The 144179-nt window shown below is 41.1% G+C and overlaps 1 protein-coding gene across 2 annotated transcripts; it reads right to left on the reverse strand.

Annotated features, from left to right (window-relative positions):
* Positions 1 to 4692: 4692 nt before the first annotated feature.
* LOC118821776 (BAH and coiled-coil domain-containing protein 1) lies at positions 4693 to 102622 on the reverse strand. Of its 2 annotated transcripts, XM_036590504.1 has the most exons (29): positions 101876 to 102622; positions 99107 to 99430; positions 48020 to 48202; positions 41934 to 42059; positions 39516 to 41726; positions 39099 to 39213; positions 38758 to 38957; positions 38353 to 38511; positions 36835 to 37079; positions 35416 to 35761; positions 33086 to 33985; positions 31940 to 32109; positions 31614 to 31750; positions 31313 to 31426; positions 26212 to 26338; positions 25455 to 25671; positions 25122 to 25331; positions 21344 to 21517; positions 20617 to 20864; positions 19602 to 19682; positions 19303 to 19435; positions 19072 to 19189; positions 17443 to 17518; positions 13516 to 13624; positions 12763 to 12879; positions 12418 to 12570; positions 11004 to 12208; positions 10457 to 10693; positions 4693 to 9069 (listed from the first exon to the last, which is right to left on the reverse strand). In XM_036590504.1, exons 2-29 carry the CDS (start codon positions 99276 to 99278, stop codon positions 8860 to 8862), a joined length of 8493 nt encoding a protein of 2830 aa, XP_036446397.1. In that variant the 5' UTR covers positions 99279 to 99430; positions 101876 to 102622; the 3' UTR covers positions 4693 to 8859. The 2 variants fall into 2 exon arrangements, with proteins under 2 accessions (XP_036446397.1, XP_036446398.1); XM_036590505.1 differs by lacking the exons at positions 99107 to 99430; positions 101876 to 102622 and adding an exon at positions 56145 to 56673.
* Positions 102623 to 144179: the final 41557 nt, after the last annotated feature.

Raw genomic sequence — 144179 nt, forward strand, 5'->3', positions numbered from 1 at the left:
AACAGAGCTTTGCCTCTCCTTCGCTCACAGCACCTCAGCCAACCATTCCCTAAATGCACAGGCACATATTTACAGGCATAAGCGGGTCGGCTAGAGGGTGAGATGTTTATGAGGTGTAGATATTTGTGGAAGGAAGCATTTCTACTATTGACACTCAGGCAGTTTGCAGAGTGGGGGGATGGGGGTCTAGGACTGAGAGCATGGCAACAGGATAGGAAAGGGGGTAAGGGAGGCCTAAAAACTGCAACAGAGCAAGTTGACTGGCTGTTTGACAACTTGTTCATTTAGAATTGTCGTTGAAACAGTCGAGTGATTTTTGGTTAAATAATCAAATTTACACCTATTCCCCTGCGAATCCTAAGATGTTGGCATTCAACATTTGGTGTCTAAAGTTTGCTTTTTTTTTAGCTTATTAGTTAACACTTATTAGCTTACTGAACACACAAACAAGTGTGTTGAGTTAGTATGTGGTCTTTGTAGACTTTTGTATGTGGTTTCTGATACTGTATAACATACTATTGTTTACAAAAATGGACAAAAGTATGTCGCATAGCTAAAAACTGGAGTAGCAGCCATCTTGGAACCTAAATTTTCTTTGGTTTTCTTTCTTGTTAGAGAAGTAAACTTTGGACACCAAATGTGAGTCACTAAATTTAACGTAAGGGGAACCTTGTATCAATAGAAGAGAAATAGACATGCTCTTGTGGTTTCTGACACTGTATTCTTGTTATCTAATAAAAGTACAGATAAAATCCAGGCTTCAGGATGGCTGAGAATAAAGAATAAAAAAAAAAATTAAAAATTTAAAAATTATGTTTCTTTATTCTTTTGATTTTTTTTTCCTGAGACCCACATTTAACATTTGTGCGGTTTTATGTACCCAAAACAGTCATCGTTCATATTTACAGTCAGGTCTGTAAGTATTTGGACAGTGACACTTTTTTTGTAAGTTTGCCTCTGTGCACCACCAAAATGGAACGTTTGAAATGAAGCAGTCAAGACGTAATTGCAGTGTAGACTCTTGGCTTTAATTAAATTTTTATATAGCCCTCAATTTTCACAGGCTCAAATGTAATTGGACAAACTAACATAATAATAAATACAAGGATTACTGTTGATACTTGGATTCAAATCCTTTGCATTCAAAGTCTGCCTGAAGTCTGGAACCTATAGGCATCACCAAATGCTGAAATGCTTTGCCAGGCCTTTTGTGCAGCTGCCTTCAGTGAGAAGCATCTGACTGCAGAGCTGCAGATTTACACCCGCAGTTTGACTCCAGAGGTTTCAGGCCAGTGAAACGCATGAGCAGTAGGACAGGGCGATTGTGCCGTGCAAACAAAGTCCTTATAGGAAAGTTGAGCGTTATGAGCGTTCCCATCCGTATTTCAAACAGTGGCCAGTCTCCTCATTTATAACGTTTCTAGTGTAAACAGCGACTGTTTGTGCTGGCTGTATGTGTTGCCATGCATATTACTATTAAGGAAAGGATATTCTTGCCAATATATGAATCAACCAACCATTGGTAACCAGTTAAACCATACAAAACACATTACAAAATCAGAAACCAAAAGAAACACAATGGTTTCTATGGGTTTTTTCAGCAGGGATACGTTCAAAAACTAAAGTTTTAGCCTAAAGCTTAATATTATGCTCAGTTTAAGCCTGTTTAAGGTAAAGTTTTATTCCCGTACATGTATTGTAAGCGTACACATAAAGCCCCCGTATTAAGGGTAAGTTAATTGAGCTATATGTCTACATAACCCATTAGCTTACCCAGGCCACAAAAGCTGTGGTTCGTATAATATTTACCCTACTAATCTCTACATGTGTTCAAACCAAAGTTTATTTTAGCCTAAAGCTTAAAATATAATGTTAGCCCAACGCAAATTTATCACAAATTTATAAAAAAAACCCAGATGTGTTGATTGGCCTGTTGATTAGCCTTGTGGGTCTTTCTGATTTCAGTTTTGTCTTCCAAAAAGTCCATTTCACACCAGATGTGACGCGGCTAATCCAGAACCACTCTGCGACGCTTGGTATTTCACACCAGAAGCAACACACACGCAAAGCAAGAGTGGTTGCTGCTTGTGTTGTGTTCTTACGTAATATAAACGTCTGTATTGTCTGTTTATTACTCATATAAACTTTATGTAGATGACTTAAAGAGATCGACAATAAAATCTTGACTAGCTGCCGTGACTGTTGCTGGCTTTCTTACCAGATGAGCTCTATAGGAGGAGATGACTGTGTGTTCACAACATTAACCTACTCAAGGCAATTCAGTCAACCTGTCAGAGATACAACTAGATTTGTTGGTTTGTTTATTAGCCGAGATTGTATAGTATAGCATAGACGTTGCTTTTCTTTACTGTTTCTGCATAGAAACTGCTAGCGTGCCACGTGTGGCACACGTCAGAAATAGACCCAAAGCATATTTTTGCTCATGGCCGGTGTAAAAGGCTACATTGATTAATATAGGAGCGTATTGTAGTAGGAGCATTTTCTTTGCCTTAAGAAGCTCTTGGGTTGCTGATGCAGTATGTTTCGTGTCATTATCTGTACCGTAAAGCGCCGTCTTATCGGTTTGAAGCATTTGACTGAATCTGAGCAGAAATTATAGCTACACTTCAGAATTCATCCTGCTGCTTCTGTCAGCAGTCACTTCATCAATAAACGCCAGTGACCCAGTTCCACTAGCAGACATACTTGACCATGCCATAACACTGCCTCCACCATGTTTGACAGATAATGTGGTTTGCTTCAGATCATGAGCACTTCCTTTCCTTCTCCATACTCTTCTCTTCCTATCACTCTAGTTTGTTATCTTGGTTTCATCTGTCCAACGAAATGCATATCCTACACTTGGAATGAACTCCAGATGTTCAATCTCCTTAATTTGTCATGAATAATGAGGGAACAGGCCACACTTGGCCATGAAACTGCTTATCAGTCAACTTTCCAATTGCTTTTGAGCCTGTGAAAATGTAGGGACTATGTAAAAATGGCTGAAATTCCTAAGTGGCTAATGCAATATTTTTGTTAAACCTCTACCTAAAGCTTAAAGTCTACACTCAAATCACCTGACTACTTCATTTCAAATCCATTGTGGTGGTGTACAGAGGCAAAATTGTAAAAATTGTGTCACTACCCTATTACTTATGGACCTGACTGTACATGACTGTTTTTAAACCTCTTTATCCCTTAGAATAAACAGACTGTGTGTGCCTTTAAGCCTGATATATGTAAATGACTTCTGTTCTGATGGGTTGCCCTGTATTGTGCCTCATTCAAAAAGAAAACAAGCTGAAACACTCCTTATAAGTTCAGTGTGAATGGACAGTGTTAAACTGTTGTAGGCTAAATGGGCAGGTGTATGTAAATGGGGTGGATGTTGTGACACCACAAGAACAGTGAATTTATAACAGGCTGTCTGTGCAGCTTAGTGTACCTATATGGACTGTACAGACTGGGCAGTGAATGGTATGTTCTAAAGTTGTGCGAAAATTTTGATTTTACATGACATGAGCCCTTTAAGACAGGCTCATAACTGTGCTGCTGAAATGAGAAAGACATCAATAGGCTATACCAGTAATGGTAACAGTAACGGTTATAACCAGTGCTGCCAACTACTTTCAACAGAAAATAGTTATAGCCTGCTCAAATTCACTAAATGTTGCTAGATGACATCATGCTGTAATTAGCATATGCGTGACATCGTGTTTGCATTCTGCCTAATGTCAGATGGTGTCAGCTCTTTACATCTGGTTGCATCTCTTATATTCTCTGTGCTCACATATAGCCTACTGTATTTTAATACTGCAGAATTCCCAATAAAGCTGTTCTCATTTACATATTTTTCTGTTTCTGTTGTCAGACCACAGGACGAGGATGAAATAGTGACTGAAACGTAAACCATTAAGACTACTTGTTAACCAGCAGTGGCTTCCAAACCATTTCCAAGCTGCTGCTCTGCATTGCTGAAATTCTAAATTTAGAATGTTATCTGATAAAATCATCATACGGCTGTGCTGTGATTTCAGTTAAATGTGCCTGTAAAATGCTCACCTAGAGAGAAAGACAGAAGCGACAGAAAAGAGTAGACACACAGAAAGGTAGGCCTCTCGCTTGTGGGGCAGTACTGTCCTCTCTCTTCTATAGAAAGTAGCTAAGGTTTGTCCAAAAAGTAGATTTGTCATTAGATGTTCTTTTAAAAAAAGTCACTAAATCTAGTGACAAAGTTGCTAATTTAGCAACATTGGCTATAACGGTAATGGTAACATTAAAGGCTTAACATAGACCCCTAGACTGATCAATGACAGACATATAGACTTCAATAAAAACAGAATGGCAATAACACCTCGAAAAAATATATGAAGATGATAAAAATGCTGCGAATCTTTAAATTTCACACTGCACATGACTTTATAGTGAGAACAATGCAGTGTATCAAAAAAATACCAGCTGCTAACTAGTGGAGCAATTGAATGTGTTGCCTGCAACTTTGTTTTGAACTGCTTTGTGTAACTGTCAAGTTGAATTATGTTGCAGGCAACTTACAACATGCAACTAGCTGCATGAGCAAGTTTCACCACATAAAGCCAGCTTTAATCTTATTGAACGCTACACGGCCTTGGTCATCAGACGGATTCTTCTACCAAAGCAGAAGCAGTCATCCAGTGAGTGCACAGACCAGATCTTTGAGTGTGATATTTATTCATAGGCCCTCTATAAAAAAATCTTAATACTAAAGCACGTTTACAGTTTGATACTCATAAAGTGTTCTTTTGTAAAATGTTTACCCCCAAAACCAGACCTTACTTTACACATTTACAATCTTTACAACAATTTATCACAGAGAAAGAAAACAAAGCAAAAACTAAAAACGCTGACAAAATGAACGACCATAAAGAAAATACTTAATTACGCTTTAAAAACATCTCCATATTAACAAAGAAACGCAATGACAGGCAGAACATTAGGTACAGATTTGATGTCTTTTCCCATGTACAAATCGAAACAGAAATGTAAAGAAAGCGGCTTTGTAGGACAGACGTTCCTGCGTCTTCCCTGTTCCTGTCACCCATCAGCCTTTGCTCGAAGCGCCACAATTGCTGTACGCCATTCAAATGTTAGTCAAAGTAGTATTGCACTTTTGCCATGGGCAAGTGACTTGCTCTTAAATAATTAAATTATGTCAGCTGACCGACCTCTCAGGCAAGCCAATTTCAGCATCTCTAATTTTTGTTCTTTAAAAACAAGAGACACACTGACCTTCTGTATAGAGCAATAATCAAGTTTTTTTTGCTTTTTATTAGCTTCACGAGAGACTGTAATCAATAGAACCTTGAGTTCATGATAAAAGGTCAGAAGTTTGTGCCTTTTAGACAGATCTTCAGAGGATATTCCTGCTTAACCTCTACTAAGTACATTCATTTTACTCAATCCAGTGCCCTCCTTTATCAAGACAGTAAAACAAAAGGCAAAGTTGTGACGAGAACATACACACATGCGCACACACTTATCTTATAAATTCAAGATTTTATGTGTTCCACACAGAGTTTTATAAATAACTTATGAGCCTTGCGTCAAGTTCAAACTTATTTACGTAATGTGGAATCTTACTGCTAGTTTGTGAAAATTAATGGTCCAATTAATGAAAAAGTTCAGCGAAAAATTGGTTTTACACAATGATCAGCCAAGACATGTCTGGTGTTCAAATGTTTCTTCTATGGTCTGGCGCTGGAGCTTCGAGGCTAACGTTGCTAACACTAAGTAAACAGTCATTCAAATTTTTTCCATAAATACAGCCCCAAAACTTCTCTCAATCTGTTCAAATCACGTCCAGGTCTTTATTGGTCTCTCAGATATCTTGACGTGGTTTAGAACAGAAGATGACTTACTGTGAACTATAAAATTGAACAAAACTTCACTGTCTACCTAAACACAGCAAGCAGCCATTTTGAGCAGGAGCAGCCATATTACAGAAACTATCTTTAATCCCAAGTTAAGATGACAAAGTCTTTTTCACAAATTGAAGTCAGGAAATCTTCAGCTATTCAGTCACAGTCAAAAATCATGTATGACTGTTATGTAGCGATCTACGATAGCTGAACAGCAGAAATGTAAATACAATTTAAAATCATATAAAAAAAGACATTAGTTAGCTAGCTACTGTAGGTCAAAATAAACCTAAAGTGTACTGAAACTGGTAGACTGCCCCAGTTTCCATTTACAAAAGCTTTATCTGGCATGCAAGCCATGTGTTAGCTACACACTAACAATTCTCTTTTCAATAAAATGGTGAAGACGGTATATGCAGAATAATAAAGAAGAACACGACCGAGGTTGTCCTGAAGTCAGAACAGTATTTAGGAAATGTATGGATAGGATGCTTCTGTAGTATTCTTTTCTTATATGGAGGTAGAAAAAGATTATGAAGTTTGGAACTGTTATTCTGTCCTAACTGAAGTTGTCATGGAAACTAAACACATGAGATTTCAGAGTTAAGCTGTTGCTATAATACGGCTCCAGTTGTTTAAACTGACTGACCACACTGATCAGTGACACTGAGGTTTTTGTGTTAATTTTTATTGTTAAGAGTCATACTGTACCCTAAACAACATCAACATCAAGTCTGCGTGACCTCAGTGACCTCACCTTGACGTGGTTTGAGTAGGTCGAGAGATGTTTTGGGGATGTTTTCACAGAAAAGATTTGGGTGACTATTGACTTCTAGTGTTTGTTAGCAACAACAGTCTCGTAGCTTCAGCTCTAAACTAAACAAGTAAAATTTGGACACCTAATGTCTTGCCTGACAGACTGCATCTGGCGTAAGTGGACATTTTTGTGATTTAAGTCAGAGATTAATTTTTTTTCACCAAACCATTACTTTAAATTCCAGATTCATGACCTGCAACCTCTTGAAAAGAGCCTGTCTTTTCTTTCTGCTTTTTCTGTGGGAGTAGAATGAATAGGCTGCATAATCGTGAGAAGGATGTTTCGAATGTCCATTTGTAAAGCACAGAGGAAAAGGGTAAATGGTGAGAGAGTGAAGGGGTCAGCGAATGATGTCACTTCACCTGCAGGACCACAGAAGTTGTTAATAGGGGCCAGAAGGTGAGGGTCTAACTATACTTCAAGGCACATACCATACCAGCACACAAGTCCAGTGTTCTTATCTCTCTGTACAAGCACCCTCTGCTAGACCACTGCACGCGGGGTCGAACAGACTATGATTAGCACAAACAGAAATAAGCGCCATCACATTTTCATTCAAACCTAGTGTTTTTTTTGTTATTTTTTTGGGATAAAACAGCAACACTGACAATAAATAAGATGATAAAAATAACACAAATAATAATAACACTCACAGAATACAGTGAAGATTGCATAATCAAAACGACAAGATGTTTTTGGCACAAAAAGAAAGTGAACAAGGGATCTTGTGATTGCGTGAGCCTGTCAAACAGTCTATGCTTGCGCTCTATTGAACATGATTGTCCCTAAAGACTACAAGCTAGCATGTAGTAACACACAAACACCTCCGAAGGCTCTTGTAGCTGTCGCTGTGCTTGGCGCATTGCTATTTCTTCATTTCTCAATGTCCTGGCCTTGGCAAGACTCCGTCAATAGACAGCAACCACTGACTGATGGGTAGACAGTTGAAAAACATTGTCAACGAGCAAAACAGGACATAAGCAGTGCAAGACATTAAGAAACAAGTCGATTGCAGAAGGGTGTGCATTACATTGTTTTTTCAGGTATTATATACCTTTGCAGTCCCCCTAACTTCCATAATCGGTTCCCCTATATTTTCCTTTTCCATCTTCCATTGGTGATTTAAATAATTCAGAAGGACGTTTTCAGAAATTAATTTTATCCTTCCTTTTATATTAAAACTTTCTGAATTGGGGAGAAAAACCCATAAAAAAATAAAGAAATTAACAGAGCAAAACAAAACAACAACAACAACAAAAAAAAAAAAACAATAAATGCCCAGGATTCAGCCATTAACAATGACTGAAATTCATATAGCCTCTTCTCTTTCTGTCTCAGCAGGCAATGTGCAGTGCAACGCATACATGTTCAGTTCATCTCTCCTGTTGATATTTATCGCTCATAGAAAAATAAATCAATCGAAGCATGGGACGATAAGCCTCATATGTACTGTACATCACGCATATAAAATAACTTTTGTATATACATATAAACAACAACGACAAAAAATAAACAACGAAAGGAACCGATCACACGAGCAACCTGTACACTATACACCTGAACAAGAAGACAGGCAAGAGGTACTGAAGTGTATGGCTTGATAGGAAATACTTCCTTATATATACATATACATGAACTTAATATACTTAAATCTATTCTGTACTTAAATATCCCTGGAATCATGACAACGGTGCGTGACAAGCACACCACACCATTTCCATCTCAGTTTCTGACTTGGCTGCAAAATTCACGACCTGACAGCCGTCTTCTCCAATCCCACAAAGAGTTCTGCTTTGGTGACCTTAAATAGAATGTATGTTCTTGTAAAAGTCAATCGTAAGATGTAAGATCAAGGATGCTTATCCCCCGATTACCCAGGCTGGACCATGGGCAAACTGCCTGTCGTAGCAGTTCGTCTTTGGGAGACCAGGTGCTCAGGGCTGGGAGACTGTGGGCTGTTTGCTCTTCGTAGCATCCCATCTCACCATGCTCCAGGTCCTTTTGGAAACAGAATAATCACAGCTGCGATCCTTCCTATACCCCATCTTGCTTCGGTTGGTCTCCTGTCAAATGCTCATTGACACTCAGCCCACTGCTAGATGGACCACATGGCCAGGACTCAGTAGTACCCTCGAACCAGAGCTAGCAGAGGATGGACACCCCATCTGCAGTGAGCAGCTGGCCACTGGTGGGGTCGTAGGTGCCGGCCAGGTAGTACAGGTCCTGAAGGCTGCTGCCAGGCTTTCTGTTACGACCGAGGCGCTCGTATTCCTCACGGCTCACCACCTGGCACTTATGAGAGATTGTCTGCACGTCATTCTCATCTTCATGGCACGACTGATACAGGGCATGCTAGGGAGCAGAAATAAGTATTCAGTTTTTCATACGGTTAAATTTACCATCAGTGAAAGGCACTTAAGACATAAACAGATATCTGCTGCAGGAACTGTATTAAATCTAGGTTGCTTTGTCCTTTAGCAAGGTAATTTGTATGTACAATAGCATGGCTTGAGACTAGAGATGCAAATTTCGGCAAATTCTTGTAAGCATTAGTTGTTCATCATTAATCAGCGATTAATCGTTCATATACAAGCCTAAAGTGAAGGATAAGACCCATTAGAATTATAAAACAAAAACTTCCAGATAAAAATTGACTGGTTGAGTTCTGCCTGAACCCTTTGAAAAATACTTGTTAAATGCAAACTTATAAGTGAACACATCAACTGGATTCTGTATTAATTAAAAGATGTAAAAAGTGTCCCTTATATGGACTGTGGAACATAAGCTTATATATGAAGTAAACTACCCAAAACTGTGATAAACATACCCTATGTAAAAACAACTATGTTGGAGATCATATAGTCAAAAACTAAAAAGTTAACTAAATACAAGATAGCATTAAAAAATAGTTACTAAAGTATTAACAAATATCATGATTCTAGCACAATTATGATTCTATGTTTAATTGTTTATCCAGATCTATGTTATAAGGTTCTTAATTCATATTTATCATTCACTACTAGCCCAAGTTAAAATGAAAATAAGCGCCATGACCGGGGCTAGCATGGGCTCAATGTAGCTCTCTAAGGCCTCCGCCATCCACCATGTCCTTCTTTATAATTTTGCACACCCACTTTTAATATGGTACATCATTGTAGTTGTGTTATCATACGCTTGAAAATTGGTCCCAAACACCACTATTTTTAGTTGCACACTGAACTTTTTATGAGGCCTATCTAGTGGAATTAACTGCCTGTGGCGCCCTCATTCAAAAGTCAGTGCTCCTCAACTTGAACAATAAAGCCACCTTATTAAAATAGCTGCTGTTTAAAACTAAACATTTTTACCCATCAACATTGGTCAAACAATTGTTTATTTGTCGATTAATGGATAAGCAGTTAATCGTTTACATCCCTGCTTAAGACCCTGTACTAGAAATGCAAAAATTAGTTGATGACAATGTCAATATGTTGACTATCATTGATAATGTTTATGTGTACAATGATACACAAGATCATAACGCTGTGACACAAACAAATTGCAGAACATTATGATGATGCATAGGGGATGATATAGTTTCTATTGTTTTACTGCACTATAAAAGAAGAAATCACTTGTCTCACTGATTTTGATTGATGTTAAAGCAAAGGGAGCGCAACTGAAGAAAGCATTTCTAAGATCAATCTATTATAGAAACAGTTAGCAGTTGCAGTCCTAAACCAACAGAATGTATATTTACCTTGCCATCACGGTGCCTCTTGTCCAGTTTGGTCTCCTCAGGATGGTAGAACCACTTGACTTTTACCACCATGCTGCTGGTCCAGGACTCCCAGAAGCTTTCGATGCGGCCAATGTAGGGCAGGTGGGGCCGACCAGCGGACAGGAACACTGCACAGTCTCCTACCCGCACCATGTCCCTGCCACGCACTATGGCCTTGTAGAAAAGCTTACGAGCTTTTCCTTTCAGCCCACGTCTCTTGAGAGGAAGAACCATTTAATTTATTATATTTTGTGCACCACTGATGTCTGTTATGCAATAGTAAGTCTGATTCACTAAAGATTTTAGTGTTTACTGCAGTGTTTAGATAGTTTGTAAGCAGAAACATGGCTACTGATTAAAGAAACACCCAGACCAATGGTTTTATTGTCTTTGTTTGCAAAGTACAAGGACTAGCAATTAATGTGCTCAGTCAGTCAGATGTCCATTTAGCTCATAAAACACTTGAGATTGATTGATCGGAAGGATTGGTAGAAAACAAGTCAAGGTTTGGCTGTTTTTGGCTTACCTGGGTGGGGCTCCCAGACCATCTCCACAGTTGCCTGGCTGGAAGGAAGGATGATACTTTGGGCCTGCCCTGGTCAGACAGCAGCTTTTGCCTCTTGATCAGGTCTTTGGAGGGTTTGGAAGGTGAACTAGGGCATTCTTTTCTCTTCAGGGGCTTGCTGCCAGCACTGTGATTGGCATTTCCACCTTTGGCATTGGACACAGCCACAGCTTTGGCCACAAATGAGTGCTGCGGGGGTCCCGTGGGGGGTTTGGGGGGCTGAAGCAGGGAGTGGTGGGGAGTCAGGCAGCTCTGCAGGAGTAGTGTGGAGCTCTCCTCATCCTCTGAGCTGTAGGAGGAGTCATTGTCTGAGGAGCAGAGGCTAGAGCTGGAAAGAGAGCCTGAACTGGAAGAACTAGATGATCCAGAGGAGGACGAGGAGACGGAGAGGCGTGAGAGGAAGCGACCAGCTGTCCTCATGCCACTTGAGGCTGAGGGTAACAATGACCCTCCACCTCTTCTCCTCCTCCGATCTTCCTCCTCCTCTTCCTCATCTGAGTAAGAGCTGTGGCAGTCCCTGTGGCAACTTAGGCCTAGATCTCCATATTCACCCATTCGCAGAGATGGGGAGGGCTTTCTCTGGATGGGAAGGAGTTCTGCCCTTGAGCTGTTGCCCTTTCTGCTGTCCTTCACCAGCAGGACAGGGTGGGAATAGGCTTCAGGCCTGGGTGGAGCACCTATGCTTTTGGAGCCAAACCCTGAACCTCCTAGCAACAGCAGCGCCTTGCTGCTCTTGTTCTTGGGAGATGTTACGCCTTCATGATCCAGCTTCACCAGGAATTCGTTTTTTCTGCCTCGATGCACATCAGAATCATCAGACCTTCTTTTCTGCCCATAGGGGCTGCTTCTGCCCCCTAGAGGTGTCCCGGAGGCCTGGCTGCAGAAGGACGAGTAGCCATTGGCAATGCTGCTGAACGAGTCCACCTCGAAGGAGCTGCTACTGAAGATACCTTTGGCTGGTGTTGTCATGGAGACTGGAGCATGAGAAAACATGTCTGCCTCTTTGTTCCTCAAGGCCTTCTTGGGGGCTGAGCCATTAAGCTGGAACAGATTGACAGGCGCCCTCTTTCTAGGCGCATCTACCGATGGCCAGGTAAGTGGAGATGTTGAGCTCTTGGCAACGCTGTCTGAGATAAACCTCTTCAGCCCCGAACCTTTAGGTCTCCCTGGGAAACCAAACATTAACATACATTAACATCTCAAGCTATGTCTTCCCTGCTGTTTCAGGAACAGATTAAAAATGTTTTCATTTTATTTTGACATATTATGTTGCTTGTAATCAGCAGCAATAACCAAACTCCAAGGAAATATGGATCCTGATTGTTTGTCCTGAAGTACTATCTGTATACCTATATATAATCTTAAAAAACCTCACCTGGTCTTCTCACTGGTTTCTCCTGGGCTCTGGCTTCCTCCGTGCTAGCTGTTTTCTCAGAAGTTTTACTAATTTGTGAGTTTCTTCCATCTTGAGCTGAAAATACTTTGTCTGATCGACCAGTGGAGACCAGAACAGGACTCAATTCAGCACCTAGTAGAGAAAAGGAAGAGGATGCAACTTTGAAATGAATCATCATTACTGAGCAATGAAAAACATCAATATAAACATTTCAAGCAGAGTAATTAAAGCATCCAGGAATGCAGCATTCGTATTAACATCTCCATATGATTCTGTTTAAAATGCTCTGCTGAGACTGGGCTATGAGAGAATATGAGGACTCACATTGGACCTGGTAGCCAGGAGGAAGGAGGCGGATGTTGTGCAGGGAGATCCGTCCTCGATCTCCATCATCAAACTCCACCATCACGCCACCTGGCTTACCTTCTTCACTGGTGCCACCTAGGCAGCAAAATGAAAAACATTATGCTTGACAGAGTAGCTCCACCTGCCCCATTAGAGTACAAATAAAAATGTACACATTAATTTGAACATTAAAGGGGCATTCCAAGCTAAAACTAGCATTGAATATGTTAGGCAGCATTCTGTAGTGCAGCATTGCATCCCTCAGCCTCATCAATGTGACAGAATTCATGATTTTGTGTCCTTTTTGTGCTTCCAGTATGCATTATGCAAATACATCATAGAACCATTGGGAACTATCCCACAGCGATAAAGAAATACACTGATGTAGAAGCTAATAAATATAGATATAATATTTGGCTTCCTCACAGTCATTTTAACTGATTTAGCCATGTAGGGAAAAAAAACATTTCAAACAGCCCAACCTCAAGTATCTGCCCATAAGTACTTGTAGTTTTTCAAACGTTCCCCCACATTCAAGATACCTAATCAGGAAGGTGTTTTCCTAGTCTTGAAACTAGAAAATCTCACTCCTACAGACTACTGTGGCACCACTGTGGAATGCAAGTATGCATTATTTCAACAGATGTAGTAATGGCTAATCTTTTCATTTTGGCTGGAGAGCCCCTTTAATGGGGACTCTTTCATTGTGTTCTATGTAGCATACTTCCTTACCCCTGCGGACGTAGCCTGGGTAAAGACATCGTGAGCGCTCGCTCCAATAGGCACAGACTCTCGTTCCCTCAGTCAGCACTGCCTCTGTTTCAGGACGCACATCCAAAACCTGGCACATGCACACAAACACGCACATACACCTCGGTTAGTTAGTGTCAGTTGAAGGAGTGTTGGGAGTGTTTGGACTTAGAGGAGAAAAAGTCAGACAGACAAACAAACACGTACACACACGCGCGCACACTGGGCAGTCGCTGTGGCAGTGCTGAAAGCGGCACTTATCTCATGCCAGCGTGCCAGTCAGGCCTGAAAGCGGCGGAAGCTGTGATGTGGTACAGGCCGACTTGCTGACTAATACTAAAGAGGCCGTGAATGGGATGGCTGTGATTGCAGGCTGCCAGCGTTTCTCCTTTTCCACAATGCAGCCCGGGCCCAGCATCCGCCATCCGCCAAGGCCTTCTTTCAGGTTGCTTTAATTTAGGGTTGCCATGGCGACAGGCACTTGCAGACTGATGAAGTGTGAGGCTGAATGGTAGCTAGTGAGTGAGAGTGATTTTTGCTCGCCGTGTGTGTGTGTGTGTGTGATGGAGGCAGTAGATTGGAGTCAAAGGTAAAAAGGCTATTGGAGAAATGGGAAGGCCAGGGAAAGTAGAAGTGCTTGTGTAATTAGATCCAGCTGCTGGGAGACTGCTGTTTACACAGTGGAGCAGCTGCACAACAACTGTGTGTGTGTGTGTGTGAGTGAAAGGGCTGTGTGCTGGGCTGGATTCGACCAACCTGAAACAGAAGTCGTGAAATGTTTATGTGAAGAGCTTTAGGGAATTGCTGCTGAAGAGCCCTGGAGAATGTATGAATGTTTTTTTGGTGCAGTTGATGAGAGAAATATTTAAATAGGGCATTAGAGACAATAAAACATGTCTTGTCATGTGCAGTTGGTAGAATAGGCCATCATTCAAGAAGCAAAACAGTTTTCAGGGATATGATTTCATTGGTAACATGGATCAAATGCATAGGTAAACAAGCAGCAGCAGTCAGTAAGTGATACTGGTCTTTAAAGCCCCAGTGAACAAAAATTCATGTTTTATTTCGGAGCAGATTACTCTTGTGGGCACATAAACACTATATGGCCTAAAGTATGTAGAAACCGCTCTTAATTTTTAAGTACATGTGTTTCAGCCACACTCATTCTTAACAGGTGTCTAAAATCAAGCACATAGCCATACAATCGCCATAGACAAACACTGAATGGGTCGTACTGAAGAGCTCAGTGACTTTAAACATGGCCTTGTCACCTTTCCCACAAGTCAGTCTGTGAAAGTTTTACTTTAATAATTTGTACCGCAAAGCGGCGCGGTAATCAAAATACACAGATAGTCCGGTTTGGGCTGTTACTGCAGTGATGCTGCATAGTGCGCAAGCACTTTATGAATCTGGCAAGAACCATTAATATGTTCAGCTGGACTCGCCAGCATTCCATGGAAGTATATCCAGCATTAAAGAGAATAAGATGACACCATATAACAGCATAATGTTTTTAGTGAGCTAATGTTTATAACATTAACTGTATACGTAAAGATCATTTCAATCATTTCTCCCCGCTTGCATTCTTGTGTTTAGTTCTGCTTCAGGCCGGGAGCGTTGGACTGAGGGATGTCCATCTTGCGTGCTCATAGGAATATTAGAACCACGTCCAGACAGTTCTCAGATAGTAAAGATAAATAAGCAACTTTTAAGCCATGTTTTTTATATTTGTTGTATAACACTCAATTCTAGCATTATACAAACATTTTTAATAATTTATACTCTGTTCTCTGGGACTTAACACCTAGACATTGCAGTTATTGTATGGTGCAATTCTATATATATTATTCCTCATTTGTACCTCATTGAAACATGCTGGGAAATTCTGTCAAAAGTGCAGATTCTAAACATCGGCCCTATCATCAGGAGATTGCGAGTTTGATCTGCAGCGATGCTACAGCCATCCATGGCCAGAAGTCTAGGAGAGCATATCTGGCCTTGTTCTCTGTAGCATGGCCCTCCCTTTTCCTCCATTGCTCAACACGATGGCAGCCAATGCAGACGTCTGTTAGCGGATGAAACAGAATTGGCAGATAGTGTTCTCCTCCAAGCGTGCTGAGCTGTCCAATAAAATTGCATTAGTGGCAGTTTGAAAAGATGTGGCAGCAGGCTTCAGGTATTTTTGGAGGAAGCATATTATGGCCTTTACTCTCTCAGTTTAGTAGTGCCGTCTGATTGGGGAGACTTCGCTAGCGGGTGGAAACTGGCAATGACTATACTGAGGATAAAAAAAAAACCCTCTTAAAAAAATAATTTGAATTGTATTAATTGTACTAAAATTTGTATTGCGCATATAGTCATGTATGGAGAAACATTCACATTTGTGCCACGATTTTGTGACATTGAAACAGATGGAAAAAATGTTGCACATAGTCAACAGAGAATGTGAACTGAATGTGAAAGTTTATATATTGACTTGTTCTGGAGTGTTTCTAAACCCTCCTGCATGTTGAGAGAGTTCTGGGCCAATTCAGCTGCCTCTGATGCGTGGAGCAGGATGTTCTAAGTGTGTGGAACAATAGTCAGCAAACACCACCGCTATTCATCAACACATACACACATGCACTCTCACACAGTGAGTGGAACAAGGAAACACGGACCAGGCCAAAAAAAAAAAAGAACGCCAGCCAAGAACGCACTGCGGTTTACAGTGTATAATTAGAGGCCATTTCAGTGATGGCTTAGATAAACTGTAATGTTAACATAACCCCATGGGTTCAGCACAGAACACATAAAGAAGAAGAACCTCACACACTGTTCTGTCCTGCACCTCAGGCCTGAGGCAGCTTACCGAAATGAAGCAAATTGTTTACTCGAATGGCAGTGAGGACAGAAGCTGTAAGGCATGCTAATATAGAGGGGGGATGGTTGCATTTTGCATGGAGATGCTCAACTGGCTTGAGCTGCGGTCTGAAAGTGGTACTGTATGGTTGGACAAAAGATCTAAAGACACATGGGGCATGGCAGCTGGGTGTGTCAGCATGTGTGTGTGGGCTGCAGCCTGACCAATAATATATAAAAATGAATTAAAAATTACAGACGTTTTTATAGCTGCCACAAATCACCTACGTTAAAGGCCTAGAAGGCTCTGAGGGATCACAACTGCATAAATAAATGTGCAAGCCTATACCTGTATCACAATTAATGCATTACAAGAACTTTACATGACCTATACTTCGTATTGATTGATTGATATTTCTGTGGCTGAAATATAACCAATAATGCTCCTGTCTAAAGATGTGAAAAACACTAAAAGACATTAAAAAGATTCTAGAAGCAAATTAAATGCACCATGTCATCTTAGCTACAGTGAGTGACTGTTGTAAAAACAAAGAATGAAGCACCATAAAGTAATATTGCATGTGGAGGAGGGGTGCTTATATGTGGCCCCACCTATGAAAAAAGGATTCTGCGTTCCATGCAAAGACACTGGAACTGATTTCAGTTTTCTAATTGTCATTACAGGAAAAGGAAGAGCAGAGGAAGTCAGTCATTAAGCTAATGGATATTGCTCTTAACGAGGAAGTGTGAACAGAATTGCACCTAGTGGTGTTGTGCAAAGCAGGAGGCCATAAAAATGTTTTCTGACAGGAAACAGCATTATGTGGAGACTTTTTTTGTGGAAGAGGATGCGGCCTGAGTGTGGTGCTCTGATAGAAGAGGGGATTTCGGAGGATGTGGTGATCGCAGAAAGCAGTGTTAAAAGTAGAGGGGGTCGGTGGTGTGTGAGTGGTAGTTGTGGAGGAATAGAGTGTGTGCTTGTGTGTGTGTGTGTAAGAGGATAGTCCTGAGAGGCCAAAGCTCTGAGCGTGGGCAGGCTTTTGCACTCCAATTTGAAGGAGAACTCACCGCTTCCTGCAAGAGCTGCTCCAGGGAGTAGATTCTGGGGCGGTTTCCTCTCTCTCCATCGATAACAATACTGTAGCTGAAAGAAAGAGCGAGAGGGGAGAGTACAAAGGAGTTATTTTCAGCTGTGTGTGTAATGCTTGACTTCCCGTGTCCGGCTCCCCCCTCTCTCACTCTCTGCCTCTGACTGACCCTTTGCTGCAGCACTTCTAAGACATGGTGGTTCCCAAACCTTGGTCCTGGAGTACCCTGCTTATTTTGGTGTTTTTCCTGCTCTAACATAGTGGTTCTTAACCTTTTGGAACCCAAACCCCCTGAAAAATATGTGCTGGGGATTCCCCCTAAAAAAAACTACAGTAACCTTCTTCATTTCTCCTGAACATATATTACACACTATAGCAACCTAGAGGTGAGCGATATGCAAAAAAATGTCAAGATACACGATAAGTATTAGGACATTTCATTTTTCTGAGGTTTGATAAGTTGGAACAGCCATGAAAGCTCCACTTGTGTCATGTTTTATTCACTGTTTTGCGTATGACATTGCACTATATCTATTTAAACAGGAATTATGCTCTCTTTTTAATAAAGCTTGCAGTTGGTCAGTGTTCTTTAAAGTGCAATTCCACTTTTTCCATTCCATTTTTTAAAATTTCTTCAGAATTCTATCACTGGGATGTAACCAAAGTATTTAGAGTGGTTTGATGTGAAACAGTCGCTTGTAGACAACCTTACCAACTCAGATTTCTTTTACAATAGTGGTGATAGGAACTAGGTGTCGTAACCCAAATATAGCAATTTTATTTACTATCCTAAAACACAAGTGTACCTAAACAGGTCTTCTGAGTTTTATATGGAACATTGATTATGGTAAAATAGTGGTAAATCTGAAAACATATGTTTTCTTCAGGCACTATTCTGCATGTATCTTTCTGCCATGAATAGAATAAAATAACTTTTTAGCCAAAACTTTATCTCAAATCTATCCTAAAACAACATCAAGCACTGTATTCAAAACCATTTCATGTAATAACTTTCTGTGAAGGAGCTTTTAGAGGCATTAAACTTTTCAGACATCTGCTTCCTATCACCACCACTGTGAATTGCCAAGTTTCTCTAGAACAGAGCATTTCACGTCAAACACTCTGAATAACTTTGTTTACATCGTAACCATGTAATTATACTGATTTCCTCTAAATAAGTTACAAAAGCAATGTGATGTAATTTATTATAACAGAGTAAATATTGTCATCTTGCCAACCCCTTTCAACAACCTTCTTCACATCTCTCTGAAACACATCACAATGTTACCTGATGACACCCCAGTTAAGAACCACTACTATAATACCTTAATACCTGTGTTAAGAAGCTGAGAAGTTAAATCAGGTGTACTAGAACAGGGAAATATACCCAGAATATGTAGGAAATCATACATGAGATACATTTGAGCATATTAAAACCTTAGACTACATTCCCTAATGAAAGCATGGGAGCAAATTACATACATTACAGCTTAGAATAGATGTTAAGGCAGTGTTAGATCATACAGTAAAGAAGGGTATTCCTGTAATGTCTGCACTGTGTGTGTGTGTGTGTGTAAGAGTGTGTGTGTGTGTGTGTGTGTGTACTGACATGTCAGGCACATCCAGAGTTCTCACTCGAGCAGCATACAACAGCTCGTCCTCTTTACAGATGAGAACCTTGAGTCCATCGATCAGCAGCTCTTTGGTCAGCACACAGTTTGGAGGAACTGAGCGCAAAATGCAAACACAAAGAAAGCGCCCACATCATTATCACGTTTTAATCAAGCACAGTGATGCCACAGTATATTCTGACATTAAGGACATTATTGTCGCTGTTTACCCGGAGGATTCCTGGAGTGTGAGGAACAGTTGCCCCCCTCATCTTCATCAGAAAAGCTGCTGTCTTCACCCAGGTGGAAGCCATCGTCTGCCGCAAAGCTCTCAAGTAGACGACTGACTGCCCGGCCTTTAGACTGCACCACACACACCATGAAACACACAATCCAAGATACCAATTAGCACAAATGGCTTCTTCTCAGTCTTTGCTAATAATAGGCCACAATCGTCATTACAAGTTAAGTATTTAGGAAGGACTGTCTGACTCTTATTGTCTCAAAAAAACGGTGTATGCATGTGTACCTGTCTGAATCTGGTCCTCCTTTTGCAGTCATTGTCATCACTCTGGGGAGACTGGGCCACACCTGACCAGCAACTTTTTCTCTGTTGTATTAGAGAAATAGAGATGGATCAACCTGAGTTTTAGCTGAAGTGGGTGAGGTACAGAAGGCAAAACCCAAAATGGGGGTTACCAATCTTCACTACAAATGGCCAATTTTGCTGCAGGTGGATTAGGTGGAATCAGGTGTGCTCCTGCTTGCTTGGAATGAAAACCTGCAGCCACACCAGCCCTTTGCAGATAAGATTGATAAAATGACCCCTGCTCTGAATTATGGAGAACTCAAGGACTATTGTTGGGAACCTCTGACCTACAGTGATATGTTACTTCATCTCCTAACCCAATGTTCTTCAACACATCTCTCAAGGAAAACCAAGCCAGTCCACATTTTCTTCTGTTCACACTCCCCACACACCTAAGCCAAGTAATTCAGGGTTGGTAAACATGAATCATCAAGAGCAGAGGTCTTTAAATCCAGAGTTTAAACCCAATTTCCGGTTCTGGACTTTGTAACCAATAAGCAAACTGGAATAAAGTTCAGGATTTGAGGACCTCTGATCCAGAGCAAGAGTGAACTGTACTTCATTGGGTCCCTCGAGGACTGGATTGCAGGTCTTTGTAAGCAACTATAAAGAATGTCTCTTTGGCATGCAAATGTAGCCTTATTTTGGACATGGGTCACCATTCTGTAACCATGTGTAAAGACTTTCCTGTGTTGAATGAAGTGTTGGGCTTTGAGCCTAGTGTTGAACTGATATATATTCATTGTTTGTCATTTGTATTGTACTGCAGTATCCTGTTAAATTGCACTACATGTAATCTATGTAATGTTCACTTGTACTGTGTGGTCATGTAAACACTGGCTGTGTCTGGCATGTTGCACCAAGGCCTTGAAAGAATGCTGTTTTATTCCACTGTATATTTGCATATAGACGGATTGACAATACAGTTCTTGTTGACTCTTGGTTCTGTGCTTACCTTGCTAACCGCTCCTCGCAGCATGGAGCTCTTTCGTGTGGCCCTCCTCAATCTCTCACTGGTGGTGGAGAAGGACAGGAGGCCTGTAGGTTTGCGGTAGTGACCCGTCCAGGGCTTCTCCTGCAGCCTGGGTCGACCTGGTCTCCTCCTCACCCCTGGGGGCTTGGCCGCAGTAACAGGCACCGGCCTACAGGGGGCCTTCTTCTTCACCTTCACCTCGCCTTCAGTACCAGAATGAAACCGCGAGCCTGGAAGAGTTTGTTCAACAATTAGGGGGAAAGCTGTTGGGGCAAAATCATGTGCAGATGGCTAGTTAGCATGTTTTGCCAACATTAAAGCAATAGTTTGGTGATAAAAGGTCAAATTATACTATGTATGTCACACGGCTAAAATAAGAGGGGCCACCTCAAAGCCTGAATTCTGTCTGTGCTTTTGTCCATTTTTAGAAATAACAGTATGTTATACAGCAACAGAAACAACATAAAGAAGTCTAGCTATAATTACCTGATTTGATTTGAGGCAAGTGTGTGCTGATTTAGGCATGCAGTTTACTCAATTATTAATGGCTTATTGTCCTTCCATTACATATTTGTTATATTAGCCTTGTTCCAGTGCAAAACTAAAGACCAGGCATGTCTTGGCTGACAAATCATATTTAGGGCGAAGGAGAATCATATACATGTTATTTTTCGCCAAACTCTCACCTTAAGGACAGTTTGAGACTTACCATAGAGTTCCTGTCGCTCTCTCTTATTTTTTGCCTTCTGATTGGCTTCCAGTTTAACGACAGAGGAAGGGGAGGGATCTTTGACAATGTTGCTAGATGGGAGCTCCCTGGAAGATTGGGATTTGATGGTTCGTCCTTCATCGCTGTTTTCACTGCCCTCTTCTTCCTCCTCTTCTGTGGAAAGAAAACCGAAATTTCGCACTTTGTCATGCAGTCCCACTATTACAGCAGCTATGTTTCTAAATGTGCAGTTCTTTGCAAAAGTCAGAGACCACCATTCATTTTTTTAGCATCTGGGGGAAAAAAAGTAAGAGAAAAAATTCACAGAAGCCTCAACAACTGAATATAATAACTTGTTTAGTATTAAGTGTGTCTACCCTTCATCTTTATTACAACATCCCTTGCTTTCCAGATATTGGCTTTCAGTTTTTCAAAGAAATCTGCAGGGATATTTTTCCACATCTCCAAAGTTTAGTCTTATAAGTTGGTTGCATTTTCTGCTTCTCATGATCCAAGTAATCCCAAACACATTCAGTGATGTTAAGGTCTGGATTCTGGGGTGGTCAGTCTGTTGTTCTGAGAACACCATCATCTTCTTTGTACGATTTGTATGCCTATTTCCTTTTCTAAGTAACAGTTTCTTGACAACTGCACATCCCTGGGTTGTCTTCTCACACACTGCAAAAATGGTATCTTGGTAAGTAAAATGATCTTACATCTAGTCGACATATCTAATATCTCTCATGTTGAGATTGTTATAAGCTTATTATAAGATTATTTAACTTCTTTCTAGACATGTTAAATTGGTTTAAGTGCGACAGTTTTGGTGGTTTAACAGGTCTCGGCTGTTACAAGTCCAGCTTTCTCTACAGCTTTTCATGCATTTTTGAACTTATTTTTCTTTGACTTTCCCTTACCTTTATGCAAGTGGATTATTCTCCACAGAAACATTTCCTAAAAAATTAACAACTTGTACTTAATAGGCGATTTGACCGGACAATAAATGAAGAGGGATCTCTGACTTCCATCCAGGACTTTATGCACCACCTTCTTCATGTAACTGAATGCCTAAGCTGTACATATGTAATAGAGATGCAGTCTTAATTATATATTTTCTTTTGCAAGCTTTCTTTGCAAACTCTGTGTAGCATGTGCATGTGTTGGTGTGTGTGTTTGTGTAAGAAGGGGCAGGCGTTAATGTCCAGTCAGCTGTTGTGCGTCCTGTGAGGCAGCAGGCTGCAGCTGTGGTGGTGTGTCTGCCAGCGAGGGGCAAGAAGTGTCAGATGTCCACACACTCCGGACACTCTTGTCATTTACAAGCCATTCATCAACACCCTCTCACTCACCTCCACACACACACACACACACACACACACACACACACACACACACACAGACACACACACAGACACACACACACACAAAATCTCACACACTCTTGTCTTTCACTTGCTCACCATTAACAAATTAACATCTTCCCGCATGACCACTGGGGGCACACAAATCATACAACTCAGATTGGAGAACTGATGAATGTATATGTATTTTAAAATCCTAACACATTACATAAAGACTGGGTATATCACATCTTCCGAATAATTAATGTAGATTTTTTGGTGACTAAAAAACTGGGGATCCCATATTACCCAACACGTTGTCTCAGCCTCAGCCTTATATACAACCCCATTTCCAAAAAAGTTGGGAAGCTGTACAAAATGTAAACAAAAATAGAATGCAATAATAAGCAAAACAAATAAACCATATTTTAAAGGAAAATACTACAAAGACAAAGACTGAGAAATTTTATTGCAGGCAGGTCAGTTTAGTACCCACACGCTTTTAATATGGAGCAATACTGTTGTAATACAGGCAGAATGTGGTTTAGCATTATCTTGCTGAAATAAGCAAGGTCTTCCCCGAAAAAGACGTCATCTGGATGGCAGCGTATGTTGCCGAAACTTGTATATATCGTTCAGCATTAATGGTGCCTTCACGGATTTGCATGTCACCCATGCCATGTGTACTAATGCGCCCCTATACCATCATGAATGCTGGCTTTTGAACTGTGAACTGATAACAAACTAAGTGGTCTTTATCCCAGATGACTCAGCGTCCACGATTTCTAAAAAGAATTTCAAAGAGTTCTCGGACCACAGGATATTTTTCCAATTCATCTCAGTGAGCTCGGGCCCAGAGAAGGCAGAGGCATTTCTGGATCCTGTTTATATAAGGTTTCTTCTTTGCATTTTAGAGTTTTATCTTGCATTTGTGGATGTAGCGACGAATAGTTTTCACAGACAGTGGTTGTCAGAAGTGTTCCTGAGCTCATGCAGTGATTTCAACTACAGAATCATGTCTGTTTTTAATACGGTGCCACCTGAGGGCCCAAAGATCATTGCCAGCAAATACTGGTTTTTGGCCTTGTCCCTTACATACAGAGATTTCTCCAGATTCTCTGAATCTTTTAATGTTATTATATATTGTAGATGATGAAAAATAGCAAAGAACTTTTGCTTTTTTACTATTTTCAATAAAATATAGGGTTTAATTGATTTGCATATCATCGCATTTTGTTTTTATTTACATTTTGCACAGCATTCCAACTTTTTTTGGAAATGTGGTTGTATTTTGTATGCAAAGTTAGTCACAACAATCAGGATTTTGTCAGCTGCATTCTGATTGACTACCTGTGTGTCTGTGTATACACGCTTCCATGCTGCGGATTTATCATTTAGACAGGAAACCAAGTTTTGTTTTAATTCTAGTCAGCAACAGTGAACAGCTGCTTGCACTGGACACTGTGATGAAAAAGAGCCTTTTCAGAGCAAGAAATTCATCCAGTGGATTTTCACAATCACCTCACCCTACAAGCCATGCTAAAACAGCAGGCTGTGTTTGGTCATTTGCATGTCAGGCTTCCTGAAAAGGTAAGTAGTTCTTGACCATGTTTTGCCATGAAAAGCACCAGACTCTCTGCTCATCTACCCAGCTTGTAGTGTCACAAGCCAGACTTCTGCCTATTCTCAGAGAGTCTAGTAGGATTCGTCACTTAACATGGCCAAAGGCCATCTGACTGACAAGCAAAACAGCCAACCACAAACTGTTGTTCTTGCATGACGTGTAGAGACAAGTGATTCTTAAACAGGGCTACAAAAACCCTGCGCTTCAATAATAATCAAATAATGCCTTACAAACATAGTGCCTCTCATTACTAGTAGATTCCAATAGCAAAATAAAATACAGGTAAAATAGGTAACATATTTTTTCAAGTTTCATCATCTATGAATAGGATGCATTTGGTTACTGTCCAGCTTACACTTACATTTCTTGTAAATATGTGTAAGAAAATATCAAACGTTTTATATACTTCAACTGAAACAAACTTTAAGGGGAATTCCTCTGATTTTTTTACATTTCTGCATAACTCAACTGTTGAGATGTAAATAAAATCCTTGAGAGTGGTTTGATGCGAAATGCTTCGTTCTAGTTTTCTTTGGGGACTATTGTGCCTTACAGCATATTTTGGAAAATATGGATCTCAAAGCTACTGTAAATCAATGTCTCAGACATCAAGCAGTGTATTTGTAACCACTTCATGTGATATTTTTCTGTAAGGGAGCTTTTAGAGCTATCACCACCAGTTCTGATTCAGTGTTTTTTTTAGAACAGGGCATTTCATATCAAACCACTCTGAATGACTTTGTTAACATCTTAACCATTTAATTATGCAGACATTTAGAAAAAATGGTGGAATTCTCCTGACTCTAAACTGACTCACCTTGCTCAGATGACTCGCTCTCCAGCGCTGATGTCTCTCCATCATCCATCACTTCCTGTCCCCTGGCCCGCAAGATCTGTGCCCTGGGCTGTTGCAGACGGGCAGACGCTCGGTTTAAAGCTCCCGCATTCTTCCTCTTACCCTTTCTCAGCAACATCATCTCCCCACGGCCCTTCCAGCTGTCCTGAGCACCGCTGTCTCCACTGCCTGCTGAAGAGAAGATAGAAGACACACAATGTTAGCTATCAAGGAGTAAACATATTCACACTGTCATGCCTATTTTCATGGTACAGTTTTCAGCCAGTGATTGGAAATGGGACTAGAGGCTTTGACCTGTGTCACTCTGGCCTTCAGACTCGTTGGCTGCTGTGCTGGGCAGTCTGGACTCAGTTTTGGGACTCCTCTGGGATGTGTAGATGTGGGCAGCGGCAGAGCTGCAGGCAGAATTATCTCGGTCACGAACGGCGGCCCTGTTTCCGGAGGGTTTGGGTTTCAACTGTCCTACATGGTGTTCGTGGAGGCTGCTTTTTTGGCAGCACTGCATCTTCATCTGAGAGGGGGAGTTCAATAAGTTATAAATAATATATTGTAATGATCTATTCATAGTAATTTCAAGTTATCTGCCTCGAGATTTGATCACCACTTTTCAAATATGATCCTGGATGGTGACTTTACTTCGATCTCAGGATTATGCAGCTTTCTCTGTTACCGTGGTACGCATCTACAGCTCTGTGCATCATTCTAAACACGTAACGTTTCTTAATTGTTTATAGCTTCAGAGTAGTATCATCATAGTAGAATGCTCTTATACATGTATCCACAATAAAATTGGCTTTATATCATTGAAAACAGTGAATCCAAACATTTGAACTTTTGAACGGTAGTGTACACAGAAGGCAATAATGTTAAAGAAAGCAAAGGACACTGGGACATCACAGACAGCAGATGGACAGATATGGATAAAGGCTTTCTCAGAGAAGAACCTGAAGTGAATCCTAATAAGAAAGCATGTGGGAATAAAGGGAAGAGAGAGAGAGATGGAGAGAGATCGAAACGCAGACACAAGGGACACATGTAGAGGGACACTGACCTGTGCAGCTCCAAGACGGCCAAAGCCCCGGTTTGACAGCTTCCTCTTCTTCGCCGAATCGCCACTTCCTCCTCCTCCTCCTCCTCCCGACTCGTCCGCCAGCAGGCTCAGCACCGCCCCCGCAGACCTGTCAATCAAATGACGCCACAGGCTTTCATAGCTGCTTAGAAGGAGGGAGCAAGAGAGCGAGATCAGAGAAGGAGAATTAGACACAGCCTTCTCTCACTGGGCTCTAATAGCGCCCCTTCATTCCTCTGACGAGCAGCAAAAGAAGAAGAAGGGAATGGAGAGAGTGAGAGAAAGAAACAATGACACAACCTCTCTCGACCAAGGCTTGAAGAAGCAGGATCTGACGGCCTAATGTTGTTGTGTCGGATAAGAAGTCGGCACACTCTGTCTGGGGAGATCCAAACCCCCTCCCCCTCCTTCACGCACACACACACACACACGCCACTCACACAAAAGGAGCGGCGGCTTTCAAAAGATACAGCGAATGGTTGGGAGGCAAAGGCATTTGTATTCGGCGCCGTTGTTCTCGCTGAACATCATAGCACTCGGGCTGCATTTCCATATCAGTGCCATGGCGCTTCTGTCCTACAGTTAGCCGGGCCGCCGCGGGCGGGAGAGAATGGCCTCGCATTTCCCTGGAAACCTGCCCAGCGGACCACACAAACACACGGCGGGCTGCACTCGAACAAAAAAGATTAACCCTCCCTCCTCCTGGTGTATGGATGGCCCTGGTGAGCCATCCGTCAGGTTTGCCAGGAGGGCTCTGCTTAACCCCTTAAACTCTAGGCTTATTATTCACTTATTAATCACAAAGGAATACTCACTCTGGCATTTTTCAACTTAATCTCTGACTATTGCAGCTTCAGTATACAGTAGAGCTGTGCCACCCAACCCAAGCACGACGGGGCCCGACAAAAAATGAGGTTTCAGGCCAGATTCGGGCAGGTGTGTGAGGCGCAACATTGGGCTTGGGTTTATTTTCTGATAAGTGATTTATTTATGTAAGTGCATATGATTGTTTTTGTTTGAAGGAATGCAGTCGTTTGCAAAGGTTGATTTTCTAGGTGAAAATAAGTGAAAATAATCACATCCTCTACAGGGAAGAAATACGATTTACTATGCAATTTCTATTTTTAACAACTGGAAAAAATAAATAAAATTTGAAATGTGCTATAACCTTTGCACAGACCGTTTTATGTTTTATTTTTCCCCACTATGTTATATTCAGCAAATAAACAGTAATTGTGCATTAAACTGTGTGTTAACTTATTTTTACTTAGAAAATCAACAAAACATGTCATTTGACCAGGGGTGCAAAATTGTTGTACGTCTGTATGCCCATGTAACGTACTCTCACGCATTTTCTCTCTTGGGTGCCACACTCTCTCTCTCAAAAATCCACAAAAACTTGGCTAACGATCTCGCTAACTGTTCACCATGGACAAAATTAAAAGAAAGCTTGCTAAAGAGCAACAGTTTAGAATCCCAAATGAGTCAAGGACGTTGTCACTGTGGGAACATTATGACCTGGTCATTACACAGGATAAAAAGCCCCCTGATCACATACAATGTAGAGCTTGAGATAGCATTTTGAGCTATGATAGCAGGAGGATTGGCATGTCATATCTGCAGCGACACAATGACCCTGGATCTAGCTGTTCTGAGCAGTGCTAGCAGGTTTGGGTTGGGTTCAGGTTTCAAATTTAGAAGAACCAGACAGGCCTGGTCGGGTCTCAAAATTGCAGGTATCAGTCGGGTTCAGGCTTCAATTTCATGCCTGTGCAGACCTCTATGACACGATTACCACAGAGAATAATTTTGATGCGTTTCTGGTCCACTAAAGCAACTGCCCATTGTCTTCTATTATAAGTGAATTCTGAGTCAACAGGTTGTGTGTTCTTTTCTAAATGCAGGGAAAAGCACTTCATTAAAGTTTAATGAAAGATCTAATGCAGCATCTAGCACTGCTCCGACTAGCGCCAGTGTTAGCTTTAGCATGAGCTCATCTGAAGGGGTAGCTTTCATTGCTAAAATCTCCCCCTTATTAGACATAGAAAACCACCACTTCAATATCAAGTGACAAAATAATTTCCTTGGTTTGGTTAAACAAACATTTTTGTTCACATTAAAGTAGCCTACAATTTTGTCGGTTCTCAAACATCTGTGTCTGCTTGAATATTTTGTAAGGCCAGTTTATTTCTGAATTAAAAATGTTTCAATTATACTGCCGCATGTGCTTCTAAATATTTTTTTGTACTATTGAACATTTTAGTCTGGTAGTTTGACAGGCGTAACAACAGCAACTAAGAGAGATGGAACTTTCTCAGAATTCTGTAACAGGTCATTGTTAATGTTCGATCGTACATCTAATATGTAAGATATGTAGTTACAAACCTGCTGAAAACAACAGCAAAGATTAACATAAATTCCATGATGGTCTAAGCTGGGTTTTGCTGGTTTATGCTGGTCTGGTGCCAGTTTAGCTGGTCACGTTGGTTGATCAGCATACCAGCATCCAAAACACAACATATCTTGGTTTTGCTGGTGACCAGCTATGCTGATCTATGCCATTTTTATAGCAGGGAAGAGTGAGAAATTTCAGTCTGGAGAAGACTTTATGAACCTCTTGGTGCAAAGAGGGAAACCCCACTGGCACTTCCTCTCCTTACGCTGTGCTACTTGCATAATAGAAGCAGTGTGGTTTTGCACTGTTTGTTTATGTATGTTTGTTTGCATGTGTGCTAAATATGGATGTTTGTATGTGTGTAAGAGAGAGACAGGGGCTGGGGCAGTGTGATTGACAGGCCAGCTACAGAGGCTGCAGCAGAGTGTGTGTGTTGGCCCCATGAGGCAGGCCATGCCGCAGCACACACTGACACACACAACGTGACACAGCCCCTCCCTGCCGAGGGCGCTCACGGTGACTAATTAAACAGAATTGATTAGCAGAGAATGAAGCTCACTCTACACACACTGCCGACAAGGTGTCTGTCATCAAAAGGAATCACACACTCAAGCACACACTAACACACAGCCCTCAATCATAAGACACATGATGAAATGCAGAATGTCCTGTTTTCCAAACTCTCTTTATCCCTTAGAATTAAACAGGATGTTTTTGTTACGGTGCCTTTAAGACTGATGTGTCTTAATGACCTCTGTTCACCTGCTGTTCGAGATTAAAGAACACATATCATTAAAAAATCATTTTTCTCCCTTTTTCAAAATTACAGAGTTTAATATACTATGTAAACATTGCTGTAAACTCTGCAAATAAATAGAAATTGCCCACTAAAATTTGCAGAAAAATGTCTTATTTAAGTTTGTTCCCTGTAGAGGATGTGTTCATTTATTTTTACTTAGAAAATTAAGAAAACATATTTAACACTTTATTTTATTATTATAGATATATTTACTTGTTTACTTGGTTATCCAGAAAAATTGTCTTATTCTATTCTGATGATTTTGCTTGTATCAAGAAATAAGTATCTGCTAAAACAATAAGACCATTTCTTAAATTAAAAACAGACTTAAAAAATGTAAAATCAAACTACAAACTAGTTGAAAAATCTTATATTCTCACAACAAATCAGAACAGAGGTCATTAAGACACATCAGTCTTAAAGGCACCGTAACAAAAACATCCTGTTTAATTCTAAGGGATAAAGAGAGTTTGGAAAAGAGGCTTGTAAAAATACATTCAGGCTGTCAAGCATCATAAATAGACCTCAGGACAAAAATAAAATACAAGTAGTAAGATGCCCTTTAAGAACATGCACAGACAAGTAAATTCTACATGCTTCAGTGAACTGCATGCAATATTATGCAATATCTCACCACCACCCAACTCCAATAACAGTGAAAACAAGTGCTATCATAAAGCAAAACCGTGTGAATCAAACAGTAAGGCAAAACACAATCTGTAATGTGCCTGGCAACTGCAGCAAGACCTCCCCCACCACACAAACACACACACACACATCTACAACCATGTCCACACACCCCTCCCTAGCCTGCGGTGAGGGACTCTGGCTAGTTGCCCATGCGTCTGGGTGTCACTGTCATGCGGTATCACGTCGCGGCTGTGCGCCGGCCGGCACGGGGACACAACTACGAGGGCGGAAACAGAGCGGAGGTGACAAGGCAGCAGGACAGCTGGGAACACAATGGAACACTGCCCAGAGAGGGATGAGGGGAGAGAGGGAGAGAGAGAAAGGCCACTGCCCTGCCGCTAAGCCCCTCCAATGCTTGCACATGGGTACTGACGACAGAGCTAATTGAAAATCGACAAGCACTCTCTTGACCTGCATGGCACTGAGGAGCCATAGACATTGCACACACGTCTGAGAGCAGGCGTCATTGCAGCCTACGAAAGCCTTTGCTTATCCTCAGTCCTCATCTGAACTTCAGTCCATAAGCAGAAAAAACATACCGCATCAGTCTGTATGGGGAATTAAATGTATCTGCTTTTGCTGCTTCTGATTAAGATAAAGCTCTGCTTTCATAAACAAATACTTTCAACAGAAACCAGCTGTATGTATTACATTCATAATCATGCCGCAGCATCAGCTTCATTACAGTGTGTGTGTGTGTGTGTGTGTATGACCTCTTCCCCTTTTGACCTGAACTGAACCTAGTACTAAATGGCACATTCCTGGCAATGGACTAGATTACAGGAGCATTCACAGTGCTCTTATTACAAGCCTTTCAAAGCCTTCCTCCATAAGGCCTTCAGCTCTTCCAGCACAGCAATCCCACTGAGTTTGAGGATTAGCAGAGAGGGAGGTCTCTTTCAATCTATATATCTATATGTTTATATAGGTGCTGGTTAAATTTAAGCCTAAACAATGGAGCGTATACAAGCGTATACAAAGCAGAAGCTCTGCAGACCCAGTCTGCTGCCATGGCTTGCCATGTAATGCATTTCAGGCTCAGCGCTGATTAGGTTAAGATAAGACTAAACTGGACTTCCTTGCTGGGGTCAGACAAGTTCGCATGTTTCCTGTTTATAGTATGGGGAGCAGTCTGCAAGGATTGCGCTGATACCAAGGGCTTATCTGTACATTTGCATGGGGAGGAGGAGGTTGCTTACTTGACTTTCTTCTGTGGTTCAGGGGGGACCACAGGCCCTAGGCCTGGGGTGGATTTCCGCTTGCGTGGTCGGCCAGGGCCGCGGCGCGCAGGACTTCGAGGAGTCTCCTCTTTCCTGGAGAAAAAGCAAAATCAACGTTTGGCTAAGCGACTCATCTCCAAGTGCAACTTAAACATGTTTGACAGCATCCCAAATCAGAGCATTTAAGCTTTCATTGATGGCTTTTTTAAGGGGTTTTTGAGAAATACATGGATTTATTGAGGTAAAGGTGGTCCTTGAATGAAAGCAAAGCAGTGCTTACTGGTGGTCGTGCTTCCTCTGCAGCTTGGCAAGCTCCTTTTGCTTCTCTTTGTAGCGCCGTTGCAGCTCTGCTAGCCTCACCCGCATGGCCAACTCTTGACCATCCATAGTTTCCATAGCACCCTTTACAGGACACACCTGTCAACAAGAGGCTGTAGTCAGATCATTTGAAGTGAAAAGTACTGTCCTGTTATTCACCTTGTTTTAATGAAATGTCAATGTTTAATGTAAACATTGTGGATGAACAGCTCTGTAAAATGATATTGACAACTGACTCTGAGCTCATTGACGTCAAAGCCTTAGGTCTGAAAGTCCAAGTTTTAATACCGGCTCATGACGAGGGGTCCAATTGCATTTCCGGCGCAGGTTGAGGATCCTCTTGGTTGGATACTGCTTCTCAGCTTCTGCCATGCTGTTTTCCTTGGAGCCCAACTCCAGGGCACGAGCAGCTGCCAAGGTAGCTAGGCTCTGGAGATCGAAAATTAACTGCTCTTCTCCTGTTTAGTTCAAAGAAAAGAGGAAGAAATGTTCTATAGACATATCTATACAGTGGGTTTTACCATGATTCAAGGGTTGGGCTCATTTCCATAGTTTTCATTAGGGCAACATGGTCCTTGCTTTCATTGTTGTTGGAAGGACTATTAACATACAACCTTTGATTGGCAAAAGTTGGACCATCATCTATTTGACGGGCGCTGCTTTGTGAGATACCATCTAGATACCACCAAAGCAATTGCGACTCTAAACTTTCAGGAAACAACACCACATTAATGGACAAACAGGGATCATCTATAATGTATAAGATGTATTGCAACTCAAGCATTTCACTTTGTGTATGTCAAACATGCACTGAGAGACATGAGGTTGTTTAGTAATACTTTTCAAACGGGATCTTTTGGGACTAGTTAAATGCATTTTAAATGCATTAGAATGCTCAACAGAAACACAAAACATCCTTTTGTATGAAAAAAAAACTGCTTTCATACAAGGGAAGCTTTTAAAGCTTGGTTTTTTAACAACGTGCTAATGGGCTAATTAGCCCTGGCAATGCTCTAGAGCCACAGAAAACATCGACTGCTTTTGTGATCGCAAACCAAGTTTTTAGCGAACATGTCTTGTTCAGAGAGGGAAAACAAACCACTGCATTTGCTCTGCTTTGCGAGGAGTGCGCAGATCAAACAGGTTTACAGAAACAAAAGGCATAGAACTGTCTCCCTCAGGACAAAGAGTAATGGCAACAGCCTGGTTTCACCTCTCCCCTGGGGCTACCATCATTAAAGCAGGCTTTCAGGATACAGGGTTGCTCCTGAAAAGTAACCCATTCCTAAATCAACAAACTACTTTCTTTTCGAGGGAGGAATGTTAACTTGGACCTTACGCTGAAGTAGAATATTATGCATGGAGTAGTGGGTAATTCTGTAAGCTATACTGCTAGCTTGCTACGTAGAATAACAGCTGCTCACAAGAGCTCACCTTCACTGTTGCCTGCACTGTGGCGATTCTGTTGGAGCTCCAGGTCAGCTAACTCGCTAAGGAGCTCCATGCCATGTGTGCTGGGGTAGAACTGGCCACTACAGTCCTGAGGAGGAGTGGAAGGGGGTGGGGAAGGGGGAGGGCAGTCTCCACAGAAGGCTGCAGCGATCAGGAGCTCCAGGCTCCAGTAGCTTGGCACAATGGTCTGAGGGCATGAAGTGGCACCTACAGGAGATGGAAGGGCAGACAGGATTTGCACACAGTCCTCCACCTGAGCTTCCACTGCTATTTCTTCCACCACTACCTCAGTGGTTCTGTTTGGTTGGTGCTCAGCTAGACTGTCTGGAACACATGGATGCTCTGTATCTGGTGTTCTCTGGGCTCTTTGAGCTTCCAGTTCAGGAACACCATCATCATCTTGTTCTGGAATGACCTCTGTCATCTCCTCCTGGCAGCTCATTATAGAGTCATCCTTGTGGACTTGTTCTTCTGCTTGAGTGATGGGACAGTGTGCTGCTTCACAGGCTGAAGCTTCAGCAGGAGGGCATATGAGTAGTGTGGCCTGCTCCTGCACTTGCTCCTCCACTGCAGGCACACAGCAATTCACAGCCTCCACTGGGTCTGGTTCCTCTCTCTGCTCCAACACACCTCCTGCATGTTCTTCCACTATATCTTCCTCATTCTTTTCTTCCATTGGCAGCTGGGACTCTGGGATGGGTCTTACTATTGCATGGCATTCAAGCCCCTCCCCAAGGCTGGAGAGAGGGGTCGGTGCATGCTCAACAGACTCCAATGGAACAGTCTCCAGTTCGGCCGGCTCAGCCAATCGTACATCCTGAGGGGAGGGTCCACCTCTATATCCCATGGTGATTGCAGGATAGGTGTATTCAGGTGGGAGATCTGTGACAAAGAAAAGAAGCAAATTACAAGAGTGCAGCAATTGCAGACTTCCCCACGTTATTTGTTCCCACCACACCCACGCCTTCTATACCCATGTTGTTATAAACATCAGAACTATGACGTTGTGTGCAATAACACTCTGTCTTGTGTTTTGTTGTTTAAAAGAGAAAGAAAAAGGCTACTGGCCAAAGAAGCCTCACAGGCTGAAGAAGACCTTAACCATGAAGGGGTTGCGTTGTTCAAGTGGCCAAACCAAGCAGATTTGTAGCTGTAGTGTAGCGTTGCTCATGTACCTGAACACGACTGGTCCAGGCAGCCATGTAGCTGTAATGTAGCGTTGCACAGATAGTTGGCCCAAGCATCCTCGTAGCTGCGGTATAGAGCTGCCCATGCAGCTGAACAGCATTGGTTCTGACAGCACCACAACTGCATTGCAGACTCACCCTAGCAGCGGGCCAGGCAGCATGGTAGCTACTATATAGCATCAAATAAGCAGCCGGCCAAAGAAGCCATGTATCTGCGATACAGTGTCGAACAAGCAGCTGGTCCAGGGAGCCTTCTAGCTGTAATACAGCAACACTCAGGCGGCCATATACAGCATATGATGGGAACCAGTTGGGAGTTTCTACAATGCACCATTTCACACTAAACCACTCTGAATGACTTTGTTTAGATTTGATCACTAAATTATGCAGAAGTTTTGAAAAAACCGGTGGCATTCCCCTTTAATTATACATTGTGAACTTTGCAACACTCTATACAGGAATTCATCTGCTCAAAATACATTTTTGAGTAATATGGGTTAGTAGAGCCATGCTTTGGTCATTGCTATACTAGGCATCAGTAGAGCTGCAGTAATTCTGAGGTGGACCAGTGCTGCATTTCCTCAACTGCTCTGGCACTTTTATATCCTCTGGCATACTGTAGTGCTTAGCGAGGTGTTAATGATGATGAAAAGGGTGTGGACCGAGAGGGAGGTAGTGGGGGCGGAGGCCCTGGACGAAGTGTTTCTCGTCATTACCAAGGTGACGGGTGATGCTTGGGAGCTGAGCTGTCGGCCATTTTTCGTAGCTTAGTCAGTCATGCACTTGCCAATGCAGCCACCCACACACAGCCACAGAGTCTAAAAGCAGCCGCATTGGTTCTGCATGCGTGTTGAAAAGTTTGGTGCACATAACAATCTACATATGGCAATCTTGTTTTGGAGACACAATGATTGGAGCCACTTGTTTTTCACAGAAAAAGACAAAAAAGGTGGGTAAACAAAGTGTTGTTTTCTTTGAAATCCGGCAACAAATTCCACAACTATTTGTCAGCATATTCCTCTGGCAGGTCTATCAATATAAGGCCCTAGGGCCAAATAGAGTAAACTTAAATTAATCTCAAATGTGCTGCTCCAAGTCTACATTAGAGACACAGCTCATTCTTACCTGGCTCCATAGACTGAGGGTAGTCCTGTGGAGGCTGACCCTCTGCCCTCTTGTCCTGGGGTTCCAGTGCTTTGGGCAGTTGTGACGGAGCAGGGCTGATGGCAGGGGACTGGGGTGTGGTAGCAGCTGGACTAGCAGCAGGACAGGGGGTGGAAGCCGTGCTTTTCGGATGAGGATGCATGCAGGGCGACTGGCAGCAGGGCGACAGGTGTACAGCAGAGGCACTGGGTGGCGAAGAGGTCTGGTTCGACGCGCCATAGCCGTAAGACTTGGCAGGTTTGGGAGTCCGGGGCTCGGACAAGATGTCCTCCAACTCCATACTCTGCTCCTCTGGCTTCTTCTGCATCTGCAGTGAGTGGAGTTACAGGATTAAGGCAGAGCAAATCCATAAAAAGCTTCCTGGTCTACGCTTCTCTCCAAATGTCATAAAGAGATTTGGACAATTTGGTTAACCAAAGGAAGCTGACAAACGCTGACACCTGCCAAGTCACGCAATCACTTATCAATAGAAGTGCAATTTGGCACCTGTGCATCGCTGAATCAGGCATAAATTTAGACCCCAATGTCTACTGATTTTGAGCTGTGATAGAATTGCACTTGGTCTCATCATGCAGCACTGTGTCGTGTTTGGTGCTAAGACTGAAATACCCTTGAATCGTGCAGGGATTCTGAGGAAGCTCTGGAGCTGTGGGAGCTGTTGTGGTTTGATAGGGGGATTTTTCAGATGAAAACTCATGATTCACTGGCTCCAAATGCTGTTTACTCCCCTTCGCACAAAAACAGCTGTAGATCTCCATGAAGAGGATAACGGTCTCTCTTGGTGTCCAGTGTCAAACACATGCTCCCTGAAGAGGAGCCCAAATGTTTTTTGAAATGTATTGTTCCATAGGTCAATAAAGACACTGAACCCTATAGAACTGTCTTGCTAGTGATCCATTTAGAGACTTTGGCAATGTTTACCTCTTTTAAATCTGCTACCAAAGGAGTTCATAGCATAGTTTACATCACTAAGAGCTTACTTTTTATTTGTCTGATTTGTTTTTTGTTTTGTTTTTTTCCAAAAAGGTTGTTTGTGACTAAATTTATGAATCAGCTTTATTTGGTCAAGTTTGGCTGATAACTTGTTATTAACAGAGAACAGTAGAAACAACAGAAATAGCCACTTTTTGCATCCGGCTTAAAGGGTTAAAGGAGTAGGCCTACTTCACTAAAAATGCAAATATTGCTAATAATGGAAGGAACATTAGCAGGGGCCAATAAGCAAATGAGATGTTACTTGGTGTGCACTAGTTTTCACTCACTAGTAGGCATACTTGTTTTCTGAAATCTCTATGATGGGGAGGTTATCATGTCATATGTGTGAGTTTCTGTAAACAGTGTTAATGTCTACAGAAATATGGGTGACAAAGACTGCATTACCTGGTTGTGATTATTTCTGTGCTGCTGCTCTATGCCGTGTGCTACTCTGTGTTGCTGTGGTGGCTGAGGTGGCTGCTGATGGCTGGGATGTTGCTGATGCTGCAGCTGCTGATGCTGTTGGAGTGCATACAGCTCCTGTTGCCGTAGAAACTGGGAGCGAGAATACACAGCAGGATGCTGCATGTGGGAGTGTGGCCCTCGGGCCCTGTACACTGGGGGCCATAGACCAGGCTGCTCCATCACATCTAATAAAATAGAGATAGAAACAAAGTTAGAGAGTGAGAGACAGTTAGTGTAATAATAATATTAGGTTGAGATCAGAGATCATTAATGTATAGTTCTCACGCATAGATCCTTCATCACTGCCAAAATCACTAATACGTGTTTCATACCCGCTCATACACACGTACGCAAATGCAGTACTCTCCTCTCTCTTATACAAACACAGCCTACTCTAAGGGCATGGGAGCAGGACTATTCACCCAAACAGAAGCACTCCCACGTTATCACTCTCTCTCGCACACATAATGTGCCAAGAGCTTTCTGGAATGTTTGAGCATTAAGTTAGTGCATGAATATGATGAGGATAAATTGCCATTAGTACACAAGGATGGAAAAGTTGCCTTTTCCTGCCTGGGATTTGGCCGTCTTTTGGCCTCTGTGAGCAATCAACTCAGGCCTGCCCCTAAAAACCCCCGTCTCTAAAAGCCACAGTGGACCTATGTTGAAGCATGTAGTCCAGAAGAGCTCCTGGTTCCCATGTTAGTGAGCTGTTGCTTCTGCTGTGGGACTCCGCCAGGGAACACGCTGTGGGTCAGAGACAGCTGAGCACACTGACTATGACACATACCCAGCCCACGCCTCTCTGAGTCCCAATGTGTTTTTCAACTCTCCTGCATCTCACACAGCTCTTATGAACTCACACATCCATGCTGACCCTCACTACTCCATATCCCCCCATCCCAAACACACCATGGACCTTTGTTCTGAAACGTTAACCCAGCTTGGCTAATGTTTCCCGGGGGAAGAGTTTTGTGGATGCGCTTCCTGACTCAGCTTGGATTCCTGTGGAGAGCGGAAGGAAGCAAGCTCTGTCGAGGACAGAGAGCTAATTAAATTTCACAGCCTGTTTGCGGAGAAGAGGCCTGTGTAGACCTCAGAGTCCAGAGAAGCTCTTCCTCTAGTGTGATACGGCAACAGACACAGCCTCTGTGTGAGGAGCTGGGGAGCCGGAGGGGGGCATCCTGACCCATCCAGACGACCCTCCCTACGGAGCTGGAGCAGGTGGTCCACAGGAAATAGCTGGATTTAGGGGGAGTTTGTGCACAAGTTTTGTCCATTAGCTAACCCCAAACACCACAAGCAACCTCTCTCCTGTAAACAGTGTCCTCTACAGTCATTCTCGAGACATCTTGAACCCTAAACGGAAAACTGTAACACAATCCACTTAGTCACTCTTGGATGCTGAGAGGTTAACATGAATGGAAAACAAGAGAACAGTAAAGTATTTCACGATACCTAAGTGATGAGTGGGTGGGTGGGAGGCTGGCTCACTGGGCAACACCACCAACTGGGCAGAGGGGTCCTGGGGTAAGGGCAGTACGGGCTGGAGTGGAGCAGCCATGGCTGCAGAGAAACCCGGGGGAAGATTCTGGTGAAGAGCAGTGTGGCTGATACCTGAGCAATGAGTATAGTGGGGAAAAACATTTAAGATACAGCAAGGTAAATTAATCATTATTAACATATTTTTTATCCAAATTTTCTTAATGTAATCATATGATATATACATACAGCACTACCATACAGTCATAATATCCAGAAAGACATACATAGCCATACAAAGAACGAGCATTAATCAAAGTTTGCCACTGTTACTCCATGCTTTCAATTTACTTTGTGTCCAATACTTTTAAAATTACATACCATAGGAATGGCCTGTCATCCAGAGGGAAGGGCTTCCTGTGCGTGGCATCCAATGGTGATGTGTGGAATGGGTGTGTGCAGTGGGGTCCCCTAATTGGCCCGACTGCAGAGAATTGCCACCTGGCACCATGATATGAGAGGTGAGGTCGCCATGGCAACTGTTGGAGGGATGGATCCGTGCAAATTCTACCCTTTCCTTACTAGAGGACAGATGGGAAGAAGGTGAAAGGTTGCAGGGTGAGCAAGTGAAAGTGTGTGTGTGTGTGTGTGTGTGTGTGTGTGTGTGAGAGAGAGAGAGAGAGAGAGAGAGAGAGACAGAGAAAGAGAAGTGGGTTATTTACCTGATAAATGTGTCTCGCTCCCTGTCCAGGCATGGATGACCAATGTGCTCTCCACTCATTCTCTTCCTCTCCTCCTCTCCGGGTGAATCGGAAGGATACATGGACCGTGGAGCACCTGAGAAAACGTCTAAAATCAACCATTTTTTCCAGCTTCTCTTTTCTAACTCTCTAATTTTTATACACAAACCATCCTGCACAGAAATTACTGCATGGCAGCCTCATGCACATTCTCTCTCTCCCTGCACAAGCATTTATATGAGTAGCTGGGAAAACTGTTTCCACTTTGGGTCCTGGCAAGCCCCTTTGTTTATTTTTCATCAGTGAGGTCTTCCAGGGGTCACGTGCAAACAAGCAGGGCTGCCTTCCTTCTCTTCTGTTTGTTTAAGCAGTGCCTAAAGAGTTAAAGGTCATGCTTACCTTTCATAGCAGAGTGGGCCCGCCCCTGGCGGCTGCTCGGGTGGTTGTCTGGTGGACGGCACGTCGGTTCTCTCTGTCGCGCCACAGCAACCGCAATACCAACAGGAGGCTGCCGGACTTCACCTTCAACATGAGGTGCCTCTCCCATGTCTCTGCTCCGCCCCCCACAGTCAGGCCGCTCACTGTCATTGCTTGGGCCTTTCCTGGAAGGTAGGGCTGGTTTGTTTGTTTGCAAGGTGCAGTTGGAGCCATTGGTTCCTGTTTTGAGGTTTCCCAGTCCTCCGAATGGACTTTTCTGGGACAGGAGGAGAGGCTGCTGCTGGTTGCTGTATTTGAGAAGGTTCTTCATGGCGCTGCCCTCTCCTTGTGAGTCCAAAGCCTCCTGCTGTGTCTGTGCAGGAGCAGGGAGGGCTGGGAGAGGAGGTGGGGGACCCATTCCTGCCAACTGATGCTGCTGAGGCTGCTGCCTGCCATTGGCAACTCCACTGACAGACTCCATGTAAGCCTTGCGCTGATCTTCCTCCGGGTGGATACGGTGGGGGTGCATGGCCCAAGGTGGTACACCTGGTTGCTGATGTGAATGGTGCTGCCCACTGTTGCTGTAGCCATATGGAGACATTTCCATCTTACGCTTCATCTCTTGAGTACCACTAGTCTGGTTCAGTTCTGCTGAGGAAGCATCCGAACCTGCCCTGCCATGCTGCTGGTGGCGGATGCGGGCCACCTTCTGGCCATCTCGCTGCATTGAGCAGCTTCCACCTCCACCACCAGGCCCTTGCTGGGCCATGGTCTTTCCAGCAAGGGGTGAGGAGTTGGGGGGAGGTCCAGTGTGCGAACAGTCTCTATAGGGTTGAGGGTTAACATTACTGGGGTGGCTTAATTGATGGCTAGTTTTGGGCTCCTGGGCCAGAGCAGGCCTGTAGACATCAGGGTCCATGCTGTTGATGCAGTCCGCACTACGGGAACGCACAGCCTGATGCTGCTGGGCATGGCCCTGCTGCTGCTGTAGGTGATGATGATTGTTGTGCATCCAGTCAGGGGCTTTCTCTGCTTTTCTATAGGGATGCTGCTTCTGGGGTGGTGGTTGCTGCTGCTGCTGCTGTTGCTGCTCCTGCTGTTTCCTGTGCCAGCTTCCAGGATGCCCCCCACCCCCACCTGCCTTCTCCATGGACTTGTCCTTGGAACCATTTCCCCCACCTCCCACCCCCTGACACTCAGGGTTTCCGAGCTGGAAGGGGCCTCCAACTTTCTCTCCCAGGTGGCCCACTGATGGCACAAATGTGGGTCCAGTCACTTTAGGTTCTCGTGATCCACTACTGCCAATGCCTTTTTCATGTAGGGAGGAATTGGCTATGGGGGCAGGAGGGGGGCAGAAGAAGTCTGGGTGATGGTGTGAGTGGTGGCTGTGGTGCGGGTGATGTGTGTGATGTGGATGATGTGGATGGCTTGGGTGGAGTTGTAAACAGTGGAAGCTCGTTGGATGCCCCCCACCAGTTGCTGAACCCATGGGCAAAGGAGGAGGCACAGAGTAGGACAAAGACTGGTGCAGTGTCTGGCCCCTTTCCAGACAATCTGAATGAGGCTGTTCACTGATTCTCATCTCCCCACTAGCTGCTTCTTTAGTGCAGCGCCCAGTATTGGTGTTGCCCATATGCCTGGCTTGCGCATTTGCTGTACCCCCCGCACCCCTGCCCATTCCCTCTGCTCCACAGTTGACCATGGATCCCTTGGACCCAGCCCCAGCCCCAACCCCTGTTCCAGCCCCAGAATCTCCATTCTGAATCTTCCCGTTGAGCAGGCAGGCACTGAGAGGCTTATTCATACTCTGCGTGTGGTCCTTGTACTCCATTAGCACGGAAGCCTTGTGTCTCTCCAAGGCCCGGCCATTTACATCTTCCATGGTGATAGGGTGCTGAGAGTGGTGCTGAGGCTGGTGGGGGTGATGGTGCTGGGGCTGTGGATGGTGATTGTGGGGATGGCGGTCTTTTGACTCCTGTTTGCTACTGGGCCTATCTTTGTCCTTTGTGCCTGAGACCGCTCCTCTGTCTATACTGGCTTCCTTAAGGCCTTTGTGCAAGTTCATCCCACTTCCTGTGTCCCTACTGCAGGAGCCCTGGGGGTGCCCTGGCCCTGTCCTTGACATGGGTGGGATGCCGTGATTTGCTGAGATGAGCGGGGGTTGGGATGGAAGGCTTCGTAGATAGAAGTTCTCTGCAAGAAAAATCAAACAAGACTGTCAATAATTCAGGGCTCCACAGAGCAAGAACAGCTTCCCATGTGTGCTGCAGTTTTAGAACTATACCACATTTTTGTTGAAGGTTAAAACAAAAGAAATGAGGACAGATAGAAAACATGCCAGAGAACTATCAACTCAGGAAGTAATCTGAACCTGACTTTTTTGTTCCTTGGTCTACCCACCTTTTTGGGTGTCATAGAAACGGTGCTGCCCATAGAGGACGCCACTGTTGGCATGGTGATCCAAATGGCTTATGGGAAGGAATGTGTGGGCTAGACTCCCTGAGAAGCGAGGGTACCCTGGGGCTGCTGAGAGAAAAGAAAGAAGAGCTTGGAGTAAGCAGAAAGAAGACGTGAGAGAGATAGGGTGAGTGGTGGACAAAGCAAGCGAGAAAAGACAAATGAATATTACAGAAAAAGAGAGAGAAAAATAAGAGAGAGAGAGGGAGAGAGAGAGACTGAAGGGAGCTCTGATAAAGAGAGACAGCAGTCACTGAGCCATATTTCCTTTAGCTGTTAGGATTCTGGTCATGATTTAATCCTTCAGGTCCAATGCAGCTGGTGCTCTACATACACCAATAACCACGGGCTTTGGATGTCATATTTGCCATTCCTATTTGGGTTTGTAATGCAAACAACAAGACAAGCTCAGTCTTGGGGATTTGGGTAATGGATGAATTTTGTCTCCCAAACATATGGTTCTCACTGAGCTAATCTCACTGCCTCCCGGTGCTGAGGTAAGAGATAACGCTGCAAAACAATAAGCAAAAAGCCATGGCAGCAGAACCTAGTGTGCTTTAAGCCAAAGGCCAGAGTTCAACTTTATTTCAGCTTGCTGGACTTTCCAACATCTGCCACTACCACAATAAGCCCATGTGGATGGCATTTACAACAAAACCAAACAGCTCACATGCAAGTCTTTGAAGCCTAGTTAAAAATATAGAAAAAATATATGTCTTTTTTCTATAAATGCCTTTACAAATGTCACTGGTGATGATTTCTGTGGGAGTAGCACTCTTTCCAATATGTGCCAACTCTGCTCCTCCAAGAACAAAAAAACATTTTAAGCACACAGCATGTAATCTGAAATAGAATCAATAACAGTAGAAATGGAAAAAGAAGAAAAGAAAAAACTGTCGCCTTTTAATTTGCTAAATGTGCAATAAAACCAGTCAATTAACCTAGTGAATCCCCTCCTCCACTATTCTCACTGTCACCCATTAGGTCCAAAAACCTCAGCGAAGACTCCATATTCATTGTTAATGCGAGTGAAGTGGAGCAAGAGGATGGAAAAAAGAGCAAAATTAAAGTAAATTTCAATATATCTGTATTCCCTAACATAGTGCTTTGGTGTGTGAAAATATTATGTGCATTTATAATACATTTATTTTATAAATGTAAATGTCAATAAGGTATTAAATAAGGCATGCATACACAAAATAAAAGTGACTCCAATCCAATGTCAATAGGCCATCAATGCATAGAACCTCTCTTTGCTCCCAGACAATTAGACAAATGCCAAAGCATTTTGAAACAGGTCAATTAAATTCTGCATCTGGCAGCCTCTGAACCTTTCATTATTGATTGTAGATTTACTTATCTCAGTCCATTCATTTCTCCTAGTGAGTCAAATTGCCAGTGCAAGTGTACTAAGGCCTCAGAAAATATCATCGTAAAAGTCCGTGCCCTTATCACTACAAAGCCTCCACATGTTTCAGTGCTAAACAACCCTGAGCCTTGTAAGACAAGGTGCTCCAGTGTGTCTTCTGTCTGACAGCGTCTCCCTACTGTGGGATCGATGAACATCACATGTCGATTTTTTTGTCGATTTTGCAATTGGACATTGAGGCACAGGCAATTTCTTGTGTACACAAGCAGTTCTCTCTATCTAAGGAGATTGCTGCAGGTCCAGGTGGATAGTGTCCTCACACCTGTCTCACAATTACCTTTGAGTTTCAATCCCTGGGGCCAAAGCCAAAGCAGAGAGAGGTGCAGGGAAAAGAAGAAAATAAAAACAAGACGGTGCAAATGAAATGAAAGTCAGAAATATTTGCGCTGGCATTTCTGTGGCATGACCACAGAAAGTGCAAACGCAGTTCACTTGGGCCAGGGATGCTTTGCAGCCGTGTGGCTGCCCAGTGTTGAATGTCACACTTCAGAGGAGGAGACAGACAGACAGACACACAGACTGAGAGAGAGAGAGAGTGGGAGAGAGAAAATATCTGATTGGAGTCTTTAATGACCGAGTCTTGGAGAGGCCTCACAATTGTCAGATCTTAATTAATGAAGCTAGGGCTGCAGAATAAACATCCTTCCAATAACACGGAAGGCTTGGCTTTCTTTTAGGGAGCAGTGGAAGGTGATAATTACATAAAGTCCTTTTTTTCTCCCTCACCGCCTGTCAGCATTAATAAGCACTCTCATTTGTGCCAATTCATTTAGGATTCAGAAGAGGGAGAGAAAAAAAGTGGGTCTTTGTTTAAACAAGACATTTTCTCTCCGCTTTCCTTGCGAGAGGAGAAAAACCAGCGTTGCAGCATGCTGTAGAGAGCCTTGCAGAGTCACTCTGGTGTGCGTGCGTGTGTGTTTTTTCTCTCTATGTGTGACGCCTGGCATCGTAATCCCTTTTCACAGTGCGGTCTGGCTGTGGCCGATAGCGGCAGGCTGCTCGACGCTGGGCTGGGACTTCTCTGGATGGGGATTGTGGACACCGCTGGGGTGGCGCGGAGGCTCGTTCAGCTGTTAATCCGACCCCGACAAGAGACGGAAGGTGCTGCAGCTGCAGCCTGGTTGCACCCGCGGAATGCTTACGCTGGCGCACTCAGAGACAGATGAGCAGGATTCTTGGTGACTGACAGCGGCCAATTCAGCACATCCAGCGCTCTGCTCAGCCTGAACGGGACAATGCAGCACCTGGGGAGGGGATTTATGGGATCCTGAGGCTTTTGCCCCAGCAGCAATCAGCGGAAAAGGAGAATCCAGCAGACAAAGTAGGTCTCGCTGCAGCCGGAGGTGTGGAAGAATTGGACTTTAAGACAGATCAAGATGCAGAAACTGAGCATGCAGTTTCATTGGGGGCTATTAACATCATGTCTGGGTGTGCTAATAAGGCCTTTAATACAATGGTGGATGACGCAATGATTAGTGCCAGCCAAAACTTTAAAGTGGAGCAGTTTAGGGATCCCATATGCAACTACAGTGTGCATATGCCTGCTAATTTTTAAACAAAATCACCTTGTCTCAGTGGACAAGCTACGCCTCTTCCAAGTGTGCAACTATAAATGGTTCAGGGTAAATAGAATTTGAGAAGAGAGAGAAAACCAGAGGGAGTGACAGTAGAAAAAAAAGGAGGAGGGGCAGGTAGAGTTGCCTGTCAAGAGCACTAATTGAGAAAAAGTGACAGCAATGTCGACAAGGCAAAGAGAGAGGAGAGGAAAGGAAAGGAAAGGAAAGGAGAGGAGAGACGCGGAAGGGAGGAGGGGCAGTTGCAGCGCTGAATGTCGCTCCTCAGAACTGCTAATTGAAAGGAAGGGAGAAAGCTTGGCACGTGCAGAGAGAGAGAGAGAGAAAGAGAGAGAGAGAGAGAGAGAGAGAGAGAAAGAGAGAGAGAGAGAGAAAGAAAGAGAAAGAGAGAGAAGGGGGAAGGGGGAGGACAGACCACATTCTTCAGAGAGAGGGTAAAGGCACCAAAGATATGCTTGGATAGAGGGAGATGACAATGGTGTGTGAGCCATGGAAGATGGTAGAGGATGAGAGAGAGAGAAAGAGGGAAACAAAGCTAAAGGAAACAGAGGGAGAGAAAAAGAAAGGGGTTCAGGCCTTGAGTTTGGCACAGTTAAAGCCATAATTTGGACACCGGCCAGCTGGCTTCCAGCCCTGTAGGCTTTCCCTGTGTTTTCAAGATTTTTGATGCCCCCTCCTTTTTCAAACGGAAATCAAATATAGTTGGTGTTTATGAGCTCCATTGGTCAGGCCTCATGTTGTTGATTTCATAAGCCTATTTATAACATTATATCCTTGTGTAATGTAAGGTTAATATAGCTGTAATCCACCAACTTGGAAAAGAAAAAGACTAGCTTGGAAAAGAAAAGTGAAATGGAAAAGACCCGGGCAGTCCACTAGTTCAATTTTAAAGCTATTTCCACTGTTGGTTTCTGGTTTTCGACAGGCCATTTAACTCTATCCACGTCTTAGAAGTCTGTCCCCACCAATTCTTCACTGATAGGACTCTTTGTCAACACACCACATGTCGCAATCAGGAACATGGACCAAGGATGCACCCAAGAGGATTCATAACTGGCAGGTAAATGTGTAAATCTGGATGCTGAGCTACACCACACTAATTACAGTGGAAGATGCTAATGAAGTTGCTCTTAGGTTTACAACAATCATTTGACCAAAGGCAGAAGGGATCTCAATACCATTATGACGAGTAGATTCAAAGAGATAGCTTCAAGAGAAAGGCCTTCAAGGGATCTTTTCATGGACAATTCTACACACAGACTAACATTGCTGGCAGGAGACTGCATGCACCCGTGGAGCAGAGGAGAGGCTGGGTAATTGTGCCCCTCATTTTGATGACTTGCTTTCAATGCATACTGGAGAAAAGACAATATGCAATTATCTTAAAGAGAGAGAGAAAAAAGAACACCGCTGATGAAGAGCCAGGATTCAATCACGGTCCCTCAGCGTTCTACACAATTAAATTGCAATAGAGATAATAGCCCATCATAATAATCCTGCTCATAATCATCCTTATTACTTTTAGTAATGTCACTATTATCATCGTCTTTCTTATTAATGTCCCGTTTCTTCAAAAGAGATGACTGACACGGATATCAAGTATTTTTTCCCCCCAAGTTCTTCCAGCAGGTTGAGGGTATCCACAGGCCTAATTTAGTTTGACTTTTGTCTACGTCCTACCACACTGCCTTCTGTTTTTAGCAAATTAGCAAGATTTCTTCCAAAGGCCTTGGACCAAGTTAAAGAGAATTCATCAACACTAGCAGTGGGTTAGCTGGCGCAGTGACCATTTGCAATCCATAAGCAACAACCACAATCCGCTCCAAGCATATTCCCTCCCCCCCTAGGGTGCACTCCCAAGGAAGCAGTGGGTTGCTTGCATTCTCATGGACACAAGCTACTGAATGCAGATCTCCTACTTGATGAGTTAGTCATATTATACATAGATTTATATCCTAATGTTCATGAAAAACCACAAGTTGCAAAGGACAAAAATACTGATACCAAATGTAACCCAGTGGAAGCTTGGAAACCAATAATAAAGTGTTGTTGACCTACAAAAAATAAAGGTTGGGCCAGGGCGGCACAGTAACTCTGGGGCATGAGGACAGTGCTGGGCTCTGTAATTACCAGGGCTGAGTTTCCGGATTACATAAACGACACTGGGATGAGCTCCTAATGGTTTACGAGTGCTTGGCACGTTTAAACGTGGCCAGGGACCGACCCCCTCTCCCCAAATCTCTGAACAAGCTCAGAGTGGCACTCAGGCATGCCTGGGCAGCTCTCTCTCTCTGTGTCTCTCTGAATTCCTCTTTCTGTCTCTGTCTTTCACTGTTTTCCCAGTCTGTCATCTGTCTCAGTGGCAAGCTGTAGTGTGATGGTGGATGGAATTGCAGGGAATGGGAATTGAAGGGAGGGAAGGGTGGTCATTGGTTTGGCAGGCCGATGGATAGGTGGAGCTTGGGTTCCGGAACGAGAGGCAGGGTGGGGTGGGAAAAGCCACACTGGCTTTCACATGAGAGCTGCGACCACTGTGGACTGTGAAGCCTTTTTATTGCCTCAAGTGTGTAAAAGTGTTTGTGTGTGTGAATTGTGTCTGTATGTGTGTGTACTTTGGGCAGTGCAGAGCTGACATTCTTGCTGACGTGTATGAAAGACCACAAGATTCTTTGGCTGAACTTTTGCCCTCTTGTCACAATCTGGAAAACCGCTAGGGTGGGGCCTCTAAGAGAGCAGGAACCAGAAAGATCTAGTGTGACTGTAAAATCAATGAGAAACCCAGCAGACATACAAACCCTCCAGGCATACAAACACACCTAGGCCAGTGGTTCTCAACCATGGTCACGGAGTACCCATGCCTTGCATATTTTAGTCCCACTTGCTCCAACACACTTGTTTCAAAAAATCAGCTAATAAACAAACCTTTCCTACAGGGCACAGAGGTACTCTAGAACTAAAGTTGAGAACTCCTGACCCAGATGCAACCCACATACACAGTGCTGGATAGGTGTAGGTAGGTGGCTTACCTTCATGCGAATGTGGGAACCAGATTTGGGAGGCGCTGGAGTGTGGCCCCCCACGGTAGGGAGGAGAAGAAGGAGAGGATGGTGGTCTCGAGGGGTGAGGTGGGTGTGAGGGAGGAGAGCCCAGACTGCTGGCCAGAAAAGTCCCCATGAAGGAAGCCGAAGAGTTGCCCATCAGTCCGCTGCCTGTGTCCACACACAGAATGAAGGAGAAAGGAAGAGTAAGAGGGAAGAGAAAGAGAAAACAAGAATTAGGGCTGTGGGTAACTGCGACAGTGGCAGACAATGGTAGACTGGGCACAGAGATCCTGCTGGTTCGCCATTTGTGATAACTATTGCTGGCAGACTGTCCTACCACTTTTGCAACAAGATCTGAGAAAGGCTATAAGTATATCCCATGCAAGTATGTATGTATGCGCTACACAGAATTGATTTCACATGTTAAAACTGAAAATTTATAATACAATGTAACCGCAAGCTGCATTCTGAGTGTTGCAGCAAAGGATGCTGAAAACGTTCCATTATTATTTAGCAATTCAGTCCCTAAACATCACACTTTCTGTGTAGCCTTTTCATTTTAGGCCTATGCAACAAGTAAAGCAGCATCCTCCTAACTGTTAACATGTTGCAGCAGGTTTATAATCACTAGTAACATAAGAACACATTGTGCATGCACAGCTTGTATAATCTCCACAGAAAAGCAATGACAATTGAATGGGAAGCTCTGAAGTGGCCATCTATGAGTCTAGACACACCATGCCCAAAGCCAAGCATCAGCTAGAGAGGTATAAAGCCCCTAGAATAAGGCTGTAGAGCAGTGGAACTGTGTTCCTTGGAGTGATGAAGCCCTATCCAATAACATAACATAACACGTTCCAACAAAAGAGTGGATGCTTTTACTGCAACAAAGGGTGGACAAAATCGCTATTAATATCTTTGTTTTCGGAAGGAAATGTCTACAAACTTTCTGACATATAGTGTACATTGGTTACGTCTGCAGGGCAAGGCAACATCGCTGTGGAGAATGTGTCTAGCCTAAATTTCTCACAACATGGACTAGACGTGTATGTCCTCCTAAGAGAATGCCTGATTAGCTCCCACCTATGCCAATACTGTCTAAGGTCTAAAGTCCTTCCACCCACCTCCCCCATAGACACACCTAAAGCTGCCCAAGGACATTATAGCCCAAGTCTGGCTGCCTCAGACCAACACTGGACAGACATCTCATCTCACAGCTGAATGCACACTCTCTCTGTCTCTCTGCCGCTCCCCTACTCCCTTGTGTTCCTTTCCCAATCTCCTTTCCCTCTCCCTCTCCCCTCCATTATCTTCTTTTTTCAATCTCTCATTCTCATGCCCTCAATCTCTCCCTGAACCCTGCTCCATTTCTCTATTTCTTATCTTTTCCTCCACCATACTCTCTGTCCTTCTGGAATTTTCTCCTTCCTTGCTCTTGCTCTCACATTTTCTCATCTCCACACATCAGACCTAAGATGTAATGAACGAAAACAGACTTGGGGCTCCAGCCTCGGTCAGTGATTGACACTCGGTCCTCAAATGCTGTAGCTTTACACATTCAGCCCGATGGCTGCAGTCAGACAAACAAAATCAGACAGCCCTCCGTTGCAGGCAGGTAAACACTTCATCTTAATTATAGAGAACGACACAAAGATGTATAGACTACATTACCCTATACCCCGAGAGCTCTCACTCCACTCTCAAAGGGTTCCTGTTTGCCTTGGCCCTGTAATAAATGTAGCTGTGCCGCAATCTGCTCTGCACCCGCTCCGCTGTGTGTTTAACTAGACAAAGATGAGTAATTGACCATTCAGAACAACGCCTCTGTAACTGCCCGCTGATTGTCCATTATCTGTTATGGGGAGTATGAGCGGGAGAAAACATACTGATTAAGCACGGCTTAAACCGTGTTCCCATTATCCTGCCAGCTCTCCTGACAAAGAGACCCAAGTGCCTGTACATCCATTCCCCAAAGTCAGAACCACAGAGTAGAGCATGAATATGTATGAATGTGTGTGTTTATGTGAGAACGTGTGCAAACAGCTGACATGTATGGATCACCGTTGCCGAGACTGAGGTTTACAATGCCCTAAGCTCAGTGCGTTAGCACATATGCTTTGTGTGTGTGGGGGGGGGCTTTAATGAAAATACTGTAATTTAAAAAACAACAGTGATGATGATTTCTTTGTCACAAGATGGAAATTTTTATGTAAAAAAAAGGCAGCCATGACCAAATGAAATTAAGTAACAGAAGCACTAGTTCTTTCTATGAAAACATCGACCCCTCCTCCTTAATAAACCAATGCAAAAAATTAGCAGAATCCCTTATTTCCTTTCTCACCAGACTACTGTTGCAGCCGAGTTGAAAGAGAAACAATAAAAGCCTCTCTGGACTCACTAGACATGTTTAGTTTCTCCTCAGTAAGTATACATGCAAGGCTGTGAGCTCACAACACACACGCATCCTGTCTGGTTACGTGCAGTTCTCTAAATGTTTCCTTTGTTGCCAAGGGATTTGGTTGGCAGCAGTTTTCTCAAATATATCACTGGTTTCGCTACGACACATCAGAAATCAGCATGTTCACATACAATGAAGAAGGTAACCTATAGTATGACATATTTGGTTCAAAGGGAAATTGATTTTTTTCTAAATTTCTGCATTCAAAAGTCAATCTGATTGGTTTGATGTGAAATGGTGCACTGTAGAAAAACTTACCTGTGATTGCAATAAGGCCGCAGTACCTACAACGCAAATATATACATTTTATTTGTAACCCAAAATGACCAGTGAACCTACATGTGTCTTCTTTGGATACAACTTTGCTTGCCTGTCTTGCATGTACCTCTTTCCCATGCGTTTAAAAATGCATTTTAGGCCAAAATTGTTTTGTAAAAATATTGTACAGTAATATCTGGGACAACATATCCATAACCATTTTGTGTAACAGTTTTTTGTGAGGTGGCTTTACGTTTTTTGGCAGTCTGGTTCCAATCACCCCCACTGTGACTCAGTAAGTTTCTCTAGCATGGAGCGTTTCATGTCAGACCACTTTGAATGACTTTGTTTACATCCTTTACATTTAATTATGTAGTAATTTTGAAAAATTGGTAGAATTCCTCTTCAACTGCTTCACACTCTTCACAAAGGCTTCACTTCTCAAAAGAATCAAAAGGTAGCCCCCTCTTTATAAAAGGTACTAACTATTTTTATGAGGCTAGAGCATTGCTAACAAAGACCAATGAAATGCCTTAGCCCAGTTGAGGGCAATCACATTAACTCACAGAGACTAAAGCCAGCCACAGATAGCCTAATGTACACACTCCAAAGTGCAGTTCTGTCCCCTGGCAATGGCATAGGGAGGGGCACGGGCAGGTCGTTGTGTGCCAACAAGCAGAAGCAGAGGGGCATGCTTTAATTGTGATGGTTGGGGGAAAGGACAAGCAAAGCCCCCCCAACCCAACGAACCGCCCCCCTCCCTTTGCACTCCCTGTATAGCTGTGGGCAGCACCTTGGGCCAAATAGAGTTCCAGACAGCACACAGAGGGGAGTGGGCCTGGTCACGCCACCCCCCACCTCTCACCCATCTACATTAATCAAAGAATCTGCTGCATTAATAACACACCAGAGAAAAAAAAGAGAGAAAGAAAGAGAGAAGCCATGGGGGTTCATGTAAATGGTATTTTCTTTTCTAAATATTATATATAGTGTTTTCAAATTGTGTAAATGATATAGTTGCTGATATATTAACACCTTGTAACTCCATGTTTACATTTTTTTCCCCACCTGATAACTCACTCTCCCCTATCACACGATGCTATCGAGCCAGGAAGGTGAAAGCTAGAAGATGCTACCTCTCAGAAACATGAAGCCAGCCTCCGCATCTTTTCAAACTGATGCTAACGCAACATCTCTGGACAGCTGAACGCACTTAGTGGAGAAGACTAACTGTCAATTCTGTTACGTCAGCCAACAGATGCCCACATTAGCTAGCAACATGCTGAGTGATGGGGGGAGGTGGAGGGCCAGCCTACCCACTTAGAAGAGTAAGGACAATTATGTATGTTGGACTCCCAGCTAGAGTTGGCTGTGACATCGGCAAGAACTGGGCTCGCGATCTCTGGACGACAGGGCCAGCACTTAGGTGATGGTGCGACTCCAGTTTTTTTTTCACCATTTCACCAACACCAGCTGCTCTTTACATTGTGTGAACATTACTTGATGAATGGGTCAAAAAAATGGTCCAGAATCACAAAGATTTAAATCTTATTATATTAACTTGGGCCCACATCTGTCATTTTTCTTGTATGACTATATTTGTTTAATTTCAAAAAGCAAGGGAAATTCAGGCCTTTTAAGAATGTTACCATTTAAGAAAGTTGCCATTTTTGACATTTGAAGGTTTGATTTGTTGTTAGGGCAGCGGTAATATGGAGTTTTCCAATCCTTTCAGCTCTCTACATCTCTTTTCTCTTTGTCTCTCACACAGACACACTCCACAGTCTCACCGCTAAGAAGGTCCGACAGCAAAATGTTAAAGCCTAACTGTTTAATGCAGCCACATTGCTACATCCTGCCTCCACATTACTTTCCCTCTTCCTACCTTTGCTAGCTCTCCAACCATAATGATCCAGTCACACATATACACACACAAACACACACGTGCATGCAGACCCAGACCAAAAGCAAAGCAAAGTAGTTGGCTAGGGGTTTCTGCCAAGGAAAGCAAGACAGCCGAGTGGAGCGGAGGTCCAGGGTGCGAGAAACATGGATGGGGCCCACGCCGCTGTTTGTTTAGCACCTTATTAAAAGGATGACACGGGCTTCGCCGAGCTTGGCACGGCTAAGCCAACGCTCGTAACGGCCTGTTTCCCCCACGACCCTCCCCCCCCCTTCCTACATTTATTTACGGCTCTGGTAGAGGGCCCTAAGCTGTGCCAGTAGAACGCTTCTGTGGACGCTTACGAAAATCGGGTCATGTGCATCCTAATCGGCGCCGAACCCTGACAGCGATGGAGATTAATCCTATTACAGTATTAAAGGTGGGGGAGTCGAGGGGTGGGGTGGTTGGGGGAGTGTAATCATCCTCACTTACCTCTGCACAAACACACACACACACACACACACACACACACACGCAAATGTGTACATTCATTTGTAATCAATCGGCAAGTGCTTTCAAAAGGGTTCTAGTTCTTACAACCATAGTGAAAAGGCTCTTTCACAGCCACAATCATGTTCAACTTTCAAAGACACACGTTTGCATCCCTCTGAGACACACACTCATGCTCTGCAAGCATCTGCACCCACCCACACATTCAATGACCAGTATGATAATCAGTCCAGCATGTATTTTTGGGCAGTTGAGAGTAGCCCTAACTATAACCGAACAACAAAAGACAGCAGGAGCAGTAATATTCATTCAGTTACTTGATCCAGAGAGGCCTATGACTGTGCAGATGTCATGAGGATTGGAGGGGTAGGAATGACTAACCCTCAGGGCATAAAGCCTCTCAGTCAGGACTTACTTGCTTACTTTCTAGGTAGTAGCAGAGAACTTGTAGAGAGGAGAATTACCGCCCTGTAATGTCTTCCGGGTTTCTTAAACACTAGAGGGCGCTCCCAAGCGAGTCCAAAATTAATGGGTTAAGATGGAGCATTTGAGCAAAATCATAATTTATAAAAGGCTTAAACCCTTTTTTGATATAAAAGAATACATTCACTTCCTGAACAGTGAACAGCATAAAATATTTTAATATTGCTGTTATATTTTTTAAGAGCCTTTAAACTCGAGGTACAGGAGTTTAAAACAGCGTCTCACGTACGTCAGTAACATCCGTGAGTGCGAACAGCCAATGAGCTGCTCCACTCGCCAAACAATCAGTATCAACTGCTGTAGAAAAAAGGAAACATACAGGTAAGTTTTCTTTGCTTTTTTAGTTAAACGGATCCTTCTACTTCATAAAAATAAAGGGAAAGTTCTGGGTAAGCAATTAGAAACTATTTGACCTTTTCATTTTTAGCTGATGAGCTCCATTTACTCCCATTCATTGAGGCCTCGCTCGCGGGCGCCCTCTGCCATTTTGCAGTCATGTTTTTGATATAACGGTGGAAATAAGAAGTGGCCAGGCTTCTCATAAACCGGCTCTGGTAGTAGTAAGGGTGTTAAACGTCTACAAATTCAGCAGCACAAACAACACAGAGGTGTACAGTTGAAAAGATGTTTACTGTTCAAAACCAGTTAAACAAGTACAACATTGAGAAAATAGAAATATATTTTCACTGGTCTTGGCTAACATCAAATATCATAGCTTGCCTCGCAAGATACAACGGCATTACCTCAGACTTCTCAAGCACATCCTTGATGTTGCACCTCCGGTTAAACACTCATATCAAGGAAGGTTTTCTAGTAGCAAAGTGAAATAGATTTTACAGAGAGTTAAACAGCGTATTGTCACTTGACTAGCAAGTACCCAACATTAGATTCTTTCCCTCAATGATAATGACAGCAATGCAAAGAATCTTATAGATATCAGCGCCATTAATGTCACAAGGTTGATGCATAGTTTAGTATTTTTCCTTTTCTAACACACCTGGGTCAGTGCTATCCATTCTTTCGAGTAATGATATGGAGGTTTGTGAATTGTATGAGCATTTTTTTGCCTGCTCTTGGTTCTGAAATGATGCCAAATAAAGCATCAGAAAAGTGATGCAAATGTAAATGCTAGTCAGTGAATACCTACGTCCTTGTGTCATGCCACCTGAACACCTCAGTTTGCTGCACTGAGCAGGAGTTAGCTAACCATGCTGAGGGAACTACACTCTGCACAGTTTGTAAGCACTCCAAAGGAATGAGTTGGCCCTACAGTGGAAAGGTGGCAAGGGCACTCCAGGACACGGTTTGAGAAGCACTGGACTTTTTTTATATTGGTAGAGGTTACACTGGTCTGAGGCCAGTTTTGTGGGCTCCCCAATCATGGTTAAGCTTTGACTTGCGTGGGGAGAGTTAGTCTAACATCAGCATAAACAAGCCAGTCAAGAAGAGACTAACAATAAGACATGGCATTTGCAACCTGGATTGTCTCCAGGGCCTGTTACTATAACCATACTTTAATGCCAAGCACCTGTTCACTGAGATGTCTAATCACAGCATACTTCACATCCATACTAATAGACAAGACACCAGATAACAGTTGCTATGTGTCTTTATGAAAAAAAAAAAACAACTGCTCAAGGTTTTACAGACACACAAGTGGAGCAGCAGGGAGAGACAAGCTATAAAGGGTGATGGTGCTGGAATCATTACCACGCCTTACCCTTAGTATAAATCCATGGAAATAAAAAGGTGATTCATGCAAGACCAGACCCACAAATACAGCAGGGAAAGCCATCATCTGTCAGTCACTGCAGAAACTACACTCTCAAAAATAAAGGTTCCCGGCTTGGACATGTAGTTCCAGGAAAAACCTTTAATTGGTATAGAACCATTACATTACGCAGAGGTTCTTTAAACTTCAAAAAGGATCACACTCACACATCTCATTTACAATAATAGTTCTCTAGAGAAGTATCCATCAAAAGATTCTTTAGGGAACCAAATGTGGTCCGTCTATGTAATCACTCAAAAGAATCCTTTTTGGCACCTAGTTTAGAAGAGCTAACCCCCAAATTAAACAGTGTGACTATGGCATGGCTGGGCTACATGGAATGAACCAGTGAGAATGGCATGAAGGAACGGTAAGCCATCGGCAGATGTGACAGCTGGAAGATGTGACTGGCTCACACACACGCATACAGACACACTTACATTTCTCGGTGACACATACTCACACACACATACACAGACGAAAAGCATTCACTGTAAGAATTTCAAATGGTGAGTACAGAGGAAAATGTGTACATTTTGGCCCTTGTCAGCTCTCAGCTCGCTAACATGTGGCGCGGGCTTGGGAAGCTCTCAGCATGCCGGTGTGATCCAAGAGAAACAATTGTCTTGGTTCCACAAGCTTGGCGCTGGAAGCTGGCCGCCGCACTACAGGAGGAAAGAAATTGACTCTATAGGTGGTGAAACTCTGCAAGAGCAAAACAACTGCGAGGCTGACTCAGACTCACCCAGCAAAAACATCCCGCCAGCGTTGTGCGAATCGCAAAACTCTCCTCTCCTCTCTCTCACTCTTTTCTCCCTCCCCACACAAAACAGATGTTAAATGGAGGGTCGGAAAACGAAGCGGTAAATCACGGCACCTCACGCTCCCACGTCCCAGAGAGCGAGAACCAGATGAACGAAGCTGGCCCCAGGACAAGCGGCTCGTGCTCTAACGGCAGCTAAGTATAGCTTCGCGGGTCTCTGAAGACGAAACGGAGCAACCGGCTGGCGCTTCTCGCCCAGTGACTCGGAGCGTACTTCCTCGCTGTAAAAAAGCAGAAGGAATTTCAAATGGCTACTAAAGTGGGGGGATTTCCTTATAACAGTCAAAGTCATCTTGAACGCATTAGACCAACTGGTAGCCAAACATTCTTGCTGGTTTGGAGCCGGCTTGGGACGGCCGGCTCTGTTTTCAGGACGTCCTGGGAGGAGGGCAGCTAAAGAGGAGGTGGACCCCCTCTGGGGCTGAGGCTGTGAGCGTTAGCGTGTGTGTGTGTGTGAGTGTGTGTGTTTAGAGGGGGCGGGTAAGCTTTCTGATCAGAACCAGAGTAAGCAAAGTTGGAGCTGTTCCAACACATGAGTGGGAAGAGGGCAAAGAGGGGGGTGAAGCACACGCCTCCAACACTCCACTCTGCATGCTTGTGGAGTGAGTTTGGTGGATGTGGTCAGTCCGGGGGTGGCGGCGAGAACGAGGGAGGGAGAAAGGGTGTGTTAGCAACTGTAGGCCGGACTATGGGAGAGAGAGACAGAGAGAGAGAGAGAGTGTAAAAGAGTGAAAAAGGCATCAGAGGAGATAAGGACTGAGGAAGTGGTGTGTGTGTGTGTGTGTATGTATGTGTGAGAGAGAGATGTGGCCATTTGCTTCAGGGTTGACAGCCAGTGTTTGTGCGGTGGCTTGGTGGTTAGCCACTCAAACTCAAATCAAAGAGGGAGTGGTATAGAGGATTTTTGGACTTTGTAGTCTAATGTAAATAAAAAAAGAGCAGAAGGTCAACCGAGCCTCGCAAACCATTTTCAAACAATCTGTTTACATTACTTGTTTACATGAGTTGACATAACAGCGATAAGAGAGCCCAAACCTCAACAAATCAATGAAATCAAACAGCCAGTCCTGACCAAAGGCCTCATAAAGTGGATCAAATAAAAGCCTTATTGTAGGAAGGTAACCCTTTCAAGAAATCCTGTAGCATTTTTTAAACTAATCTCTATTTTTCACATGTGTATCAATTACCATAAACAATAATTTCCCTGTAGTTAAAAAGGAATAGAAAGCCCAATAACTCTAAACACATTTATCATAGAAGCTGAAGCAACTGCCGACTTGCTTTTATCATAAATGTGTTTTAAGTGTGTTTCAAATCATGAGTCAAAATGTTTTCAGTTTTTACAAGGATGCGCTTTGTAGTTATTGTCTGTGATAACTGACGGTACAACACAGATTAGATTAGGTTATAAAATATAGTAGATACAGATTACGTTATAAAATGCTGGAGTACTATTGTAAACTCTAAGAACCCATCAGCGGATCCATATTTGCTTTTCTATTTCTCAAAACTTTATACTGTAGCTTACATTTAAGTTCCACAGTATTTAGCGAATAATTCATAGTAGTTACCGGATATTAAGACACAAGATGAATAAACAAATAATAATTGTAGAGTTTAATGGGTTAACAGTGCAAATGGCTGTCAAATGGCTACAGTCAGATAGACAGCTTGCTCTTAAAAACTTGATCATGACAGGCTTCTGATATCCGTGGAACCGGCCAAGGCAGGCTCATATGGTCTGTGTGTGAATGCATGTGTGAGAATGTGCAAGAGCAAGCGTCTGTGTGTGAAACGCGAGGGAGGGAGGGACACATCTGCAGCCCTGACAAGCAGGACATGAGGGAGCACATGCAGCTCTCTTCTACCTACTGCGCCAGCCTCGGCCCCCGGGAGCACCGGGCTTCAGCTTTACCACAATTAATCATTTATAGGGGCCTGTCTGCACACACAACTTTCTCATTGTCAGGAGCTCCAGTGTTTGTCGCTCCTGTGCCAGCAGCCAAACGGCAAACGGACAGCCGTCTGGCGGCGGAGTCCCATGGAAGAAGCGGTTTTATGTGTGCGGTAAATATTGATGGGGGGCTGAGGCGGGATGGGACGGACCTGGGCCGAGGAAGACATTTGCAGAAGTTGAGAGCAGCAGGAAGTGCAGCGTCTAAAGGACAATGAGAGTTTTCACTACAAGACCCTGAAGGGCCTTAAAATACAGAGCAACAGACAGAATGTGCTGTATTCACAATAATCACCAAATCACCATTTGCAATAATAGAAAATCAGCTGCACTATATAGTGCATTATGATAGGGAACAGGATCTGATTCAAGGATTTAACTGAATCCAGTTGTTTTAATGCAGATTTGCCCATCACTCGTCAATAGCTGTCACATTCCATTGCATATGACACAGTGCGCTATATTCTCTGTCTACTACACAGTCAAAAAAAGGGTACTGTCTTGCTAAATTTTAGTCCCTTAAAGTGCAAGCGATGTAAATGTGCCTTCGATGCCACAACAAGATCCTTAAGGCCCAATTATGTTCCTTACTAAAGGTGCTGAAGATGTACCCTTGAGGATACCACTACGGTGACAGCCAGTTCACCCTGAAAGGTTCAGTTTTTTCCTGAGAGTGTACTTCCAACGCATGGTTAGATAGTCCAATGAAATGTTCCAAAGGAAGTGTCATACAATAGATGGCAAGATGTGTGAAGTTATAATATGATGGTGGCATAACAATTAGGGACAGTGGACGGTATGATGAGTATAATAAGTTACATTGAGATATTAAAAAAGTATGCTAGTATTTCAAATTTATCACGGTTCACATCGCTCTTCCACATATGAACGGACAAATTCTACCCATTTATATTTTAGAGGGGCTCACTGGTTAATGGTGTGGGAGCTCACTGATAGCTAGAAAGAGGAGAATATCAGAGCCAGGAAAAACCTCCAAAAAACTGAGCTTGATAGCAGAGCAGTGATGGCTAAGCTACAAATTTTTGTCTTTTACTCCAACACAAGTCACTTGCCTTTGCTCTCTTAGAAATCCTTTAAACACCCAGGTGTCAGTTTAGCATCAGTTAGCTGAAAATAAGCCTGTGCTGTGGTCTGTGGCATGTTTGGCCTGCTAAATAAGCTATCATTAGCCAAAATACTGATGTTCTAAACACCACAGAACAGGTTTAATTTCGTTTTCCTGACACTTCAACACCAGTCACACTACTTTTGTTCTCTCAGACATTCATTTTTATCATTAACACTTGTTTCAGGAGAGCACCAGAGCACCAGGTGATTTGGTTAGCCAGAATCAAATATGTTCTGTGGTAAGCAGCACTGTTATCATGTTAGCTAAGCCAATACTAATCAGCTCTTTTCTCTTGAAGCATTTGTTAGATGGTTTGACATTTGTTGAATGCTGGCTTAAAAATTGTGCACTGTGTTGACTTATTTGGTGATCATGTAAGCAAACTAAACTTTTCGATTATTTTAAATCTTGAAATAAAACAGGACAAGACGGCACAAAAGTGACCTAAATGTTTTAAATCACACTGCTTATGCTAAATAATACCATGGTACTATTTAGAGACGGCTTGAAGGTATGAGACCCAGCCCACTCAAATCTAATACCAATCAAAGGGACCTAGGACCTAGTCTCATAAACTAAACAAGAATAAGCAATAAAAAGAGATAGAAAAGGAAAAGAGAAAAAAGAAAGAGAGTATGGTAAGAAAAAAAGAAAGAGAAAGAGACAAACAGAGACAGCGAGTGCTGAGTCATGGCCTGTTGTCACGGGGAAAGAAGTTCTCCACACACGTCTGGTGGAAAGAACGACAGAAAAGGTTTGGACACAGGAGGTGTAATGCTAGTCCTGTTACACACACACACGCCCCCACACACACATGCCACAGTGAGTCAGGACTGCACAGAACACTTGGCAACAGCAGCCAAGCTCTGGGAGCGCGTACGGAACCGAAAGTCATCACAGCATGCTCTCATGCGCCCACCATTACTACATACCTCACATCACAGGAAGACCATAACACTCCAGACTACTGCCGTTTGGCTTGGACCCCCTCTCCCCCTGCACTGTTTTCTCTTCAAACACCTCGTGTTGTTCTTCCATCCCACTCTCACTTTATTAAATTCAGCTTTTCACTCCTTCACGCTCTGCTGTTTTTTTCACCTTCCAGTGCCTGCCGTACAAACCCACATGAAAGACTTTTGCTGAGTGGAGATAGCAAAAAGATCAGTGATGGGGAGATAAGAGGAAGCGTTTGATTTGTCTGTCTGTTTTGTCTGACTGCACCTTACTCGTATGGACGAGTCTCCCAGATTCAAAGCTTACGTTTCGATGCTGTGAAACTGGGCTTATCATGGTATACCTCCCCTGTTCTTGTACACACAGACTAACAAAAAGTATATCTCACATATGCAAACAATTTACATAAACACTATGTTTGCCAAATCCATGGCAAGAAGTCAAAGTATTAAAGCTAAAACCAAAACACTTTTGTAAAATCTACTTTTCAGCATAGTTTAATAACACCTAGTTTAAAGTACACTATATGTCCAAAAGTATGTGGATCAAGCACATAGTCATTCAATCTGCCCAGACAAACACTGGCAGCAGAAAGGGTCGTACTGAAGTGCTCACTGACCTTAAATATAGCACTGTCGTAAGATGCCATCTTTGCCACAAGTTAGTTCTTAAAGATTCTGCTCTGCTAGATCTGCCCAGGTCAACTGTAAGTGCTATTATTGTGAAAAGGAAGCCTTTAAGAGCAACAACAGCAGTGGTAGACCACACAAAGCTGTGTGTAAAAATGGCCTATCCTCTGTTGCATCTCTTACTATAGAGTTGCAAACTGCCCCTGGAGGCAACATCAGCACAAAAACTGTGCATCATGAAATGGGCTTCCAGGCTGAGCAGCTGCATACAAGCTTAAGATCACTACGCACAATGGCAAGCATACCTGGAGTGGTGTAAAGCAGGCCGTCAGTGAACTTCCTCTGGAGTGATGTACAACACTTCACTAACTGACAGTCTGATGGATGAATCTGGGTTTGGTGGATGCCAGGATAATGCTACACTACCTACCTGAACGCATAGTTCCAACAGTAAAGTTTGGTGGAGGAGGGATAATAGTCTGGGGCTGTTTTTCAGGGTTTGAGCTAGCATTGTGCTGAGTAATGTTAATGGTACAGCATACAAAGACATTTTAGACAATTATCTTCACCCAATTTGTGGCAACAGTATGGGCAAGGCCTTTTCCAGCATGACTGCTCCCCAAAGCGAGGTCCATAAAAATATGGTTTGATGAGTTTGGTGTCGAGGAACTCCAGTGACCTGCACAGAGTCTTGACCTCAACTCCTATTGAACACATTTTGGCATGAATTGGAATGTCAACTGTGAGCCAGGCCTTCTCATCCAACCTAAGTGCCTTACCTCATAAATGCTGTATGCTAAGCATAGCGTTTTCTGCATTGTTCACTCAGTAAATGTGACAACTACACAGAAGGTACAGAGACAAACACACACCCATATATATACACAAATACACAACTATTCGACGCAGTCCGTCTCCCTTTTAAGGCACTGCAATGGATTTGCTGCTTGCAGCAGCGCACTTGCAAGTTTTTTCTGCGGTACTCCGCCGTGCCTTCCTGCCATAACAGAGGCACCATCATACACTTGACTTAAGATCTCAAATGGGCCCAGTTCTACTCTCTTAAGCTCAGAGAAGATCACAGTGAATGTGTGGGCATGGCCTGCGTTGGCAGTGGCAGTGCTGAACAGCCATTCTCTCACCTCGTAGCTGTTGGCAACAAAATTGATTGCTATGGAAATAGTCTCCATAGTAAATTTATCATCTAGTAGAGTCTCCTGCCCCATCAACTTGTATTGCTCAAATTCCTCTATTAAGATTTAATTAATGACTAAGGTTGCTAATCTCTGAGTTTTTCACTGGCAAAGTTTCTACATTTTTATTGACACCCTGTACTAAAAAAGGCACAAGTTGGTCTGTTTTGTGGTCTCAGAACATTTAAGCATGGATCTGGGAAACTCTTTGCATGCATCGACTGAATAAAAGCAGTTACAATACAGGATGAACACACTGGACATCCCTAAATCTATACTCTTAAAAAAGGTGCCACAAATGGTCCTTTCAACCACTTTTGAATCCCTAAAGAACCATGTTTAAAAAGAGATCACTGAGTGTAAGGAACCTTTTGAACGTTTAAAGAACCTTCACATAATTAAAAGGTTCTACTAATTTAAGGGTTCTTCCTATAACCATTACATTATGCAGAGGTTTTTTATACTTTAAAAAGGTTCTTCAACCTCACACATCCTATTTACAAAAATAGTGCCCTAAAGAGCCATCCATTGAAGGTTTCTCAAGGAACTAAAGGTGGTTTCTTTTATGGCATCGCACAAAGAATACTTTATGGTTGCACAGAAAACATGTGCACTGGCTTTGCACCAGACCCCTGATCTACAAGCTTGACCGTGGAATTCTGGTTTCCTCAAAGCAGAACAGTATACCTTGGATTTCTTGTGTGAATAAAGCTTGTTAAAAGCAAAGACTGCGTTCATAATAATACATATCCCAAGAGCTTTCTTACCCTGGAGACCTTTACAAAGCCACAGATTTGTAGCTAGTACCATGACCACTAGCTGGTCAGAACTACAGCTTATTGGTAACTTAGTTACTTGCAACTCAGCTATATCCAACACTGATAAACACACACCCGCATACACACACACAAAGAGCCTCCCACAGCTGCGTCAGCCCTGTCTCCCTACAATCCAATCTGCTCCCTTTCTCATGCTGTTCCCACTGGCACGGCGAGGGGAAAATCCGATTTAGCCGCCCACGGGGCCCGTGCAGCGGCGCTGATATGGAAAATGATTTCAGAGAGCTGTTCAGGCCCATAAACGGTGTTTCAGTCCCCTCTGATAATGACACACTTTTTTTCCCACCATCCTACAGTCCACCAGAGGAAAAGGGGGTGGAGGGGCAGAGCGAAGGCCTCTCCCAGATGGACATGGAGATCCCCCTTTAACATGCTAGCTTAATATGAAACCTCCTACATACTTGGCGTAGATAGAAGCTGCCCTTTTGCTGCTGATCTGAGAGCAATTTTGAGGTCACTCTCATAATGATTGAGTTCAAGATTTGGATGGGGGGATCGGGACACAGATCAGCCAAGCCTCTACTCTTGGAGAACGTTTTGAATTCTACAGTGATGTTCATACCAACAAAAAGAGGAAAAAGAAAGGCTGTTCCTCATAGCTGGACTGTACTTTTGCTGTCTAATAGGAGTATGACTACAGCGATCTTGTGATGAAAGCCATGATAGCTGCCACTGACAAAACAAATGAAACCATCCCCCAGAGTCCCAGGGTGCTGATGGACGAAGTACAGGATTCTGCAGACTGTTCCTTCTCAAGCCCAGTCCAACCTGTACTCATCAACGGTGCGCATGGTTCTGCTTTAGTGTGGGTGGAGTGGGCCATTCTTTGCTGTTCCCAGAACGGCAAAAACACTTTTGCTCGGCTCCTTCCTTAAGAGCTGCCATCTGTTTGAACTGAGCCTTGCTTGAGTCATAGCGCGCTGTACAAAAAGCAAAATGTGGCTCCCACAGCTCTCTGATACCTCCCCAACAGGATTTCACATGGCTCCCTCGTTCCACTGGTGAATAACGGGGGGGTGTGGGGGATTTTACAGCTCTGGTTTGTTTCACAACTGTTGTTGCCCAATCCGCTGGCTTCCCGGTGCAGACAGGGGTGAACGGCAGCGTGGGATATGCTACGTGTCAAAGCCAAAACAGGCATAAGGCAGGAAGTCTTGGTGCAGAGTTTTTTTGGGTCAGGGAATGCAACTGAGATGCTAAGGCACAAAGGCAGCTCAGTTGTTAAGAATTAGGATGTGTGTTTTTAACAGCATTCTCATCAGCTTCTGAACTTAATTGGGAAATTAGAGAGCGGTGTGATCTGCAGATTTTGCTAGCCCCAGGCTGACCGCAAGAGCCTGGAGTGGGCGAAGAGTGCTCTGTGGGTGAGGGTGTGCAAGAGTGGGTGGGTGTAACACAAGCCTTTGACTACGTACGTTGACGCCACACAGGAGGCCGTAAAAGCCCATGAGTGTGTTTTAAAAGAAGCCTGTATCCATGCACCACATATGCATCCACTCCACATCAAAGAACCCCCCCTGCAATCAAGAACTGGGTGGTCTTGTCCAACCATGTGACCAATAACTTGGATCAAGCAGGTAACCATGGAAAATCAGACAACTCAGCTCAGGCTACACTCTTAAAAATGAGGCTGAAAATTTCTAGGAAAAAAGTTTTTGTGCAGAGCTTTTATATTATGTATATAAAGGCTCCTAAAACTCATGTACAAAAATTATTCTTTTAGGAACCATACTCTGAACGGTTCCTAAAGGTTCTTTGATGGCACTGCTTGAAGGAACCCTTTTTGAGTCTTTGTTTTTAAGAGTTTATGTGGCTAAAGTAGAGATGAATTTTTCATGAATTTTTATGCCCGATTCCAGTTTCTCTACAGCCAAATTGGCTGGTCAACGCTGGTTGTATGTGGAGGCACAAATGCTGATCAACAGGCTGCACAGGCAGGGACTATATACTGTATGTATCGTCTAAGGGGGCTTTAAAATATATTTTTGCCTTTTGTCCTTGGGCCATATTCAGTCGATGACTTAAGATGGCCTCTAATGTCCAAAAGTTACGTCCATACTCAAACTCTTGCTGCGTGGGTGCTTAAGTTGATTTTCTGAGCAGCTTATTCAGATTATTAAAATCGCCTGCTTGCAGTTCACGACTTTTATTAGCCATTTATTTGTTTGTTTGTTTGTTTATTAATTACCCAAAGCTCACAATGTGTGGGCTTCACAAACACATTAAACACATTAGTGCACTTCAAGTAAATTTTACAAGCCAACGTGCAACATAACAAATTTGCTGTGAAAACTCAATGAAAACTCAGTTGCTTATACAAAGCTAGAAAAGTTAATGAAATCAAATAAGGTGTTACATTGAAAGTAAGAGGCCTCTTGCTATTTAGCACAATGATTCATTCGTAATTATGCTATGACATTTTGGTATACAGTACTGTGGAAGTCAGAGACCCTTAATTTATTTCATTATCAGTCAAAACGGCCATTGGGCGTGTGTGGAAAAAAAAAGAAAACATATTTAATAAAAAGTTTTACAGAAGCCTCCACAACTAAATCTGCTGGGATGTTTTCCCATGCTTCCATGCTTCTTGTAACCACCTGCAAAGTTTTCTGTTGCTGAAAAATGAATGATGTGTACTTAATAACAGATTTGACTAAAAATTAAATAAACAAAATGGTGGTCTCTGATTTTTTCACAGCACTGTAGGTGTAGCAGCAGCATTCAAATACCTGGCCCCCGTCATAAAATTGCAACACACAACGGCCAAGCTGGCTGATTGCCAAATGCAGTTATATGCAAAGGCTTTACACACCTTCAGTCAAATTCCATGTTTGTTTATTTTCTAAGTGAAAAAAGTTAATGCATGCTCTACAGCAATCTAAATATAGAATTTGTCTGAAAATTTTAGTGCATGTCTATTTTTGAGGTTAATGTATTGTAACAAAAGAAAATGTGCCATAACTTTTGCACAAGCCACATTTTATATTTCATTTTATCCATTATGTTAAATTTTAGCACAAACAGTAATTATGCATTAAAATGTGCAGAAGTGTGTCTCTGTAGAGGATGTGTTCACTTATTTGTACTTAGAAAATCAACAAAACATTTGACCAGAATTTGAATTTCACCAGTGGAGCCCAAACCGCTGCAGTAAAAATCATCCGATTCCTATCTTGGTGCACCCCTGCTAGAAAGGGCTAAACATGCGCGCGCACGCGCACACACACACACACACACACACACCCTGCCAGGAAGGAGGCATTTACATAGGCAACTTCGCTTAAAGCTACAATCACCGCTACTATGTCTCAGTATCTCCAGAGAGGCCATTCTATGTGTAATGGATGATCCATGGAGCAACACTACATAAATCTACTGTGTGCTACTCTAGTGTGCTTTTGGAGTCTTCAGGGTTGATTTACTCGACAAAGTCTCTCTGCCCTCCCCCTCCACCCCCTCTCTTTTCTTCTTTTTCTTCGCCAACTCAATCACTCACTCTTCTTCTCAGTTTCCCTTCTCTGTCCATGCTCTCCATCTCTCATTTCTCTCCTCATTCTCTCTTCCTCTGTCTCTCAGTCTTTCTCATATTCCTGTCCTCCTTACTACCTCCCCCTCCTTCTCTGTTCATCAGCACCCACTTACAAAGTCCTTTTCCCTTTCAAACCTTGCACTCTCTTCTCTCTCTCTTTCTCTTTCCCCATTGGCTCGTTCATCAGTTTGGCTGGAGTCTGGGACTCGAGAGGCTAATGAAGGCCTAGTTTTTACAGCCAACCATGGTTTCACCCCTCGCTCTGTCCGAACGCCACATAAATCAGCAGCCCAGCAAGCAACTGGCACAAAGCTGGAACGGCCTGCTTTAACACGTCCTCCTAAGCTTCTTCTACAAGAACGCCCCAGCGTCCTTCACAAACACAGACATATGCTTGTTCGCACACATCAAACACACACATTTGTTTTTGTACAGTGGCAAAACGTGGGGTCGTACACAGCTCACATATGAGTCATTCTACGGACACGTCCATTTATATGTCCCTAGCGTTTACAGATATATTAGACTTGAAAAACATGTTAGGGTTCAAATTCATATTTTTAAATGAAACTATAAGTTATTTTAACAATTACACCTTCTAGAGCCATCAATTTAGCAATATTGGTTTTTAAATCAACTATATAGAACCTCAAGCATCACAGAAGTGCTCGTCCTCACAGCCATGAGTGAAGGCTGAGTGCCATATTGTTTTCTTTATCTCATTTAAATCATATATTTCATAGTTATGCATAGATTATTACAGAAAGCATATATAACAGAAAATTACACAGACACCTCAACAACAAAACATAATGTCAACATTTTCCATATTTTGGAAAAAATATTTGTCCTAAACAATACAAAAACCCACAAACACAAAAACATGCACCTATACAAGACGAACAAGTCTTGGATTCAACTCCAGGTCTGGCTCATGGCCCCTATCAAAAGAGCATTAACACTACAGTGCAGGTAAAACCTGCCTCCAGCTGCCAGCACTCCCAAGGTCATCACCTCACCTGATCTCCACACACTGAACAAGGAGAAAAGGAGACAAGCTACCAGCACTGAGGCCATCTCCACATAAAGCTCAGTCAAGGACACAACATAAGGAGATATTTAAATTTCATGAGCATACATGGAATGCAGAGGACACTCACATATGTGGTCCTTGTTCAGATATCTATCTGTTAAGTGGACACTGACCATTATGAGAAGGATCAGAATCAGAATGTGTGTTTGTGTTTTTTTTTTAAACATCAGATTTCACTATGAATACTGACAGGGGTGTCACTAGAGGTTCAGGGATGGGGGCTAAGCCTATGGGGATCTGGAGGCATGGTTCCCAAGGAGATTTTTTTAAAGCCCTAAAATGTTAAAATGCGCCACCGTGCCGCCCCTCAAAGCAAATAACAATGAATCAATTAATTTATTTATTGTTTTTTTAACTGGTAAAAATCTGCTCATCTGACCAGCCTCCAACGAAGCTGCTGCCCCTTATTTTCCATCTACAGGTTGAGGACTTGAGAGATATAAAACTGGGCAATGACCTTTTCACATAAAGCTGAAGTCAGCTTCTTTTTCAAATTTTATGGTTCCACCTTAAATGCTGCAGCAGTTTCATTCTGGTGCCTTGCAGCGAGAAAACCCGAACAAGAATCTGGTGAATAAGAAGCCAAATACAGCCTCGTCCTTTTCACTAACATTAACTTACTGTAAACAACAATATATGGCAAATACTGGTGTCAAACTTTCCGAACACTGAAGAGAAATCTAAAAACAAAGAATATAAAGAGCTGTCAGTAACGTTATTTCTATCCCTCGTTTGTTCTCTCACACTCACTATGAATTGAGGTTAAACTAGTTGGCTCGTTAGCTAGTTAGCTAATAGTGTTAGTGTTAGTCTAAACTCTTTTCTTCACCTCACTTAAACCCAAAGTAACTAAAGTTAGCTTGCTAGAGCTAACAAGCAACCAAGTTAAAAAAACAGATATCCACCTATACCACAAATCCATATCTTAGGTGGATATATTCACTCTGTGTCACACTGTTTCACTCTGTATATTATAGATTATAATGTTCATTGTAGTGAGCTCTAAACCAAAAACCTGTCTTTAGCTTGGCTTCCACTTTGCAGTGCATAAACAGAGACCCTCCCCCCAGGTCTGACATGATTGGCTTACAACATAAGAGGTCTGATAATATTGCCTGAACGTTACATTAGTCAATCTCTAGTACTACAGCAGAGGTCGCACCCTGTTATTACAGTATATTGTGAATGATAAACTATAGATGAAGCCCCACTAAAATTGGTCTAACAACGCCCATTCATGCTAATATCACAGTTATCATCATCCAGTGTCAGCAACAGTGGTTAACTTAGATAAAAGCTTGACAGAGACAGTCAGCATTGCCAAGTAGAGGGGTAGTGAAATAGCTGATTTGGTTGATATTTGTGGAAATGATTCAACTCAAACAAAACTGGAAGGAACCTACTGTAATTATATAGTCAAACTCTTCTAAGGAGAAACAAGTGTTTTTTTTTGTTTAACCAGAGATGCCTTTGCACTAATGACAGATATTACAACGTTCCAACACTTACAACAGTGGTTCTCTATCCGCTCTTCAGGGACCCTCAGATGGGCCACATTTTTGGTCTATAATTGTGGAATATGCAGGGATCCCTCAGAACCAGTTCAAGAACTTCTGGCTTTCAAAACATTACTGTGAACTAGGGCTGCAACAAACGACTAATTTGATGGACTAATTGATTACTGAAACGAATAATCGATCATTCGGATTATGAATCACTACATTAGCAAATAACTTTTATGTAGCTATTAGGTTTCAAATTTAGCTGGAGGTTGTTATTTGCATTTGCTAACTAACAATGAAGACAATAAAGATGAATAACATTCAAAAATGTACTGTTTTAATGAACTTTCCTGCTAATACAAAAGATAAAAGAATAAAACTTCAATGTATCTTTCCTGTCAAAATTTATAACCAAGAATAATATAACAAAACTAAATCAGTTTTCCTTTAATCAAGTAAATAAAAAAAAATCAATCTAAATTTAAATGTTAATTTAAACTGCAGTCTGTGCTCTGTGCACTCTGCTGTCTGTCTAAACTCTGTTACAACTAAAGTCTACAATCATAGGTCTCTACTGAAACAGAGGCAAGTCAGTATCTCTATGAGCGGATACTACAGAGGAGACGCGCTCTGATGGAGCAGATGGGAAAGTGGCGAATGTTTGTGACAAACTTCTCTATGAACAGTTAAATTTGAACAATTTGTGTAAACACTTAATTTCATCGGTAACCCTTTGTCCAGCTGCCCTGTATGTTCACAGAGAACTACCTCCTTAAACTGTTAGCCAGCGGTGCTAAACATACTCGGAAAATAGAAAACTGTTTGCAGCTGCTCTCCTGTGTTCGCCGAATTTGAACGCACCGGCGGCCTCGACGTTAAGACAACGATGCAGTGTTTAAAACCACAGGGTGGCTGTGAATAACAGTTACTTGCTTCTCTGTTCCAACTCCATTAACGATAGCAGAGAACACGCATTTAAAAATACAAATGTAACAGCTCACAACATGAAGTAGGACAGAATTTAGCATTATCATTCGCGTTAGCTAACCAGCCTGCTAGCTTAACTATCGCCGCGTCCCAAACCACACACTTCTGTACTTCACATACTACCCTAATGAGTGCACTTCTGTTGGTATATGTGCTATTTTTGCACACTATTTAGTGAGCTGGGACGTGGCGTATCTGACCGAGCTGAATCGTCTTCATAGCTGACAAGTTTCCTCTTCAGATGTTCCATCATGGAGGACGAGATCTCATGCCAGCTAAGCTCGGCTTTACAAACAGCACAACTGACCTTTTTTCTGAGTTTAGCTCCCACACCTTTGAGGATTTTGTTCTTGAGGCAGCCATCGCGCTGTTGTTCGCTCTCCAGTGAGCGGTAACATCAAAACGTTCCTCGTGAGTGCGAGAAAGACGCGTAATGACGTCACCAACTATTCGACTACTACATTAGTTGCCAACTAATTTGGTCATCGATTTTAGTCGAGTAAGTCGAATAATCGTTGCACCCCTACTGTGAACTAAAGGATATCAAATCAGCTTTTGCAAATTTTCATAAGATAGGCATGACACATGTTGATCAAATAAACAAACATTACTCATCGCTGCCCTCTAAAGGTCACCAAGCCAGAAATGAGAAATTTCATTGTTTTCATAAGACCCATGACACATCTCAATAAATGCATTTCCTGCTTTCTTTTATTTGCATGTATTTGACTCAGCCCAACAGAGGAAAACAAACTTGATTCATATTCTGTTTGTTGCCATGTCAAATTATGATTGTAAAATCTATTAACTCTGGAAAATCGTGACAGGCCTATTGCTAACCATAAACAGTAAAAGTGCAGAATAAAACTAAACTATCTGATCCAGCTGCTAACTGTGTACTACGCCAGCTCTCTTTTATGTATTAATTTATAGTTGAGTTGGGAAGAATTACACAAAAGTGCTTCCTCCATTTAGAATCTTCCCTGCAGCCAAAGCAGTTCCAATGCAAAAATGTGTGTATTAGTGAAGTTTCTCATGTAAGACAGAATTCCAGAGAATGCTTGTGCTCTGGAAATCTGTGACGTAAAGCCCTTCAATGTGGTGACTTCCGTTGAATGTAATTTCGCTGTCAGTGCACTAGTATGACTGGCCTTCTGGCCACTCTGCCAACCTCGCTCTCCTCCTCTCAGCCTCTACTAGTGCCAAGGTCGCCGTGATCGCCCAGTAAATCTGTGGGCCTTAAACGTGAGTTATGCTTCTTGTTCGCTGAAGCTGGTCATCCGCAGAAAGTCAAACCCCTGCTGTCGGCTCAACATCTGCCTGCGCAGCCCTTTTGGGGTTTTTTTTGGTGGTTGAATGAGGAAAATCAGGAGCATTTCCTGTGACCCGGACTTGGCGAGGAAGGTCGACTTTATGAGGAGAAGAGCAGATGAGGTGAGACGTGAAGTGGGTCGGCTCGTAAAAAAAAAAAAACAGGGCTCCTCTCCACTCGGTTAGGCCCAGGCGTCAATTTAACGGTCAGGAGAAACAAGCACAGAACAGCCTCAAGGTCAAAGAAAGAGAGGGATTGGGTTGTCTTGGGATTTTTTCTGCCTCTCTCTCTCTCACTCTCTCTTTCTGTATTTGCTTCTCTATGTCTCTCACTCTCTGGTCTGGTACTGCATGTGGCCCGTATTGTACTTTGTTCTCCTTTTCAGCACATTTATCACCTTTTGTAAAGCATTTCTTTCCAAGCTTCTGCTTTATGTCTACTAAGAGGGGAGGAGGGAGGAGAGAGAGAGAGAGAGATGTCAGCAGCACACAGATGTACTACAGCTGGGATCTATGTACTAGGCCAAGGGTTGCTACTGCAATCAGGGCAGCTAGAGCTGTAGGGCACACACAAACACACACTCAAAACACACACACCCAAAGCCTGATGTATCTGATTACAGGACGAGGAAGGGGAATAAAGCAGTTGGCCGATGAAGTGGCTACATAGTCAGTAGTTATAGTCATAACGTGAATGTGCTTCAATATGACTCACTCACAGACGGCCACTTACTCTCTCACGCGCGGAGGTGCTAGCTCGGACCGGAAACCATTTCTTTAATTCATTCACCCCAGGCATAAAAACATCACACACGCACACATTCACATGTGCAGACACACTTACCCCTTTCAGCCACGCCCCAGTCAAGTTCTCACAGCACTGGCACCATTTGATCTAATATGGAAACTCTGTACCCTAGCCGTTAACAACTGACTTAAGTTGGCAAGACTTGGCGGAACTCGTAGCTTAGCTTCTGTTTTGTACAGTATACATGGAGCTTGTGTTGCTATAACTAAAGCATGTCAGCGTGAGTGTGGTGGGCAGCAGTAGTGTAAGGTTTGGGAGGCAGGAGTAAGAGTGAGCATAAGAGTGAGCATAAGTGGGAATCTGTAAGGATCACTGAGTAGAGACAGACAGAAAGAGAGAGAGTGTAGAGCGATACAAGTGACCTCAGACAGCAAAACATAGTAACAGCTTTCAACAGCCCATCACACTCTCAGCTAGGATGCAGAGAAAAGTGTTTCCGTGTGTGCGTGTCAGTACGGAGGAGAACACCGAGCAAATGTGTATGTTGTGACCTGGACTGGAGTTGCTGTAAGGGGGGCCACAATGATTAGTCAACAGGTTGATGCACAGTTTACTCTATAATGTTCATATGATCCATGCGGTTGTTCCAGTAGATTGCAGTACACCACAGTAAGCACTGGAGGAGATATATACGTTTTTTCCTCGCACTACAAAAGAAGAAATCACTGGTTACACAGACAGAGTGATGACAGTGGCAGTGATGAGGCAATGTGAGAAGAATCCACAGACTGAGAAGGCATCATGGTTAAATTAGATGATTAATCAAACAAGGACACATGGCCTCTTTCATGCAAATCAGCAAAGGCTATTTGAGTGCTAATAGCACCCTCTTGTGGAGAATCTCTTTAGCCTGCTAAACTTGCTTGAGTGAGTTACAAACCAGATCCATTGATAGATTAATTGATTATAGAAATAATAACTAGAAGCAGCTAAGGCTGGACGATGAACAAATTTGAGAAATCAATAAACTGGCCCAAAATTATTGATAAATACTGATACATTCATAATTTAAAATAATGGGTATAGTATTGTTACACATATCAGTATATATAGGACAGTTTCCATTTCTGGCAGAGGGGGCAACAAAGGTCTTTTCACAGCAAGTTTTGATACTTTAAAAAAATGTTTGTCTTTCACTTCAAAACACATCAGCTGCTTGTGCTTTGTTCACTCCTTTTAGAACTCTGAGCCACACACACACACACAACACTGCAGTAGAGCTCCAGCTTCTGTGTAAGTTGCTGTCTGTATCTTTGAGTCCTATTGGCTGAAAAATTATTTCTTTGTCAAGTTACCAATTGTCCCAAATTTAAGACTGTTTGTTTAGGTCTTTAAGGTCAACACAAAAGCGTGGCTGTTTCTTCCATTAAATCTACTCTTCCTTGTTAGTTTCTCAGTGCTGTTGCTGCGTTTATTTGATGTAAAAAACATGATCTACAAAGCAGAAAGTTCATATATTTTTTTATTTTTGAACAAGAAAACAAATGAATGGAACTACAATGAAAGTCACACACATTAAATAAATAATACGTACGTATCAATCCTGGTCCAGTTTCCCAAAAGCATCTTGGTGTTAAGATCATCTTAACTGGTAGAAAGAGTGTTTCCTGTGGTGCTCTTTTAACCGTCTTAGAATCATCTTTGTGCTACAATGCTTTTGGGAAACCCAGCCCTGGTTTGTGTTTTGAATGAGTATTGAATGAGAATTGCACCCTCACTCAGAAAATCACAGTGCATTCAACAAAAAAGGAAGCCTAATGCACCTTTTATACAGTGATAGGAAACACGGAAGCACACAGAAACCTCCAATTCTAGATGCTGATAAGTTTCACGGTGGCCAAAGTGGATGTGGAACAAGGTGAAGGAGCGACTCCTGAATTCTTAGAATGGATCACTGGTGAGACGCTCGGTTCAACAGGGACAAAACTGCACATCAGACTTGATTTGAACGTTAATTATATTTATATATTTAATAATAATAATAAACATTGGTGTGAAAAAACCTCATGATAAATACTAACCTAACATCAAGAATGAAAAACACTGTTTCTGATGCTGCTATCCCTGTGTTACAATGATATGCCAGTAAGATATTCATTCACACCACTGCTCACCACTGAAGTAAAACCAGAACAGTAGTTTTGGGGTCAGGGATTGGAGGGGAGAGCACTCATGCATGCAAATAGGAAGAAAAAACTATAAATTCCACTTTTTGATTTCATGGTTGTTATTGATAATTATTAATAAATCGATAAGTGGTCCAAGCCCTAAATGCAGCCTATTTCTGACATAAACCGACCATCTCTCTCTTCTGACTCTCTCTCTCCTCCTGCTGTCCACCCCTCAAACAGCTTCCCTCTCGCTTTTCTGCACTCTCTGGTGAAAGTTCATCACGTCAAACGGAGCCAGGCTTCAGCAGATCCATGGCACGCATGACAAGGGGGAAAGGCTAACGTCAGCTGTCAAAAGCCCAACAACCGCACACACCAAACAGCAGGCCAGCTAGGAGGAGCTACGTGATCAGTGAATTTTTCACTCTGTCATCTCTGACACAGTACATGATCTCTACACTCCTCCACAAGTCTTGCACAAGAGAGAAAAGAGCAGAGAGGGAGATGTGAATGCAGGCTAACCGCAGCAAAAGCCAAAGCCTTAATATGAACTGAAAGTCAAAATGCTGAGATGACTAGTGGCCTCTCTTTCGGCCTATTGATTCTGGTGTTCATTGGAGTCCATGAGGAGGAGAAATACAGGACTTTCAGTAAAGAAGAGGACTCTGAACTTTGAGCAGCTGGTGAATGAGCAAAGAAATGAAACATCAAAGCATTAGCTGGCTAATTTAATGAGGCCAAATCACAAAAAAGTCTTTTGATGCTATGCGTCTGCTAAACTCTCAGACAAATGTGCAGTCATGAATAGAGGTTTAACAGACTGACCACTGACAGAGATAACACCAGACAGAAGAGCTGTTCAAAAGTTACGTCAAGCGAGTCTCAAGTGGAGTCTTGAGTCTCTGAGGTTTGAGTTCGAGTAATGTTTTGAGTCTCTGGGGTGCTGATGTGAGTCGACTCTCCAGTCTTTAGCAGAGAATTTTTGTTTAGTCTCGTTATTAACATTGCACAAAAGTAAACCCCTACTGCCACCACTGACATGGGTTCAAATAACAAGCCTTTTATTACAGAAAAAGCTTCAATCTTAAGGACAGAACTGAATTGCTACACACAGTAAAGGCAGTCTTTAAAGGAAGAGAGCAAAATAACAACAAATGGATCATATGCTAGCTAGCTAGCTTCATAGTGAATCCAGCAATAGTTTTGGTACATTTTAAAAGAACGTATAACTCTAAATTATCTAAACTAAATTTCAGCTAGATTAGTTGACAACTTCCAGCTAATGCACTAGCTAGCATACTTGCTATCCAAATGCTAGCCAGCCATTTTGCCTGGCTCCCTTTAACACTGCTTTTAGCGCCTCATTCTACCCATCAGACTGAAAGTTTTTATATAAAGAAAGGCTAATTATCTGAGGTCCTATTTAACCTGATAGCGCTACAGTTAGAGAATGGCACTGAGGTAATGACTGAGCATAACCAGACCAAAATTGACAGGCCATGTCAAATCTGTGTATAAATAGAGATACAAACTGATACACACATGCACACTTGCATATACGCACACACATATGCTTACACACACAGGTTGACTCCTCAGAGTCTGTCCCTGGTGGTGCTGGCCTCTCCCTTATTAGATAAGAGCACTAATGTCAACACGGTTTTCATTGAGGAAAAACCGACCTGTATTGACATTTATTTGCTTTAACCACAGGTCTACAGCAACTTCCTACCATATCGGAAAAGAACAGTGTGGTCGACAGGGATGGCGAACACTGCTCCCTTTAACACTTCAGTTTTGGGCAGAAAAAAGTTCAGAAAAAAATGCACAAAATTTCCCCAAATGACACAATTAGTGTGCAAAGTTTGTTTCTTTAGTTATCTCAAATAGACTTGCTTATACGGTTTGTGACACTGTACTACACTGTTATGTATGGACAAAATGGACAAAAATAAGTTGTATAGCTAAAAATAACAATCTTTGAGCCATCTTAAAGCATTAATTGGCAATGCAATTTTGCCCAGTGTTATAGATAACAGTATGTCATACAGTATCAGAAACCATGTAAGCAAGTCTACTTGTAATAGAAATAGAATAAAGGGTTGAGTGAGAGAAAACCTGTAGAATTTATTAAAAACAATGTGCCAATATCTGTCCTCATAAATTATATAAATAAGGTTTTACTTTTTCCCTTTTGTTGCAGTCATTGCTGTGTCTAAAAGCAGTGTTGAGTCAGCAGATTGATCACATTATTTGATTAATGTAAATTTTAAGTGTTTTCCTATTCGTGTGCTTTCTTGTTTACAATGAATTTTAAGCTTTCCTCATACACCAAATCAATGCAACAATAGCATTGAGACATCGTGTTATTAATGAAGAACAGTAGATTAAACTGTAGAAATAGCTGCTGTTTTGCGTTGGCACTAAACACCTGTGAGTCTCATGACGCTGCACGCCTGCACGCTTTACAAAATACATATTGTTCCACTAGATTTGTCTTCTTCAGTGTAATCAAATTGAACGCTGCATTCAGTAGAATTTTCTCTTGCATATGTGGGCTATTTAGTTGCTGGTTGGTTTTTGCTTAGCATTCATTTTGGTAGTCAGTTTGAATGTCAGCACACAAAACCAATAGTCTGCTCTTTAATTTGAGGAACCACATTGGCCCATACCACTGGGTGGAGCAATTCAAATAAGTAGCTGAGTCCAGCACTGGATGCTGCTCTGATGACACTGAGCAACATGCTATAATTTTGTTTGTTACAGAAGAAACATCTTTCTGAGAACGTGAAAAACCCCTGAGATTTACATTCACTGCCGTGAGATGCAGCGAGGACCAAAAACCGTGAGACTTGACAGCTTGTATGAGAGTTTGTATGTTGCTAATTCATTATTATAAGTTTCTATTACATGTTAACTACATTAGCCTCAAAACAGACACCAAACATGTGGTTGTCTTAGTTGATAGACAAAATTTAAGATAAGGGGGAAATTGTGTAAATTTGACTTTTCACCGAACTATTCCATCTTTCTGATTGTGCTTACGATGCTTAAGTGTCGAAATATAGGTACTGTGAGAAGCCGTGGGGCAGCATGAGGTCAGTTTCTACCCAGAGCATCACACTCTGAGGTTCTGAGGTGAACAGGTTCACGCGGAGGTGAAAAATGTAGCGCTGACTCAGCGAGAAGGCCGGGAAGTGTGTGCCATGGGTGAGCGAGGAGAAGGTTTCCCGTTCTCCTTTCTTAAGTAGGGTCCACATTCCTATCGGACAGGTTCATGAGCATGTGCAAAGGGCAAGATTCATGTATGTGTGTGCAAGTGTGTGTCTGCAGTCCCTCTTGTGTAAATGGTAAAAGGTAAGGTATATTTGCAGTTAGCACCCAAGTGAACAAGTGAACGTGTACTCTGACAGAGAAGACCTGACCTCGGAGTGAACCGCAGGTCTTTGAGAGTCGGTAAGGGCGAGAGAGAATTTTCCCTTTTCCTCCCCCCTCTCTCTTTTTCTTTTTGCTCTTGCGTCCTTTATGTTCCTCTCTCGTTCTTAGAAAAGCAATGAAGCACAGAACAACAACACTGTCTAGGCGCCATAACAACAGGCTCGGTGAATTATTCACTGATAAGGGTATACCCTGCTTAATGAGTCATGTCCACACACACTCACACAGACACACACACATACATCTAGCAAAAGATCCCCCAACCACACAAGGTTTTTGGAGAACAAGATCTTAATAAGACACTATAAATAGTGGCTCATCTTCATTCATCCAACGGTGCACCCTCTGACTAACCACTCAGGGGTGAGACTGTGTGTGTGTGTGTATGTGCGTAAGTGATGTGAGTGCGTGAGTGTGTGTGTGTGTGTGTGTGTGTGTGTGTGTGTGTGTGTGTGCAAATGAGAGAGAAAAAAGTGCCAGAGAGTTAGAGGGGTTGGTCCGGGATTGGCTCCTACTGGTTAGAATTTCAGCAGCTGAATTGAAGGCCTTATGTGCTAAATCAGAGGTCCCAACATGGTTCTGGTGAGGGGGGTTGCAAGAGTGGTGCTACAAAGGAATATATCCCTCCTATTATTATTGGGGTCAATTTGACCCCATTGAATGTTCAATATCTCTAAATAAATGACTGAAATCATTTTTTTTTTTTGCTTCATATTTTACGATTTTTTTAATTGGTCACACTTTCTTTGCATGGCCCCCTATAGATGCTCTATAGATACTTATATTATCAACAAACTTGCTGGTAATACTCAGTATCAACAACATTATGGTTGGGGTTTGGGTTTCGTAGGGTTAGGAGTACATGTAGGTTTCGTCTTGGGTTTAAGTTTTTTTGGGTTTAAGTTTTTTTAAGTTTTTTAAGTTGGGTTAAATTTTGATGAGTGGCTGGTTGAATCTTTTTAAGTACATTGAAAATGTTGGCTGCCCTTTATACTTTGTGAAAATCTCACAATGTATGGACCAATAGAAATGGCCCAAAGTTACCTGAAATTACCTCATGAACCTGACTTGTAAAGATTATACATAAGGGGGCACTATTAGTACTCCAGTGCTTCATAAGAGTGGTGCTTTGCATCAGTGACACTGTATTCCCTTGGTATATTTACTTACATTAAAGGTTAAGTATGTTTTCTGTTCTCCTGTAAAGTTACCATTTTGGACATACAACATTTTGCTCTGACAGTGACAATATAAAACACACATCTTATGTAAAACCATTTAGTTAAACTTTTAAAAACAAGAACAGATATCACTTACAGTGGAAATGTGTCAAAACGAAACTATAAGCTAACTCGCTACTCATTGTTCTTATGTTAACGACTATGTGCAGTTACTGTTATCATGTGAACTACTTTACTCTGCTTTACGTTATACTGCACTACAAGCAACTTGTGATATTTCAGCTTAAATTTGTTACAGAATCAGACTGGATCTGTTTTTTTTTACTCCAATACCTGATCCAGCACTTTTGGCTGATATCGACCGATGCTGACACTGAGCATCAGATTTTCATCTCTCTCCCTCTGCCATGCTCTCTCCTTCTCTCATCCTCTCTTTCTCTCTCTCTCTCTCTCTCTCTCTCTCTCCTGTTCACAGCATCAGTGCGGTGTATGTGAAGCAGAAACAAAGCTGGCTTCTATTGACGGAGGAGAAGAGGAGGAGGGGGAGAGAATGGAAATAGAAGAAAGAGATGAAAAGCGACAAATGAGAGATTTCCTTCTCAGGCCCATAAATCAGGAGACCCAGGCAGGGCCGTGCGAGGCCTCCTTTTCCTTCCCTCCCTCTCTCTCTCTCTTTCTATCTCACAGCCAACACCGCAAGCGCTACTCTGAAACTCGTGGGGACACATACCAACCAACCACACAGACACACACACACATACACACACAAACACACATATTTGTTTTTATACAATGTCAGGACTTGGGGTCACACATATGTATGATATATATGTAACTACTGATATGTAATGATAACATGTTCCATGTGTATTATATATATTATTATATATGTACTGTGCATATAAGTCTTAGGCACCTAAGTACATTATTTAAAGCCATTTATCTTGACAATAATTGTGTTTTTGCCTGGAAAAACACCTTATATTATTAAAGTAAAAATATAAATACATAAATATTTACAGTTATAACATGTTCCATATATATATATATGTGTGTGTGTGTGTGTGTGTGTGTGTGTGTAATTATCTATATATAATAAGAATCTCTTCAATGTGTATTTTGTGTATCAAATGGGCTCAGAAATTAAATTAAAAATTTAAAATAAAAAAAAATTAAAAATAAAAAATTTCCCTAATTTGTTATATATTGTTATATACAGTATTTGTCAAGAACATGACAGCAGTAAATGCCATTTTTAAAGATGTATTTATGTGTCCTAAATCGATAAACAGGCTCTCGATCAGGCATTCCTAAAAGCACACCAATGGTTGTCAGACTGGAGGCCTGGAGGTTGTCTTAAAATGTACCTACATTTCTTTTTACATATTTTTGAGAATGACTTTTCCATAAGATCCCCCAGGCCAGTGATACTGTGTTCCAGGCCGGTGAAAAAGTCAGTGTCTGCATGAGTGAAAGCATGCACATACCAAGTTAAAGCAAACAGAGTCTATAACTAGTGAGTGTGGCTGCAGTGTGAAGCGCAGCATAGCTACACAGCTAAACTAGCAGCTTACTTCATTAAGTAACATGTGTACAAACATTACATGATTATTAGCTTACTATGTTACGGACCATCTGCTTTGAAGCTTTGGCTTATCAGAAAAAGTTACTGATCAAAAGTATTGAAAAAATACTGTTAAAGTAAACAAATCGCTTTGTTCAGGGTCAGGGAGTTGCTAAAAAGCAGTCAGATATTTGGGAATATTCCCAAACAGTTTTCTTTTATTTATGGTCAGCAATGGAATGTTCTTCTGGGCATTTGGTTGTCAATGTCTGTGATAAACTGGTCTGAAATATTCTAGAAGCCGCTGCAGAGAAGCTTTAAACATTAAAATGTGCATTTTTTCATTGAACTGGATAAATATTTGAATTCTGATTTTTATTTTGACAGCCCTAATATGTAGCTATCTATAAGTCAGGGATTATCAACCTTTTCCATGTCAAGGACCACCTGTTTATCACTGCAAGAAGGCCCATAAGAAAATGAAACTTTTTTTGCTCAAAAATGTCATTTTGGGGCCTTTTTTAACATAGCTATGTTTGGGTGCCCATGCTATTGTAGCAGGCTTATAGTAATAATGTTTAATATTTCTTTTTAATTGTAAAGTCAGTTATTTTTCCACTGATTTTTATGACAAAGTTCTATCACCAGCCTGCAATGGACCACTGGCTCCCTCCTCAGTATTGGCCTGAGGACTACCAAAAGGAGTTTTGTGGTCCATTTTTGGTCGTGCTATAAGTATAAGTAATCTTACATACATACATCATCTAAACCGCTTATCCTTCTGGGTTGCGGTGGGGTGCTGGAGCCTATCCCAGCTGTCATTGGACAGAAGGTTGGCCTAGAGGTTGTCTTAAAATGTACCTACACTTTTGAGAATGACTTTTCCATAAGATCCACCAGGCCAGTGTAAATGTAAAAAGCCTAGCCCTAAACCTAATCCCAACCTTCAGTTTGCAAAATGTGTTTTTGTCCTTACATTACATTTTGTTGGCCTTGAAATTGTACAAAAACAAACACACACACACAAACACCCTCCGCAGATGGAGTGTGCTAGAATGCCGTCCAGACCCGCCGGGAGGCCGTGAGTTGGCACAGTGGAAGGCTCATAAAATCAGTCAGAGCTAGAGAGACGCCATGCTTCAAAGCAGCACGTCTTCAAACTGGCCTCTTTAAAGAGCCCCACACACACGTGCCCAAATAAAACACACTCGCACACGCTGTCACATAAAACACACACACCATCGCACACACAAGCACAGCGAGGGACTAACAGAAGCACACAGGTGAGAGGGATGCACACACACAACATAAATGAGCACACACACAAACAAACACATACACACATGATAAAAAGCTGATACTGGTAGAAAGCAACAAAAAACTTCACGTGTGCTTTCATTAGGAAATGCTGCCATCTGTTATGTTGTGGTGCGATTGTAGACATCTCCGTATACTTAAAGATAAGATGAAGAGAACTCTGTGTGTGTGTGTGTGTGTGTGTGTGTGTGTGTGTGTGTGTGTGTGTGTGTGTATGTTTTCATACATTTTCAGGACAAAACTGTCCTGACTTTGTAGGACAACCAGAGAAAAACAAGGATAACCTGAAGATACAATGATTTTATCTAGGTTAAGTGCTGTTGTTAGGCAATGTAAAGCAGCTTTTATAAAACAGCAGTTCCAAAGTACAAGATCAAATAGAACATAAAAGGTCTCCCGAGTCTTGCAACTGTCTCAACATTGGCCCTATTGCCAGGAAATTGTGAATTAAATCCCTTGTGATTCCAAGAGAGTTGCTTCCTCTGGGTGTGTAGGATGGCCTTACCTCTTGCTCCATCCCTCAGGACTATGTTAGCTAATGTGGGTGTCTGCTAGCTGACGTAACAGAATTGGCTGTTAGTGTTCTCCTCCCAGTACCTCGAGCTGTGCAATTTGACAGTTTGAATGAAAATGTCATGGCTTGGTAGGTAGCTTGATAGCATCGTGTGATGGTGGAGACCTAGTGGGTGAGAACTGACTGGGACTAAACTTAATTTAGTCAATTTAGAGTTGTGAAAAAATTGTTAAAATAACAAAATGAAAAATCTTTCAGTAGCTCTTATATGAAATATCCACCAGCAAACAAAAGCTTTTCACTTGACCCCCATGAAATTGAAAGACATGCACACACATTACCTATTTTTGTCCATTTTATGACACTTCCCTCTTCTCAGTTTTCATTCCATCCAGGTCGCTCAGCACAGCTGGATGCTAAACCCCCTCCACCTCTATAAAAGAGCAAAGATGGTCCATTCCATCTCTGGCCTGGGGTTCATTTTAATGACCTGTAGGAGCTCCATATGTAGGGGAAGAGGGGGCCATTACCTCACATGACGCGCTCATAGCCGTTCAGCTGCGTCACCATGTCATGCTAAGGGCGCAAGGCTAAGCAAAACAATCAAACGCAGTGTTTTCTTCCATCTCAACCGCCTGTCTCCACAGCAAGAGCGGCCAGGGGACGGTCAAGGCCGGCCAGAGCCTGGACTCGAGCTGCGGACACGTCCACAATCCAATCTAGTCCAGCTGTGGGTCTGGAGCGTGACCTCGGAGCAACCCTGGAAGTAAAACCACTCTTACTGCTAAGCATGTCACGCCAACCCGTGACTCCAGCCTGAGGGTAAGGCCAGTAGGCCAGTTTCTTCCGAAAGACTTGTAACAATTCGCAACGTCCTTCCCAGATGTCTACTTTTATTGCTTGTAGCTGCGGACAATTTTTTAACCTCTTAAACTGTAAGGAGCAGTATGCAGGACCACATTTAAACTCCTCACTCTTATTACTACATAACTTATATGACTGATTCACCAGTGCTTTTCAATATATATCAAGTCTTCTCACAATGCAATACAATCACAACACTAGTATTTTGTCCATATCATGGAGACCTAGTAGTTAGCAAAAAATTCATAGTCGTTCCTCATTAATAACTGAATAATAAGCCTAGAATTTAAGGGGTTAATTGCTCTGGGGTCAGGTGGTCTGGTCATAATATAAATCAGAGTTGCAGGTCATTTGTAGAAGTGACAGAAAAAATGGATGCTGGCCATCACAATGTGGGACACTGCAGAACGAGGGATCGCTAAATTTGATGGAACATCATAAAGTTTCCCAGGGAGACCGTTAACATGTTTAGGGTTTTCCTTCTGGGCTGACAGTAAGAGACTGGCGATTACACAAGCTGGACGAGTCAGGGACCTGATGGGCTTCTTTCCATTTCACTCTCACCTCTATACAGGACACACTTAAATGTGTCATTTTCTGCCAACTTTAGTGCACATTTTCTGTTTATTTGCTATATTGGAAAAAAAATAAATAAATATAAAATGTGCCATAACTTTTGCATAGGCCACATTTTATGTTTTGTTTTTTCACCCTAATATGTTTAACTCAAGCAAATGAATAATAATTGTGAATTAAAATATGCAGAAACATGTTCTCTGTAGAGGATATGTACTTATTTTCGCTTAGAAAATCAACAAAACAAGCGCCCAAATATTTGCTTACGACTGTCCATACATGCAAACAGGCAAAGCTAGAATTCACATTACAAGCTTAATTCAGATTTTTTGCTCAGATCCGATCTTCTGGCCTTCATGGTATTCAGTCGTGTGTGGAAGTGACCCATATCTGTCTTTAGTGTGAACAAACCTGTGCCCTAAAATTATCCACATCCGCACATCCTAATCAATCACATCACGTGAATGTTCACCAAGTATCATGAACAACAAACAACGAACAAACTCGTAGCACAAGCCTTTATCAGAAAGGTCATTAGCTCTAAACAGCTGTTCTTGATTAAAGGAGAATGTGAACAAAGGCTAGACGCATGAAAGCTTCTGCATTGTTTACTAGCAGAAACTTCAAGTTATCTGCTACTGCCACACTGCCAACACTGAATGATGACGGTAATATGCACATGCGCAGTGGATACATGCATTGCATCTTCATAAAAGGTGGTGATAATTTTAAATTACATAATTTTGCACTCATACTAGATGTAGTCCATGAGTCAAGACTTGGTGTCCAAATTTTTTCTCTTTTGTTTAGCGTTGGAGCCACTAGGCTAATGTTGCTAACTAACACTAGAAGTCAGTAGACACCCAAAACTTTTCATGCCCAATACTTCTCTTCCTCTTCATTAAGGTTGCGCAGACCTGTCTATGAGGTTTAGCACATACTAAGACTTACTGTGAACTATAAAAATAAACTAAATTTAGCTGCTCACAGTGGACAGACATTTTAGAAAAGAAGTGTCGAGCCAAAATCTGCCCCTTCACTTACGTTTGCAATTTCTGTTTCTGTTGATTCTTTTTATAAATAACTGTCAATCTTGAATTTCTTAAGTGAAGTGTGTAAAATAGAAACATCAAAAATTGTGAATGTAATCTAGCATCTATATGCCTGCATGATGTGCACGCATGGGATAGGGAGTCGAAATTCAGCTCAAAAGCTACTGTCTTAAATGGCTGCATTCAGCTATATGGTGAGGTTTTGTTCATTTATATGTTTCACAGTAAGTCATACTGTGTCCTAAGCCGCTTGAATAAGTCTGTACGACCTTAATGAAGAGCTGGATGTGAGGTTGAGTCGGTTAAGAGAAGCTTTGGGCATGTATTCACAGAAAAGATCTGGGTGACTATTCAATTCTTGTTGTTGTTAGCAACATTAGCCATGTAGCTCAAGCACCAAATTAAAAAAGCAAGATTTAGACTCCATTTTTGCCATTCCTTTAAGGTCACATGGCCACAAATCAGATATGCATCCAATCTAGGAACACATTTGAAAACATCATTCAAACTGATTTGAAAAGATCTTTTATTTTGTATTCACACAGCTCTGAAAACAGCAGATCTGGGTCACATTTAGGCAAAAAAAAAAATCAGATTTGTGCCACATTAACCTGGAAATGTGAACACAGCCCTAAAGGCTTATTTCTGCAAGAATAGCCAAAGGTTCTCTGCCACTTGAGGGGAGGGAGAAAGAGAGAGAGAGAGAGAGAGGCAGTATGTAATCATAGCCTGACCTCACTGCAATTAGATGCGTCTCAGAGGAAACAGCACACTGTCCTTCAACTAATACAAAAACACACACACATGCACACACACACACATGCACACACTCACATGCAGACACACACACACACATACATATACACATATGCACACAGGCACACACACACAGACATGCACACATACATGCACATGTAGACAAACATACACAAAATGTCTTTTCTCTGTAACCCTGTTATCAGGACACTGCTGGTTCTCTGTGTGTGTAAAATGTTGTGACTCTCTGTTGAGCTGCTGGTGAGCAATGAAGTGTGAAAAGGGAGGGGTGAGAACCCGCTGCTGTGAAAACACCTCTCCATAAACCTAATATTTTAGCTGAGACAAAATGGACAGCACTGCAGCTTTCTTGATATCAAAAGCTGGGTTAAAACTGCCACAATAACAAACACATTTAAACAGAATAAGTTTGTATTCCTGTGTTTATGAGGTATTTCTAATGATTTCTGGATTAGTGAGGTGAACGACTCCTATGCTAGGCCTAAACCCAATCCTAACCCTAACCATACATATCAATTGTTTGGCTCTGTTATTCCAAAATCTTTTTTTGAAAAAAGAAAAAAATCTTCATGGGGACCAACCACAATGTCAACACTGTCATGACTTCCTGTCATCCTGGGGTCATCTGGTCCCAGTAAAGACCTAAATACATAACACACACGCACACTTCCCAAAGCACCTGTCAGTGGTGTGCATGGACCCCTCCGGTCCTCTCTGGCCTTCTCCTGCTCCGACTCACCCCAAAAAGCATAAATCCAGCCTGGGCTCCTCCTCTGCTCCTGGGTGGAGAGCCATCACTCCTGCTCTCTACCAGGGGATTAACTCCTGGGCCTCCGCTGTCTCTTTAATATTGGACAGATTTTATACAACACTAATCCCTCTCCCCACCCACCTCCTCCTCTCTGAGCGATATGCTTACACTATCTAGCACAGGGGCTCCATTTCTCATCTCTAAAAAAAAAAATGCAAGCTCTCAAAACTCACTGCTGTTCACTCTGAAAACTCTGAGCTAAAACCAGTGACTTTACAATTCACTACTTTTCACTGAGGAGGGTGTAACACACAAGAACAACTAAACCAACAGAGAGAGAGAGAGAGAAAGAGAGAGAGAGATAAAGAGAAAGAGAGAAAGAGACAGAGAGAGAAACAGATAAAAAGAGATACAAAAAGATAGAGAGCTACAAAGAGAGAGAGAGAGAGAGAGAGAGAGAGAGAGAGAGAGAGACAGAAAGAGAAAGAGAGAGAGAAACAGATAAAAAGAGATACAAAGAGACAGAGAGAGCTACAAAAAGACAGAGAGAGAGACAGAGAGAGAGAGAGAGAGAGAGAGAGAGCGAAGGACAGGAGGACAGGAGGCAGTGTAGCCTAGTGGTCAAAGCAGGCAAAGAAGGACAAAATGTCCAAAAGCTGCATAGAACAGTAACATAATAAAACAGGACTGATTCCCACAACATACGACACAGAGAAACGGCACGAGGCATTCACTTTAATCAGTGTCAGAGAGAGAGGAGCAGAGTCAGGACACACACACACACACACACACACACACACACACACACACACACACAGTACACTTCAAGCGCAACAGGTCTGAGTGTGTCGGAGGCGCTGCTGGCTGAGCGCTGCTCCCTGGAGACTGATTAAAATGGAATTTCTGATGTTAATCTTTGTTTTCGCACAAAAAGGCCTGATCCGTCCTCGGGAGGCGTGTGGCATGTATATTTAATATCAGAGCTCACAGTGCGCTCAGCGCCACGGCAACAACACTGCATTCAGCACGTCACCGCCCAACACTGCACTGACAACACGAACATAGGACCACCACTACAACTACTACTACAGAGAGAGAGAGAGAAAGAGAGAGAGAGAGAGAGAGAGAGAGAGAGAGAGAGAGAGAGAGAGAGAGAGAGACAGAGAAAGAGAGAGAGAGAGAGAAAGTGAGAGAGACACAAAGAAAGAGAGAGAGAGAGAGAGAGAGAAAGTGAGAGAGACACAAAGAAAGAGAGAGAGAGAGAAAGAAAGAAAGAGAGAATCAGAGAGAGACAGAGAAAGAGAGAAAGATAGTCAGACAGAGAGAGAGAGAGAGAGAGCGAGAAAGAGAGACAGCGAGAGAGAGAAAGAGAGAGAGAAAGACTGCACACTGGCAGCACAATACGTTCACACCTGCCACACTCTGAGGGACAGTGAGTGACCACACCATGTCAGAGATACACACCTATAAACACATACATTCTGCTTATTATTATTATTATTATTATTATTATAACACCTGTTATCTGTTCTTGCTTTATATCTGTTATTGCTTTTGGTATATGTTGTACTTTGTTCTTAATATCTTAACAAAAGCTTTGGCAATACAAGTGTTAATATTTGTCATGCCAATAAAGCAACACTGAATTGAATTGAATTGAATTGAACTGAAAGAGAGAAAGTGAGAGAGAGAAAGAAAGAGAGAGAGAGAGAGAAAGAGAGTCAGAGAGAGAGAGAGAAGAAAGGAAGTAAGTGAGAGGGCAATGGAAACAGAGAGAGAGAGAGAGAAAGACAAGCACTTTGGATAATAAATAAATAAATAAATCATTTAACAAGCATTTTATCATTATATTTTCATTATTATTATTGTGATTATTCAATCATTAAAGCTGCAGGGGTCTGTGGGGGTCTCTGTAAGCCCCCGGGTTCAGCAGGGCAGTCAGTGAAGCAGATGAAAGGACTCAGTGCTGCACCTGTTAGGGGCCCAGAGGCAGCGTCAGGGGATTGAGTGTTAGCATGCCCCCATCACAACACACACAACAGCACTCTCTCACTGGACTCCAGGGAGAAAACTCCACTCTTCTCTTCACGGCCCCCAAAATCTGCCCCCCGACCATAAACACAGCAAACAGCCTCTCCAGGCCCTTTCTAACAAAGATTAGAATAATAACACTGAAATTAAAAACAAGTAATCTGGCTTTTGTGCCTGAGCCGTTAATAATGTCTAACAGCTGTCACACACAACACAGCACAGCCACACTCAGCAACCCGCCACAGCCTGAGAGAGAGCAAGAGAGAGTTGGGGGGGAGTGATATACAGAGTGATATATAGTGAGAAACAGAAAGAGAGGAGAGAGGGACAAAGAAAGTGAGAGGAAAGGGATATATATATATATATATATATATATATAGAGAGAGAGAGAGAGAGAGAGAGAGAGAGAGAGAGAGAGATTAAAGAGAGACATACAGAGAGGGGTACAGGCAGGGAATAGAGAGATAGTGAGAAAAAGAGGAGATAGGAAGAGAAAGAGAGACAGAGGGGGTCATTAAGAGAAAAAGAGAGAGTCAGAAAGAGTAGAGAGAGGGACAAAGAAAGTGAGAGGAAAGGGATATGTAGAGAGAGAGAGAGAAACATACAGAGAGGGATACAGGCGAGAAATAGAGAGAGAAAAAGAGAGAGAGAAGAGAGAGGAGAGAGAGAAAAAGAAAGAGGGAGAGAACGAGAGACAGAGGGGGTCATTAAGAGAAAAAGAGAGAGGGACAGAAAGTAAGGAGAGGGACCTGTAAAGAGAAGAGAGAGGGACATGGATGGAGAGTGGGGGAAGAATCCACTTTACCTGCTTTCAAGTTCTCTAAACATCTCTTTGTTCTTTCTGCCTTGGCTTCCTCTCTCTCTCTCTCTCTCTCTCTTTCTTCCTCTCTCTCTCCCTCTCTCTTTCGCTCTCTCTCCCTACAAGCAGTGGTGCTGAGACGGAGCGCTTACTCAGCTGAGTGTAAAAATAGGCGATGGCGTTCTGAAATGGGAGAGTGTAATGTGATACAGGAAGGTATTGCCCGGCCGCTTGTCTCTCTTTGTGTTTTGGCCGCCTGGCCCGCAGTGTGTAGAAGGGCACGGCGGCGTGGCGCGCTGCCACACTGTAGGGCACTTGGCGGTCGCTCACACACACACACACACGCGCGCACTGACCGCTCTCACACACTCAAATGCCCCCCCCGCCTCCACCCCAGCCCCCCCCCACACGATGCCTTGCACCACTGACACAGTCAACAAATAAAGCTAACCCAGCTCTACCACCCAGATAGACACACACACTCACACACACACACACCCATACACACACACACACACATTCGTGAGCAGATTCTCACCCACTGAACAAACGCACAGAGACAACAAGGGAAAAACACCGCTGAGGATGATGTATGACTTCCTCAAATAATAGCATGTTTGCTTTACTAGAAAACAGGTTATTTAAGATTTTAATGGACTTCTCCCAATAATATCAACACAAAGCAAAGCCTTTGCCAGAGTTCTGGATCTGAGACAAGCTTTGCAAATTCTCCCCTACAAGATCCTGCTCTAGGTGCTACAAGACTTTCGCGTGCAAAATTTGCGTAACCCTCATTATAAAATCTGGATTAATCACTTGCAAACATTGACAATAGCGTCATTAGCCAACTGTCACGATTGCTCATCTAATTGTTTGCAAATCTGCTTTTCAAATGTCCCTGCCAGCCCCACTCTCATGCCAAATGCTCAAAATGTGACCAATGTGGCAGTGTTTTTGTTACAAATGCCACAAATGCACAGACCAAATGGGAAAGAACGATGAGACAGGCAAAAAAAATCTCACCCACAAAAAAGTTTAGGTTGGATTGTGAAGAACAAATGCAGAAAAAGACAAAAGACTGTTACTTTCTCAAGCTGCCTGTAAGGTTAAGGTTTAGTGGGGGTAACTGCTTCTGTATTGACCTGCCTTAGACGTATCCCTCATGGTGTACATACTATAAAACACCTCTATACATGTAGCTTAATCATTTCTCACTTACACTACCATTTAAGGGTTTCAAATCACTGTTTTCAATAAACATAAAACCATTTTTGTTCCAAATACATGTATAAGAGGATTCTATGAAGGACAAACACATGTATAAAAGGATTTATGAGGCTAATATTCTATAGGATTCAAACAATTTGTAGAAAGCTGTAAAAATTAAGTTTTCAGTGATGAGTGGAGCTGTGAATGGTTCCATAATAACTGAGAAAGTGGTTTAGCATCAAAAATGTATTTACAATAAGATTAACACAAGTGCCTCATATTCACAATCCCACTGCTCAAATAGCTATTTACAGTAATTGCATGACTAAAAATGATTATACATAGATAATTACAGTTGAATTATTATGTAATGACATTTACCATTTATTTTACCATGTCAGAACTACTTTAAATTGTAATAAAGCATTAGTGTACATTTTGGTTTATAGCTGCTAACACTGATTATCTACACTGTGAATGTATTTTTTAATAATAATTATTAATAGAACAGTGATTCCAAACTTTTGAATGGTAGTGCAGCTCATTAAATAAGTGATGATTTTTTTCGCAGATTCTTTCAATCAATACCACATTTGTGCACAAAAGTAGAGAAGGCTGTTTAAATCTGATGAGAAGTTGTATTGCCTGCAGTCTTATACTGTCCTTCAAATTTTCTGGCTCAAATGGAAGCAGAGGTGCTAGTACATGGCAACACAGAATGAAAACTTTAAATTAATTATGTAATTAATTGCATTATTAATTTTGTAGTTAATAAAAAGTAAGTTATCTAAATACTTATGTAATGTAAATTGTGACCAGCCACAATAATCAGAGTTCTAAGGATCAATGCATGTGGTTTACATTTTTGGCCATTGGACGTGAGGAAGAGTAGCAGGGGGGTTTGCTGGCCTTGCGATGGTGAGTGTGTGTGTATGTGCTGGGAAAGGCAGGAGGAGATGCTGGGAAGTCACAGCCAGGTGTTGGGTTCAGTCAGGCTCAGTGCACCCACAGAGAAGGGCCAGTGAAGACACTCGACTGGTGACATAATGTCTGCTCTGTGTACATGTCCTTGAGTGTAAAAAATTCACAAACAAGAAGGATGACTAGCTTTTCAATCATCTTGGCAACGCACACACCCACACGCACACAGGCAGCAAAAAAGTTTGCACACGGTCATCAGATGAGCAGGAATATCTCTTACTCGCACCCTCTGCTATCAAACTTCAAAGACTGTCCTCCAAGCTCTTGTTTTCCTGTTTGATCTGAAAATAGTGACTGTCTGAAGAAGCTGCCAAAGGCCTCATCCTCCTAGAAGAGCTAGCAAGTACCCTGATGGCAGAGGAGCAACACTATACACTACCTCAATCTGATTAAAAAAAAAACTAAAAAAAACGCTAATGCTGCTAACAAGGAATAAGAGCTAGCGAGGAACAGTTAGCATTACGCCAACAAACTGGCACGACTAGATTTATCATTTAGAGTGACATGTTTGCCTTTTTGTTCTTAAAGTTGTGACTACTTTAAAATACTAAGTGGTGCTTCTAGAAGAATTAGCAAGTTTCTTGACAGTGGGAGAAAAACACTACTAACTTAATCTGATTTAAAGAACTTTCCTCAGAAACACTGCTAACATTGCTCTAAACCCCATGTGTCAAACACAAGGCCTGCAGGCCAGATCAGGCCCACAATGCAATCTTATCTGGCCCGCAAAAGTATTTTAATTTTCTATTAATATTAGCCTGTTTTACAATGCGTTGCACTACAGTCCCCAGCATGCATTGCAACGTAATGTGCGCTCTGACTCTCTGATCCCAAAAATAATTTATGGGACAGTAGTTACACCTCAATTCTAGACAGTTCCACACCAGTCATGGATATGTTGTGTTTTCAATGTCTAATGAAGCTGTTATGCTGATCATCACCAACACCAGCATATGTTGTGTTTTGGATGCTGATGTGCTGGTAAACCAGCATGACCTTTTGCTGGGAGATCCAGCAAAACCAGCACCAGACCAGCATAAACCAGTATAAATTCCATGCTGGTCTAAGCTGTTTTTTATTCAGCAAAAGAACCACACTATTCATTATCTTGGTCTGATCTAAAGAAAATTTGGCTCAAAAACATTGCTAACATTGCTAGCAACCAAAGGAAGCTTAGCATTATGCCCACAGTCTGGTAAAACTAGCTTTAGCATTTGGGGTGATGTCTTTGCCTTTTTGATCTAAAAATAGTGACTAACTGAAAAGGTTGCCAAGACCTGGTGTTCCTAGAAGAGTCAGTGAAAACTCTGATGGCAGAAGTACAACACTTTTCACTACCTAAGTCTGATTTCATGGAAAGCATCACTCAAAAACACTGCTAACATTGCTAACAACCAAGGAAAGCGAGCATGAACAAGCTAGCATTACACCAACAAACCGCTCCTCGCTATCTTTAGCATTTGGGGTGATGTATTGCTTTAAAGATTGTTTGGAGGTGAGGGAGACGGCGCCTGCGAGTTTTATGGCGCACCAACAGCACGTCGCCCAGCAAACACCTTCGGCAGCTGAGCCAAAGCTGCAGCCGGTCGTAAACACAACACACACTTTCTCAGCGCCACCAGAACACCTGTGTTTGTCTTTGAAGCCCAGCTTTCACATCCCACTCTCCTCTGGGGATCTTCCAGCAATGAGCCATTCAATAAAATCACACAGTAAAGGTATTTATTCCACTCTGGGAAAAAAACACATATATAAAATAAGTAAATAAATAAAATAAGATCATAATGTTGAGGGTAGTAGACAGGTTGTAAAAGCAAGCTTTGAAGAGAGAGGCTGTGTGGCTATCCAGACAGGATACAGAAACCAGGGGAGTGACAGGGACATCCTACCTCAGACACAATAAAAGGAGGGAGGGTGTGTGTTTTTTTATCTTTAAACAACATGCCATAAAACACACACACAAAGATGCACTCAACAACAATGGCCCCAAGGTTGGGGGTGGGGGGACAGGAAACCCCTCTGGCCTCCTCTATAATGACACAGACTTTCCTGATGATAGGTGTGTGTGTGTGCACTTGTATGTTTGTTTCATCAGTAAGAACAAGAATGAAGAGGAACAGAGGGCGTCTAAAGATATAGCCCAGCCCTGTAGGCCCAATCCCATTTCACACCTTGACTGTTTTGCATGTTCACACCTAGAGGTAGGGTGTCCCAAATTTTTGTTGAGATAGAGGGGTAGGGCGAAGTGTTAGGGCTGCATGGCCCTCCAAACAGACTTTTTTCAGAGGCACACTCCAAACAAAGTGATATGAGAAAAAATAAGTCATGCATGGCTGCGCAAGCAACCAAAGAAACCCACACATGTGATTATTTTCTCTGCTAAAAAATTACAATAACCATATTATGTTAGTTTCATGTTTTAATGTATTATGATCCTTTCCTTCATAACAAGCATAAAAAATCGCTAATAGTATGCTAATATCTCAGTAGCTAGCTAGCTAAATTTCCCGTTCCACCTTAAATAGTCCAGAAGTACTGACGCCTGAAGCACTAGAATGTAACTGCTGCTCCATTTAAGGTGGAACGGGAAAATTCGAAAGACCAAAGAATTAGGGGTGGGCGATAATAAATAATTGTCGCATCCCCCTCTTTGAAACCATATGATGCCCTAAATTTAACTAAAGACCAGCAGTGAGGTTGCTGAACTTTACTCTCCTCTGCTATCACTGCAGACCGGCAGGGTCGCCTACACTGTTAGAAATAAAGGTACTCTGCAGGTACATTATCATTCCTTAAGGTACAAACAATATAAATGTACCCTCAAAGGTACAGCAGTGCTTTTAAGGTCTAATTGTGAACCTTAAAATAGGTTTTTCCCAGTGGAAAGGTACAGATTTGTAACTTTTCATAACCTAATGATTTAACACAGAACAATAAAATAAAAGGCCTGGAGATGAGACGGGGTGTATGGACTCAATACTTAGAAAATATAATTTCAGTGGATTATGGTACAATTATGTTCCCTGACTAAAGGTACTGAGATGTACCCTTGAGGGTACCACCCCAGTGACAGTTTAGTACCTTTTTTTCTGAGAGTGTAAAGAGCACTGCTAGTGTCTCAAAAATGTCTTCTGAGTTTACATGACATCACTGTGAACCAGCAGGTGGAGAAAAAATAATATTGTGTTTCACCTCCCCCTCCCACCACCCCCCTGCTTGTCTTAGAGCGAAACGCTCTGCTAGCTCAGAAAATCTTCCTGATACAGTGCTCTACTCAGAATTATCATGCACTTTCTTTGTTCCTTGCATGGTAACATAACAGAACAACTTTTGGTTTGGTTTTCAATGTATGAGAACTATTTTTGTAAATCAGAGTGCATGTGAGTGTAAAGAACCCCCACATACTGTAAAGACTCTGGGAATTTACATTATGTGAAGGTTCTTTAGACATTTAGACATTCATTGGTTTTTCGCTCTCACAAATCTTTTTAAAACATGCTTTTTGGAGAAAGTATTTCACTGGAAAATGCATTAGAATTTCTGATTCATGTCCACTTCCTAAATGGTTCTTGGCTTAGACATGTGATTATGTGGAGCTTCTTTAAACTTAAAAAAAAAGGTTCTTTACTTACAATAATGTTTGTTTTTTAAGAAACATCTGCTGAAAGGTTCTTTAGGGAACCAGTGGTTCCTCTATGACATCATAATATAAACTCTTCATTTTTAAAGCAAATTTAATATACATGCATCCTCCAGTTCAACTGCTATTTTTAGTGATAATCAAATCACCAAAGACAGATGACGTCAAACTGTTAAGCAGCCTACAATCTATAAACAACAAAATGTAATTTCTATGCTCAGGCATGTATGATAGGGACATCTATGAGAATGAGATAAGATGAAAAAGTATTTAAAATCTACTGTCTTGAATGGTATCTTACACTATACTTGATATTGCCATTTTCTACCAAATACAGCATTAAAATGTGCACACGTATATGCGCACACACACATATACACACACACACACACACAAACCCACAGGCAACATCCTTCACATGGATGAAATGTCAGATGGCAAGCTGCTGCAGGTAGATAATGGCTATTATATTCAGTCTGATATTTATGAGGAACTGTCAGGGAATCTCAGCAGCCATCACTCCATCAGTGAGCTGCCCAGCCTGCTGGACGAGGCACGTTTCATCATGAGGAACAACAGAAATACCCCAGCGGAGAGAAGTGAAAGCTACCCACTTCCTTAGAAAGATGCAGGTATTTCATAACTCTTTGAGGTGACGGCTGTAGCTGCCATCGCAGCCTCCATCTTCGCAGTGAGGGAAGCACTGAATGTATAAAGAAAAGGGCGTTTCGAAACATCACTGCAGGCTTTTCAGGGAGTCCAGATGTAAACGTGCCACTGCAAGCGCTTTTACATCCTGTACTGAAATATTCAGAGACTTAGTAAAGATTTCATGTGAACCAGCAAGTGTGTTAACCACTAAATGCGTTAGCCCCCCTTAGGGATGGGTCAGGAATGAAACACAAGAGCTCAGGAAACTAGTTTCAAAACGCCCCCCCCCCCACTTAAGCACACTACAGCCAGCATCACCGTTTGCCAAAGTGACCAAACTCAGTGGGATATTCAGAGGAACACTAATGTTCTGCCTAAACACTTCTGGAGAAAAACTGTTATTTGGTGCGCCTCACATTATTTATATAGTAATAATAATGTAATAATAGGATAACAATAATGTAACACATATGAAAAAAAGTGAAATATATTATTGCTCCTGTGCAAAATCATATAATCCTCTTTTTTTATTTTGCTTTTTTTTCTACATAATGTGAAAGCTCCAGTTGCCTTTTTCATTTCACAATGAATGGATCAATAGTATGGTCCAAAATTATCAAAAAAAAAACCCACAAATTCATTAATTCCCATAACAAGTTATGAATGTTTTTCCTTTTCCTGTAAAGTAAATTTATATATATATATGTATGTATATATATATATATATATATATATATATATATATATATATATGTGTGTATATATATATATATATATGTATATGTATATATATAGTAATTAATGTAATAAGCTTTTAATCCAGGTTATTATACACCATTTCTTTTGGCCCACTGATCATAAAATGATCTTGCAATGTAAAGGGCAGCTGTTGTGCTTGAATCACATAATACAGAGATACACAGTGTTACACAGTGTTACATGTTACATTATTGTCACTGTGTTACTGTACATGCACACTGTATGTACTGTACTGTATTTTCACACAATATAAAGGGCAGCTGGTGTTTTCAAATGCTATTCAAAAGAATAAGAAACGAACAATATATATCTTTTGCGAGGCAGTAAGGCAGTGAGGTTGTAATAACATGAAGGTTGAAAGCCACCACATGAATCAAGGGGACATAATTGAGACAGCACTGCTCCAGCCAAAGTCAGAAAGCATTAAAGGGATTGGCTATTTTTTATCCTGAAGAACAATACCCCACCTGTTTCTCTCATTGAACAGTGATGACATCTGAGGGGAGGTTTGCATGGTGGTGCAGGCCATGAACAACAAACCACACGACACATCCGGTTAGCAGCACACCTGTACCCTTTAGCTAGCATTAGCCTAAATAATCTCTCTCCAAACATCTGCAAGAACAAAGAGATTCATCTACATCTATAAATAGCTCTGCTTGTTATGTGTGTGCGTATGTGCATTACTATGGATCATTTTCAATGGATTTGATGCCTATAGTGCGGCAAAGATGCTCCTTTTTAAAACAGATCCAGAAGTTAAACAACAAAAAATGCTGATAAGCTTAAATTGACCTGATTAGTGCATAATGATGTATCTATTTATCCTGACATACATAAATGAGAAATATATATATATATATATATATATATATATATATATATATATATATATATATATATATAATATGTGACATTGCATTGTATTTCTACTGCAACAGCCCTTATATAGTGGCCCCAAAAAGTATTTGGACACTTCACTTTAACCATTTGTGCACTTTAATGAAGCTCTTTAGATTACTTCATGCAATGAATAACAAAATCATATTTATTTCAGAGAAACACTTTTAGCACAGCATCAAACTGATGGCAGACTCACCAACTAGATTGCAATAAAAGCACTGTAAAGCACAGAGGTGGTAGCATCAAAGTCTGGGGCTGTTTTTCTCATAGTGCTGTCAGTGAGCGTGTGTTCATTGACTGGATCATGAACTCTGAAGTGTACAAAGGCATTCCTGATGCAAACCTGCAGAAGTCTGCATAGGAAAATAACTGATCTGAAACAGCCGCCTTTAAAAAGAATACAAATGAAAAGAACATTTCAGTGCTGCAATGGTCTGTTTAAAATAAATCTAACTTGAACTGGGCATTTTGCTTCCTTAACACATTTTTTAAATATGGCACAAATGTCCAAATATTTTTAAGGTTACTGTATATAAGAGATGATGATATATACCAATGTAAACTAAAGCATGTTTCTAAATTAAGTATAAAATAAGTTAATTTTATTGACTGCCATATAAAACACTTTGAAACGATGCTTAGTTAAAACTACTTCTCCTTCCCAAAACCAAGGTAGGCTGGTGAGTGGTTCTCTTCAGTTCCTGCCAATGCTAATGCTCAAAATGTGAATAGGAATATGACACTATCAAATGATAAAATAATGAAATGAATCCTCGCTCAGGAATCAACTTGAAGCATAAATCAAAAGCCATCCTTTCAGCATGGAATACAGCAATGTTGATTTAGAGAGTGCAGAAGTCTAACCTGATCAAATCGCATTTTAGAACAAAAAAACGTCTCATCAGTGAGGGTAAGCCCATCTCTCCGCCAGACCCCGTCCAGCAGCACATGAGCAGGACAGCGAGCTGAAGGCCTGCATTAACAGTGGATGTGAATGACACTGCTGTGTCTGCCCCCGCTCTGCTCATCGATACTCGCTCAGTACACAGAAAGGGATTTTCAGCTATTACAGGCTTCATCACCAACACACGACGTCTTTATTACAGCTTTACTAACACATTCTGCTCTAAACCGAGATAGAAACAACTTGCAGAAGAAAAAGACAAGACATTAATAATATTTCATAAATTAAAAAAAATAAAACATGCTAGTCGAATTATTGATAATTTATATATATATATATATATATATATATATATATATATATATAAAATTTTTCCCAAATAGTGTCATTCCAAAACGCCTTAAACGCCACGTTCATTTTTTTTTCTTTGTTTTTTTATGATATAAGCTGTTTTGTGTGGCCTTTACACATATAAATATGAAATATGAAATATGAATGCTGTATTATGATTAATACCACCTTTATTAAAGAATAAAAATGTGTTATACGTCACTATACGCCTTCTACAAATGGACATACAGCATTATTAATTACATTATTTATTATACTAATATTATTAAACTATTATTGAATTAATATATATATATATATATATATATATATATATATATATATATATATATATATATGAATTAAACGGCACAAAGCTTCGTCAAGATCACTCCACGTTTACAGCAAACGCTTCACAAAATGTAAATTCACCTCCTCAGCTATAGTGCCTCATCATCATCATCACTCTCCTGAACTCAGTGTGGAGGATGTTCACTCAGCAGAAGGACAGTTAAAGAAACACTGGAACAGTAAATCAGCATTAATGCCACCGGCTGGCTGTCAGTCAGCGGCGCCACAGCGTACAGAGCGGAGTGAGACAAACCTGAGTGCGCTGCCATCGGGAGGTGGGATGGGTAATATTTTCCGGGTGGGAAAGGGCCGGCGTGCTGCACGGAGCCGTGGCCGGTGGAGGAGATCCGCGAGGCGGCGCGGTGCACCAGAGCGCCCCGCTCTGACAGGAGGTGAGCCGGAGCAGCGAACTCCCTCCCCTCCATACTGCTCGAGCACAATCAATCCGAGATCCAGCGGCTGCGCGGAGCTGATCAACACAAACCCATAGATTATAATCCTTGTCGGTCGCTCGCGGTGTCGCTTTTAGAGAAAGTCTCGCCTCTCCGGTTTACGGTGTCGCCCCCAATCATCTTTTCTGGAAAAATGAAAAGAAAAGGACAACACATTTAATTTGCGTGCGGCAACATTCACAGATCCACTGTCTTCTTAAACATGTTTAACGATCATGGCCTGCAACAGTGATCTGGTCCATTAGATGTAAAAGCCGTGATGTGCTAATAACACAGGACTGCAACTGCAGCGCGAGCGGCCCGCTGACAAGACAGGGATTTGTAAGAGAAAGGACAGAAAAAGAGATGGAGCAGGGTTGAAAGATGAGCATCCAAACACATCACACAGAATATGCAAAGGCGCTTTCAACGCATCCCACATTATGAACTCAGCATTTGAATCGCCTTTTGTTGGACAGCACCCGAAACAACACTGACCCTCGCTGCACTCCCCCTTTTTCACTGTAATAACACAGTCCGGCGGTCCAGCGCTATTTCTGCACGTGTGTTGGAAGAATCCATACAGAACATTTGGGCCATTTGCATGGGGTCAAACCTTAGAGGCTGACTGGGCGGGTTGGACTGGTGCAAACGCTGGAAAATTCACAAATAAACAAGATGTGCCCGAATATTTCACTAAAAAACGAGTCTGATTTGCTGATGAATCCAGTGGAGGCGTCGCGTCCAAGAGGCTTGAGCATAAACTTTGATGAATTGGCCCCTAATTGGCCTCAAATTAAAAAGGCTATCAGCTCATTTGGAATGGATTTACCAAAGCAGTGTGATCAATGGCGAGATGAGGAGCAAAACGACCCTTAATCACCAGCACGCCACCGTTCACAATAAGGCCTTCGCTGCAGATAGCTAGGCTTCCTACAAAGTGTGTGTGTGTGTGTGTGTGTGTGTGTGTGTAAACAACTGCGATTCTGCTCCCTTTCATCTGCCACGACCTGCTCTGGCCTTTATTTGGGGTAATTAAATTGACCAGGACACACAACAGATAAAACCTACAGTTAAACGCGGAGCTCCTGGTACATAAAGCTATTTGCTGTTTCTCTAGTCGTGCAGACTGAGCTCACCAGGCTGCTCCTCACAGCGTCTATCTCCACCTTTAAGCAGCCACACTGCTGAGAACACAAGATGCCAGTCAAGACGAGATGGAATGGAATATTTTACCCACTTCACTGTCACTCGCAGCTTTCAGAGAAATAAAACATCACCGTTTAAAATGTAATGTTTAAAATTACGAGCAAATTGTGTCCTGAATTCATTTTTAGGGGGAAACAGTTCAGATTTAGTGGTCTTAGAGAGCTGCCTGCTTGCCTGCCTTTGTCTGGCTGCACACACACACACTCACACTCACACACTCACTCACACACTCACTCACTCTCCCCGTCAGCCATTACCGTCCACTGCCGAGCACAAACCCTCCAAACACGCCGTGCATTTTCTGCCTAAAGCGGAGCGAACTGACGCATTTTCAGTACAAGTGTTCCGGCTACATCCGGGCTACTCCGCGTCGTTTTTGTAAGCCAGCTGAAGCCGCCTGTGTGTTTTAGCGGAGAAAGAAACAAAGAAATTGTTCTGTCTCGTCTAACAATGCCTCGCGTAAAATGCACCATATTGTTTATTTTTCTCTTTTCTTTTTTTTTCCCTCGTTACACTGACCAAACGCCGCGTCCCTGGACGTGTTTCGCTGGTCAGAGTTCACCGGGACGGAAGAAATCAGGCGCTGCTGCTCCAGGCGGGATGGCGCCGGTGTTGTCCGGCTGAGAGCGCGCTGAGCCCGGACACACCGCCGACAGCGCAGCGCTGAGCAGCACAGCGTCTCCGACGGGAAAACTGAGCCGAAATAACCCGAAATAAAAAACACAAAACTGAACAAAACACGGAGACGAAGATTAAAGAAAAAATACATTAGAGAAAAATAAGCGCTACGTCTGTGGGCCTTATTGTGTTCAGTTTTATGTGAATATTTCTAAACGCCGAATGCAAAAAATGTTAACGGACGGCTAACACGTTAATCTTTATTTATTTTTACTCTGGAAATGTTTTATTCCTTTACAAAGCCTGCAGGCCGCAGTTCCCTTCGGTACTGTCATTATACTGTTTTTCAGCCGAACGCATTTTTTTACATTACGCTTGAACAGAATTGCTGAAAATGCTGCATTTTTTGTTATAATGAGTTATTTAAGAAATTAACCGAATTTATTTTTAACAATATATACATTTCATGAGGAATTTATTAAACACGACCATCCTTTTGAAAAACACTGGTAATGTTTAATTTCAGTTTTGCGCTGTTTTATATGTTACATGCATATTAAACCTTTTCGTATTAGCATATTTTAAATTTCCTTGCATGCCCGAATATTCGTATTTTTACGCTCGGTAAATCTCATTGTTTTTATGTGTCAGACCACAGAGCCCATGTCTTTGAAAAATTTAATTTAAATACAGATATCTGCATTTATATCCCGAGCTCAGAATATAAATATATGTGCAAAAGAGCAATTAAAATCATTACTTACTGGTATGTAAAATCCTTGCATAACAATAAATAAATATGATTAGAAGGGAAAGAGTGAATGCAGGTGAAGAATGCCGCACATTTTGAGCGCGGAGCTGCTGGAGAGGTTAGATCCCAGAGAGCTGCTCCTGTGAGTGCTGCACTTGTGGCTGTGTGAGCTAAAGCGCCGGTTCAGGCCGCTCAGTCGAGGCTCGAGTCTCCGAGCCGTGATCCTCTTTCCCAGCGCAGCTAGTGCCTCGCAACCCAGGGAGAGTAAACACAGCCTCCCATTGGTCAGATCCGCTCATGGTAATGAGCTCGTGCAACTCGCTAAGCCACACTCGAGGCTCCGATTGGTCCACGTCGCCGGCCAATGGAGACTGAGCGGAGAGAAAGACGCTCCACACAGCGGGAAAATCAAGATAAACCTGCAGCACTCAGAGATCCGGATGAAAGGCCTTCTCTGCCCAAACATTTATCAAACAGCAACCGACATTCCACAAACTACGTTGAATTTGTGTGTCATAAATCTACAATAACTCAGGAGAAAATGATATGCAACGAGACATTTTGGGCGTCATCTCGCTTTGGAAATGGAAAAGACTTCTTTTTTTACAGTCTCTTACCTGAAACACTGAGTAATGCTGAAAATGTGTTTAAAGGGAACGGCGATTAAAGGAATGGAGGAAATAGTCATGACATTTGTTATTGCTCAGAAGCAGTGCCTCCATAGCAAGTGCATTTTCATTATTAGGACTAATGAAGGATTGTTCTCAGTAACTCCTCAGAAACCTGAATGCAGGTTTGGCCAAAGACAGCCAGTCTCAGAGACATCAGTCTCCCTCAGTATGGAGGGAGTCTAGTGCTGGGCAGCATGACCTCGGTTCCAGCTGATCAGATATCTGAAAAAATAAATATCGTCACATATTTCGTCACATTTTTTTGACGTATCGCAATACTACGTTTTAGTCATATTGCCAATCTCTAAGGGAATCTTTCAATCCCAGTTTCTTTGATAATCTGTAGTTTAAATTTAGATTAATTTAAATTTATTCTATTCTAATATTCTGATAATCTTATTCTATTCTAATATTTATTCTTCACACATAGGGCAGTATAATGTTTCTGTAAATAAGAGGTAGATCCTGGGCTTATTCTGTTAGCCTTTTATATAAATATATAGCCCAATGGTGGCTGGCTGAACAAGAAGCCATTGTTACCAATAGCCACTGTAGCACACTTTATGTGTAAATTAGTAATCAGTAATAATGCAAAAATTAAGCTCTAAAGGTTTAGGTGACATTATTATGCATGAGGTGTGTGTAGCCTGTAGGGGTAGGGGGTATTCCTGCAACTGCTTGCTTGTTCTACGTCTCTATTGATTATTTGATATATAGATAAGTAGTTAGATATATTGATTGATCTGTGGATAAACAAATTCAGATCTTAATTGAATTTATTTCTGAAGGCAAATTTGGGTGCTACAGCTGCATTATAAATAGACACACAATAAACACACAGTTACACAGATTACTCATATTTACCATGCAAAAAATAACAAGAAGTGCACAAGTCAACATCAAACGCGAGCATTCACACTTAGTGCTGTGCATGTAAACAACAAGCAAAGTGAGGGAGAAACGACAGAGTACATGATGAATAACAAACAAATGTGTGTGTGAAAGAACGCCACAGAGATTAAAAAAACGAGGCATATGTTATCTGAATTAACTCCAGCTAGGCTTTATTTTCACTAATAATTCTACTTCTATAGTTTTTTTCTGCAGTCTGCCCGTCTTCACTGTCCTATTTGTGAGGACGTTAGCAGACAGACAGCCTGAGGTTCAGCTGGACGAACAGGACAGGTTTTAAAATTGTGCTCCATTCAGAGCAGGGTTTGATTGGCTGGCACGTCGCCAGAGCATTGTCACTCACAGAGTGTAAACAAGACTCTGATTGGCTACTAGCCAGTCCGCATTGGGCTGTCTGAAAGAAAAAAAAAAGCAATAACTGGCCCTGCGGTTTCAAGGCGTCCCGGGGTTAGACGATGAAAGAAGATAAGAGGGGACCGTTTCAAGGCGCTCTGAAAGGCGGACCCTCATGGCCCCGGAGTCATTCGTGTCAAGCACGAAGCGAGGACACGACGGCAAAGTAGAGAAAACACGCTATACGCTTTTCTTTTAAAGAAGCGACTGAAGGTGGGATTCTCGATTAATACAGTCTCACCAGCTCTGAAAAGGAAGACGGCGGCTGCGCCAACTGCGAAACCACCAGGCGGATCACCACGATTTTTAACGTTTTAGGGAAAAAGGGAGGAATATGGCAGAGCTGGAGCGACCAGGAAGGTCTGTTCGGAAAATATACGGCCAAGACTGTCACTACCTCTCTGTTAATATGTTGTACACTTCAGACAGAGCTGTAGTCTAGTTTGTAGTCCGCTGAGTTTGCTAAACTGTTTTGAGGGTTAGCCGTGATGAATGTTTGACTCTGCAGTTTAAGAACTGAATTAACCTAAAACGCTAGCGATTAGCACTCCGTCTGCAAATGTTTTTAACTTCTGTTTTTAAAACGTTTGGGCTAAAACTAAAATATGAAACTTGCTAAATCTTATAATTAGTCAAATTTAATACAAAATAATTTTGTGTCTTAAATGTACAAATATTTATGATTGAAAGTTCTTGGATGTGTTGATTCTGGACCGTTTGGAAATGGAAAGCCATCTTTATTTTACAGTCCCAGAAACGATCTGTTAAAAACTAACCTTTCATATGTTGACAATGTGTCTAAGGGGCGATTAAAAGAATGGAGAAAAGGAGGAATGTCATTTGTTGTTTTTCACATATAATAGCCGCGTCCAAAACCACATATTACACTACACTGTGCACACTTTGCTAATGAACGTGTTACTAACACTGCTGAGCTAGTCTGACATGCAGTTCAGTGTGTTTGCGGTTTTGGACGCAGCCAGACTGCACAGTGCATTTTCACTGTTCACTAGCAGGCCTAATAATGGATATCTAAGGAGAATACACCTCACACACACACACTCTCCCTTCTGACCGTGTGCCAGCGTTAGCTTCCCTATGGCGTGGCGTAGTGATAATTGATGCAGAGAGAGTGATTTCTTTTGAAGCACACCATCCCACAAAGAGGATTGTCCTTGAGCAACGAAGCGTCTCTGACTGACACTCCGTTTCCATCTCTTATCCACGACCAACAACCGGAATGGGCTTTTTGTCACCGTTTCAGCTCAACGGACAAGAGGACACGGTGGGCCAGGTCTTCTCTTTTTTTCTGAGGGAAATATTTGTTTTAGGACGAGCTGTCATGGATCACGTGTGAACGTTTTATAAAGCAGCAACTCAACAACACATTCAAATGTGAGCATTTACACACATTAAAGGGGAATTCCACCGATTTTCTAAAAGGTCTCCATAATTCAGTGGTGAAACAAAGTCATTGAGAGTGATTTGATGTGAAATAATTTATTTGTAGAGAAACTTACCAACACAGAATTTCTTTACAGTGGTCGTGATAGGAACCAGAGGTCCCAATGTCTACAGTGGAAATATAGCCATCTTATTTACTATCCAAAAGCACCAGTGAACCTACTGGTGTCTTCTGAGTTTTTATGTGTAATGTTGATGTTGGTAAAATAGTGGTCAGTGTGAAAAAATAAATTTGCTTTAGGGACTATTTTGCCTTAGAACACCCTTCATGTAAGCCCCAATCATTAATGGAATGAAATACATTGATAAAAAAAACAGTTTAGACCAAAATTTTGTCACAAAACTATAGTAAAATCAATATATCAGACAGGCAGTGTATTCATAGCTGTTTCATGTTATAACGTTCTGTGAGGGAGCTGGACGTCTGGTTCCCATCACCACCACAGTGAACAATTCTGACTCTGTAAGTTTCGCTAGAACAAAGCATTTTACACTAAACCACTCTGAATGTCTTTAATGATGTTAAGCATTTAACCATGCATAAATTTTGTTCCCCTATTAAGATCTTTTGACAAACAGACTTTGGGAAAGAGAAGCTTGATGATATTGGTATTATATTGGCTTCAGCGTATGATGCTTAGAAAATATCACCACTGGACAGATGTTTAGATTTGACTGATATTTTAAAAATATATCTGATGATTTATTGAGCAATTCAGGGCTACCGTGCAAAATGTGTCCATTTTATCCATTTCACTGCATTTGTAACCGTACAGAAATGCTATTCTAATTTTACTGCAATGCTAATCCGGGTGGATTTAGTCCTGATTTCTAGATTTTATAAATGTTTATGTAGCAGCAATTGCAGCAGCAGATTATGTACATGGAAAATATCCGTTGTCTGCATGATGCACAATTCCCATATCTGTGCATCCCTGATTCGGGAATATGTCTTTGAGCTGGATGTACTGAGAGAATAAACAAATTAAAAAAATAATTTTCACATGACTCTAGTCTGTACATCTGAATGTACAAATAGTATTTGGTACAAGCAGTAGGTCTTGGTTGAAGCATTGTGACCATAGCCTACGTAATGTTATAAGAGTGAAATGCTGAAAGTATTAATTCTACAATTAACCTGTTTTATGTGTGTTTAATTTATGGTGTAGTCATACATTTCCATAATGGTTCTCAAAAAATGTGACATACCAAAGCAAGTTTCCACCTCAGTTGAGCCAGAAATGTTATCCATTTGGGAAAAATCCATATAACCTGCAATAATAATTTAAAATGATGTTGCCAAAAAAGGTGTGTTTTAAGACCATTTTGGTTTGTCATATGTGAAAAATTTTATGTATGTTGCTTTAATCTTTTAGGCCTTATTGTTAGTTATACTTTGTTATAAAGGATTGCCCATTCTACAGACCTGTCACAGATTAAATTATGCAGCTACTTTCTTTACAAAGGTGCTGCCTGATAGATGACATTAAGGAGAGCTGTATTAGTGTGTTTTCTCTTTAGCAGTTATATATATTTTTAGCCATCAGTTGATCTTCCCTGACAAACAGTGATAGACTAGGATGCCTAGTGAGATAAGCTGAAAATAATAATGATAATAATAATAATGATGAGTGATGCAGGTGCTTCTTAAACAGAGACCGCTTCTAAGACTACAAAAAATGAAATGACATTAATTTCAGGCCTTAAGCACTACTGCAATTAATTCTGATCCTCAGCAGGTCTTACACCAAACTATTTTTAAAAGCATGTCTGTCCAGTAATAGGCTCATGTATTATTGGCCCAAACATTCTGCCATCATTTACTTATTTACTTATGTGTATATATATATATATATATATATATATATATATATATTGATAGATAAGATAGATTGTTTATATAGTGGATGTACATATATCATATAGCTTGCACATAGCGTCTTATGTTCAGGATATTTCTGTATTTATGAACAGCTGCAGTGAAGATATATCCTGCAAAGCAGACATAGGCTAGATTCAACACATGAACTGAGGCCTTAAGACTCTAGCAGTAACCATGGAGCAAGCACAACCTAGCAGTGAAAGGCAGTACAGTAAGAATTCAGGTAATCAGGCAGAAATTCACTTTAAAAGATACTGTAAGGCTGTCAAACATGCCCACTGACAGTTTCTTTCATTTAAAATGGACGGCCATTTGTACCATATGTTGCCTGCTGAGCTCAGTGGAAATTAGCTGGCTACAACCAAATCTATTTTTAAAGCTGGACATACAGAGTGCGTGGCTTTTAATCACAAATTCTACTTAAAGTTTGTCAGATTGACATTTTAAGGTCATCAAATCAATTAGGCTACATTTCATTATGAACAGTCATACAACACTTAATTAAATTGAAGAAGGTCTGTGGTAAAGGTCAAAGCTTTTGTCATTGTCCAATGTCTTTTATAATGCTTCTTTAAAAATAACAGGAAAACAAAAGAGGATTGTTTGTATTTTTGTATGGCACTTTGTTTTATTGAACATACATGTTTAAGACACACAATGCAAGCTAATGACTACCCATAAGCCAAAGCACACTGAATTAACCACAAAACACATAGTCACTGTAAATTATAATCACACAGATTTGAGTATTTTCATTAGTTCTTACATAGACTGTAACTTCGAAGGGAAATTCCACTGATTTTTCAAAATGTCTACAGAATTTAGTCATTGAGATGTAAACAAAGTCATTTAGGGTAGTTTGATGTGAAATGGTTCACTGAAGAGAATCTTACCGATTAAGATTTCTGTACAGTGGTGGTGATAGGAACCAGGAGTCGCAATGTCTACCATGCAAATACATCCATTTTATTTACCATCCAAAACAGACAGATGAGCCTAGAAGTGTCATCTGAGACTCTTTACGTGCACTGTTGCTGATGGTAATATAGTGGTAAATCTGGGGAAAAAAAAGGTTTCTTTTGGTTTTATTCTGCCTTACAATGCTCTCTGGAATGACTGGATTTTAAAAATACATTTTAGGTCGAAATCTTATCTCAGAACAATCATAAAACAACGTCTCAAGATGAATTAGGCTGCGTATTCATAATCATGTCATGTAATAACTTTCTGTGAGGGAGCTTTTAGAGGCATTAAGCGCATCAGACGTCTGGTTCCTATCACCGCCACTGAGAACAATTCAGATTGATACAATGGCATATTTCACATCAAACCCCTTAGAATGACTTAGTTTACATTTCAACCATCTTATTTGCAGACCTTTTCAAAAATTGGTGGAATTCCCCTTTGGGCATTTTACAAGTAGAGGTTTTCCCACTTTGTTCCAAGGCTGGTAGCATGCCATGGGATGCAGGAGTGGCTGCTATGAATGATATAAGCAGGAGTGTGTGTGTGGTGCAGGGAAATAGAAGCTTGTTTGTTGGATGGGCCTTTGCTCCTCTGTCCGACACCCACAGGATGTGACACGAGGCCAAAGGCAGTCCGGAGGAAAGAGAACAATACGTGGAGGAACCAGCAGAGCCACATGCTCATTAGCTTCCTTCATCAGGCGGCCACTGAAAGAGGGACCACAGTGAGAGAAATATAGAGGGATCCTGGAGCGTGAACAATACTAGGATAGATGGGGCAAAGGACCCTGTAGAAGAAAGAAGGGGCTATTAGTTGTTTTTATGTTACGATCCTCTTGGAACACTGATGCTTTGTGCTGTCGTTGAACACTGCGAGTCTGTGTGTTCACGTGTGCATACAGCTGGCAGGAATTGTGGGAGATTTAAAGCGGGAGTCACCTTGAACAGATATTTGGAAAGAAAAGTAAATGTCTTAATTCGTGCTGTATCCACAAGGTTCCTAAACCGTTCTTGGCTCGGATGGAGCTAGGCAAAACCTTTAGCTGGCATAGAGCCTTTAAGGCACTTCACTTTAAATTAGTTCTTCATACTTGCACAAATCATTTATAAAAATGATTTGAAAGATTTCTTCATAATTAAACGGTTACTATATAAACAAAATCATTTAAAGTGGTTTAATGTGAAATGCTCCGTTCTTGAAAAACTTACCAAGCTAGAATTTTTCATAGTAGTCATGATAGGAACCAGACATCTGAAAGTGTTCAATGCCCCTAAAAGATGATTTACAGAAAGCGATTACATGAAAGAATTACGAATACTACACCCGATGCGATAGTTTTGTATTATGATTTTGGTCTAAAACACATTTTAAAAAACATTCATGACGGAAGGGTACATGCAGGATGTTACAAGGCAAAATAGTTCCCAAAGAAATTGTACCTTTTTTCATATTTATCACTATTACCATTATTAACATTACATATAAAGACCTCAAGGACACATGTAGGTCACTGGTCATTATGGATAGTAAATAAAATGGCTATATTTGCATCGTAGACATTGTGACTCCTGGTTCCAATCACCTCCACTGTAAAGACATCTTGGTAAGTTTCTCTACGGTAACCCATTTCACACCAAACCGCTCTGAATGACTGTTTACACCTCAACAATTGAACTCAGAATGGTTCTTTAGGGAAGCAAAAGTGGTTCTTCTTCCAAAGAACCTTCTATTTCAAAGAGTGTATTTGTGGGGAAAGAGTGTAAATTATGGTAAATGTTGCTTAACGTCTTTGTTAATTACGTCCAAACGTTCCTTTGTTGGAGACACAGTGAAGATATCTGGTTTTGATAAAAATATTTTCCAAAAAGAAAAATGATTTTAATTATGCCGAGAACGTTGTGCACTCTAAAACGCTGTAGCGTTCCTTTTACAGGTTTCATATGACTGAAGTGATCACATTTGCTTATTCTGAATGACACTAATCCAGCAAAGACCACATTCATCAGCAACGTGACGCTCTGTCAGACGCTGATAGCGGCAGCCAGGCTATTTCATCAATAACCTTCATTCAGCACAGAGGAAGAATCTGAAGCCCTCATACATTCCGCAGACTCGCCACTGACAAAGGCGGAACGGAGGAGAAATGAATGCAGAGCAAGCCCAAGATACCGTATGTTTCTGAGGTTGCATCTTGTGCCTTGTGGAAAGCCTAGAGATAGCCTGAGGTGCTCCTACAGGACAGCACGCAGTGCTCGACCAGGATGGAGGTTCACACTGCTTTTTTTTTTTTTTGGGCCATGAAAATGGTGCTACAGCTCTTCATTTGTCTAGTTTATTTTTTTAATAATGGGATTTTGCTAATTTTTACACATAATATTTCCATTCTTATTACTACTCACGACCTCCGTTTTTCAGCCACTTGCATATGAAAAAAAAACCCAAATCCTCAGGCCTCTTACTCTGAAACCCTCCAAAACTCTACTCTGGAAACTATATCATTTCAAACCATTTCATTCCGGTCATCCTGAATGTTGAAAGTTACAGTAAACATGTATCCTGTGCTTGTATACTTGAGTGCTTAGTTTTTGAGTCAGAGCTCACAAACACATTACTTGTTTAGACAATCTGAGCTACTGCTCTTCATTTCAGGGAGAATTACTTCCAGCTTCGATAGATTTTAATGGAACTGTAACTCAATTGCCATGTTCCAGCATAAGAAATTGTTGCGGAGAGAATAATCACAATGTCACGCATTTTAACAACTAATATTTTCTCAAAAGCAATAATCAGAGTCATCATATCGTACACATGGACACAATCATTCTTTCCAATCTTCCATGTCACTGGCTGAGTAGTGTTTTCCAACTGTAACAACTATTTATGACATGCTATTTTTACTGTCCCTCTGAACCTTTTTTTTCCATTTAGTCACTGTCTTTTTCAGAAATATCCTGCATACCATACATGACCCACATACAGAAAATGTAGTGGATAAAAATCTGAAGGGTTTTCCTTGTGTGCAAGCTTTTTCCTTCTTTAAATGTACTCACATGCATTTCTGTATCAGAAATGTAGAACGTTTCTGAAAAAAAAAAAATATCCAAGTATCCATAGCTCAAAAGCCAAGTAACAGTACTTACGTAGATGTACTTTGTTACTTTCCACCACTGGGAACGGTTTAGACATTTATTATTAAAAATCATGGCCCAAGGGCCTGTCTGCTTCTTATTTCAGTACTTCTACTCATACGCACACAATCACACAATGTATAAGTTAAGGAAAAAGCTCCAAAATATCATCTTTATCATGACAAATATTATTTTGAGCCTGATATTTTTCACAAAAAAAGAGTCGCTGTAAAACGCTCATTATACACATTCTTATGACCGCTTCACAATTCACTGTGAATAGACTGCTATGCTGCTCACATGGACCACCAAGTATACTGATTGGCCTTAGAGAAGTAAGAACTCAATTTTGTTTAAATTAAGAGCCTTACAGATTATTTTCTAGATAGCAGGCTAACAGGCTAAAAATAACTTAGCTAGCATTAATATTTTGTGTTTGGTTATGAATTCAAGTGAATGATTTGATGTAAAACTGAAAACAGTAAAGAAAATGTAACTTGAATGTCTTAAATGCTACCTTAAGTAATGTTAATATTAAACCCAGCGTGGGTTAGTTAGTTTAATGCAAGCACTGCACAGAAACTTATATTTAGGTGTTAGTGAAAATCCTTGCAGTGGTAATTTAGTGACCAAAAACTACTTATTAGGCACATTTAAAAACATGGACGTATTCACATATGTGCACATATATCATAAAGGTATGGCATGTATTTCAAGAGATATGGTTATATATGTAGAGTGTGTAAGTATCAAATATTACACATATATGCATAGTGGGTGAATACATACATGCATAAAATGTGGATCATGCATATCATCACTGTCCAAAAACAATCTCAATTTTATATATTTATAGCAAATTTGTTATATATTTGCTATAGTTTTGATAGAGTTCTCTATAATGTTCTTTCAACATGCTCACGGTCATTAAATTCATCTGCTTGGAGAAGGGGTCCGAAGCACATCCGCATTACAACATTTCCTTCTGCGTGTTACGTGCAATTACACATTTCCACCAGAGAGGTCTCAAAATCTACCAAAACTTTTAGGGTAGCTTTAAATGATTTATTTAAAATCGGTGTATTCAATTATGTTTTATATTTTCTTTGTTTAACAAAAGCAAAAAGCCTAATGTCTTTGGTTAGATCTGCTTTAAGTAACATTAATATTAAACCCAGTATGAGAAAATAAATTCATGGCACTGTTAGTTTGATACCCAGAAGGATAAGTGGCTTTGAAGATGTGTGTGTGTGTGTGTGTGTGTGTGTTAGTTTGATGTTACCACAACACAGAAACTTGCATTTAGGTGCTAGTGAAAGCTAGCATTAACGACGCAGTAAAATCAAATAGTAATCAACTAGTATTTGGTGACCAAAAACTATTTATTAAATGTATAAAATATAATAGCAATCAGCCACTTGAGGCCATGTGTTAAAGTGATTTTACTATTTGTAAGGAGACTGTAGGTACTCCTCTTCGTGTCATGCCTAAGAACACCCCTTACTCACAACTTCTCATGGTTTATTAATAACTTCAGGTATTCTCCTGACTACATGTTTCTATCTTTTCTAGCATTCTGAGAGGAGCTACAGCTGGAGGCACTAAGTGCACTGTGGCTCCTGCAGCTCTAACTGCTCTGCACTCTTCAAAATAAGGATGCCAAAACAGTTTCTTTGGAGCCATAAAAGAAACACTTTTAGATCCCTAAAGAACCTTTCAGCAGATGGATCTTCCAGGAACCACTGTTTTGCAAATGAGAGATGAGTCCTTTTCAAGTGTAAAGAATGAAATGTACTGTAAAGCTTCTTAACAAATCAGAGTTTTCTTGTAGAACCATATAGCCGCTCTGTGGTAGAGCTGAGAGTAAGCAGTGGGAGAGGGCCATGTGCTGGACGCTAGAGCAGCAGCGCTGAGGCTTGTGCACAGGGAGGGGGAGGTCCCTGCAGAGAGAGGCCAGGCTGTTTGATCAGCTCTACATTTTAATTGGCTCTTGGCACCCTGGTGTGTCAGCAAGGCGGTGATGTGGGCTCCTGCAGCACCTTCCAAATTAAAATCATTAAGAATTCCAAAGTGCATAACACTGCAGTATGTCTATGTCTGTGTGTGCGTGTGCTCGTTTTTGTGTTCTGATATCTTGATTTCAGCCCCGGCGCATTCACGTTGCTTTTACACAGTTGTAGTATTATCTTGCACTATTGATGAATCAGTCAGATGCCTATTTTTCCATTGTCAAATCAATGAAAAGTGTTTTACAGAGTGACCTAATTACGTTATTACCTCTGTGGGGATAAAGGAGGTGTTGTGTGTCCTCTTAGAAGTCTCAGGACGTTTAACAAAGGAGGTTTAAGTCTCCTCAACATCCCCCATTGCCCCTGGAGGCAGACACAGACAACACAGTGCTTCATTGCCCCAATAAAGATGGGAAAATGTGCTGAAGGACTTAACATAACATATCCAGGCATTTTCTGTACACTGACATGTACAGTACTATGCAAAAGGCAAAGACCATCCTTCATGTATATCATATCCAGTCACAAAAGTATATATGCTGTATAAAAAGTATTTCGTTTTATTCATTCAGGTTTAGGCACCTGGCAAAATTACAATTAAACAGCTATTTATCTGGGCATTGAGCTTGTATTTTCTAAGAAAACAACAATATTAGAATAAATACAAATAGGATTAATACAACAAGTAGTGTTTTTATGTATGTCTGGAAATCTGGAGCCAAATTTTGTTCTTCAAACTGGCTCTCAACATATATTCTCTTGATATATGTTTTTAGAAGCATAAATGGGTTTAAATAATGTGCTTAGGTGCAAAAAACTTTTTTCACTGAACTGTATATTCAACACAAAATTACACAGTCTCAGCAACTAAAATTAATCAAATTTTTCTATATGGTTTGCAACTTGTGACTTTATCACAGCTTCTGATTCTTTTGGGAGACTTGCTTTCACCTTTTCAAAGAAATCTTCAGGGAGATTTTTCCACACTTCAGTTCAGTCTTAGAAGTTGGTTGCGTTTTCTGCTTCTCACTTCAGTGATGTGGAGGTCTGGGCTCTGGGATGGTCAGTCCATCATTCTGTACAGAAAGTTTTAAGGGGCAGGAAGACAATCAGAAGCGGAACAATGGCTCATTTATGTGGGCACTAAAGTGGAGCAATGGGAGTCTGTCTCGCCTATTCTTCAGGATTATGGCCCTGTATTTTGAAGGACGTTTTAAAGAAAAATGTCTCGTCCAGATCAACAACCAATAAACCACAACAATTCACAGCAAGTCAATGCTGCACATTGTTCAGAGGAAAATGGGCAAATGGCTGCACACAACAAAGAACTGCTTTCAGAGTCCTGCAAGAACAAGAACTACTGTACGTCACATAATGGAAAAAGGGCATTTTAAAAAATAGAGGAGAGACAGAGACGCACAGATTTGCTGCATGCAGTCCCGGATTAACACACAGTCTTACTGGGCTTCAGTCTCAAGGCCCGAGGCAAAAAGGGAGGCCCTCGAGTCCCAGAAGAAATCATGGCATGATCAAAACCAAAATGAGCAATGACTGTGTCCCCTGCTTTGTCTCCTGGCACAGTCCATCAGATAAAGGGAGTGGGTGGGGAAGAGGTGGGGATTATCAGTGAGTGGCACCATCATTATCAAATCCCATCAGTTTACTTAGGATTGCCATTGAGAAACAGAAACAACAACTGCATAACACAGGGTGTCTTTTCATGATAAAATGAAACAAGAGATAGATGTGAAAGCGTAACAGTTTAAAAGGGACACTTCTGCAAAAATGAAAAAGGTAACCATCTCTACATCTGCTGTAAACATGCCTATTCATCTCTCACGGGCATGCTACAGCAGACTTAGAGCAAGATTTTCTGGTTTAAAGACCAGTAAACCCTACTTCTGATAATGTAACTTGAAGATGGGGGGAACTTGTCAAAAACTGCAAGCACTTTGGGGCAGATACCTGAGGGTGAGCTGTTTGGTTTGTCCACTAGCTGGCTAAACGGTACTGCTAGGAAGGCAAATATCTTTAATTATTGGCCTCTATATCAGCAGCTTTGCTAGCAATAAGGTTTATTTTTCAACCTATGGGAGGATACCCCATGGTAATATAATGTATTTGTGTAATGCATGCTTGGTAATGTAGTTAGAGAACACTGACGGATAATAACACAAAAATTGTGAACCCTGTTAAACCAAAGTTGATGAGGTTCATGGCTGCAATGCTGCGCTGCAGAATAATGTTACAAATAACATTAAATGCTAGTTTTAGGCTTTTACAATGAAATAGAGGTTTAATATTGTAAAAAGGTATAGTCTCATGCAAAAGTTTGGGTACCACCGGTGAAATGATATCTTGTTGATTTTCTAAGTAAAAGTCAGTTACGCATCCTCTACAGAAAACACACTTCTGCACATTTATTCTGCACAATGACTGTTTATGCACTGAATTTACCATATTGGGGGAAAAATACATGAATAGATAACATAAATTTGCCCATAAATTGTACAAAATTTATGGCACTTTTTGTATTTTTTTCCTATTTTAAACTTAGCAAATAGAAACTGTGAATAGAAAATTTAATCAAATACAATTTTTACTTAGTTGAACATATTGGAAAATATATATGAATGCCACATTTTATTATTATTATTATTTTGTAAATTTTGTATTAAACAAAAACACTGTGTACATACAGACACCTGTACATTCACTGTTTCTTCTGAAATCAAGTGCATTAATAGGCAATTTGTTCCCCTTTGCTGCAGTACCAGCCTCTGCTCTTCTGAGAAGGCTTACACTAGATGATGGAATATTGCTGTGGAAATTTGATTGCATTCAGCCACATTAGGTAGGTCAGCCACTGATGTTGGATGATTAGTTCTGGATCACAAACTTAAGTCCAACTCATTCTAAAGGAGCTCCATTACTCCAGAAAACACAGTCCCACTGCTGGGGAGCTTTATACCCCTCTAGCTGACACTTCGCATAAGAAATGGTGATCTTGGGTCAAGTGCAGCTGCTCCAGAGCGTTCCATTGGCAATCCTTTTCTACTGAGTTTATACAAGTTCTGTGAACGCAACTGAACTCACCACTCAGAAGGGGTTTCTTGATACATAATGTTAGGCCTGTCACTATCATGATGTCTTAGCTCACGGTTAATCATCTAGTTTTCGTTCATTTTATGCAAACTTTAAAGGACAAGCCTAAAGCAGCTAAAACATCTGATTAGCCATCTTGCTTCCTAGCTGTTAATACCTTTTATTAGGTTAAATATTAGGTTATACTAACATAAAATGAAATGTTGCTCTCTGGTGTGCATGCAAACACACAGAAAATGTCTATGGCAATGGTCACCAACCCTCTTCCTGAAGATCTGCTGTCATGCAGAGTTTTGGTCTAACCTGCATCTAACATGCTATCTCGTCCTTATCTAACACTAATGCATCTGATTCAGCCCATGAAGAACTTCTGAAGAAGTTAATCAGCTGGAGTAGGTGTGGCAGATTGTGGTCAGAACTAGATTTCACAGGAAGGTAACTCTCCTCCAGGACCAGGGTTGATGACCACTGGTCAACAGCTACACAAAATTATGTGTAAAGTCAAGTAAAGCTTACATATTTTTAATTGAGTGTGAAAGTATTAGTGAAATGATTTGCTCTACAAGCCAACATGCTAACAAGGTTAGTGTTAGCTTCTTAGCTAACAAATGAACCAATTTTCCTCTAAACATGTTATATCACCCTCTTAAAAGTTAGAACGTTCTTTTCATAAGACCCATTATATGCATTTTTCTTTATTTATTCGTCTCAGCCCAACTAATGAAAACATTCTGTTTGTTGCGACGTGAACTAATAGTTGTGGACAATAAACATGATCATGTGATTGTGTAATAATGTGACAGGCCTATGTAATGTACCATACTTTGGTCTAGTTGCTGGATCTTCGGGGAATGACTGACATGCAGATATTCATGTATTAAAACAATGTTGTGTTTGCTGGGTGAGCTCCTGTCTTTCACTGTCACAGCCACATATTAAGTGATTGACTGTTATAATCTTTGTAGAACTTTTCTTATGTGTTATTTCAGTTTCCATCAAGATCCAGAGCATTCCTGAAGTAAGATATGCACCATATATGCATGGGTTTCTATTAGGAATTTGAGCTAATGTTCTGATTGTAATTAAATATTATGCTATTGTGGTCCACAGTAGTCTTTATTCAGGCTTGGATGCATGTGTCTCCTAAGGCAGTGTACATCATGTACCATTATGGAAAATGCATCAGATCAATGAAGTTATTAGTTCATTATAGTATACTGCTAATGCTTTCTCTCTCTCACTCTCAGCAGGAGGCTCAGTTATGGGCACTTTGGCTTTTATAGGCCACAAAGAAGACTGGAAGCTCTGGAGAGAGTTAGAGGATGATATTGTTTCAGAGTAGGAGGTGTAATGATATTAGGCATCATGAGGGTGAGAAGCAAGCCTGTCCATGATTTTGTACGGCTCTGAACAATCTTAAACTCCACACACACACACACTCGTCTATTTTCATTTCATGCAGTGTGTGCCTCACTTAACCTGATACATGTGTCCAGCAGTGCTGTGTTGGATCTGAAGACATGGCTGGGTGTCGTCCATGCTGTGGGAAAGCCTGTTGAGTCTGCTGGACAGCCTCTCCCTCATCCATTCTGGATTCAAATATAGATGCAGCAAAATGAGGAGATTGTATAGGAGGTCTTGTTCACTACTATTTGCCTTGACCAACTCGGGATCCTCCCTGTGGAGGAATGCATGGCTGGTGGGCAGCTCCGGGCGTGAGCCATCCACCCTCACATCAGCTTCAGTTTATGGACAGTAGGAACGGAAAGACAAGAAAGGACCTGCCTACACACTTAAAAATAAAGGTGACTGAAGTGATGCCATAGGAGAACCACCTTTGGTCTGCTAAAGAAACATTCCAGTTCTTTAAAGGACTACTTTAGCTTTTTTCAACCATACTTTCATCTGTAGTGTCTTTAGTGTACAGTTTCCTTGTACTTCATAAAAGAACAGAAGACACACCTACAGTTGTATGCCTGGAGATATGATGTTTCATTGATTTTCTAAGTGAAAGTAAGTTAACACATCCTCTACAGAACACAACTCTGTACATTTCAATACACAGTTACTGTCTATTTACTGAATTTAACATCTTTAGGGGAAACAAACCATGAAATGTGGCCTGTGCAAAAGTCATAGCACTTTAATATACTATGTTTTATTTTTTCCCAATTTATGAAACTCAAATAATTTTGCACTAAAATTTGCAGAAAAATACATCTTTTTAAGGATGTGTTAGCATATTTTCACATAGAAAAAACAATACATATCATTTGATGGGTTCAGTCTTCTGTATATGACTGTATAATACTAATTACAAAAACATTGTGATAGCATGTGAAATGCTAACCAAAACAGAACACAGTTCTTTTTGATCTATATTACATTGAAAACATAAAAAATCATGTTTTATCAACTTTATAAACTTATCAGACCACAGTACAAGTTTCCATTGTCAATCTACAATATCTACGTAAGATATTTCAGAATAGTCAACAGCATTTCAACATTGTTGATGTCACTGACAATAGTTTGTCAAAGTATTCCTGAACTCATGTGAATATATCCATCTAAGAAGCACGTCAGTTTGTAATGCAGCACTGTCTGAGGGATTGAAGGTCACGGACATTCAGTTGTGGTTTTCGGCCTTGCCCATTATGCACAAGTCCTTGAGTAACATTGTTCTTAAACTGTCAGATTATTCATCACATATTTTTGATAACATGGCGAGTTTTACCCATCCTTGCTTATAAAGGTGACCTTTTCTACTTTTTTGGAATGTGTTGTAGGCATCAAATTGATTATATTCATATTTTTATGAAAAAAAACACTGGAGTTTATAAAGTAAAACATTAAATATCTTGTCTTTGCATAGTAAATACGAATCAAAGTGGATTTACAAATAAATGCTTTTTAGCATTTCACATGCTCCTCACAACTTTTTGGCAGGTTTGTAGAAGCCTTCACCCACTGTAAGGTTCTTTGGGGCAACCAGAGCTGCTTCTTCTATGGTATCGCTCAAAAAAGCCCTTTGTTCTTAAGAATGTAGACTTTTTGTGTGTGTGGCATCATGACAGGGTTCCTGGCAAACCCAGACTGGAGGACCAAGGCGAGGCCTAGGCAACATGGCCGGGGAAAGAAGAGTGAAAAATGAGTGTGGAGATGAGAGAGGGTAGGGTGTCTCTTCAGCCGTCGTTTCCTGTCCGGAAAAATCCATTTATCATTTTCACATCTCTCTGTCATGGCTCACTTTGGCAATGAGGGAGACTGTGGTAACGATGACACAGAGGATTGATGAGGATGGCTGCTAGCGGGTGTGTATGGTCAAACCAGATGTGGAGTGCTTGGCTGGGCGATGGGGGGAGGGGTGCAGAAGACTGACCCCCTGAAGGTCAGGGCGATATCAAACCCCTTCAATTTATTATTACCTCACAACAGTCAGAAAGGATCGTGAATAGAAAAATTGTGAAAGTGCTCGAGCAGCGTACGCAACTGATATTTGATCAGCTTGGCTCTCGGACTTGCATCACTGGATCTTTGCATATCCATCAAAATCCAGACATCCTATATGCTCAACATCTGGTGGTTGGACACATCCGTTGCACATTGCACCTGCTTGGATGTTGCTGAGTCATTAAGCAAGGCTGTATCCGCCATCTATGTTGATTATTCTGACACTCAAGTCTAAAGACCTCCACAGATGAGCACTCCTGGATATTAATTACTTTTCACATCAGTCCCTTGTGCTTCAATCAAAGAAAGAGAGCAAGAGACAGTAAAAAAGACAGTAAGAAAAGTACATTTGTGGCAATTATTAGCAGATTAAAGTCAATTAGTACTTTCAACAGCGTCCAAAATTGAATTTGCAAGCAAAATGAGACAAGCACCAGACTCCCTCTACTGGAGAAGGAAGAAACCATCCCCAAAGAGATCTCGTGTCTTAAAGGGTAATGTCCCCTCAAATGATCTTCAATATCTAAACACCACATTAGTCCAAGTTGTTTAAATAATTACTAATAAAAAAAAAGGTTCAGCTTGTCAAAATGACTGAAGAACCCATCCGCCCACTCCACCCCACATCTCTCTGGCACCAGGCATGAGTGTGTGGCTCCACTAACTCGGTAGCTGATCAGAACCAGGTGGGGAGTTTTTTTGCATATGCTTTCCATTTGTGCGGGTTGAAAACGGGCCTCAATTAAAACCAAATGCAGTAACTGTCAGTCGGGCGAAGTGCTGAGCTTCATCAAAGACGCTTCATTCTCTGTGGGGAAACAAAAACAAGGATAAAAACAACTACTCAAGCTTGCAACTGCTCACCAGGGAAATCAAACACTTTACAGGGCAAGTTGGGAGAAGGGCCGCCATATTTATTTTATTGTTTTGCTTCATATTGGGGTTAACTTAAAGTCAGACAGGCCATGTGCCGGGATCTGACAGAGTCGAGCAGCAATAAGCACTGCCATCATGACTGTTCATGTGATAGGGTCATACACAATCTATTCTGTCCCAGAGCTACCACTGATTGAGAGCTCAACAATGGGAGTGAAAAGAGGAGAGGCCGGACCAGCTGCTCAGATTGTTAAAGCACAACCATTAAGATTAAAGACTTCCAGGAAACGGACCAAGAGTAACAACTTTCCTTTTTGTTGATTGGCCAGGACGAAGGTAAGTGTCTTCAAAGGAATTTCCATGCATATCTCCTAATAGCCTTATAGGGATTCCAAGGAAAGTGTAGAGCTTGATATGGACAGAATGAAGGCCATCTGTCATGGCCATTCTCAGGAAATTGTTTTAGTCTTTGAACTAATGTCTCTCCTCATTACAGTGACAAAGGTGTTATTACACTGTCATTATAAATACTATTAAAGATACCGATCAGCATAAATGCAAAATTAATCATAAACATTTATGCAGCAGCTTTTACAAATAAAGGTGCCAAAAAAAGGTTATTTAGGAAGATGTAATAGAAGAATCACTTCTGATTGAGTCATTTCAAATTCAATCATTCAGTAAAAGAATTTTTGGGGAAGCAAAAGTAGTTCATCTTGGTATCTTTCTGAAGAAGCCTTTTTAATACCTTTAAATGGAGTTAAATCAGTGTCACCAGAACCTGAACCTGAATACATGATGCTTGAAAAATACATGCATAATTTGATGTTCTTGATTTTTTTACCGGGAATTTTAGATATTTGTGTGCATTGAGTCTAAATTCACCTCTTTGAAATTCAGGTCATGAATGAACAATTTAGGTTGGAAAATTCAGGTCATAAAAATTCAGGTGTGAAAAATTCAAACAGTAAGAAATTCAGGTAAAAAATATTTGGTTTCTAAAAACTATATAAAATAGAGCACCTTGCATTCACATGGTAACGGAAATTCAGGTTGTTGACATTTCAGGTGAAATGTTGGAAAACCAGGGTATTTAGAAAAAGCGAACAAGCCTGGATCTATTGAAACTCAATCCTGGCCAATCAGAAGTCAGCTCACAAACAGTGGGTGGGGCTTTGCTCCCACTCTAAGGCAGGGGAGACTCATGGCAGAGGAGAAGCCCCGTGAAGCTCTCCAGGTCATGCTTTTCATTATCCTGGTACAATATGACGTAAGATGATAGTTTTGTTTGTTTAAATTCAGACTCTATATTCAAATATCTTAAATTTACAGTGAGATTTTTCAAGAACATCAAATTACAGCTTTTTTTTTTCCAAACACCATGAATTCAGGAGGTGGTATCACTGATCTAACTCCATACATTTCACTGGTCCATTCATCATGACATTCTGACATTGTGTAAACAACAGCTAGTATTGTCAAATTATGTAAAAATTGCTACACATGCTGGGAGATATCTATACTGTGCAAATGCTGAAAAAAGATCACAGTCACACATGCAAAAGACCTTTGTGTGTGCATGTGTATGTAGTATCTCAATCAAAGTATTTTGTTAAGTACTAATGCTCATGATGTAGTCAAACACATAATTCATGAACAAACCACATACATACATATATATACATATATATATATATATATATATATACCTCTTAAAAGTATAACTGCTGTCCTATGGACTGTTATATGGTATATGCTGGAGGTTGCAGTGCAGCGCACTGTGAAATGGGCTAATATCAATAGAAAATTGATAGATGAGATTGTGCCACAAGCCTGACACTAGCTTTAGATAAACTTATTCACTTCCCATTTTAAAATTTGTGACTGCAAGTATTTGTACTGTAGTTACATCCTGTTGGTAGGGGGTTTCCTTTCTCTCAGTGATGCACACAAAAATGACTTGATTATGAAGAATATTAAGATTGGGATTATTAAAATTCTGTATTATTACTGTCTTTTTTCTTAGTGCTACAATATTTTTTGTTTGTGCTACCAGCTCAGAAAGCTTCTGTGCAGTCCTGCTATAACATAACACTGCTTTTAGTCCTTATTCCAAAAAGAGCTCCACTGTGGTACACTTCAAACCCAAAACATGAATAATGCTCCTCGCTTTTACCTCACAAGCTTGGACACAAATGAAATTCTTGACGTCTCCTGATGCTTCCATTTGAACGTGCTGCACACCCCAAATCAAACTCCAACTCTTTAGAACATAATGTGCTCCACATGTCCCCCATTTGTAATAAGCTTAATTCAAGGCTTGTGCTGAAGCTGTGGCCAGACTGGTGGGGAGGACTGGGGTCATTAGTACAGGTGAAGGCCGGATTGATGGAGAGACGAGAAACAGCCAAACACCTTCTTTGTTGGGGGCAGGTGGGGGACAGTAGTGGGAACAAAAACAAGGAACGAGTGGAAAGGAGACACAAGCTGGAAAATGAATGAGGAGAGAAGAAGAAATGGATGGACAGGTGGTCAAGTAAAGTGCTGCCAGGGCCCCTGTTAGCAAGGCTGACCGTTAAACTGGGCATTTATACGCCATCTTCTGCAGTTAATGAGTCTCGCTTGTGCTCATGTCTGTGTCTGTTGCATTTCTACAGCAAAGAGGCACTCAGGGTTCATCCAACTGCCGGGATGCCTTCAAAGGAGCCTGCAAATTGAACGCAAGTCACTTTTTTGTCAACAGGGATGTTGGAGGCTGAACTTAGAGCAGCTGGGAGCTCTTTTAGCAATGACAGCAGCCATCTGAGAGAATGGCCAATAGCTGATCGCCTTCATTTCTGCAGTGGAATTGGTATATATAGACCAAAAATATGTGCAAAGCACCGCCCTTTCATCTACTTTCCAGTCAAAACGCCCATGAAATATTAGTTATTCATTTTTCGGTGTCAGGAAACAAAGCATAAACCATACATTTAACAGACAATTACAGGGAGGCCTTTTTTTGTCTGTTTTCTTTTCTCAGTAAGGGATTTTTATCAGCTCCACATCCCTTCAGACTTACAGTGTTGAGTTGTCTTCTCACAGTGGAGGATGGACAAACACACCTGTGGGTTTTTTAAAATCTGAAGCAAGAGTGGAGCTTGATTTTCTGCTCTCTCTCAAAGATAAAAGCTTTAAGTGCTTGTTTAACAGGTCTTGCATGGTTGTTAGGAGTCCCATTTGCTCTGTATCTTATACAAAGGTAAGTTTATTTATATAGTACCTTTCATACACTGCTGTCATTCAGAGTGCTTTACAAATGAGAAAATACAGTCATTTAAAAAAAAGGAAAGGAAAGGAAAACAAATTAAAAACATGATTGAAACAGGATTAAAACAGTAGATTTCAAGAGAAAATCATTAAATTAAAAATGAAATAAAAAGTGCTGCTACAGAGGCACTTTTCATTTTTTGAACTCCAGCTTTGGAAATTCCTGTTTTGTTTTGTTTTTTTATTTATTTCCCTTTGACTTTTACCTTAAGGTAGATTATCTTATATCTAATCTCAGAAATATCTCCTTTAGCCCTTTCCAATGTACATGAAAACAAGAAATTTGCAAGGCAGATGAGGTCAGTTTGGGTCGTTGTGTGTGTGAATGTTAGTGTCAGTAACACTTTGGGAACTGCTTTGGTTGGGAGGACACAGCTGTAACTCATTAGTTTTAAGACTGGACAGATGGAATAGTTAGAGGTGCAGTAGGGAGCACAAAAGTAAAGAGTGGACAAATTAAATACTGATATATTTAATATTATACGTAGTATGGGAGGCTTTCATGTAATTTTCTGTTTAATATATGTTTCCTTTTTTTTCATTTTTCTCTTTTACTGAAAAGTAAATAACTTGTACTTAACAGCCGTTTTGACTGCAAATGAAATAAATGAAAGGGGGGTTTTTTATACCTTCATTCTGTTTAGTCTGTATATTTTGTTAAAACATATGACTGAACATTCCATTTTGTCACTACCAAAATAATCATAACACTACTGAAACTTTACCAAGTGCTTTGGTATAGTGACTGTTTCGGTTGTGACAATTTAGGTAAATTTGAGAATAACCCAAAAACGCTAGCCAGTACATGACTAGCAAACACAGCTTTGAACAGTTCAATCATTTCATTAAAACACAACAAAAATACTTAATTGCAGAAAATATAACTTTCAGTAGTTACAATTCTTCATGTTCCACACTGATTTTCAGACTTTGGGACACATTTACTTCAGAACAGTGAGATCTATGTAACTGCTCACCATGTGGCCATGAGGGACAGGGATGCAGTCTCACTTCCTGCTCAAAAATGCAGGAGTGTGGCTAAAATAGGGCTCCAACTATGAACTAAAACTTCCACAGAGACATGAAAACATGAGACAAAATTTTTCTAACAAAGTTTTTTTTTGTTTAAAAATGAAACTTTATGTTAACTTTTATAATAATAATACTACTACTACTAATAATAATAGTAAGTTCAACTTTGCACCTTTCACAAACCCAAGGACGCTTTACAAAGTCTCAAAAAAAGAAAAAAAGAAAGGTTTTTAGCAGAGATTTGAAGGCAGACAAAGACGAGCAATTACAAAGAGTAGAAGGTAGAGAATTCCAGAGTTTGGTGGCAGCAGCGCTGAAAGATCTGCCACCCATAGTAGAAAGTCTAGTTGAGGGAACTGTGAGGAGTCCAGAATTAGAAGATCGGAGAGCACGAGAGGGACAATATAATGAAATGAGATCAGAAAGGTATGTTGAAGCCAGACCATGTAGAGCCTTGAAGGTAAGAAGAAGGATTTTGTACTTAATCCTAGAACTAATAGGAAGCCAATGCAACTGTCAAAGAACAGGAGTAATATGAGCTGTGTGCTTGATGGAGATAAGAACCCTGGCTGCTGAGTTTTGGATGGAAGTATTATTTTACGTTAAAATTACTGCAGAACTGCAGTTTCACATAATTAAGCAGTCCCATGTTCCATATATATATATATATATATATATATATATATATATTTTCTGAAAGTGAGCATCTATATGCAGAAGAAGAGAAAGAGAGAGGGAGAGAGAGAGAGAGAAAAAGAGAGAGAGGTTTCTACTCTTCATTTATACAGATGGCAGTGGACCATGCCTTCTTTCTTCTCTTTAGATTGAATGAAGGCCAAGATGAAATCAGGGCGACAGATTCAGCATTGGAAACTGGAGTGAAGGGTAGTGAGGAAGATTTGATTGGAGGGGTTGGGGGGGTGGAGAACCCAACCAAGCACAACACAGCATTGTGCCGGGGCAGTGAGGACGAGGGAGCATGTAGGGTCGTGGCTTGTGGCTCACGGCAGAATCAAACAGGCACGGCTGTATTACAACAGTGGTCAATACCGGAGAGGCGGAGCCCGTCTCGCGCCACACCTGGGACTGCACAGATGTGCTCCAGGCTCCAGCTGTGCCAGATGTATGTACAACCATCTGTTCTGTGGATAAGGGTGTTTCTGTGTGTATGTGTGTGTGTGAAAGAGAGAGACAGAGAGAGAGAGAGAGAAAGAAAGAGAGAGAGAGAGAGAGAGATTAAAGAGAGACATACAGAGAGGGGTACAGGCAGGGAATAGAGAGATTGTGTGACTGAGCTGGAGTTCAAATATGCCCTTATGTTACTAAATGTTACAGTACCTTGGAAAAAAAAGTTGAAGGCAGCCATTTAAAAACTACCTAACTAACTAACTCATTTTGGGTATGTATAACCATGCCGATTGGATAACAAACCAAATAAGTACATTAAAAATACTAAGCGAGACCTAGAATAGACCTCTGAATTGTGCGTTATTCCGGGATCGGCATCATGCCCATATTAGGAACTCTGGGTCTAAGCAGTTTTCCTCAATGGGAAAATGAATGACTTTGCTGCTGTCATGTTCTGTGTTAAACAAAAATGTCCTAAACCCAAGTTATTTTGTCCTGTACATTTCCCCCAAATATCACTGGATCCTCTGAATTACAATGTCATCATGAATCGTACTACATACATGGCACAAACAGGCTAATGTTCCTGTGCATTGAAATGATGTTGCATGAAAGTAAGTCTACTATTACATTTCAACACTAGTGTATACCAACAATGGCTACTCAAACCACAGACTATTACTGTGAAACCAGCTTAGCAAACCTTGCTGGTTGTGTTGGGTATTTTATTGAGGTTTCCAGTCTTACGATGTCTGTTCAGTGTGCAGCAGTGTTAGCTTGCATGTAGCAGTATTCATGCTATGACTCTTTACTGACCTCATGATTCAGAGGATACTGTGACATTCGGAAAACAAACGTACATATGCCCAAAACGTATTGGGTTCAGAACATTTTGGTTTACCACAGGGTGCAGTGATAGCAGTGATCTTCGAAAATGCCATTCATTTTTCTCCATAGGGAAATTCACTGAGACCCAGAGTTCCTAATATGGGTATGATGCTGGCTACAGGAAGACAATATGACTTCTATCGAGGTCTATTGTCAGTATGTGCCAATGACTAACACTGAAGAGAGAATTTAGCTTAAAAAATGGAACCATTGAGAAGCAAGGTGAATAAATATACATGCTGTGTGAGCTAAAATTGTTTCAGCAATTGTTGCTTTAAATCATACTGGAAGCTGCAGTTAATCACACTACAAAACATTACAGATCCAGATTTGATCATGAAATATCTAAAAAAATGTGATGAGGGAAAGGACATGCATGTTACTTGCTCTATATTTTATCATTGTTGAGCACAGTTTAGTGTTTTAATTCAATGCCTCATTCAAAAATTAAATCAGGTAATTAAATATTAAATAAAAAAAACACTCATCTTAAGCAAGGAGCTCTTCACAGTTTCCATCTTAGAATCTTTTGTGTGTTAGTTCTCCAACATTTTAGTCTTTTTATATCTCATGTAATTGGCTTCATAGTCATCTTCACATCTTGAATTCTGGCATACAGATGAAATATGACCACATGGGCTAAGAAACCAAGAAAATGATTTGCTGGAGCTCAAGGTGAGGGAATGAAAGTGCTACACTGCGGCGCTAAGTTCAAAATGATAAAAGGGAACTCAATAGCCCATACTCGCAACCTCTTCATAAACCCTGGACCTAAGAATGGATATAAAGTTGGATAGAAAAAGGAGGCCGATCAATTAATGCCCCTTCAGTGACAGCCATTGACAGCGAGCGATGCTTTCAGATGGTGTGCAGGCCTTAACTCAGCAGGTATCTCAGCGTTCCAGCATTGAGCGCGAGAGGACTCCGTATAGCTACAGCTGAAAAGCCGAGTATTGAACGAGAGCATTCAAGGGAGTGCCACCTCTTTAAATGGCAATGAAAATAAAGCAAAGGGAATTGCAGGCGCTCACTCTGGGGCAACGGGGGGAGAGATCCAACAGAGCGAGACGGACGGAGCAAAAAACTAACACTGCACAGAAGGACTTCATAAGGTTTAGCAGGCCCTCCACTCTAATATACGGCAGTTGTAAATTCTCCTTTTAGTGCTGCCCGGGTCTCACGTTTTAACTTGCCGCCATAAGAGAGCGAGAGAGTTTTACTGAAAGATCAAGTTTGTTGTTACAGAAAACCCACATGAATTCCAACATAACTGTCTCAGCAGACAGCATTACCTGTGGGGGTCACTCTGGGGCTTGATGCTCTCTTGGTTCTCAACTCCATTCCTGGGGACCCACTGGCCTTCACAATGTCATCTATTCCATGCCCCAGTACACCTGATCCACCTCACCAGTTAATTATCAAGCCCTTGGTGAACTGGATCAGGTGTTTAAGGGGAGGGAACAGTTGAAACTGTTTAGTCCAGAAGGCCCCCAGGAGTTCAGAATCTTGTTCTTGAGGCTCTGCCACACTAGGTCTTTTCCAGCAACATTTCATGAGTGAAAGTGCATTCATTTCAATGAAATTACTCCCATTCTCGACCAATAATGCTACTGCTCTGGCTGTGTTGACCTCTGAAGAGGCCAAATAATTAATTTAAGTCATAGTTCGACCTTAAACAACCATGTAAAAAAATTTTTTTCCTCCTATCTGACAGAAACAGGCTTCCATACAAGAAGCATGTGAGTCACCAAGCATGTGGTTATATTGGACTGGTCATATGTTAATAACAAAGTTGAATCTGTGTTAATTTGCATGGATGTTCTTAGTAGATAACCTGCTAAATTGGCCACCACCAGCAGCACAAAGTGTTGGTAGACTGGTGGTCATTAGCACCTCTGTTAGTAGATCTGCCACTGGGTTTAATACTATTTAGTAATAAGTTTCTTTCTATGTAAGTGAAAAAAAATCCATTTCAATACATAAACATGCTTCGTGCTGTTTTCTTTGTGGCTTAGCTTGAGAGCAAGTCTGTATTCTCTCCTGCTTTGTTCATGCTACAATGTTATTGTAGCAATGTGTCAAAACAAGCAAAGAATGCTATCATGCACAAAGCAAGGATGCTCAGGTACATCAAGCCTTAACGCTAAGTGTTTTCAGTAATAAACAGTTATGTTAATAGCAGGTAGCATAACATGGTAATCTTGCATGAACAAGTGCAACATACACTCATAAATACTATTAGGAAAATGAACAGCTTGTTACTGACCGCCCACCAATGTAAAATGCTTAGCCATGCATTGAGTACTGCCAGTTAAAGTATTGTGGTCTACTAATGTAGTCTGTGTGACATTAACAAAACAAATTGGGCAGGGGACACAGATCATGTAGTGAGCAGGACAATTATCAGATGGACAAGCCCTATCTGGAAGAAAATAGTGATGGTTTTTAAACCTAGAGCTGCTTAGAATGAGAGCAGCTGGAATTACAGTATGCCTATCCATAGAGCTCTGCAGAATTTATACGCTACCAGGATGATTCAGAAGACGGTGCAGGAAGAAGCATGTGGGCTACCATAGCAAAATGGCCAGGGGGGTTTGTGCCTGGAGCTGCTGTTCCTCCAGATCCCTGCTTATCGCCTTCTCGCAGTCACTTCAGCTTGTTCTCTAGATTCAGGCCCACAGGCACTATGTAGGCCATGTCCATAATGAGATCGTTGTAGGGTTTCGTTGTAGAGATGTGCACCAAGGGTGTATAATAGTTTGTTTACAATTGGGTAGGGGGTGGAAATATGGAGGACTGGGGCTCCTCCACCAGAACATGTCTGAAATTTTAAAATTCCCTATACTATCCTACATACTTTACCAAAAACGGTAAGTTGGCACAGTTAAAGTTCTCTCCCTTTCTGCTGGAAGAAACCCAGATGATGACATGATTGATGATTTCGAAAGAGAAAATTAATGTCAGTCTTCTAATTCATGGACTTTTTTGTCATTCACCTGAAAACTGCAGTGATATCTACATCTACACCTACATGACTGCGTTTCAAAGTGTTACTCATTTGCTCAAGTTAAACATCAATTTAGTCTCAATTCACGTCACAAACAAGGAAAATTTGGTCTGCAAACTGCTAACAAGTGATGACACTTAAAATAATACTAAACTTTATGTTTGGTCCTATTTCATTACATTTTGTTAAATTCATGCCATTAGAAAGTCGAATTTAAATTCAAATCTAAATTTGAATGTTATTATTTTTAATCTGTCATCTGTCTACCTTGTACCTACACTCACTGGCCATTTTTTCAGAAACACCTACCATACAGATACACTTGCAATTATTGCCTTGCAATTACATCTTTGCACAGAAAGCTGAGAGTGAAACATAAGTGTATTTGTTACACTGGCATTGCTCGGGTTGATGGGCCACTAAAAGCATGTACGAAATACATTCATCATGTACGGTTTAAAAAACAGCTTTATCAGCCATTCCAGTGATATAAAAAGAGTTCAGTACTTATTCTGTACCTGAGCAGTTATTTCCAGTGGGCCAGTGACAAAAGCTAGGCTTAATCATACTGCCACCACTGTTTGTGCTTAAGTTGCCCTTGTGGTTCATTGTGTTTTAGTCAGGTCTTATGTTTATTGTTTATCCTTGCCTTTTTATCCTATTCCCTCTATTTTGTTCTTGTTTATGGTGTGCATGAATGTATTGTCTTTTTTCTTTCATTTTTTCCTGTATATTTTATTTGAATCTGTCACTGGGGTCGAGATTGTGCTCATAACTTTGAGTACAAAAGAGGGAACTTTTGTCTAAAAAGTTTTGTCTTTAACCTTTTCAGGTCTGAGGATATTTTCTTAATTTGTTGCATATCTACTTAAATTTGCTTTTAAGGGAACTTGCATGTCTGAGGCATGTCTAGCCCCTTTTTAAATTGAGTCCCAGCACCCCTAAAAATAAGAGTAAAATAGTAGTTTTTTTTTTTGTTGTGTTTTTACACAAGTTTGTCTCTGATAAGCAAATGGTATGATCCACTTTCTCTCTTCTATCCTTTCCCCACTCCGCTCTCCCCAAAGCCGTGCAGTAGCTGCACTGAGCGCACACACACACACACACTACAGCCAGTTACAGTGTGACTGTGTGGTGGCTCCAGTAGTGCAGACGAGGATTTCTTTACATTATCATTCGTCACCAACACATTACAGTCATTAGCAGCAGTTCTCATTTTTGCCGCACTGAATCACAGATCACTCTTTATATTGTTTTGTTAGCTCTCTGATGTTTTTTATCTAGCAAGCTAATGTTGCAGGTTGTAAATTAACCACTGTCCACTGTTTGAATTCGAGTGAGAGAAGCTAGCTGTTGTGCCACTGGTAGGCCTATGTGTTGATATTAAAGCCAAGGTGCTAGACTAGAACTGTCTGTATGTGTATCAGCTAATTAATGTTATAGAATGATAGAAGATATGATGGGGAAAAAAAACAGGAGGGCATCTGGTCTCATTAGGTGCTCAGCACCCCTAAAGCTCTGATCCCAGAATCACCCCTGTCACATGTGTCTTCGATGTCGAATGAATGAAGAATCAATGATTTCCAATGTGATGGGTAAGTGAGTGAGTGAGTGAGTGTCCATTTGTCAGTTTCATACAAAATGTAGACAGAAACATGGATCCACCAGTTACACACAGCAAGAGGCAGATGACGTGTCTGTCAACCCCTCTTCATGGTCTCATAACTCTGGATGTAGGTCATGTACGATCTCGCTATAAGACAGAATTGAAAGGGCGACTATACAGATTCAGTAATTGTCTATATATTTCTGTGCTGTTTTTGCAAAGATATAGAAACATATAAAGAAACATCAAACTTGATGCATGGGTGATTTTTTGGACCCCAGAAAGTTAAGGATTTAAGACCATATGTGGAAAACTGTGCAATTTAAAATCAGATTCTAGCTGCATTTTTTGTTGTTCAGACTTAACAGTCCCATTTCAATCAGAAATGAAAATATATTGCGTTTGGTCTGCATTGTCATTTCTTGGTGTTCAGACACAAAAACAACCCAGATGTGGGCTGCTTACATGAACACAGAGAAATGTTACTCACAGTAGCTCACCAAGCTTGTGTTCGTGGCTCCTGTACCTGTATATATATATATATATATATATATATATATATATGTATAGCCTAGCAGCTAGCATATAGCAAAATGCAGCCAATATTGCAGCTACATATTAACTAGTACTTTAATCAAACTAGAATCTGGATATTTGCAACTGATCTAAAAACAAAAACAGAAGGGAAACATTTTGCTTTAAGTGCTCTGCTGGCCTCTTACAGTACAAAACAAGCCTCAGACTTATTTAAGAGTAATCGATGACTCATTTTTTAAATTAGAGATTACCTGAAGTCGATTAACTGAAATGCCAATCAGTATTTAGAAAACAACACAACTGAAACTTAATACACTGATCGACAGCAAACCAGTTGTGAGGAAACAAACTTGCAGACAGATCTTCTAAATGTGTAGGCCTTTGGTGATGTGTTGTAAATGTGGCTCTCCTGATGATTCTTTCCTGAATTTGTGGCTCTTTTTGGAAAACACAGTGCCTTACATACAACACAGTAGACTTTGTCAGCATGAACATGATGATCCATGGCTCATTTTATTCCACGTTTACGTCCAGAGAGGCAGGAGGAGAAAGGAATCCTTGTGAAGTTTCAGCCTTGACGATCCACACTGTCTACACTGTATCGCCGTCTTTAAACCGCAATCCTCTTTTCACATGCTCTGGCCTTGTTGGCCTTTCCCTGTTCTTTCTTCATTTAGATAAAATGTCGCGCTGAGCTTTTCGGCCTGTCCACCTCACCCTCATTCTGTCGCTGCCTGAGGGGGTCTTGCTCGTGTTCACCACGTGAAACAAAAGAGGAATAACTGAGGTTCTGGCGTTTGGAGATCCAAGGAGCAAGGTTGGGGGCGCTTATTAAAAGGCACGATTGTTAGGGGACATGATAGATGTATTTAATAAAGGCTTCACGGCGCTTGCTTTCACCTCCATTTTGGGATGTTTTCATTAAAGCAGCACTTTTATTATTATGATGCACCCCCTCATTCCGCTCATGGTCCCCTGCATAGCGCCAAGGATGCTCAGGCCCAGAAACATGAAGGAAGAAAAAGCACGGATGCCATTAGCGGTTAAGTTTAATGGTACGTGTATGTCTGACATGCCTAGCCACTGGAAAGCCTCTCCAAGAACATAAAACGTTGTTGCCCTTGGTGATAATATTTGTTGGCCTCCTCTTGAGCCATTCCTCATTTTTAAGGGAATTAAAAAAAATGTATGAAAAAAAGGGTTAGAAACCAACTTCTGGTAATGATGTCGCACTGCATAAGGAGAAGTATGTTCTCCTCATGTTCGAGCCCCATTCCTCCGGCCTCGAAGTCCACATAGCATTAAGCCATGATGAGGGCATGCGTTCGGAGGCCTATGTTTTATTAATTTGGAGATGAGCTCAGCTATTGATGGTGTTGGCAGCTCGTGGGTTCAATTAGGATAATATGGGGAGTGGAGGAGATTATGGGCAACCATTTAAGTGGGGGGTATATCTCTTCCTGACAGTTATGGTCCAAATGCAACAAATTGCACCTTGGCTGCCGCCAGAGCAGAGCGCTAATATGAGCAGGAGCATATGAGGCCTCCATCGACCTCAGATGCCAGTGTGGCAGATTAGACCCTGGATCAGATCAAGAGCCTGCTCTGTTTCCTTTCCCGAAGACGTGTACAATGCACAGAGACCAGCCAAAGCAAAATGGACAATAGCTCCTGGCTACCATCACGCTGTGCCAGCAGAGTGGACAAGAGATGAACAAATTAGCCTGATTTAACCAATCGGACTACCTGACTAAGGCCATAAACCCTCTCATTAGATTTGATCTACCACTACAGAAACAAGCGTGCCTACTCAAATGTGCTGCATCTATCATATCCCAATGATTTGTGTGTACTGATCCTCATCTACAACTGGAGCACATGTGGAGATGTGACATGCCACCCACGCCTCTCCTTATCGTGCCAAATAAATCAGCACAAAGCGCGTCTGTGCAAAAACATCCATCAGACTCTCAAAAAGCCAAACACATCAGTCATCCCGAAATATATGGACAACTATTATGACTGGTGGTTCCAATTGTTTTACTTCAAAGCAAAAGAAACGCAGATCTTTCAAGCTTGCACTCTCCGAGAGAGCACAGGAGCACAGGGGGTCTTGGCTATGGCTTTCACATTGCAAAAGAAAAACAGTCTGGTGGAGTTTGTCTCTCCTGCACATTGTGTGAAATTGAGTAGTGAGCTCATAAAGTGCAGACAGTAAGGCGGTAACAGTGTGGTAACAGCGCTGTTAGCACCACTGCTACCTTCCTGCCTAAGAGCAGCCCAATACAAAGAGGAACTCTATAGAAAGTAGAAAATCTTTGCTGTTTTTTTGCCTAACAATTAGAAAGAGATCCCACCACAGGTGGACCCCATCTTCATTCCTTTCTGTCCACCTGTGGCCATCTTCATTCCTTTCCGTCCACCTGTGGTGATTTGGATGATGTTAGGGACTTTATGCATTAACTTCTATAGGGATGTATATGAGCTAACATAGCTTTAGAAAAATGAAACAGGAATGTTCACCAGTGTCTTTGAATTTGAATTTATTTCTTAGAATGTATTGACGGAAGAGTGTCATTATGTAGTGCAGTGGTTTTCAACCTGTCAGCCTTTTTAAATTGCTATTATTTTTACAACATGCAGATATTTAATCAAATGTCTTTTGTAATGTTTGCCAAAATAGGACATCATATTTAGGTTGACCTCATTTATAGGCCTGACAAAATGCTAGCTAGCTACACTATATGTCTAAAGGTTTGTGGAAATCCCTTCTTGTTAGTGAATTCAGATGCACCCACTGCTGGCAGATAGAATTAAATACACTTGTCTAATAGAAAAGCATAGACAACAGAAGATTTCATACTGTAGCAGCTGTACATGAGCCCAAGGTCAACATGCCCAATGTCAAGTGTGAGCTAGAAGGGTATAAAGCCCCCCAGCATTGGGCTGTGGAGCAGTGGAACTGTGTCTCTGGAGCGATGGAGCTCCGTCCAATACCTTTGAGATGAGTTGGAGTGATCCAGAACTGATCATCTAACATCAATCAATCAATCAACCTTTATTTAATCTCAGAGAACATTGAGGGTGACCCTCGTTTACAATGTTGCCGAATTGATACAGGACAAGAGATTGATAATGTGTAAGAACATATCAAGTAATAAAAGTAAATTTAATAAAAAAAAAATAATAAAAAAAACGACTCAACTCAGGTAAGTATAAAAAATTAAACATGAATAATAGAAATACAGTAGAAAATATAATAATTAAATAACAATAATTAAAACATAGCTCAAATGTAAAAGTTAATAAAATCAAATCAAAATAAAATAAAAGGAGAATAAGATCAAAAAGTAAACTAAAAATTAATTAAAATTAAAAATTTAAAAATTAAAATCACTAAAATAATAAAATAATCATAATTAAAATAAGAATAAGAATATGAATAATAATAAATAAACAAACAAATAAATAATTAAAATAAGACAATAGTAGTAAAAAAAAATCAGTACCTAACCTCACTAAAGGACATGTAACTGAATGCAATCAAATCCTCACAGCAATGTTCCAACATCTAGTGTAAAGCCTTCCCAGAAGAGCAGTAACTTTACAAGAGCTTTCTCACACAGCTAGGATGTTTGTAACTCAGCTTGAGCCCTGTCTGAACTGCTTTTGGAGATGCCTATAGTGTATGTGAGAAAGCAGAGGACAAACAAATCCTGTGACTGGTGAAAATTCGCAGATATCAGAGTGTGATTAAAATAATCTCACACATTTAAAATATTGTGTTTGGTGTGCAGGATATTATCAGGTATACATGTGATCGCATCAATTTACTGACATCAGAGAACACTGCGTTAATAAATTACATTGGGTGTGCAGAGGCCTTCAGGCTTCACATGTCCAAGAACACAAAAAAGTACTGCTGCTCTGAGCTGAACACTCAGAGAGCTTTTTTAAAGCTTTTTTAAAGCTTTGAAGCTGACCGATTTCTGTGGTCAGTTGGAGGCTAAACAAATATGCATCTAAACCTAGTGAACTGAGCCAGACCTTTCACAACTTTCATTTCCCAACATGTTTTTAGCACTTAGTATCTGCTAACTCATTAGGTGACTTAGAAAAGGTTTGATTATTTTTTAGTGTTTATTGTGCTGTATTATATTATAAAATCAAACAAATTTGACAGGCAACATTCATTAATGTATTATATCTGTTTGCACTTTAAATGACCTGGTTGGTAAAATCTTGTGGACTGCGGCAAATAAAAACATATTCATCTAAACCTCAAGTTTTAGCAATGATGTTAAAGAGGTTTTTCACAATATTAGAGCAACAGGTTAAATTGACGCATGTACAGAACAGCACTATTATCATTATTTTAGGGGAGTCATGGTCATCCTAACTCTGTCATCACTTTAAGCAGGTGTGGACAAAGTACAGAGTAACTATACTTTAGTGAAAGTGTGGGTACTGTGTCAAAATCGTACTTGAAAGGGGTCCCGAGTGGCCTGTCTAAGCAATAGTTCTGTCATTGGGAGATTGTAAGATCAAACTCCAGCAAGGCAACAGCCATCTGTGTCTGGGAGCCCAAGAGGGCATAACTGGCCTCACTCTCTGTGGGAGAGGAGCCCCAGCATACCCCCATACCCCCCCACACCGTACTTTAAAGGTCTAAATGAAAATGTTAAGGGTAAATACATTTTCCTCTTGGAAATGTAATTCAGCAAGAGTGCAAACTTTCAAAGCTGTAGGAAACACAGCACTGTTAAAAAAGAGAGGTTAACTTAAAATGATTTAGTAACTGATTTCATGGCTTTTCTTGATTTGACTCAACTTGAGGACACAAGAGTTCACAAGAGTTCTCTTAGTTTTTAATTCTGCATCTTAGATAGGTAAACAAAATGAATGTGTTTTTTATACTTTGTTTTTTCAACTTCCCCACTAGCCAGGACTCTTTCCATCACACAATCCTGCTAAACAGCTTTTCCTCTTGAGTACACACTTACTATGGCATTGCTGGGACTCAAACTCAAAAGCTCCTGTTGGGGCGACGGCTTAGTTCACTGCACCACTCAGGAACAGGTGTCTACAAATTTGTAATACACTGGAGAAAATATTTTTTGTTTTAACTGTAAAGCATAGCAAAGTCTCATGTGGTGTAACTGTCTAATAATTCATCCCAACATCAGGAGATTGTGAGTTTGAATCCCACCATTACCACAGCTGTTCATTTCTGGAAGCCCATAGAGGAAAATATGCAGGATGGGACTGTGTGATAGAAGGAGTGACAGCTAGTGGGGAAACTGAGGAAAAAAACTCAAACTCAGTTTTGTTTATTTAAATGAGATGCAGACCTAGAAACAGTAGCTGGGAGAATTTTTGACTCAACTAAGACGTTTGAGTTGTGTCCTCAATTTGAGTCAACTCAAGAAAAGCCATGTAATCAGTTACTTTAGCATTTTAAGTTGAGCAGATTTCTCATTTTTTATAGTTAGTGTAAAACATTAAAAATGTTTGTATGCTCCTAAAATTTAGTGGTGTGTTAAACACCCAGCAAAGATTGAATGAAAAAGCAACAAAGAAATATGATAAAACACTGCTTGTCAGAGCATCTGAGAACAGTCCTAACTGTGATCCTCAAGTTCTGATACGCACATGCGACTAGTAGAAGTGCAAGTGAAGGGAAATGAGTTATGCGGTTTCTTCATATACAGGCCTTGACTATCCCCGCACGTCCATGTCCATGACTCACTTAACCCCTTTAATGTTCTGCTCAACCATTTGGTAGACCACATTTTGAGTCACTATGTATGCCACAAAGTGCCATCTTGACAGTTTGGTGGATGTGAATATTTTAAAAACTGTGGGGTCAAAAAAAAAAAGAAAAAAAAACACCAATTGTTTTATTATTTTTAGTTTTATTATTGCCCAAAACAAATAAAAAATACAACAAAAAAACTCCATCCCATTTTTTCTTGGTGAGGACATTAAAGGGTTAAACACTATCCAGCTTTTATAGAAAGCCGTCTTAAAGATGGTAAGGAGCTACAGGAAGACAGGTGAGCTAGCCTGATAGCTTAGTTATGCTTGCTAAGTTAGCTCATCTTTAGCGTTCTCTTTGAAAAGTTTTCTGTCTTAAAACACAAAGAGACTGTTGAGGAATACAGTTTTGGTAAAGCTGTGTGGGAAAACCCACATTAGCCTTGTGATTGATGAGGGCGCTGCTTATGGAAGGTGTTACCCCAGAGAATATTACTGCCCAGTTTACATTTGAAAGAGGTGAATTTCGACAAAATACATCAGTCATTCACTGGGCATTGGGAAGTTTTTCACAGGATGTACATGTATACTGTGTGCAAAGTACAATAGCTTAAGCAGCCGTTAACAACCGTTATTAAAGTCTTTGCAAAAAAAGCAAAGTACAAACACAAAGAGTTTTAGACAGAAAGAACACAATCAGGAGAACAGTATTCAGTGCAAATGTAAAATGTCTTCACAGAGTAGAGAAAGTTTCTGTCAAGCAGCTGGTATGTTCAGCCCTTTTGACCAAAACTATTTAACCCCAGCACGTGGTCAGTTTATATGATGCGGATTAGACGTATAGATTCAGTTTTTTGTTTTAAATGAACGTGTCTTTTAAACATAAACAATCATCTGCTGACATATTAAAGAGGCACATCCATGAATTCGAAAATGAATGTTGCCTAACTCTAGATCTGAGAGACTTCCTGCTGGCAGTCAGAGGCGTAGTGGATTGTTTGTAGAGGGTTAAACAGTGAGGGGGGCTGCAATACCAGAAAGACAGTATATACTAGAAAGAGCCTTTTAGAATCCTGAGAGTGCTGCTTCAGCCAGTGAACCTCAAATCACACGGTGCCTTTAATGTGTTTGAATGATGCTTTAGAGCAGTGGTTTTCAACCTGTGGGCCGCAGCCCCCCAGTGGGCTGTGGCAGTATTGCTAGGAGGCCATTGGCAGTCATTTTGTTTTTATATATTTTAGTTATTTATTTCTTTTTTAAATTACATAACTATGTCACACTATACAGACATTTAACCAAACAATTTTGAATATGACAAATATCATTGTGACAATTATTTGCAAAAATAAAACATAACAATTTTTGGTTGAACATGTCGATTGGCCTGGTGACCAACATGACTGACATACCTAGTTACGTTTCTTATGTAAATTTAGTTTTATATTTAGCTACATGGTTTATATTTAGTTACATATTTAGTTATATGTTATGTTTGGTATGAGATTATGTATATTATTTTCAGTGTAAGCCAATGCAAGATGTTTCTCTTTGTGAATTTATGGAATTCATCCATCGTTGATAAATGGCTGCAAACAGGATTTTTTTGGTGTTTAGTTTGTTGTGTGATAATATAGTCAAGTGAGATGTGATAGTCTACATTGTAAATTCTGATATATTCATTAACATTTTAAACTAATTGAGTTAGTTTTACCAGGCAAAGATCAAGCTTAATCCTGGTCTACACAGCACTGTACGTCTCCACTGAAAGGAAGATTTAGTTCAGGACTAGACTTAATCCCTGTCCAGGAAACTGATCAGTCTGAACTGCGCAACATTTCATCAAAAACTGTTGACTGCACATTGTTAGATCCAACAGAAGCACATCTTAATTAATGTGCCGATCCAAAAAAACATGGTACATGTACTCTGAAAAGCTGTTAATCACCGGTCAATAATAACAATGAAACACCTGCTGTTGCAGATACCTGTACAAAATGATTCTACATTTGATGCTCCACTCTTAAGAATAAAGGTAGTAAGCCAAAATACTGTTAAGAGCTGTGTAACGTCAATTTAAGAAGTTAATTTTTTATTAAACATATTAACAGAGGAATTACATGAAGAAAGTTGCTAACCAGTAACAGCAAAAACCGGTGTGAATTAAATAAAAACTGCAACAGTTTTTTCCATATGTATTCTAATGCATTCTGAATATGTCACTATTGTGTATACTGTATGTATACTGTAACATTATGTATTGTAATGAACTACTTTACTGAATACATTTAGAACAGTGTATTCAGTATTCAGCCATCACCACCTTTTCAAGGTATTCTGCCCAACTCTGTCAAATGCTTGAAGCAAAGCAGAAAAATAAACAAACAAATGTAAATAAATAAATAAATAAATAAGTTATCCATATTAATGAACTATTTGATTGTATTTTTTCACAATTGTAAAGACATTTTAATCTAAAGCCTTTGGTTTGAACAGTTAATAGTTTTGACCTTCCTAATTTCTGCATTTCTCATTGAAAGTTAATTAGTGGAATGTCACTTCAGTTGTGTTGTGATGGGGGAGGGCAGCGTCTGAATAGCGCTGTTTGGTCAATATTACTGATTGGAGTAACTCAATATGAACGAAGTCTACAGTTTTGAAGTCTACATTATTATAAAAGTGGAAAATACTTTGAGAAAAAAACTCTTCTATAAGTAGGCAGGCCCTAACTTTTGATTTTATTGTTGTTACATTTCATATTCTATAAGTGGCTTATCAAATCTTGAGGCAGGTAAGTTGATAAAAAGTATTATAAGTATTTACAGCATATTATTTATCATTAAATAACTTTTTGTTGTTTTCAAAATGCTTTAAATATTAAATAAGAAACCCAAAAAAGGAGGGGTTTGGTTTATAACATTTAAATTTACATCTATTCAAGTCTGTCTAAGTTTATCTACTTTCTCTGTATCATCATGTATTAGATTCAGCTGCCTCCATTCTAGAGAAACTTACTGAGTCAGAATTGTTCACAGTGGTTTTTTATGGGAACCAGACGTTCACATCTAAAAGCTCCCTCGTTTTAAGCTAGTACATGAAAGGGTGATGAATATACTGCCTGATGCCTGATACATTGTTTTACGATAGTTTAACATAAGCATTTGGCCTAAAACATTTTTTAAGAATACATTCATGGTGGATAGATGTATGCAGGGTATTGTAAGGCTAAACAGTCCCCAAATAAAACATAGTTTTTCAGATCTACCACTATTTTACCATAATCAGCATTACATATAAAAACTGAAAAAAAGCAGCTGTATTTATGTTGTAGACATCCCAGCCCCTGGTTCCCACCATGACCACTGAAAAGAATTTTGAGAAGTTTGTCTAAAATTGTGCATTTCACACCAAAACACTCCAAATCACTCTGTTTATAGTGCAGCCACTGAATTATGCAGGAACTTGGGAAAGATTGTGGAATTTCACTTTAACAGCAAGAAAATAAAGCTTTGAAATGGAGAGGTTCTGCATTTTTGTCAGTATCATTTGAGAGAGAGAGAGAGAGAGAGAGAGAGAGAGAGTGAGAGAGTGACAGAGAGAGAGAGAGAGAGAGAGAGAGAGAGAGAGAGACAGAGAGAGAGAGAGAGAGAGAAAGAGAAAGAGAAAGAGAGAGAGAGAAAGAGAAAGAGAGAGAGAGACCCAGTAAGACTCATTTTGGCCTTGACTTTAGTGAGATTTCACTCTAAGTACGCATTTTTAGCAGCAGTTGAATGACATGAACACATAGATCAAACTTCTTGCTTTTTACGCATCTATAAATCCACACAACAAACTTCTGAAAGGTACTGTTTTGTGCACAGACATAACTATGTCCTGTCTATAAGTGAATTTTAATGATTTTACTTTCAACTGAGCTGTCACAAACAATCCTGACACCTTTAGCCTCTGTGGCGTCAGGTCATGTAGGAAACATTTACATTTACATTTATGGCATTTGGAAACCCATGTTTCAAAACTGATTCACAGCTGATTCATTTTACTTGAACATTTCAAATGATTCTGAATGAGCATCACTTTATCTCTATGCCTAACACAATTTATTAAATCGTCATGAGATCTCAAACTTTTGGAGGGTAGTGTACATTCTCACCCATTCTCAGTGGGTTTGCCAGGGCAGTGGTCCAGTCCTCTATGGATGAAGAGTTACTTAGGCAATAAGGCACTAATGACAGGAGTGGTCAGTCATTAACTCTAGTGTTGGGAGGAAGGGGGCCTGAGAGAGTTTGCCTCATTTCCAGTGGCAGAGCAGAACAGATGTTAGTGTTGGCTTAAGGTGAAGAAGCCCGCACACTGCGTGCCAACTTCACACCAGACTCATGCCAGCCAACAGCTGCCTAAGCAGCCCTGTCTGGCACGGAGAAGAGAGGACAGAGCTTTGCGTACAGTAGGCTGGCCAGACACAGGAACCGGTTCCCTCTCACTGCAACTCCCACGCCATTCCAATTACACAGATTGGGTACAGATCTGTTCAGATTAGGGAGGTAGGATCAAATTAAGTCTCGACGGCCTTCTTCATGCGCTCTGCGAATGGAGAAGCATCACAATGCGCTGAGTATTCAGCTTGTTATTTAAAATGCAAGCCAACAGGCACAGACAGAAAATAAATTATTACCACTAGCTAAAGTGAGATTTTATAGCTCAGGCGTCCACCATGTGATTTGAAATTTAGAGCTGACCAATATCAAAGTCCTTATAGGAATGTCTGTCCACAAGGCTGCCATCTTGGCATTGCCTCCTGGCCATTATTTTCAGTCATACGAGACCAGGTGCCAATCTCTCTGAATGTGGAGAGACCTAAAATCGTGAAACTGGAAGCCACACTGACGTTTTAAAAAACAGATTTGAAATCAGTGGTAAAATCTGACAAAATAGGCATAAACTGTAGTGTATGGCTCAAATGCACAGGAAATGTGTTTTTTTTTCAGCTTATTTTGGCTACTGCGCATGTGCATATACACTGTAAAAAGCGGTTTGTCAAATCTACTTCAAAAAATTACTTCATGTGGTAATAAGCAATTGAACTAGTTTTATTCAGCTTAAAAACTACATTGAAAGAATCATTCATTCAAAGTATTCATTTAGGTTGAATAAAACTAGTTAATTTACTTTTTACTGCATGAAGTAATTTTTTTTAAATAGATCTGATGAGCCACTTTTTACAGTGTAGGCGTGTGCAAAAGTATGAATAATCCTGATCGAATTACATGTTATGTTGGTTTTCTTAACGGAAATAAGTGAACACATTCTCTACAGTAAACAAATTTAGATATGGCATTTTTCTATGGATTTTAATGAACAACTTCTATTTATTTGCTGAGTCTAGCATATTGAAAGAAAGAAACATGTATTAAATGTGCTGTAACTTTTATAAATGAATTTTCAGCAACTGTTTGATAAAACATGTAAACGTGTGTTGTTGAAGAGGATGTGTTGACTTGTTTTCACTTTGAAAATTAACAAAATGAAATTTGACCAGAACCCCTTAAATTTTTGCATATGACTGTATATCCACAACGAGGGAGGTCTTTTGCCACTTGCAGCTTTACCAGCAAGTCGAGTGGCTTGTTTTCTTTAAGGGAAGGACTTTTCCTTTAAACATATACCTTGTTGAGCGTTTTGAAGCGGTGAATTGTCTCTGCCAATATATATATATATATATATATATATATACACACACACACATTCTATAATGGTACGTTGTTATTTTTCACATTATTTTATGTGATTTGCTGGTTGCTTCAAATTCTTTTTTGAAACATTTACAGCATTTGAGTGATGCTCTTATCCAGAGCAACTTATAGTATAACTAATTACGAAATATCCAGTCCTAAAATCTGATTGTCAAAGTCGTGTTTGGAGATAAGTTACAGTTCAAGTTATAAAATTGTCAGTATAAACACATATGACCACTTCACAACAAATTCTGTATTAATGCGCTATTATGCTGCTCATGTTGACCACTGACCGTACTGTTAGATGGAACAAGGCATTAGCATGTATATAAAGCACATACACCACATGCAAGTTTTATTTGAACTTGTTTTCTTGACAACTAGAACTAGGCTGATTAGCCCCACAGCTAACAGGCAAGCAGGTTCCTCTATTAATATTCACTGTCAGGTTTTACACTTATTGTC

Source organism: Colossoma macropomum, unplaced genomic scaffold (assembly GCF_904425465.1).
Source record: "Colossoma macropomum unplaced genomic scaffold, Colossoma_macropomum, whole genome shotgun sequence".
Taxonomy (NCBI): Eukaryota; Metazoa; Chordata; class Actinopteri; order Characiformes; family Serrasalmidae; genus Colossoma; species Colossoma macropomum.

Bases quoted from the DNA above. Each gene is read 5' to 3' on its own strand.
- LOC118821776 (XM_036590504.1), bottom strand. From the start codon at position 99,278: ATGGAGGGGAGGGAGTTCGCTGCTCCGGCTCACCTCCTGTCAGAGCGG. The intron at 35,762-36,834 runs GTAATGCAGTCT...CACTCACTGCAG, and splicing joins ACAGAAATAATCACAACCAG to ATGCAGAAGAAGCCAGAGGA. The intron at 26,339-31,312 runs GTAAGCAACCTC...TTTGATTGACAG, and splicing joins GAACCACAGAAGAAAGTCAA to GTCTGCGGGGGCGGTGCTGA.